This window comes from Haliotis rubra, unplaced genomic scaffold (genome assembly GCF_003918875.1).
Source record: "Haliotis rubra isolate DU_JTF1 unplaced genomic scaffold, ASM391887v1 Scf628, whole genome shotgun sequence".
NCBI classification, from domain to species: domain Eukaryota; kingdom Metazoa; phylum Mollusca; class Gastropoda; order Lepetellida; family Haliotidae; genus Haliotis; species Haliotis rubra.
The window spans coordinates 431,344-575,522 of NW_025767333.1; the positions used below are offsets into that span (position 1 = coordinate 431,344).

General features: G+C 42.3%; 4 protein-coding genes across 4 annotated transcripts; 3 read left to right on the forward strand and 1 right to left on the reverse strand.

Moving 5' to 3' along the window:
• Positions 1-28,911: 28,911 nt before the first annotated feature.
• Positions 28,912-51,346, reverse strand: LOC124256437 (alpha-N-acetylgalactosaminidase-like). Its single transcript, XM_046690433.1, has 8 exons — positions 51,256-51,346; positions 49,956-50,082; positions 48,563-48,737; positions 45,395-45,569; positions 44,518-44,609; positions 30,129-30,290; positions 29,698-29,895; positions 28,912-29,279 (listed from the first exon to the last, which is right to left on the reverse strand). Exons 1-8 carry the CDS (start codon positions 51,344-51,346, stop codon positions 29,022-29,024), a joined length of 1,278 nt encoding a protein of 425 aa, XP_046546389.1. The 3' UTR covers positions 28,912-29,021.
• A 2,241-nt stretch (positions 51,347-53,587) lies between these two features.
• On the forward strand, positions 53,588-67,417 carry LOC124256444. Its single transcript, XM_046690439.1, has 6 exons — positions 53,588-53,622; positions 63,148-63,206; positions 63,493-63,641; positions 65,484-65,648; positions 66,046-66,092; positions 67,284-67,417. Exons 2-6 carry the CDS (start codon positions 63,154-63,156, stop codon positions 67,350-67,352), a joined length of 483 nt encoding a protein of 160 aa, XP_046546395.1. The 5' UTR covers positions 53,588-53,622; positions 63,148-63,153; the 3' UTR covers positions 67,353-67,417.
• Positions 67,418-82,885: 15,468 nt separating this feature from the next.
• Positions 82,886-111,721, forward strand: LOC124256438. Its single transcript, XM_046690434.1, has 6 exons — positions 82,886-82,933; positions 87,374-87,433; positions 88,046-88,191; positions 92,742-92,906; positions 93,455-93,501; positions 111,584-111,721. The coding sequence occupies exons 2-6, from the start codon at positions 87,381-87,383 to the stop codon at positions 111,650-111,652; spliced, it is 480 nt and encodes a 159-aa protein (XP_046546390.1). The 5' UTR covers positions 82,886-82,933; positions 87,374-87,380; the 3' UTR covers positions 111,653-111,721.
• A 6,059-nt stretch (positions 111,722-117,780) lies between these two features.
• On the forward strand, positions 117,781-132,981 carry LOC124256441. The gene is made up of 7 exons (XM_046690438.1): positions 117,781-117,846; positions 124,788-124,835; positions 127,920-127,979; positions 128,591-128,736; positions 129,542-129,706; positions 130,245-130,291; positions 132,844-132,981. Exons 3-7 carry the CDS (start codon positions 127,927-127,929, stop codon positions 132,910-132,912), a joined length of 480 nt encoding a protein of 159 aa, XP_046546394.1. The 5' UTR covers positions 117,781-117,846; positions 124,788-124,835; positions 127,920-127,926; the 3' UTR covers positions 132,913-132,981.
• Positions 132,982-144,179: the final 11,198 nt, after the last annotated feature.

A 144,179-nucleotide genomic window follows, 5' to 3' on the forward strand; every position in this document is an offset into this window, starting at 1 on the left:
GACAGGAGGTTGGTAGCCTGTGGTTTTCTACTACATTCAACTAGAAGTGCACCTGTCCGCAAACGTTTAATGTTTTAACATCTCCTGCAATGCCTTGTATGCCTTTTGATACAGCAAAAGGGTTCAGCTTTAAAGGTGTTTTGTCAACGGTCTCAATCACAATGAAACGTGGCCAGTAGTCAATGGATGTGGGCAGCCTTGGGTTGTTAACATCAGGATCAGTGTCAAGTGGACGTTTTTTTGTAATGGGGGTTTCGTAAGCCATAGTTATTGTTGAATGGTTCATCATCCGAGCTCCCCACCCTCCACGGAGTATCACAAGGACAATGCTAAAAACAGGCGGGTTTCCAGCCTGCAGCACCAAGGATACCCGGACGATATACGCAAGCAGAATAATACAAAAGTAAATATTCCACCTGATTGGCCCATGAGCCACCGCCTTCTGGGCATACGACTCTAGGCAAAAACACATATGAAATTGTGTAGTTGAAATTCAAAAGCTCTAAAAATTCGCCAAGACTTAAAAATAGAAGTTACAATATTCAAAATTTTGTGCAACATTACATAATGTGTGCTCAGGGCTTGGCGTGACCAGCCGATTGGTTGAACCGGGCCCATTCAACCACCCGTCTAGGTGAAGTAAGGGCCGAAGTGGTGTGTTGGGCAAAGGAACACTGTTCCTGGAACCAGTGCCCTCAACCACCAGAATCCCGTCCTCCACTGACACAGGGGCGCAACCCACGGCAAACAGGTTGGTGGGCCAAATATTCCCCCGGGTCCACAACGGGGGGTTAAAGGGCGCTTAGCGTTACCCAGCACCCACCACGAGGAGGTGGCCCTTCACGGGTGCCATTTCACTTATGTAGCGAGGTGCATACAAGTGTTGGTAGGTGCTGTTTGCTCGTGCATGCACGTGTTGGTATGTGCTGTTTGCCCGTGAATCCACGTGTTGGTATGTGCTGTTTGTATGGCATGTGTAAATGGTGCACTGTCAATATGAATTTTGAAACATACAACAAGAAGGATGCACATTGGTTAATGTTGCTCCTATTTATGATCAAGGTGGTAGTGTAGCCTAGTGACACGCTGGAGACCCGGGTTCGACTCCCCACATGGTTGCAATGACTGACGTCTGTTTGTGGTGTCCCCCCGTCGTGATATTACTGGATTATTGCTAAAAGCAGCGTCAAACTAAATTCACTCACTCACTCACTGACACACCTACTTGTTCACAGAAGACTGCGAATATAACATTTCTTACATGGAAAATTATCCCAACTATAAAAAAAAATATTGAGAAAAAATACATATTTTATTTCTTAACGTGTCAGGACCAGCTGCATTACTATGACACATAAAAGGAATAAACTAGGCACATAAAGAAACTGTGCATACAAAAATTTACGATCTAAATTTATCAAACCTGTGTAGACACATAAGGATTTAAACTCAGAGATTAGTGACATGTATCCAACATGCATGCACGTGCCACGTTCCGTGACGGCAGTGGGTTCGTCCTTGAGACGTGCAATACGTTGTTGCACGTGCATTCCGGGAAAGAGAAACAGAGCAAATGAATGCCACACAATACTGTCACTTTGGAAAGCTCAACCCCTGCCCTTGCGATCGTTCAAAATATTAAACGGCTATTGAAACGCATAGCATGCCAAGGCTCACGTCTGCACAACGTCATGAGGCCATTGGGATGGTCCGTGGGGGAATGTCTCAACGACAAGTGGCTGCACATTTCCACTGCCACCGGAACACCATTTCTGCACTGGTGAGACGCTACCAGAACACAAATGACGTCATCGTTCGGCCACGTTCTGGACGTCCACGTGTAAGAACGCCAAGACAGGACATATGGATAAGGGTGACCCATCTTCGCCACAGATTTCAGACTGCAGTGATGACTGCCCGAAACCTTCCCAGGACTTCGCCGTATCCATCCCAACACAGTTCGACAACGTTTACGTCATCACGGGATCAGACCACGACGTCCCGCCATACGGCCTATCCTGACACAACGTCATCGACAAGCTCGCCGAATGTGGTGCCGAAATCATGTCCACAGACCCTTGTTTTGGTGGAGAAATGTTGTTTTTACAGATGAGTCCAGGTTTAACATTTCCCATAGTGATGGACGTCAACGTGCCTATAGACGCGTGGGAGAACGTTATGCACAGGCCTGTGTCTTGGAGAGGAATCGCTTTGGTGGTGGTGGTGGTGGTTCCGTGATGATTTGGGGTGGAATAACAGCACGCCAAATAACTCCTTTGGTGATTGTTCAGGGCAACTTAACTGGTGCTGGCTACAGGGATCAGATTCTTCGACCTGTGGCAATTCCTTTTCTGCAACGTCATGGCCCTGGGTTAACATTCCAACGGGACAATGCCCGCCCTCATAAGGCAAGGGTTGCTATGGATTTCTTGCAACACCACAACGTTGACTTACTGCCTTGGCATGCAAATTCACCGGATCTCTCCCCGACAGAGCATGTTTGGGACGAGATGGATCGACGTCTACGCCGTCTTCCTCATCCGCCAGATAACGTCCTTGACCTTGCAACAGAACTTGAGAGAATCTGGTGTGACATCCCACAAGCCTTCCTTGCACGTTTGATAGGCTCTATGCGTCGTCGATGCACTGCTGTTCTCAATGCCGATAGTGGACATACCCATTATTGGGCCTTTGGGCATGGTCGTTTGACCCCTGTCCCGCTTGTGGACTCGTCAAGTCATTGTGATTGACTTTCTAATTGAAATTCTCCCGACTTGTCATGGTCTCATGATCCCTCCATTACAGTTTATATGTACCTTTGACATTGTTATCGTATTTATCAACTGGGATGATATTTTGACAATGCACAGTTTCTTTATGTGGCTAGTATATATTAGAATGTGACTTGTCACTTACATCGGAGAGATGTGAAAACAGGGGATCCATCATAGGAAAAGGAGAAACCGAAAGAGGCAGGTGTAAAATCCTTAGAATTAAAATGAAAATTACAAGCTTCGTAAATATGAACTTTACACAACTTTGTAAATTGTTGTAAATATGAACTTTACAAAATAATAATTTTGTTAATTTTCGATTTGTGTCTTGTGTTAGATCGTTGACTGTCTCAGGCAAATCTGCCCTGCTGTCAAGATTAGACGGACGTGTTGTGGCCTCTTCACAAACCTTCAGCTCCCGGTACAGGCATCAAACCATTTACATCGAGACACGGGTAATGATGCAGAGACGAACAGGTTCTTAGTATTTATTCTCATTCATATCATTTTTGTATGACCACTTGGAATCGTTATGTATTAAGCCAATAGTTATTTTTTTAGATTATAAATTCTAGTATTTGAAATATTTCAATTTGTGATAATCAGTTGTTGCCGCCTGTCTTTGCAAGTACTGATCATCTTTTATATCCGTTCAGAAAACAGTTGTAAGCATGATGCAATCATGACATTTATACACAAAAATGTCTTAGCGCCAGGGCTAGAAGGTGGACATACGAACAACAGCTTTTGAGATTAGGTATGAAGCACGTACTTTACATTTGCATTCCAGTATGTTAGGGTGTCAGCGCCGTGCTTATTGTGGTAATTAGTGTTACCTTGCATAGCGCTCGGCATTTCGGGATAAAACAAGAACTGGTTTCTCGAAGTCAGTACAATGTATCTAAACGAGGTAGAGCATACTTCAAGAATAGCTTCACCCCTCTTGTTTTGTGTACACTGTGATTGATTGATTTATTCATTGACAGAAAAGAGGATCGTCCTTTCGACGTTTGTCCTGTTACTCGTGGTTCTTGTGTATCAATTTTATTGGGCTGAATTGTCAAAGCTTACCCTTGGACAGACTCCAACAACCTCACAATCTGGGGATAATAATGGGTAGGTATAAGGGGTTATTTTATACTGTTTAAAGAAATTATCATTTGGCAAGCGCAGCTATTTGTCCATAATGTAATTCAATATTTTAGCATACACCATAGCAAAGTGTATATATATATATATCTTTTATACCTGGTTCTGTTTTATTTAGATGGAAAGATCAGTTTACTAGTTAGTAGCCAGTGTTCACACCATGTTTAGACTATGGTGTGGTGATCTACCATGTGCAAAACTGTGGTGACAAACATTTGTCTGTTTATTTTCAAGGGATGTCCCCTATACCGTACGTCAGAACATATCTGCTGCACATGACAAATGGGTGATCCTATCAACGGTTGCTGAGATGAATGACACCAGAGTGGCAGGGTGGAGAGTATTGTTACTGGAAAGGTCAACCAAATCAGAATCTGCTTGCAGGTAAAACATTGGGCATTGGTATCCATGCTCACTGTCATTTTCTGCTGAAACTGTGCAGTTCTGCATCTGATGTCAACGACAAGAAGATATTTCCACTCACAGGGGTATGGATGGCTATATTCTCTTAGGTATGTCAGAAACCTGTCATCGTGGGTGCAAATCCAAAAGTACTTCTTACTGTGTTTTACTTTGTTTTGTTGGTTTCTGACTAATTCCCCTATTAGTGGTAAAGTCATCTTATTCATCTGCTCGGAATGCCTTAGTTCACTTCAAACTAGGTAAAACACCAGTAACAGTACAGCGGTAATTGTCCTAATGGGCCGGGTTGTAAGTAAGAGAACTGAGATTATTTAGACAATGGCAAAATTACATTCATTGTTAAATCACCTTGACGTTCGCTTGATGCTGCTTGAATGCAAATATTTTTTAAATCCAGGGTCAGCTTTAAGAAATTTTTGTGAACTCCAAATTGAGGTGAGAAACACTTGAACAAAGAAATCAGGATCTGATGATCCTTGTGATATTTGAAAATAACGTTTTCGTCACTAAGTAACCGTGCATAGTTTGTAAACATGAACCGAATATTTGAATGGAGTCCTCTGAAATACCCAAACCACGTAAACGTCCAGATAAGAATGTTTCTTCTGCGATTCTTGCATATAAGGTGCTTGATGGCATCTGACTGTACAGGTTGATGCCGTTGTAGAGGGGGAATAATGGTGAGTGCGACACTACAAAACAGCAAAGGAAATGCCACAAGCCATTCATTCACTTTCTTTACTTACAGGTTACCATGGTGTGTTACAATGAACACAATAAGCACATCAGATGAAGATGCTGATGATGTAAACAAGGCTTACATCTATGCCATATCTCACAGAGCAAATGTCGTGTGTCTCCTTCATCACGTGAATACCCTTGTGTCGGAAACCTTGAAGAGAATAACTGATGATCTTCCCCGGTCTGGCTTAGTTCTTATGACAAACAAAACGTTCTTTGAACCAACCATTACTGGAAACAAATCAAACAGCCTCTTGAAAGAGAACTCGCTATTTAACGCATTTTACATAGAAGATCATGTAAACCCTTTGATTCTATCAGTATTCTATCCCCAAATGCCTAGAAGACGTACAGGCTCAACACAAGAACAGGCCACATATTCTAAATCCATTAATCGACAACCTCCGATATTCCTTCCATTCAAAACATTCACCTTCTTTAGTTCAGATCTGATGATGTTCCAGTACAGTGCCCTCTGGGCTCTTCCTTTGATGGGTGTCAACAATGGGGATCTTATGGCGCAACGGATCTTATGGGATATAGGGGGCAGAGCTGGCTTTTATCCGTTGTCTGTACAACAAGAGTCAGATACACTGAACAACACTTGTTCCAAACGTTTGATAGATCTGTTGAAGTATTGGCAATGTAAAGCGGATTTAGATGTGTTACAATGCATGAGTGACTTGGTCGAACTCATGAAAGACCATCAACTCGTTACTATACGAGATAAACATTTAGAGGACCGATGGGTTTCTGCTTTAAGGTCTATCCATTATCAACTTCCAAAACGGACTACCCAGAAGAAACTCATTCATTTGAAGAAAGATCTTACAGCAGGAATTATAAGTTCTACACCGGCACACTCCACATCTGTTTGGAAAGAGGCAAAGGACATTCTTCGCACAGTTTGCCCAAAAACTAACATAACATTCCCTCATAAAACCATGGATGATATAGCACTTCTTATATCCTTTAACAAGCCATCATTGTATGCAAACATTCCATTATTACAAGCCATGTATCGCCCATGTTTCAACAACATCATTTTCTGTGGATCAAAGATCAAGAAGTTTACATCCCATATTCAGAATATCACCTCAGGGTATTTCATATACATGGAGCTCTTCAAGAGAGGATGGATGTACATGTATGAATGCCTTATTGAAGCTATGAAGCTCAATGTTGATGTGAAAGGATTCTTACAGATTGGAGATGACACTCTAATCAACCCCTGGAATATATACAAGCTGCCACGTGGCAAGATCTGGCTACATACAGGGGGCAGGCGCGCTAATACCTCTGCCGAAAGATTAACACCCAATTGGGGATGGTGGAAACAGGGTAAACCAAGAATATTGGCGGTCATTGATGAAATAAGAAACATGTCACTGCTAAAGTCACCCAAATCCTTGGCACATCGCTTTCTTCACAATTTTCAGCGTAACTCCAATAATTTTACAAATTTATTTATTCAAGGCTGTGATTTCATGTACGTGCCAACTTCTTTTAAAGAGAATTTCACTTTTGTGGCTAACCTGCTGTTGAAACATGATGTCATGGTGGAAATAGGATTTGCAAATATTGTTTATGGCCTTCAGATGGTGAATGACATTCATTTTGTAAAAGATTGAAGCCTTTGGAATAACAGAGATAAATATAGAGACGTTTATGACACCAAAGATGTATTTTTACATCCTTTCAAGTTAAGGTCTTATCTTTCTAACGAACCAGGGAAAATCTCCTTTTGTCATACATATCTAAATGTTTCCAATCATTTGCACGTAAAGAAAGGTTAAGAAGAATGGATACCCTAAGTGAATGTTCTTTCAACAGAAACAAAAGTATATGTATGATAATATCAATAAACAATGTACTCACTCAATAGCGACTCTAATGTCATTTCCCTAACTTTTGCCTCGCCACAGACTTGTCTAAACGAAATGCCGTGTCTCTCTTTAAATCTAGATAGTGTTATGTGAGTGTGTTTTTTGAAATTTGTATTATCATTGATTATGTGATAATTGTTATGGGTCACAATGTTTAAAGGTTTGAGTGTGGGTTTTGGCACGCATCTGACATCATATATGTTCAATGGCAATGCTATTTTTAGCGGTACGCCTTTTGATAGCGCTTCAGAGTTGCCTCCCTTGGCAATCTTATTTATTTACAGCTTTCATCATGCCATGGAGTTTTCCACCGATGGATTTCTATAAAGTTCTGAGTGGATAATGATACAGCCTAGCATTGCTAGAATGCTCGAGAACTGTGTAAAAGCCATATAAAGGCTGGTGGTCGAGTTGTGTGCGGGACTTTTCATATTTCTGGAGTTATACGCATCTGTCTGCCATCGTCAAGTTGTTCAACATTCAAGACTGCCCAAGTTAATTGTAAAACCAGCAAAATGGTGTTTGAACTTGAGAACCCTGAACATTTAAAGTCTGAATGACCTAAACGTTCTGCAAATTCCTCAGCTTTCATTTGAAGCATAGGCCCTGACACTGGCACATTTTGATCTCAAACGTTTTTATACCAGGACAACAGTGCATCTTCTACTTGCTCTAGTCTTGCAGTACGTGCACGCTTACGTGCGGGGAAAGTCCTGTTTGATGATAAGCATCTTTAATTTTGTGTGCATTTCTATGCCAGTTATAAACTGTTGATTTGGGAATGTTAAATTTCCTCGCAACCCCACCTTTAGATAGACCTTTCTCTATATCCATCAACGCTTCATACTTGTCTTCCATGGACTGAATTATAATTCCGATAATTTAATTACTGCTGAGTGAATCCACAAGGACTGGTCCGAGTATTGCCACTTATTCTATGACATTTCTGTTGTAAAATGTCTGAAGGGACCGCTGAGAAAGGTTTACTTAAACGGAATTGCCACTTATTCGATTTTACTTATCCAACATGAAATAATGATAAATAATAAAGGCTATATATTGCCTTGACCGGAGAAAAAGGTTTACTTATCGGGGTTTCACTGTATTACATACACAGTTTATGTAAAGGTGTAAACAGAGTTTCCATCGAAATCCCCTGTTGTTGATCAATGAGGAAAGTGATCATAAGGTATTAACCAGGCCTCTGAAACTGTTTGTTGTTCAGGTTGATAAATCCTTAGACTTCAAGCTCATTGAAAAAATGGACAGATGCGACATATGCGCGCGCGGATGCGCACGCGGATGCACACACGCACATACACACGCGCATACACACACTCAGCACAATATATCAGAATACATTGCTTTGTCTTCAGCGATAAATACGAGATAATGAAACACGATGCTGGATTGTGTAATTGGCTTGTAACCTCTCTGAGACGACATTTTATAACTTGTGTTTTTAAGTATAACAGCATAATATTAAACCATGTCCGCCAATGTCTAAAAGCTTTTGTATACCTCTTTCTTTATTATGTTAATTAATCATGTGTAGTTTAAAGCCTTCATCAACATAATATATTTTAAAAACTGCATGTATACAGAGCTTCAAACGTTTTTAAGTAAAGTATGATAAGTCAGAGTTGTTTTTTTGTGTGTGGAGGCAAACATTGACAAGAAGAAGATTACATCGATCACCACACACCAACGACTGACTGAGTTTGGTTTTACGCCGCTTTTAGCAAGATTCCAGCAACATCACGGCGGGGGACACCAGAAATGGGCTTCACGCATTGTACCCATGTGTTGATTCGAACCCGGGTCTTCGGCGTGACGAGCCAATGCTTTAACCACTAGGCTACCCCACAGCCCTCACACCAACGATATAAGTTTGAACAAGGACAAGAAAATGATTCCTGTTCATAGTCCTCAGATCAGCGCAGATGTGGTGTGGGGTGGCAAACAATCACATAAATGATAGTAGAAAACTTTAGTTGAAAGTCATGTGAATTTAGTTGAAAGTCATGTGAATCAGGTGACCTTTCAATTCATGCACACAACTGGACACGCCCCTAAATTCAAGAACCAATCAAAGGAGAATAGCATCAAAACATAATTTATAAGATGTGTCAATCAAGGCATAAGACAATGAGAACAAAAGGAAATACGTCAGGCGGCTGTTTCAAATGACATCATCAGTAATCACCAGTTTCACACATCTTTTCTCTGAGATCGGGTAGACGCATTAGGGAAAAAATGCGAGTTCAATATGGAACTCGAACACATAAAAGTTTTGCAAACCAGGCGAAACACAGAAAACAGGCGAGCCTTCAGACCCTGAACGTATTGACCGTATGGTTTTTCTTTCCTTCTCGGCCTCCGTTCTCGAAAAGTGGTTGGACGCTCCGGAATATGCATGGATGTAGCCAAAAGTCCTGTGAATGATGACATAGGTTAGCAGAATGGGAATTCCCTAGACTGTAATAGTTATTCCATTGCAGTCTGTGGTGGTCAAAGTACAGTGCACTGAGTCAAAAAAGAAACTTCACATTCTTTCTTCAGGGCACTGTAAAAGAGCAAGAGATGGTAAGATGGTTAAATTGTTATTATTTCATTGCTGAGATCTGTGTGATGTACTCGATACACTGACAGTGCCATAATCAGTTCCATTAGGCTACACCGCCGTTCCAAAACATCGGTATACAGAATGTCAAGTCACAAGAATAAAAATGCGAAATTTCTCAGTTCAATATCGTGTATGGCCGCCCCGCGCATTCACCACTGCCAAACACCGTCTCCTCGTCGACTGCCTGATGCTTGTGCGCCATTGCTCTTGAAAGGTGTGTTCCTGCAAATTCTGAGGTTGGTTCCTAAGGCCACGAAGCCGTCTCCCAAGTGCATCCCAAACGTGCTCTATTGGATTAAGGTCAGGGGACCTCGATGGCCAGTCCATGACGTTGATTCCAGCGTTTTGAAGGAAATTTCGTGTCAACATCGCGGTATGCGGCCGAGCACCACATGCTGGAACTGTAGACCTGGGCCATGAGCCGCCATGAAAGGAACAAGTTCAGGGGTGAGGACCTGGTCGCGGTAAGCAGCAGCTGTGAGGTTTCCACGGATGACCAGAAGTCGGGAACGGTTGTTCCCACAGAAAGCACCCCACACCATGCAACTTCCGCCCCCGAATCTGTCGACTTCCTGTACACAACATTGGGCATACCGTTCACGACGTCGTCTCCAGACTTTATGCCTGCCGTCCGTGAATCTGAGGGTAAACCTGGATTCATCGCTAAAGACGACTCGATTCCAGTCTCTCTGGGTCCATCGGAGGTGACGTTGGGCCCACAGCAGACGTTGACGTTGATGAAACGGCGTCAATATTGGCCCACGATATTGACGTCGAGAATGGAGATTGGCAGCCCGCAACCGATTTCGAATGGTCTGTGAGGACAGTCGACCTCTAAACATCTCAGCCCTGGTTCGTGTAGCCGGCAGAAATTTGTCACATAGGTGACGTAGGACGATTTGACGGTCTTCTGCTCGTGACATCACACGTGGACGACCCGACCTTGGGCGATCAGAAGTGGTGCCAGTTTGTTGTAGACGACCTCACAAGTCATACACAGTACGACGGCTGCATCCCATTGCTCTTGCGACGTCAATAACTGATCTTCCCGCTTGCAACATGCCAACGGCACGTTCACGTTGCACATTTGACAATCGTGGCATTTCAAGTACCGTTAGAACTGTGGTTTAAAAGTGTTTTTTCAATTCTTGAGGCCAATGCAAACACGTGCATATGAAGAAAATTTCGATGCGAAGATCACGTGATCGACTGCACGTGCAAAACCTGATTTGGCACTAACGTCATTTGCACGACGAATGGATGGGTTTGAGTGGGTTTGGCTAACGTTTCTCTAGAGTCGAAAGATAGGGATCCCATTTCGGATACATAGATGTATCATCAGAGAAAAATTATTCATTATTTTTCAAATTACAATTTGTGAAGTTTCTTTTTTGACTCAGTATATTTACAGTGATTGGGAAAGGCGTGCAATAACACGTGACCAGTTCAGCTAATCAAAACGCAGGAAAACATATCCATTTGCCCGTGATGGCGGCTAGTAAATTACTGAAACAATGTGCAAACTTCAGTTCACTATAGAATTCGTAAACCATGTTGATGATACATAAATATGTTTACATGGTAGTATTCCCCAAAGCAGTCGAAATTATGGAAATGTTGCAGCTCGTTATAACGATTAGAATAGTAAAACTGTGGTCGTATTAGCCATACACTGCTTGCGTCAAGCACTATCGCATTACGTATGGCAACTACTCCAGAGGTGAGGTGAGGTCAAATTGGGTTTAACGTCGTGCTTGAGAATAATTCGCTCATATGACGACGTGCATGCGTGTGTATGTGTATGTGCGGCTGCTTGTACTAGCCCAGACTAAAGCTGGTTTTATAGTGCTAGCCCACTGAGATACCATGCTGCAGTGAAGCATGAATACCCCACTCAGACACATTATGCTGACTCCGAGCCGACCATTCCTTGTTGTACCCATTAATGCCGAGCGCCAGGCACGGACCAACAAGCACCATATTTTAACGTCTTTTGGTATGACGCGGTCGGGGATCGAACCCGCGACCTTCCGCTCTCCGGGCGGACGCTCTAACCACTACACCACGGAGGCGGTCCGCTACTCCAGAGAAGTTCCCCAGGTCTATCTCATAATATAAAGGGGCGGTGGGGTAGCTCAGTGGTTAAAGCATTCGCTCGTCACGCCGAAAGCCGGGTTCGATTCCCCACATTTCTGGTGTCCCCTGCCGTGATATTGCTAGAATGTTGCTAAAAGCGGTGTAAAGCTAAACTCACTCACTCACTCACCATATTAGAAAATGACCTCTACTACACTCCGCCAGCTGCTTTGAATGTCGAAGAAGTTCCTCCAAGTGTTGCAGTATTTCTTGTTGGATTCGTACATGCGCTGGATGAAGCAATAAGTGAGTGAGTGAGTTTAGTTATTCTGGGGGTGTAGGGGGGTCATCAATTTTGTACATAAAGATATTTTAAATTGTGCTTAAAAGTATGGGAAGGAGGAGGCGGGGGAGGGGGGGTCAGTGTCATGCAGGGGTTCACTAACTTTGTACAGTGGAAGCTGTCTGAACCAGATTGTAAAGATGACACGGTTACCTCCGACTAGAAGTGAACAAGTTTTGTCACTCTCATATACATTGTTCTATCACAATAAAACGTCAACTCTCCAGTTACATCTACAAGTATACCCATGCTGAACTAAGATTGAAATGTCTTTGTCGGCAACCATGTAGTTTCAACGCAAGATTAATTGGTGACAATACACATCCAGCCGAATCCTCGCCACGCGCCGGATTAGACAGCACTGACTACAGTATAAACTCATATTCGGGCGGCTCATTTCATGCCGAGATCCGAAATTGACAGCTGCCGGATTGCAGAGCTTTTGAATGATGATAATTTCACTAACCACGGTCAGGACTGAGATTTTAGGCCGGTGTTGCATATGTCTTTTAGTATTATATCTTTTAAGAGAATACTTCTGATGGAACAGATTTTAGGAAAAATATGTTTCCATGATACACTTAAACTAGCTATGTTTGTTTAGGGTGCCATTAGTGACGTCACACCGTCGCCCTGTAGGTCATTATGTGGAAGCTGTGGTCCGAAAAGTCACCTTTATTTTTCCATGTAGGGCTTGTTCGAGGCCATTAATCTTTACCCAGCTTTAAAGAAGTCACATGAATGTTAGTTGAAGGTTGGTCACGCACGTGTATAATGAATTGAGTGAGTTAAGACTTTTAGTCACATCGACAGTATTTCAAGCATATCGTGACTAAAACAAGTTATACATTTATAATGCATTAAGTTAGATTATAAAACTTTGTCCATGAAGGACAATAAAACAACTCGAATATCACAGGTATCGATGTAAAACTAGCATGAAAATCTGTTTTAACTACTGAAGACAATACAATATGAAAACAGGCTATAGATCGTCAGCAGCTGAAGGTAGATCACCAAACTAGATATCATGGGCAGAGGCGGATGGAGATTTGGTACCTCCATATACTTTAACGATTACAATAATTTTACAATGCTTCATCCGCCTTTGAGCATGCAGCCACTAACAATGAAAGCATCTGAATATTGAACAGTTTTCCACCAGTAGTTTTCCGCTAATGTTCATCTTCCAATGGTTTGATTGTCCTGAAACACAGAGAGTTATGTCATCTATCATTGTTTATCTCACCCAAAATGGCTATTGATTCTGCTTCATACCTTGTTTTACCCATTGCCGCTCAATCCTTGCAATTACATTTAGAGAAGAGTAACAGGAGCATGGTACCAAAGATTGATCTTTGCCCTCCCCTACTTAAACATAGGCTTACGCTAGCCGAAATATTCAAACAGCTCCAACCTTTTGTGTTTACATTTCACAACTTTTAAGGTACAGTCGAGTATACTCTTTTTTTCAATGAGCGTCATGCCACTCTTGCTCAGAACCTGCTTTATCAAAGTAACATTTAAGGCCCCAGTAAAGCTTTCAAAAGGTTTTAAGGTACACATGTCCAAAAGAACTTTGATACATCTGTCAAAAATTATGTCCGATGCAATTCCCTATTTTGTTTTGTACCATTCGTTCCATATGCTTTTCAATTGACTAGACTTACTGTTTAAGACGGGTGCCACCGGTGGGGCAGGATACGCTCACCTTTTCGCAAACATCTGATATCATCACTATTTGATAGTGATTCATGCTCTGTCATCGTATCACATGGCATCAATCAGTGGAGTGTTTAGTCCAGCTGTACCGCTGTAATACGACTGAAACAAATACATATTCATGATATAGTCAGAACTGTACAGTCGACTCTACTTTCAGAAGGGATTCTTATGGATGCGGCAAGGGTTTTGTCGCTTCTATTATAGATGTGGGAAGAAGGTTTGTCGATTGTATTTCATGTAATTACATGGGTGAAATGAACAAAGTTTAGAAAATATTGTTCAAGTTATATTGTTTTAGTAATGTAAATAATTCTGACTAACCGACCACTTTCCACTATCTTAAACCTGCCGAGGGTCAGATTCAGATTCAGATTCATTTTTATTCAGTATTTCGGGCCTAAAGGCCTATAGTACAAATACACTTGCTACAATTATATGCACGTGTTGGTTGTGGTGGCATTTCTTGCATTAAAGACATGTTTTAAATAAATTGCAATAGATTTGATAATATCAATATTTTTAGAATTTAACAGACCGGACAATGTTTGTTCATCTCTTACAGGTGTTTGTACAAACGATAAATACTTACTTCTTAAATCTAAATATTTGGTACACACAAATAATACATGAGATTCACTTTCAATATTACCTGTATTACAATTTTTACAGATGGATTCATTTACATCACTGAAAGCTCTATTGGGTTTGCGTAAATAGTGAATTCTAAAATCATGAAAGCCAATTCTAAATTTACACAACGCCCGTATTAACGATTTGTCTTGTAGGTTCATAATATAAAACTCCGGTTCTAACAGAGATTTATGAGAAGAATAGTGTTCTAAGAAACTTGAATTATTTATAGACATAGACCATTCTTGGAAGAAAATGTCCTGAAGACGTTGCTTAAAAACATATAAAAAATTACATTCATTTCCAACCATTTGTGAAATCCACACATGAGAAAATCCAGTCGAAAAAAGCAACTGTCTAACCTCTGATGCCCAATTAAGTTTGCCAATGTCATCTTGTAGCTTTAGGAACATATAACTTTGCCTTGGGTACCTATAAGAATCCATTTTTAATAGTTTCAACAAAAACTTTATTACTCGTAATCTGGTGAGTACAAATACATTGCAACGACCAGTTTCCCCTAATACGGCCTTATTTGAAGCATACTTTCCCAAATTTATGAAGCATTTAAAATATGATGCATGAACCTTTTCTATACAATGAAAGTATTTAGTTCCCCAGATTTCGGACCCATATAAAAGAATCGGTAAAATCTTACAATCAAAGATGGTACAGGCCGTTTTGAAAGAAATAAAAGAATTCTTTTTGAATAGCTGATATACAGATTGCATAGCCTTTGATGCTTGAACAGATAAATGTTTACAGGCTGTTGACCAATTTAGTCTGAATGAGAATATTAAACCCAAATATCTATAATACGAAACACATTTCAGCCTTGTATTACCATAATACCATACCTCATCCTTTTTTAGCACACCTCCATTTCTAAACACAATAATATTAGTTTTCTCAATATTAACACTCAAACCCCAAGTAATACAAAATTTATGCAAAACATTAAGTTGTTGCTGTAAACCATTAACTGTATAGGAAAACATATTTACATCATCAGCAAAAAGTAACATCATAATATCATCAATGTCTTGAGATATAAACACACCATGTTTACAGGATTTATATATTTCTGCAACAAGTTCATTTATAAAAAAGATGAAAAGAATTGGGCTTAAAATGCAACCTTGATGTACTCCAAAACTTGTTGAGAACATATCAGTTTTACAATTTCCAGTCTTTACACAAGATTTTACAGATGAATACATATTATGAAGAAGATTGTATAATTTACCATGGCAACCTGACTTAAGTAACAAATATAGAAGTTTGGCTCTATCAACATAGTCGAAGGCCTTTTTAAAATCTATAAAAGCACAGAAGAATCGCCCCTTAGGCTTAGAAAGATATTTGGAACATAAAGTCTGAAGGGTAAATATATTATCTGTAGTAGCATATCCGGGCCTGAAACCAGCTTGTGCTTCTGTTAAAATATCATTCAAGTCTATCCACAGACGGAGGCGTTTATCTAGTATTGATGTAAATATTTTCCCTGAAACATTTAGGAGTGATATACCCCTGTAGTTGTTTGGGTCGGTTGCACAACCTGACTTAAATAGAGGTATGGTTAGTGCAGAGTTCCAGGCAGCTGGAAATATTCCAGAGTCTAATACTAAGTTAAATAGTGGCTTAAGGAAAGCAAGTAACGTCGATTGTCCAATCTTAAAAAATTCTGGAGGAATTCCATCTTCGCCAGGGGATTTACCAGTTTTCAGTTTCCTAATAGCCTCAGTTATTTCAAGTTCAGAAATATTATCAGACAACAATTGATCTATACCTGGGGAGTTCATACACTCATCACAATAATGGTTAGTTATAAAATCAGAAACATGTTGATCAAAGTCGTCATCTGTTTGAAGTTTAGATGGGTTTAAGAGATCCTTAAAATATAGCTGTAGAGTATCTGGTGTTATAGGACATCCTTTGTTTTTATTCCGTAGAGAGCTTTTTAAACTGTTCCAAAATGTTTTACAGTCACCATACTTAGCAGCTCGACACAGATCGTCAACTAAACGTTTTTCCAAATTGTCCTTTTTCATAGCACATATTTTTCTAAATTGAGCCTTAGATTCCACATACTTATCTAGGTTTTTCTTACACTCACATCTTCGGAATAAATTCAAGCTTCTGTATTTCTCTTTTTTAAGTTCTGCACATTCACTATCAAACCATAATGGTTGTTTTCTAGTATTCTTCATTTCTGACACACAAAACCCCCCGGCTGCACATGCACATGTAATAAGAAAATCATTCAGTTTTACTACAGCAAGATTTATATCAGTCTGTAACATAGCAAGAAAGTCGTCCAGTGCACTAGGTGATCGCAGAAGTTCTTTGTAAGTAGATGAAGCTGATTCTGGTAACCTATATCTGGGAACAATAGTTAGATTTATACTACTTTTGGGTGCTACAACGTCATTGAATACTGTCGACAGAGTACACAATACCGGCATATGGTCAGATTCAACACGGTCACATATTTTTAGATCCACAACCTTATGAAATAATTGACTAGAGACTAGGAAATAATCTACTATGCTTGTTCCCATATGAGAAATAAATGTGAGTTTACTGGGTGTGTCAGACTCAGTACGTCCATTTACAATATGTACATTAAATAATTGACATAGGTCCAATAACTGTGTTCCGTATACGTTTATATCGGAATCATAGGATTCTCTGGGTACACTAAAAGAGTCAGTTTTATAATCATCTGGTAGAGGTAGGTATTCTGGGTTGTCATCAGTAATGAAGTCGTCCATATTACTTGTCCGAGCGTTGAAGTCGCCACTAAGTATAAATAGAGAAGCGTCACTAAAATCGTTATAAATTCTGGTGAGTTTTTTCTCAACGAAGTCAATACCGTTTTCCTCTGCACCATTATAGAATGGTGATTTGTCAGGGTGTACATATACAAATCCAAGGAAAGTATGTTCAGCAGTAGAATCATTGAGAACTTTTAGGAACACACAGCTTTGCCACTTGTCATAGACTCTTATACATGATTATGCTAACTGTTTTTTAACACACACAACAATACCACCTGAATGTCTACCATACTTTGATAGCTTAATAGGATCACAGATAAAACATTTATAATCAGTAAACAGTGCCTGCATATCAATTGCATCAATACACCAAGTCTCGATGAGACAAAATATGTCAAATTGTTTACAAAAGATTTGAAAGTCTGGGAATGTTAGATTTGAAAGTAAACCATGTAAACGTTCCATGTACAAATTTGTGTAAATGTGTTCTGTCTGTACGATCCATCATGTTTTACAGAGTAGTTGGGGCCTCGGCCGAGGGTCACACTGATAACGAGTCTCGGACATCCGGGACCTGGAGCTTGTGTTGTGCTGTTCGGATAGAGTTATGCTAACAAAGTGCAATGCATTTATCTGCATTTACGGCTACAGTTGTTATCCACTGTTATCAAATCACATTCACCAGGTGTACAACGGCGGCATCCAAGCTGAGCAGATAATCTAATGTATTCGTGAACGTCGCCCATCAATAGCCTAATACAGTCTGTCTAGGTCAACATGATACTGATGAATCACAAGCAGCTTCTGGCCCTTGAGGCTGTTCTTCAACTGTAAATTTACCCTCGTAAAACTGCACATGAAAAAACAAAACAAAATGATAATAGTTTGTTAAGTAACTCTTTTTATTTTGGAGACAAACGTTATGTATCTTTTTTTCCAGAGATGATTTGATGTATTCATTAGATTCTGCGTTCAGATGAATATTTGATCATGAACCGACTAACAGACACTATATTCCAAACAGACTATAATTTTTTTACACAATCCTATCAAGATAGTCAGTTAGTTGGCAATAACAGCCATGTCGCCTGTCAAGGTAGGCGATAAGATCGATCGAATGTAAGTTCAAAATAACTTTTCGGTGATAGCGTGTATAGGTATAAAATGCGGACGACATCCAGTCACAAAATACTCTGTGGCTAAAAAAATTAACTCACGCTTATTTATTCAGGTAAGAAACTTTACTATATTCTACTTTGTTAACTTATTTACCATGTTATGTTATCATATCTCAACCTTAATCTATTACGTGTTAACTACATACTTCTACCCCTGGCCTTGCTGTTTGATTTATACTCTAGTGTGTTTCTCTGATATACTCATGTACTAATGCTCAGAATAAATAGAGGATCTCATCCTCGTGTCTTTTGTTATGAAATATATCACCACAAGTTGATAAAAGTGAGGAAAAAAAAGTTTTTCACTATATTAGGTTAGATTGTATCGGACATGCTGTATTCAATCATGTGTAAACCACTGAGGCGAGTGTACCTTGGTACATATATTTCATCATCATCTTTATTGTTTTCAAGGCCAATTGACCCATTATATACAGAAAGACATGCATATGCGCGTTACAATTGTTGTAGATGGATCTTAAAGATATTATATAAGTATTTTCCTAATATAAACAAAGTATTTGTATCATTTGAATTCAGTAACTGTTTAAAATTATCCGGACGTATGTTACATTGTAAAGCGACAGTAATTCCATACGGAGACTATTATATTATGGGCATTGATAAAATATATGTATCTCATCTTCTAATACATTACACAGGGAACATTTTAGCATCATCATTTTCAGCATTTACAAAAATCTTTTATAACATCTTGTACTCTTAAACGATTTAAATATGTTCAAAATAGGAGTAATGACCTTCTGTATTTTTGGTTCACAGCATTAATATACAACTCTTGATTAAATACAGTTTTAATGGATGAGGCGCCCGTGAAGAGCCACCTCCTCGTTGTGGGTGCTGTGTAACGCTAAGAGCTCTTCAACCCCCCGTGTGGACCCGGGGGTATATTTGGTCCACCAACCTGTTTGCCGTGGGTTGCGCCCTGTGTCGGTGGAGGACGGGATTCTGGTCGTTGAGGGCATGGGAGCCAGGAGCAGTGTTCCTATTGCCCAACACACCACTTCGGCCCTTACTTCACCTAGACGGGTGGTTGAATGGGCCCGGTTCAACCAATCGGCTGGTCACGCCAAGCCTTGTACATGGATTGTATATATGTCATTGCACAATTTTGATTTGGAATTGTTTTAATTTTGGTCTTGGCCAACTTGTTCATCTAAACAAGTTTACTTGATTTTGAAATTTGATGTTAAGAAATTTGCCTAGAGTCTTTATGCCCAGACGATGGTGGCTCATGGGCCAATCTGGTGGAAGAATTAATCTTTAAGTTTTTCTGCTGGAGTATATCATCCGGGTATCCTTGGTGCTGCAAGTTGGAGACCCACTTGTTTTTAGCATTGTCCTTGTGATACTCCGTGGTGAGTGGGGAGCTCGGATGATGAAATCTAACAAAATAACCATGGCTTATGAACCCCCCTTAAATAAACAAAAGTCCGCTTAAAGCAGATCCTATTGATAATGACCTCAGACTGCCCAAACCAATCGAAAACTGGCCACGTTTTCTAGTCATTGAGACTGAAGATAACACACCGTTGAAATTAAACCCTTTTGCTGTGTCTAAGGGTATACAAGACATTGCTGGTGATTTGAAGAATATTAAGAGATTACGTTCTGGGGCACTGTCGATTATGTGTGCCAAAAAGCAACAATCAACCAACCTGTTGAACACTATAACGTTTGTCGGCATTCCGGTCACCATCACGGCCCGCAAAACACTCAATACGAGTAAGGGAATTGTAAAAGACCGTGATCGATTACTGGCTGACATGTCGGAATTAGATATCGCCTCCGCGATGAGAGACCAGGGTGTACTCTATGTGAAACGTTTTTCGACTCGTAAAATAATGAAACCTTTCTAACCAACACTTATCTGTTTTCCTTTTCTTTACCTTCTGCTCCAAGATCACTTAAGGCAGGCTATTGTAATCTAAATGTTGACACATACATTCCCAATCCTCTCAGGTGCTTCAAATGCCAAAAGTTCGGACATGGTGTAGATTCTTGCACATTGTCTGTTGTGTGTGCTCACTGTGGTGAAAAGATACACACAACAGAAGATTGTGTCAGCAATGTAAAAACATGCACCAACAGCACAGGGAATCACCCATCTTATTCTAAGGACTGTCCTGTTTGCAGCAAATGGCAATTAATAAAATAAAGTTCACACAAAACATCACCTTTGCAGATGGACTAAAGACAAGTCCTAAGCTCAGAACAAACTGAACCCTATGCTTCTATTGCCAGAAGAACTCCTGATACAACACCTAGAGTAGTTACAGTATCCACAAGCTGCCAGACAAACTTGACTTGGGTGAAAACGGGAGAGTCAAACAGGAGAGTCACTGCCTGGTACATCTCAAATACAATTAGGGACATCCCCTGATCATGAACCATCTTCTCAGTCGTCAACAAGGTCTCACTAAAACCAAAAGTAAAAAGCCAGATTCATCGATAAAGCTAAGGGGCAGAGCCCCAAAAGTGTCTGATGATAAAATTCAATTATACAACAAATATGGATCTCTTGAGGATATGGACGTGTCCAAAAACATCCGTAGTAGGGCACACAGCTTGTCGCCCACCAAAAAAGTGCTGGGTAGATCTCCAATGACGGTTATCAGAATAATATTATACAGTGGAAGTGCAGAGGTTAAAGGACTAGTTTCAATGAATTGCAGCTTTTAGTCCAGGTTTTAACACCACCAGGGTTCTGTCTGCAGGAGACCTATTTTGTCCTGCGTTCTTTCAATGCATATCATTGGTTTTCACCTCCGGGTGACAGAGGCACTGGGGGATCTCCAATCCTAGTCCAACAGAACGTTATCCATAGCCCTATTTTACTTACTACTAATCTGCAGGCTGTGGCAGTGCGACTTACTTCAAACGTTGCGTTTACATTACGCTCTTTATATATATCTCCGTCTTCAACGTTTCACAAAACCGATCTTCAAGATCTATATGACCAACTGCCGAAACCATGTATTATCATGGGAGATTTAAATGGGCACAATCCACTCTGGTGTGGTGCAACTACAAACGCTAAAGGTAAACTACTGGATGGGTTTTGTTCAGATAACGATTTATGTATTTGTAACGATAGTTCCAACACTTTTTTACACCCTGGCACTGGAACATATTCTGAATGAACTACTGAATGAATTTGAATGGTCAGTCCACTATGACCTCTGTGGAAGTGACCATTTCCTACTATACTAAAACCTGTAACTCCATCTGATGTTCCTCCATCATCAAGGCGGAATTTTAAAAAGGCTAACTGGGCTATGTATGAAACACTGTGTGCTGCAAAACTTAAACCTGCACTTTTTATTGACGTTCCTCATGCTGTCAAATGTTTTTCTGATGCACTGATCATCATAGCTGATGAATGTATACCAAAATCCTCTGCAATTCCACACATTCGAAAACCTTGGTTCAACGATGAATGCAAACAAGCTAGGAAGGCAAGGAAAAAAGCAGAACATTATTTCCGTCGCCACCCTATAGTGCATAATTTAGATAAATTAAATTTTTTAAATGCTAAAGCGTGGTGTACCTTTAAACTGAATAAACGCCAATCTTGGAAAAATTATGTATCCAAAATAAATTCTCGAACGCCCATGTCTAAAGTGTAGAACATGGTACAGAAAATTAAAGGTAAAGGTACTAAATCTAGCGTCCATCATCTTAAACATGGAGATCAATTACTTACTGATAAATCAGATATTGCAAATAAACTGGGTGAAACTCTTGCTAAACATTCTTCCTCTTCTAATTAAGTGCCTAAATTCCAGCAATATCAAAAACAACAAGAAAAGAAACCTATTAATTTCAATTCAGATAATGGGGAAGACTATAATGAACTATTTTCTATTCATGAGCTCCATACTGCTCTTGAACAAGCTTACGATACTGCTACAGGGGCTGATAACATACATTATCAACTCCTGAAGCACTTACCAGAATCCTGTCTAGAAACTCTCTTAAATATTTTTGATGTTATTTTAGCTGTGTTTGCAAAACCATGGAACAAATGATAAATAATCGACTTGTTTGGTACTTAGAAACAAATAACCTTGTAACAGATATATAATGTGGTTTCCGTAAAAACAGAAGTACTGTCTATCACTTAGTGCGTTTGGAATCATTTGTTAAAAACGCTCTAATTAATAAACAACCCGCTGTGTCTATCTTTTCTATCTTGAAAGGGCATATGACACTACGTGGAAATATGGCATTTTAAGAGATTTACATGGCTTCGGATTGATTTGCCTCAATTTATAGCAAACTTTTTAAATGACAGACAATTTCAAGTCCGCGTGGGTTCTACCCTGTCTGATCATTACAATTAGGATCAGGGTGTTCCCCAAGGCAATATTTTGTCTGTCACAATATTTAGTATAAAGATAAATATTTTATCAAAAGTTTTAAATGATACAATCGATCACTTTTTGTGGATAATTTTAACATTTCCTGTCGTGGTAAAAATATGCATACTATTGAACGGCAACTTCAGTTGTGTTTAAACAAGATACATAAATGGTGTCTTGAAAATGGCTTTAAATTTTCTAAATCGAAAACTAATTGCATCATACATTTCTGCCATAAATACAAACCACATAAAGACCCTGAACTATCTCTAGATGGCACGCCCATTAATGTTGTCAAGGAGGCCAAGTTCTTGGGTCTACTTTTTGACTCACACTTAACGTTTCTGCCACATATTAAATCCCTTAAAACTAAATGCCTGAAGGCACTTGACTTGTTGAAGGTGGTTTTAAATTCTAAATGGAGAGGGGATCAAGCTACCCTCCTTCATCTATATAGATCACTGGTCCGCACCAAGCTTGATTATGGCTCCATTGTATATGGTGGAGCCTGTAGCAGCAACCTCAAACTATTAGATTCTGTCCACCACCACGGTCTAAGACTTTGTCTTGGGTCCTTTAGAACATCATATCTCCTGTTGACAGTCTCTACATCGAGGCAGATGAACCATCTCTTGCACAAGGCCGTATAAAATTATCATTACAATATATTACAAAATGATATTCTAACGAATCTAACCCTGCTTTCAACTGTGTCTTCAATCCCCTCTATGAGGATTTATACAACAAGAAATCTTCCCTTGTTCCGCCTCTTGGGCTCAGAATTAAACCATTTATTTCTGCTGCTGGCATTAATCTTGAAACTATATCTCCTGCCCGTCTTCTTTCTTCTCCTCCTAGGCAATTGGTGAGGCCAGACGTTGACCTAACACTGACAAAGTTTTAAAAATCAGAAACTAATGACTTACAATATAAACAAGAATTTAATCAATTAAAATGTAAATATCATACATACAAATCCATATTTACAGAGGGGTCCAAGGATGGTGGCGCAGTGGCTTGTGCCACTGTCATTGGATCCAAAACAATATCTTCTCGAATACCTGATAACAGCTCTATTTTTACAGCAGAAGCAAACGCCATACTAACAGCTTTAAAATACATTAAACAACACACCAAATACAAACAATATATAATCTTTTCAGACTCTCTTTCGTGCCTTCAGGCTATTCAAAATCTTTCTTGAAAACATCCACTTTTATAAGAAATTATTGAATTATATAATGATCTTGCTACTGGCCAATACGACATCGTCTCCTGTTGGTTACCCAGCCACGTTGGCATTTCTGGGAATACAATGGCCGATCCTGCTGCTAAGGCAGCACCCAACAAATCTGTGACACCACTTCTTATTCCATACTCTGATTACAAAGCTGTCATCAGATCTTATATCCGTGATCTATGCAGGAGAAGTGGGACACCCAAGTAGGTATCAATAAATTACATGAAATAAAACCCTATATTGGTTACACCTACTTGGGTTGTCAGTCCAGATTTGAAGAGGTCATCATACGACGATGTCGTATTGGCCACACAAGATATACTCATGTGTACTCACTGAAAGGTGAGGATCCTACGTTTTGTATCTCTTGTGATGAAAGAATCACGGTCAAGCATGTCCTGCTTGACCGTGTTGAATATTCCATCAGAAGGGATATCTATTTCAAATCACGAACTATGAACGATCTTTTTAATAATGTCAGTTCTCATTTAATTATTGCATTTTTAAAAGAATTAGATTTGTTAAATGATCTGTAAATAGATAAATGGTATTGTAAACATGGTAGAATAAATTTGCAACTGCGATTGTTAGTGGCTGTATCCTCGAAGGGGGTTAAAGTATCGTACAATTATTGTCCCCCTCAGAGGTTACGTAAGTCCCAAAACTTTCAAAGTTAAATTTTTGCTTACCCGATTTTAAAACGTAGTATATTTGTTCCTTTAAAATTCGGCTAAACTTTTCCTACTACCGCCAGAGGCTGAAGGGATGGTGTAAATCCAACTAGTGTCCATGCAGGTAGGTACTGTAAGTCCCCATGGACCCTAGTATGGTGATTTACCTTCAGTTGCTGGCGATCAATAGCCTGTTTTTTATATTGTATCGTCCTCTATAGTTAAAGTATTTTAGATTTAATTACTAGTTTTAAGTATATATCTGTGATAGTCTAGTTGGTTTTACTGCCCTTTGTCGACAGCTATTTAAATTGATTACCTTGTTTTCATCGCTATATGGCTGTAATATTGCCGATGCAATGTTCAATTTTAACTCTTTTAACTTTAATGGATGAATAAAAACATAAAGATTTCTTTTCTGGTAATTCAGAATGCCAGTTTTGATTCGCACAGTCGATGACTCTTTGAGTAAACAGTTTTATTAAATTATCTACATTTCCAACACTTTGATACAGCCAAACATGGCCAAACCCGAACGTAAATAACAATTTCTCTATGTGGGTTACCCCATTAGGGCGTTTACGATTACAACTTTTATATATATATATAAGTTACATTCATCGATAAAAGCACACATTTGCCAGAAACGGTCAAGACATAAAGGAATTACACATGGTACATAATTCACGAGATATCTCGTGAATTATGTACCTTGTGTAATTCCTTTATGTCTTGACCGTGAATTATGTACCTTGTGTAATTCCTTTATGTCTTGACCGTTTCTGGCATATATGTGCTTTTATCAATGAATGTAACTTGCTATAAAACGAGATTGTATATATTCTTTATAAGACTACATATGTATCGTGAATCTGTGGCTGACTTATAAACTCAAGTTTACTAACTCAGGTCTTGTGTTCCCAAGCGAGCTTTCCCCCCACCCAACAAGGGTGTATTGAAGAATATTAACATCTTCTATTGGTGTGTACTGTACTTGCCTTCGAAATTCTATTTAAAACCTCCTTTACGTTAATTTACGTTTACAAACTCGTCCACGCAATGGAAACCCCCCTGTAAAATGTTAAAACGTTTTAGGATTCGCATGGCGTGTATGGGGTTTTATGAAACTAGTTCGGATAGTAAGTTTATCAGATTGCTTTATTGCACCGATAACACCCTCCATTAGATGATAAATATTGTAATATAATCAAACCAAGTGTAATTTATTTATCATAGTCATTCGTAAAAGTAGTCCAAGCAGTCCGGAATAGTATCTGGTTAGAAATGCACCCATGATGATGTGTTTTTGTTTATTATGTCGCAATCAATTAACTTTTGGTTATTATGGGTCACAAAAGTTTAAAGCGCTGAATGTGGATTTGATCTCACACCTTGAACTTAGGCTATGTGATTTCACCTGTTAAGAGTAAGTTATATATACTATCCAAAAGAAGAAACGCATAGGCGTTTTGTATCTTTAAAAATCTATTAATTAGCATTTGTGTTAAAGTGTTGATAACATGATTTTACACAATTGCACAAGTAAAAATTGTGCAGCAAAGAGCGTGCATTGTCTGGCTATAAAAATCCAGATTACTTTCGGAAATAGTCATTCGTTTTGAAGGCGTTTCAAGGTCAAATCACTACGCCACGGGACACGGAACATCGCCATTGAAAGAATGCACGCTAGAGATTACCAATCTTCTGTTGTCAGGGGTGTGGATGTTAGTCTGAGCCCGATATCACGGCTTGCAGTTCGTTACAACGAAACAGGCATCACAAATGACCGTCCTCGTACAGGCAGACCTCGAGTCACCATTGTAGCTCAAGATCGGTACATCCGGGTACTACATTTGCGTGATCGTACTGCCACGGGTGAGAGCACAGCAGCCAGGGTGCCTGGACATCGGAGGATATCCGGTTAAACTGTACGGAACAGGTTGAGAGATAATGGACTGAGAGCCAGGAGACCCGACGTCGGGACCGTGCTACGTCGTCGCCATCGCGCACAACGTCTCCCTTATCTAAAATTATCCACTTGGTTGTATACACATTTCCTTCTTCTAAACTGATGTAAAATTTCATGTGCTAAAGTCTAATTGTGGACGTGTTATACATGTTTGAAAATACAACATTTTCGCAACAGATATCTGGGTTATGCGTTTCCTATTTTCAATAGTATATACTGAAACTGTATGCTCTCAAATCAAATGACAATCGGTTGGAACACTTGTGGTATCTGTAGAACGAAAATTATGTCATACTTCAAAATGAACTGGTAAATAACATTTTTCTTGCTATCATATGAGGCTTCAGATTATTGAATGAGATATATGTTGCGCGATGGATCATAGAACATGATATTGACATAAATGATGCTTTAATGACACATGTAATGAAGGGAAATATATGATTACTACATTAATGAAAGTACTGTCGGAAATAGAAAACAACTGTCTTTAGGCTCTCACTCTGTATCCCTAAATTTTACACAATTGCAAATAGCATATGTCGAAATAACCCACATTGGCCTAACTGGGCGTTCAGTAGGATGCGTAATATACTAGCCACATAAAGAAACTGTGCATTGTCAAAATATTATCCTAGCTGATAAGTACGATAACAATGTCAAGGGTACAAATAAACTTTAATGGAGGGATCATGAGACTATAACAAGTCGGGAGAATTTCAACTGAAAAGTCAATCACAATGACGTCACGAGTCCACAAGCGGGACAGGGGTCAAACGACCATGTCACAAGCTCAATAACGGGTATCGACGACGCATAGAGCCTATCAAACGTACAAGGAAGGCTTGTGGGATGTCACGCCAGATTCTCTCAAGTTCTGTTGCAAGGTCAAGGACGTTATCTGGCGGATGAGAAAGACGGCGTAGACGTCGATCCATCTTGTCCCAAACATGCTCTATCGGGGAGAGATCTGATGAATTTGCAGGCCAAGGCAGTAAGTCAACGTTTTGGTGTTGCAAGAAATCCATAGCAACCCTTGCCGTATGAGGGCGGGCATTGTCCTGTTGGAATGTTAACCCAGGGCCATGACGTTGCAGAAAATGAATTGCCACAGGTCGAAGAATCTGATCCCAGTAGCCAACACCAGTTAAGTTGCCCTGAACAATCACCAAAGGAGTTCTTTGGCGTGCTGTTATTGCACCCCAAATCATCACGGAACCACCACCACCAAAGCGATTCCTCTCCAAGACACAGGCCTGTGCATAACGTTCTCCCACGCGTCTATAGGCACGTTGACGTCCATCACTATGGGAAATGTTAAACCTGGACTCATCTGTAAAAACAACATTTCTCCACTAAAACAAGGGTCTGCGGACATGATTTCGGCACCACATTCGGCGAGCTTGTCGATGACGTTGTGTCAGGATAGGCCGTATGGCGGGACGTCGTGGTCTGATCCCGTAATGACGTAAACGTTGTCGAACTGTGTTGGGATGGATACGGCGAAGTCCTGGGATGGTTCGGGCAGTCATCACTGCAGTCTTAAATCTGTGGCGAAGATGGGTCACCCTTATCCATATGTCCTGTCTTGGCGTTGTTACACGTGGACGTCTAGCACGTGGCCGATCGATGACGTCATTTGTGTTCTGGTAGCGTCTCACCAGTGCAGAAATGGTGTTCCGGTGGCAATGGAAATGTGCATCCACTTGTCGTTGAGACATTACCCCACGGACCATCCCAATGGCCTCATGACGTTGTGCAAACGTGAGCCTTGGCATGCTATGCGTTTCAATAGCCGTTTAATTTTTGGAACGATCGCAAGGGCAGGGGTTGAGCTTTCCAATGTGACAGTATTGTGTGACATTCATTTGCTCTGTTTCTCTTTCCCGGAATGCACGTGCAACAACGTATTGCACGCCTCAAGGACGAACCCACTGCCGTCACGGAACGTGGCACGTGCATGCATGTTGGATACATGTCACTAATCTCTGAGTTTAAATCCTTATGTGTCTACACAGGTTTGATAAATTTAGATTTAAATTTTTGCATGCACAGTTTCTTTATGTGCGTAGTATATATCAGAACGTTCCTCATCTAAGATGAGTAGAATAGGTTTTGTTTCTAATTTGTCATCGAATGATTTCAGATTTACCTTACTCTAAAAAGACCTCCTGAATACCCCAAATTGTTAAATGAATGTTATATTTTTTATCGTTTCCACTGTATCTACTAATTTGTATATTCTCAACCAGTGTATTTATGTAAACTTGTATATGGGCCGATGGCCTTTGATACAAAACACCTTTGACTTTGACTTTGATTTTTATGTTTTCATTATTCATTAACAGTAGGGTTTTTTCATGAAACAAAAAACGTGTTTACGTTCTTCAACCAATCAAAGTTACTGTATATTTTGGAAAACGTGTTACAATGGAACTATCTTGAGAAGAACAATTCCCTCTGGATTAGCCGATATACTCAATTTATCTGCAAGCTTATATGTTCCAATCTGGATGTCGTCAAATACGTCAGTGATGTTATAACCATTTTGATTGGTCAGTTCGATCTGCGACAAGGTCAAGGTCACAAGCGAGGGAGTACCTCCAAACTCCGGATTGAAAAACGCAACCGCATAACTTCCAGGTAATGACAATGGCTTGGTCCAAACTTGAATATTCGCAATCTGGAGAGAAAAAAGTATTTGACTCAGATAAATCAATTTATTTGAGGCGTCACTTTATTTTGTTATTCATAAATTCCTAGTTTTCACAGAAAAAATAACGTCAATTCTCAATGGTTATGTGTTGTCATGTACATGATTATACATTTGACGTTGTTTAACTGTGATTCCAGCAATCAACTCTGAACCAGACTATCCAGATCTTGAGCTCCATGAAAGGTTTGCAAAGGTCCAAACTTCCAGGGTAGCACGCGCAGTCAGCCAAGTCACTGAGCCTTACAACCCTATCGTTCTAGTCACCACTTAGATTGACACGTCACCCACGACTTTAGATGGCTTTGACCTATACACTCTGCATGGGAATCGTATATAAAATACTGTAGACAATACATTCCAATACAGACAATACCAGTATACGTGCCTTTGTGTGGAAGCTCGCTTGTTGTCCCCGTGGGTCCTGGTTGATGGCGATGACACCCTTGTTTTGTAGAATGGCCTTGGCCTGTGGTCTCATGGTCCTCAGATCAGCGGAGATGTAGAGCGGGGCGGCAAACATCGCCCACATCCCGAACTGGACCTTCTCCTGGTCGTAGCTGAGACTGAAGTCTCCGATGATCAGCTGTAAGGCAAGACTATGTGATCTTCAATAAACTCTCTCTTTGTTCGGTTGAGTAACATCTTTGAAAGTGTAATTCCGGATGGGACTAAAAACAACAAAAGTACTAGAATCTGTACTTCACTGAGAAAGTGTAATCCCAAATATGACAAAAGTTACGTCATGATGTGATCGTATTAACCATATTCAGCTTGCAACTATCGCATTAGGGATGCACCTTTCTTCAGAAAGCTCACCTGGTCCGGATCATTGAAGCCACCAGGCCCGGCTACTCCAGAGAAGTTCCCCAGGTCTATCCCATAATAGAAAATGACGTCTCGTACACTCCGCCAGCTGTCTTGAATGTCGAAGAAGTTCCTCCAAGTGTTGCAGTATTTCTTGTTGGATTCGTACATGCGCTGGATGAAGCAATAAGTGAGTGAGTTTAGTTTTACGCCGCTTCTATTACAGCAATATCACGACGGGGACACCAGAAATGCGCTTCACACATTGTACCCATGTGGGGAATTGAACGCTTTAGCCACTGGGTTACCCTTCTGCCCCGATGAAGCAATACCAACAGGCATTATGTGAAAACCTGATATGATATTCACCTGTTAAAAAATTTACTCATTCCATGTCTAAGTAAGTGAGTGAATGTTATTTTACGCCGCATTGTTCCACGGAGCGTGGACATAATCAGAGTCTTCCTGTACATCTACATGTACACCTTTCACAACATCTAAATCGACATGTACATCTTGCTCTGCGTGTACATGTACAGCTTTTACTACATCTGCATCTGTACAAATAGGAAAACGTATCACAACACCCAAGGACCTTCACCTCAGTTGCTAAATGCTCATACACACGCTCGTCTTCCAGTACATTGGCATGAACATCTTTCACTACATCTACTTCTACACATTTCACAGCATCTACAGCTACAACTACATGTACATCAACATGTACAACTCCCACTACATCTACATGGACACATTTCACTACACCTGCATCCACATGTACAACTTCCACTACATCTACATGGACACATTTCACTACACCTGCATCCACATGTACAACTGCCACTACATGAACATGGACACATTTCACTACACCTGCATCCACATTTACAACTTCCACTACATCTACATGGACACATTTCACTACACCTGCATCCACATGTACAACTGCCACTACATGAACATGGACACATTTCACTACACCTGCATCCACATGTACAACTCCTACTACATCTAGATGGACACATTTCACTACACCTGCATCCACATGTACAACTTCCACTACATCTACATGGACACATTTCACTACACCTGCATCCACATGTACAACTTCCACTACATCTACATGGACACATTTCACTACACCTGCATCCACATGTACAACTGCCACTATATGAACATGGACACATTTCACTACACCTGCATCCACATGTACAACTTCCACTACATCTACATGGACACATTTCACTACACCTGCATCCACATGTACAACTGCCACTACATGAACATGGACACATTTCACTACACCTGCATCCACATGTACAACTTCCACTACATCAACATGGACACATTTCACTACACCTGCATCCACATGTACAACTGCCACTATATGAACATGGACACATTTCACTACACCTGCATCCACATGTACAACTCCTACTACATCTACATGGACACATTTCACTACACCTGCATCCACATTTACAACTCCTACTACATCTACATGGACACATTTCACTACACCTGCATCCACATGTACAACTGTCACTACATGAACATGGACACATTTCACTACACCTGCATCCACATGTACAACTCCCACTACATCTACATGGACACATTTCACTACACCTGCATCCACATGTACAACTCCTACTACATCAACATGGACACATTTCACTACACCTGCATCCACATGTACAACTCCCACTACATCAACATGGACACATTTCACTACACCTTGCATCCACATGTACAACTCCTACTACATCAACATGGACACATTTCACTACACCCTGCATCCACACATGTACAACTCCTACCACATCATGTACACTACTCCTGCATCCACATGTACATCCATTACATCTACATGGACACATTTCACTACACCTGCATCCACATGTACAACTCCTACTACATCTACATGGACACATTTCACTACACCTGCATCCACATGTACAACTCCTACTACATCAACATGGACACAATTTCTACTACACCTGCATCCACATGTACAACTGTCACTACATGAACATGGACACATTTCACTACACCTGCATCCACATGTACAACTCCTACTACATCAACATGGACACATTTCACTACACCTGCATCCACATGTACAACTGCCACTACATCTACATGGACACATTTCACTACACCTGCATCCACATGTACAACTCCCACTACATCTACATGGACACATTTCACTACACCTGCATCCACATGTACAACTCCCACTACATCTACATGGACACATTTCACTACACCTGCATCCACATGTACAACTCCCACTACATGAACATGGACACATTTCACTACACCTGCATCCACATGTACAACTGCCACTACATGAACATGGACACATTTCACTACACCTGCATCCACATGTACAACTCCCATTACATCTACATGGACACATTTCACTACACCTGCATCCACATGTACAACTCCTACTACATCTACATGGACACATTTCACTACACCTGCATCCACATGTACAACTCCTACTACATCAACATGGACACATTCTCTACACACACTGCATCCACATGTACAACTGTCACTACATGAACATGGACACATTTCACTACACCTGCATCCACATGTACAACTCCTACTACATCAACATGGACACATTTCACTACACCTGCATCCACATGTACAACTCCTACTACATCAACATGGACACATTTCACTACACCTGCATCCACATGTACAACTCCTACTACATCTACATGGACACATTTCTGCACTACACCTGCATCCACATCTACAACTCCCACTACAACTACATCTACATGGACACATTTCACTACACCTGCATCCACATGTACAACTGCTACTACATGAACATGGACACATTTCTACACCTGCATGCACTCCCACTACATTTCACTACACCTGCATCCACATGTACAACTCCTACTACATCAACATGGACACATTTCACTACACCTGCATCCACATGTACAACTCCTACTACATCAACATGGACACATTTCACTACACCTGCATCCACATGTACAACTCCTACTACATCTACATGGACACATTTCACTACACCTGCATCCACATGTACAACTCCTACTACATCTACATGGACACATTTCACTACACCTGCATCCACATGTACAACTCCTACTACATCTACATGGACACATTTCACTACACCTGCATCCACATGTACAACTCCCACTACATCAACATGGACACATTTCACTACACCTGCATCCACATGTACAACTCCTACTACATCTACATGGACACATTTCACTACACCTGCATCCACATGTACAACTCCCACTACATCTACATGGACACATTTCACTACACCTGCATCCACATGTACAACTGCCCACTACATCTACATGGGACACATTTCACTACACCTGCATCCACATGTACAACTCCTACTACATCAACATGGACACATTTCACTACACCTGCATCCACATGTACAACTCCTACTACATCAACATGGACACATTTCACTACACCTGCATCCACATGTACAACTCCTACTACATCAACATGGGACACATTTCACTACACCTGCATCCACATGTACAACTCCTACTACATCAACATGGACACATTTCACTACACCTGCATCCACATGTACAACTCCTACTACATCAACATGGACACATTTCACTACACCTGCATCCACATGTACAACTCCCTACTACATCTACATGGACACATTTCACTACACCTGCATCCACATGTACAACTCCTACTACATCTAACATGGACACATTTCACTACACCTGCATCCACATGTACAACTCCACTACATCAACATGGACACATTTCACTCTACACCTGTATCCACATGTACAACTCCTACTACATCAACATGGACACATTTCACTACACCTGCATCCACATGTACAACTGCCACTACATGAACATGGACACACATATTTCACTACACCTGCATCCACATGTACAACTCCCACTACATCTACATGGACACATTTCACTACACCTGCATCCACATGTACAACTCCCACTACATCTACATGGACACATTTCACTACACCTGCATCCACATGTACAACTCCTACTACATCAACATGGACACATTTCACTACACCTGCATCCACATGTACAACTGCCACTACATGAACATGGACACATTTCACTACACCTGCATCCACATGTACAACTCCTACTACATCAACATGGACACATTTCACTACACCTGCATCCACATGTACAACTCCCACTTACATCTACATGGACACACATTTCACTACACCTGCATCCACATGTACAACTCCTACTACATCTACATGGACACATTTCACTACACCTGCATCCACATGTACAACTCCTACTACATCAACATGGACACATTTCACTACACCTGCATCCACATGTACAACTGTCACTACATGAACATGGACACATTTCACTACACCTGCATCCACATGTACAACTCCTACTACATCAACATGGACACATTTCACTACACCTGCATCCACATGTACAACTGCCACTACATGCTACATGGACACATTTCACTACACCTGCATCCACATGTACAACTCCCACTACATCTACATGGACACATTTCACTACACCTGCATCCACATGTACAACTCCCACTACATCTACATGGACACATTTCACTACACCTGCATCCACATCTACAACTCCCACTACATGAACATGGACACATTTCACTACACCTGCATCCACATGTACAACTGCCACTACATGAACATGGACACATTTCACTACACCTGCATCCACATGTACAACTCCCACTACATCAACATGGACACATTTCACTACACCTGCATCCACATGTACAACTCCTACTACATCTACATGGACACATTTCACTACACCTGCATCCACATGTACAACTCCTACTACATCTACATGGACACATTTCACTACACCTGCATCCACATGTACAACTCCTACTACATCTACATGGACACATTTCACTACACCTGCATCCACATGTACAACTCCCATTACATCTACATGGACACATTTCACTACACCTGCATCCACATGTACAACTCCTACTACATCAACATGGACACATTTCACTACACCTGCATCCACATGTACAACTCCTACTACATCAACATGGACACATTTCACTACACCTGCATCCACATGTACAACTCCTACTACATCTACATGGACACATTTCACTACACCTGCATCCACATGTACAACTGCCACTACATGAAGATGGACACATTTCACTACACCTGCATCCACATGTACAACTCCTACTACATCAACATGGACACATTTCACTACACCTGCATCCACATGTACAACTCCTACTACATCAACATGGACACATTTCACTACACCTGCATCCACATGTACAACTCCTACTACATCTACATGGACACATTTCACTACACCTGCATCCATATGTACAACTCCTACTACATCTACATGGACACATTTCACTACACCTGCATCCACATGTACAACTCCTACTACATCTAACATGGACACATTTCACTACACCTGCATCCACATGTACAACTCCCACTACATCTACATGGACACATTTCACTACACCTGCATCCACATGTACAACTCCCACTACATCTACATGGACACATTTCACTACACCTGCATCCACATGTACAACTCCCACTACATCTACATGGACACATTTCACTACACCTGCATCCACATGTACAACTGCACTCACATGAACATGGGACACATTTCACTACACCTGCATCCACATGTACAACTGCCACTACATGAACATGGACACATTTCACTACACCTGCATCCACATGTACAACTCCTACTACATCTACATGGACACATTTCACTACACCTGCATCCACATTTACAACTCCTACTACATCTACATGGACACATTTCACTACACCTGCATCCACATGTACAACTCCCACTACATCAACATGGACACATTTCACTACACCTGCATCCACATGTACAACTCCTACTACATCTACATGGACACATTTCACTACACCTGCATCCACATCTACAACTCCTACTACATCTACATGGACACATTTCACTACACCTGCATCCACATGTACAACTCCTACTACATCAACATGGGACACATTTCACTACACCTGCATCCACATGTACAACTCCCCACTACATCTACATGGACACATTTCACTACACCTGCATCCACATGTACAACTCCCACTACATCTACATGGACACATTTCACTACACCTGCATCCACATGTACAACTCCCACTACATGAACATGGACACATTTCACTACACCTGCATCCACATGTACAACTCCCACTACATCTACATGGACACATTTCACTACACCTGCATCCACATGTACAACTCCCACTACATCTACATGGACACATTTCACTACACCTGCATCCACATGTACAACTCCTACTACATCTACATGGACACATTTCACTACACCTGCATCCACATGTACAACTGCCACTACATGAACATGGACACATTTCACTACACCTGCATCCACATGTACAACTCCTACTACATCAACATGGACACATTTCACTACACCTGCATCCACATGTACAACTCCTACTACATCTACATGGACATTTTCACTACTACACCTGCATCCACATGTACAACTCCTACTACATCTACATGGACACATTTCACTACACCTGCATCCACATGTACAACTCCTACTACATCAACATGGACACATTTCACTACACCTGCATCCACATGTACAACTGTCACTACATGAACATGGACACATTTCACTACACCTGCATCCACATGTACAACTCCTACTACATCTACATGGACACATTTCACTACACCTGCATCCACATGTACAACTCCTACTACATCTACATGGACACATTTCACTACACCTGCATCCACATGTACAACTCCCACTACATACATGCATACATGGACACATTTCACTACACCTACACCTGCATCCACATGTACAACTCCTACTACATGAACATGGACACATTTCACTACACCTGCATCCACATGTACAACTCCTACTACATCAACATGGACACATTTCACTACACCTGCATCCACATGTACAACTCCCACTACATCTACATGGACACATTTCACTACACCTGCATCCACATGTACAACTCCTACTACATCTACATGGACACATTTCACTACACCTGCATCCACATGTACAACTCCTACTACATCTACATGGACACATTTCACTACACCTGCATCCACATGTACAACTCCTACTACATGAACATGGACACATTTCACTACACCTGCATCCACATGTACAACTCCTACTACATCAACATGGACACATTTCACTACACCTGCATCCACATGTACAACTCCTACTACATCTACATGGACACATTTCACTACACCTGCATCCACATGTACAACTCCTACTACATCTACATGGACACATTTCACTACACCTGCATCCACATGTACAACTCCTACTACATCTACATGGACACATTTCACTACACCTGCATCCACATGTACAACTCCTACTACATCTACATGGACACATTTCACTACACCTGCATCCACATGTACAACTCCTACTACATCTACATGGACACATTTCACTACACCTGCATCCACATGTACAACTCCCACTACATCTACATGGACACATTTCACTACACCTGCATCCACATGTACAACTCCTACTACATCTACATGGACACACATTTCACTACACCTGCATCCACATGTACAACTCCCACTACATCTACATGGACACATTTCACTACACCTGCATCCACATGTACAACTCCTACTACATCTACATGGACACATTTCACTACACCTGCATCCACATGTACAACTCCTACTACATCTACATGGACACATTTCACTACACCTGCATCCACATGTACAACTCCTACTACATCTACATGGACACATTTCACTACACCTGCATCCACATGTACAACTGTCACTACATGAACATGGACACATTTCACTACACCTGCATCCACATGTACAACTCCTACTACATCAACATGGACACATTTCACTACACCTGCATCCACATGTACAACTCCCACTACATCTACATGGACACATTTCACTACACCTGCATCCACATGTACAACTCCTACTACATCAACATGGACACATTTCACTACACCTGCATCCACATGTACAACTCCTACTACATCTACATGGACACATTTCACTACACCTGCATCCACATGTACAACTCCTACTACATCAACATGGACACATTTCACTACACCTGCATCCACATGTACAACTCCTACTACATGAACATGGACACATTTCACTACACCTGCATCCACATGTACAACTCCTACTACATCTACATGGACACATTTCACTACACCTGCATCCACATGTACAACTCCTACTACATCAACATGGACACATTTCACTACACCTGCATCCACATGTACAACTCCCACTACATCTACATGGACACATTTCACTACACCTGCATCCACATGTACAACTCCCACTACATCTACATGGACACATTTCACTACACCTGCATCCACATGTACAACTCCTACTACATCTACATGGACACATTTCACTACACCTGCATCCACATGTACAACTGCCACTACATCTGAACATGGACACATTTCACTACACCTGCATCCACATGTACAACTCCTACTACATCTACATGGACACATTTCACTACACCTGCATCCACATGTACAACTCCTACTACATCTACATGGACACATTCACTACACCTGCATCCACATGTACAACTCCACACTACATCTACATGGACACATTTCACTACACCTGCATCCACATGTACAACTCCTACTACATCTACATGGACACATTTCACTACACCTGCATCCACATGTACAACTCCCACTACATCTACATGGACACATTTCACTACACCTGCATCCACATGTACAACTCCTACTACATCAACATGGACACATTTCACTACACCTGCATCCACATGTACAACTGCCTACTACATCAACATGGACACATTTCACTACACCTGCATCCACATGTACAACTCCTACTACATCAACATGGACACATTTCACTACACCTGCATCCACATGTACAACTCCCACTACATCTACATGGACACATTTCACTACACCTGCATCCACATGTACAACTCCTACTACATCTACATGGACACATTTCACTACACCTGCATCCACATGTACAACTCCTACTACTACATCTACATGGACACATTTCACTACACCTGCATCCACATGTACAACTCCTACTACATCAACATGGACACATTTCACTACACCTGCATCCACATGTACAACTCCTACTACATCTACATGGACACATTTCACTACACCTGCATCCACATGTACAACTCCTACTACATCTACATGGACACATTTCACTACACCTGCATCCACATGTACAACTCCTACTACATCTACATGGACACATTTCACTACACCTGCATCCACATGTACAACTCCTACTACATGCTAACATGGACACATTTCACTACACCTGCATCCACATGTACAACTCCTACTACATCTACATGGACACATTTCACTACACCTGCATCCACATGTACAACTCCTACTACATCTACATGGACACATTTCACTACACCTGCATCCACATGTACAACTCCTACTACATCTACATGGACACATTTCACTACACCTGCATCCACATGTACAACTCCCACTACATCTACATGGACACATTTCACTACACCTGCATCCACATGTACAACTCCCACTACATCTAACATGGACACATTTCACTACACCTGCATCCACATGTACAACTCCTACTACATCAACATGGACACATTTCACTACACCTGCATCCACATGTACAACTCCTACTACATCAACATGGACACATTTCACTACACCTGCATCCACATGTACAACTCCTACTACATCTACATGGACACATTTCACTACACCTGCATCCATATGTACAACTCCTACTACATCTACATTGACACATTTCACTACACCTGCATCCACATGTACAACTCCTACTACATCTACATGGACACATTTCACTACACCTGCATCCACATCTACAACTCCTACTACATCTACATGGACACATTTCACTACACCTGCATCCACATGTACAACTCCTACTACATCTACATGGACACATTTCACTACACCTGCATCCACATGTACAACTCCCACTACATCTACATGGACACATTTCACTACACCTGCATCCACATGTACAACTCCCACTACATCTACATGGACACATTTCACTACACCTGCATCCACATGTACAACTGCCACTACATGAACATGGACACATTTCACTACACCTGCATCCACATGTACAACTCCTACTACATCTACATGGACACATTTCACTACACCTGCATCCACATGTACAACTCCTACTACATCTACATGGACACATTTCACTACACCTGCATCCACATGTACAACTCCTACTACATGAACATGGACACATTTCACTACACCTGCATCCACATGTACAACTCCTACTACATCTACATGGACACATGTCACTACACCTGCATCCACATCTACAACTCCCACTACATCTACATGGACACATTCACTACACCTGCATCCACATGTACAACTCCTACTACATCAACATGGACACATTTCACTACACCTGCATCCACATGTACAACTGCCACTACATGAACATGGACACATTTCACTACACCTGCATCCACATGTACAACTCCTACTACATGAACATGGACACATTTCACTACACCTGCATCCACATGTACAACTCCCACTACATCTACATGGACACATTTCACTACACCTGCATCCACATGTACAACTCCTACTACATCTACATGGACACATTTCACTACACCTGCATCCACATGTACAACTCCTACTACATCTACATGGACACATTTCACTACACCTGCATCCACATGTACAACTCCTACTACATCAACATGGACACATTTCACTACACCTGCATCCACATGTACAACTCCTACTACATCTACATGGACACATTTCACTACACCTGCATCCACATGTACAACTCCTACTACATCTACATGGACACATTTCACTACACCTGCATCCACATTTACAACTCCTACTACATCTACATGGACACATTTCACTACACCTGCATCCACATACAACTCCCACTACATGACATGGACACATTTCACTACACCTGCATCCACATGTACAACTCCTACTACATCAACATGGACACATTTCACTACACCTGCATCCACATGTACAACTGCCACTATATGAACATGGACACATTTCACTACACCTGCATCCACATGTACAACTCCCACTACATCTACATGGACACATTTCACTACACCTGCATCCACATGTACAACTCCTACTACATCTACATGGACACATTTCACTACACCTGCATCCACATCTACAACTCCCACTACATCAACATGGACACATTTCACTACACCTGCATCCACATGTACAACTGCCACTACATGAACATGGACACATTTCACTACACCTGCATCCACATCTACAACTCCCACTACATCTACATGGACACATTTCACTACACCTGCATCCACATGTACAACTCCCACTACATCTACATGGACACATTTCACTACACCTGCATCCACATGTACAACTGTCACTACATGAACATGGACACATTTCACTACACCTGCATCCACATGTACAACTCCTACTACATCAACATGGACACATTTCACTACACCTGCATCCACATGTACAACTGCCTACTACATGAACATGGACACATTTCACTCACACCCTGCATCCACATGTACAACTCCCACTACATCTACATGGACACATTTCACTACACCTGCATCCACATGTACAACTCCTACTACATCAACATGGACACATTTCACTACACCTGCATCCACATGTACAACTGCCACTACATCTACATGGACACATTTCACTACACCTGCATCCACATGTACAACTCCTACTACATCTACATGGACACATTTCACTACACCTGCATCCACATGTACAACTCCCACTACATCTACATGGACACATTTCACTACACCTGCATCCACATCTACAACTCCCACTACATCTACATGGACACATTTCACTACACCTGCATCCACATGTACAACTCCTACTACATCAACATGGACACATTTCACTACACCTGCATCCACATGTACAACTGCCACTACATGAACATGGACACATTTCACTACACCTGCATCCACATGTACAACTCCTACTACATCAACATGGACACATTTCACTACAGCTGCATCCACATGTACAACTCCCATTACATCTACATGGACACATTTCACTACACCTGCATCCACATGTACAACTCCTACTACATCTACATGGACACATTTCACTACACCTGCATCCACATGTACAACTCCTACTACATCAACATGGACAAATTTCACTACACCTGCATCCACATGTACAACTGTCACTACATGAACATGGACACATTTCACTACACCTGCATCCACATGTACAACTCCTACTACATCAACATGGACACATTTCACTACACCTGCATCCACATGTACAACTGCCACTATATGAACATGGACACATTTCACTACACCTGCATCCACATGTACAACTCCCACTACATCTACATGGACACATTTCACTACACCTGCATCCACATGTACAACTCCCACTACATCTACATGGACACATTTCACTACACCTGCATCCACATGTACAACTCCCACTACATCTACATGGACACATTTCACTACACCTGCATCCACATGCCACTACATGAACATGGACACATTTCACTACATGCAACATGGACACATCAACATGGACACACACTACACCTGCATCCACATGTACAACTCCTACTACATCTACATGGACACATTTCACTACACCTGCATCCACATGTACAACTCCTACTACATCTACATGGACACATTTCACTACACCTGCATCCACATGTACAACTCCTACTACATCTACATGGACACATTTCACTACACCTGCATCCACATGTACAACTCCCACTACATCTACATGGACACATTTCACTACACCTGCATCCACATGTACAACTCCTACTACATCAACATGGACACATTTCACTACATGGACACATTTCTACATCACACACTGCATCCATCCACATCTACAACTCCTACTACATCTACATGGACACATTTCACTACACCTGCATCCACATGTACAACTGCCACTACATGAAGATGGACACATTTCACTACACCTGCATCCACATGTACAACTCCTACTATATCAACATGGACACATTTCACTACACCTGCATCCATATGTACAACTCCTACTACATCAACATGGACACATTTCACTACACCTGCATCCACATGTACAACTCCTACTACATCTACATGGACACATTTCACTACACCTGCATCCATATGTACAACTCCTACTACATCTACATTGACACATTTCACTACACCTGCATCCACATGTACAACTCCTACTACATCTACATGGACACATTTCACTACACCTGCATCCACATCTACAACTCCCACTACATCTACATGGACACATTTCACTACACCTGCATTCACATGTACAACTTCCACTACATCTACATGGACACATTTCACTACACCTGCATCCACATGTACAACTCCTACTACATCTACATGGACACATTTCACTACACCTGCATCCACATCTACAACTCCCACTACATCTACATGGACACATTTCACTACACCTGCATCCACATGTACAACTTCCACTACATCTACATGGACACATTTCACTACACCTGCATCCACATGTACAACTCCCACTACATCAACATGGACACATTTCACTACACCTGCATCCACATGTACAACTCCCATTACATCAACATGGACACATTTCACTACACCTGCATCCACATGTACAACTCCCACTACATCTACATGGACACATTTCACTACACCTGCATCCACATGTACAACTCCCACTACATCTGGGACGGTGGGGTAGCCTAGCTCGTCACGCCGAAGACCCGGGTTCGATTCCCTACATGGGTACTATGTGTGAAGCCCATTTCTGGTGTCCCCTGCCGTGATATTGGTGGGATATTGCATAAAATGACTCACCTGTACACCTTCCACTACATCTACATATTTCACTACGCCTACATCCACACCTTTGTAAAACAGTAATAGCATAAAAATAGGGTAAAACAGTTTTAGCATTAAATAGTGACATTCACAGCGACGACTAAACAAAACAGCTGTGAATGTATGTACAACTAAATCAGGTATTCTGAGAAAACCTCAACGGATTTTAGATTATTGCACGTCGTGAACGGTTCCAAACGCAGTGTTATCCAATCGACACAAACGACGTTGCCTGGGTTGGTTTTATCTTAGGAAAATATTAAAATAGCACATTTCAGTCATTATTATTATTATCATTATCATTACCTGCGTGTTAAGAATGTCGTAACTCGCCCATTCGCAAGAATAAAGAATGGACCGACCAGTGAAGTTCAGCTGTCTGCTCATTTCTGGGTAATCTGAGCAAAAGAAGCAATCGATATGACGATAGACGGTGTTTGGTTTAAACATATTTTATTGTCCAAAAGACAACGGGATTAGGCACAAGTGCACCACTTATGATCGCCTTCTCCCTAAATACAATTAAACATATTACATAATACAATGTACAATTTACAGTGGAAGCTTCACACTTGGCAAAAACATATACAGTGTTGGTATATATATACAGTGTTTTACAGGATATATACAGTGTGCTGGAAAGTGAAAAAGTGAAAAAAGTGCATGTCATACACGGTGTGAATCAATAGTTTCATGTTTTACACCCATGTGAATTTTGAGGTGAGGTGAAATGGGGTTTAACGTCGCACTTAAGATTTCGCTTGTGCGTGCATGTATGGCTGCTTGTACTAGCCCGACTTAAGCTGGTTTTATAGTGCTAGCCCACTGAGATACCATGCTGCAGTTGAGCATGAATACCCCACTCAGACACATTATATGGACGCCGAACCTACCTGTCCCTGTGGTACCCATAAATGTCGATCGCCAGGCAGGGACCAACAAGTACCATATTTTAACGTCTTTTGGTATGACGTGTGCGGGAATCGAACCCGCGACCTTCCGCTCTCCGCACTACACCACGGAGGCGGTTGTGAATTTTGAATTCTTAACTTCAACCCGGCTTCAACACATAAGCGCATGGTGTTCTGCGAGAGAGTGAGTGAGTGACGGACGGACAGACAGAGGGGAGGGAGGTAGGGAGCGAGCAGCCACTGATTTAAAGCTTTCATTAAATTCGGCTTACATTTGGCCAGGTTCTGGCGACTGCTGTGACAACCATCAAATTTCAGAAGATCTATTCCCCACTTGGCGAAGGTTTGTGCATCCTGCTGCAAGAAGTTCTGACTGCCGGGATAACCACCACATGTTTTGGTTCCAACGTCTCCGTAGATGCCGAGCTTCAGTCCTCGTGAATGCATCTGAAAAAAAATACAAGGTCAAGGTCAACTGTAAGCGTCAATTAACAATAGCAAATACCAAGCGATGGCGTTCCACGGTCTGCACAATGCAGAGTTACTTCCCTTGGGCGTACTTTTAACACTTCGTATTCAAGGTTCATAATAGAGATAGTTTTCCACCTATTTTAGTTACTATTTTATACTATTAAACACAACATACATATTTAAACATTTAGATTTCCTAAATAATCGAGAGAAAAAACAATGTATATTTATTTCTAATCAGCATCGTGGTGGCGTGTGGCCCTGTGCACAGAGCGCAGGTCACGAATCAGTTGAAGTTAAGCTACGTTGAGCTCGGACACTCCTTGGATGGGTGACCGTGTTTGATAGCTTGACTCCTGAGAGATCCTAGGACTTCCGTCCTGCCCCACAACGAAGCACATGTGATACATGTGGTCTCACCATAGGCAAGTGAGTTTGTTCAAAATTGCATCTGTTCACCCAGCAGAAAATCGGTACCCGGTTGGATAAAGTCATGTGACTATAACCTTCTAGCGCCTAACAGGCAGCTTGGGTTATCCGGGGTAATAATAATCAGGGTGTTAGCGCTTTGAGCATGCTTTGTTGCGTGGAGATTAGCGCAATATAAGACTTCTCATTATTATTATTATTTATTATCATTATCGTTCTCATTATGTGGGAAAATGAGCCAGCTCGCTGGGGTTAGAGATAAAGGACAAATACTCAGTACCAGATATAACATTGGACCAATGTCCAGGAAGAGACATAACCCAGGACCAACACCCAGGAATAGACATAACCCAGGACAAACACCCAGGAATAGACATAACCCAGACCAACACCCAGGAATAGACATAACCCAGGACCATCACCAAGGAATAGACATAACGAAGGAACAGCACTCAGGAATAGACATAACCCAGGACCAACACCCAGGAATAGACATAACGCAGAACCAACACCCAGGAATAGGCATAACCCAGGACCAACACCCAGGAATAGACATAACCAACACCTAGGAATACCAACACCAACACCAGGAATAGGAATAGACATAACCCAGGACCAACATCCCAGGAATAGACATAACCCAGGACCAACAACCTAGGAATAGATATAACCCAGGACCAACACCCAGGAATAGACATAACCCAGGACCAACATCTAATAGGAATAGACATAACCCAGGACCAACACCCAGGAATAGACATAACCCAGGACCAACACCCCCAGAATAGACATAACCCAGGAGGACCAGGACACCCAGGAATAGACATAACCCAGAAGGACCAACACCCAGGAATAGACATAACCCAGGACCAACACCCAGGAATAGACATAACACCAGGACCAAACCCAGGAATAGACCAGGACAACACAGGAATAGACATAACCCAGGACCAACATCTAGGAATAGACATAACCCAGGACCAACACCCAGGAATAGACATAACCCAGGACCAACACCCAGGAATAGACATAACCCAGGACCAACACCCAGGAATAGACATAACCCACCCAGGAATAGACATAACACAGACCAACACCCAGGAATAGACATAACCCAGGACCAACACCCAGGAATAGACATAACCCCAGGACCAACACCTCCAGGAATAGACATAACCCAGGACCAACACCCAGGAATAGACATAACCCAGGACCAACACCCAGGAATAGACATAACCCAGGACCAACACCCAGGAATAGACATAACAAAGGACCAACACCCAGGAATAGACATAACCCAGGACCAACACCCAGGAATAGACATAACCCAGGACCAACACCCAGGAATAGACATAACACCAGGACCAACACCCAGGAATAGACATAACAGGAATAGACATAACCCAGGACCAACACCCAGGAATAGACATAACCCAGGACCAACACCCAGGAATAGACATAACCCAGGACCAACACCCAGGAATAGACATAACCCAGGACCAACACCCAGGAATAGACATAACCCAGGACCAACACCCAGGAATAGACATAACCCAGGACCAACACCCAGGAATAGACATAACGAAGGACCAACACCCAGGAATAGACATAACACCAGGAATAGACCACCAACACCCAGGAATCACCCAACAGGAATAGACATAACCCAGGAACAACACTCCAGGAATAGACATAACCCAGGACCAACACCCAGGAATAGACATAACCCAGGACCAACATCCAGGAATAGACATAACCCAAGACCAACACCTAGGAATAGACATAACCAAGGACCAACACCCAGGAATAGACATAACCCAGGAACCAACCAACACCAAGGAATAGACATAACCCAGGACCAACACCTAGGAATAGACATAACCCAAGACCAACACCCAGGAATAGACATAACCCAAGACCAACAGCTAGGATCAGAAATGATCCAGGATCAACACCTATGACCAACACTCCCCATATTCTTCCCACAGAGGTTACATGTTCTTCCTACGAACCTCTGTTAATATGGCCATACTTCCCGGTTCTCGTAAAATCCCCTAGCGGGAAAACATCGCAACACGAATTATCTCCCTTCCTTCTATCCAATCAGAACATGAATTACATCGACTTCTATCGAAATTGACTATTACGAGCAAATGTGGGGCCACAAATATCCCTCCTCAGCCGGGGGACATTTAATGGCTAGCTTGTCCGTTGTCAACGAGGGCGATGGAAACGCCATTAATCCGCCATTACATGACTGAGTTCTGTCTAGAAGAAACTTTGCGCATCGCGCAGGGCAAGAGGTTCTAGTTTTCCCGAAGCGTACGGAAATTACCGAGGCCTTGCGAATGATCACTTTTGAAACAACGTTGCTGATTGCACAACTAAATCTGATTGCAACTAATCATGATCCTGAACATTCGCACCATGAAAGGGCCGGATTAGAACAGAGGTTCGTAGGACATCAGGGGGAACGTAAGGGCGTTGGGACGTATTAATACTGGTAGTGACCGACCATATCCAATGGAAATGAGACTCACGTAAGTCGACAAATTCAGCATTCCACTGGGGAAGCGGTCAGGGTCTGGCTGGAGGTTTCCCTGTTGGTCACGTGACTTGGCTGACCAGCAGTCGTCGATGTTGACGTAGACGTAACCAAGGTCACTGTAGCCGTCTGACACCATGACATCGGCGATACTTCGGTATAGTTTCTCACTGCATGGTGACCAACAAATACAGAGATACCACAGGGGAAGTCGGGAAACGACTATCTGTCCATACACTCGGGTGTTCTGTGATCAGTTTTATATTTGTTTCCGAATCCGACGACCTTATAGATTAATAATATAAACTATTGTGAAATATACAGAAAATAATTAAACCGTGGATAAAATATCATCATATTGGCAAAAACTTACTCGTTTCCCTGAAGGCTATTCAAAGCTTTGACAATATGACCAGACATGGTCTGACAGGTGTTCCCATGGAAACACTGTACAAAATGTAATTAAAATTCGTTTCACAATTAACTTTTCAAAATTCACACCTCTTTGACCATATCCCTTTAACTGGCCAGTCAGCAGAATCACCAAATTCACATGTACAGATATTGGAAAGTGGGTGATTGAACTTTACGACTCAAGCTGACAACACCAAAGCGGACAGTATTTTGCTCCACATCCAGGGGCTCCTTTCACGAAGCAACCTTTACTAAGGTTAACCTTAACTCCCATTCTTTAACATTGCACTAAGGTTACCATAGTGACTTACGATCACCTTAGTGCTTTGTGAAAGGAGGCCCAGGTCATCCTGGCTTAAAACATGTTTCTGTACGTCAGTGAGTTTAACTGACTAATCAATTGAATGAATGAATGAATGAATGAATGAATGAATGAATGAATGAAACCAGACACGCACTTCCAAATCACCATTTAGTAAGTTTATTTTTACACAGCTTTTAGCAATATTCCAGGAATATCACGGCAGGGGACACCAGGAACGGGCTTCACACATTGTACCCATGTGGAGAGTCGAACCCGATTCTTAGGCGTGACGAGCGAACGCTTTAACCACTAGGCTACCCGAAGGACACATCCCCATTCGGGTTAACGCTCTCGTACAGTGGCAGCAAGAAGTAAAGTTTTACCTTGAACGTGGACGATGAGAATAATCAGAAATCATTACATATGTATCTGGTTAAGCATTTCTCACCCCACGCTCACAAGGATAACTGGGTCGGCGGGATAGCCTAGTGGTTAAAGCGTTCGCTCGTCACGCCGAAGACCCTGGTTCGATTCTCCACATGGCTACAATGTGTGAAGCCCATTTCTGGTGTCTCCATTTCCGTAATATGTCTCCCGCCGTGAAATTACTGAAATATTGCTAAAAATGGCGTAAAACCAGACTCACTCACCCACCATAACGATAACTCACCTGATACAGTTATCAGGGTCCCGCTGACAATCCACGTTACACCGGAATCTCTCCCACGACAAGAAGCCCATGGGTGGTGTTTGCGCTTGGCCGTTGTCCAGTCCATTGGTCACTCTGAATACTAATACTGCAACCAGGCAAAAGTACAGTGGTAACCTCATCTTTGCATGAGTGTTTGCGTACGTCGTGCAGTGGTACAGTTCACGCCGTTGGTCAGCTAGATGCCGTCCCTGTATCAGCTTTATTGGACACTATCTCCGGGTAAGGGATGCTTGCTTCATGTCCCTTGGGTGTTATCTTTGATAACAGGTTCACAATGATAACAAGAAAGATGACCCGTCAGATTAGTGTCGTTCTGTGTAATGTAGGTTTGCCTTAAAATGCCAAACATCAGAGAGTTTTTGTTATCTCCAATATATGTACTGACACAATATAAACATACAACCAAGTCCACCTGAAATTAGATTCGAACCCGGATGGCGAAATTGTCGTATGTGATTACCTCCAGCCTTACTACACAGAATACTACACTGATATTTTTACCATTAATTCCAAATATCACAAATTATATATAGTGCGTATCTAAGTTTGGAGAGAGAGAAAGAGAGAGAGAGATTGTTTATTTCGTCTCACCAAATACATTTACAAAGTTTAAACTACAATATATGACAAGATAAAATGTATAAGCCACCTTAATCGACGGTCATGAGAGACGTTAAAACACTTAAAATGTATAACAGCAAAATCCATGAAAAATAAATACACACGCACAGACACACACACACACGCACGCATGCATGCAAGCACACACGCACACACACACACACACACACACACACACACACACACACACACACACACACACACACACACACACACACACACACGTAATCGTGACAATACTTTACAGGGTGTCCCCCGCCGTGATATTGCTGGAATATTGCTAATAGCGGCGTAAAACTAAACTCACTCACTAACTCACTCACACAACGTGGCATTGCTAGAATATAACGTCGTAAAGCCATCTCTATCATAATTGCTGTTTTGAAATGTATGGAGATGATGCGGTAATTTCCTCTTAATAAAGACGTTGACATCCATGATCTCAGGTAATGTTTAACTTAACATCATTACAGGTGAGCTTCAAGGATATTTTCAGTGGTAAATTTCAGTTACTTTATGCCCTTGTACGATAAGAAACAAGCCAGTAAATGTCAGGTAGGGTTATATCGCATATCGCAGATAGTAGACATGAGCATGGCTATTAACATGTGTTTTCAATTTTCCCTATTTCTGGAACCGAGATTCGCTTGGGTGGCCAGGTCGCCTATGGTGCCAACATTGCTGTTCTCAGTAGCGTCCGTCTTGTATCGAGGGATCGCATCATTCATTGGAGCAGATAATTATTATTTGTATTTATGTATTTAGCGTTCTTTGGCGCAGTGGAGTAGCCTTCTGGTTAAAGCGTCCGCTCGTCACGCCGAAGATCCGGGTTCGATTCCCCACATGGGTACAATGTGTGAAACCCATTTCTGGTCTCCCCCGTCGTGATATTGCTGTAATATAGCTAAAAGCAGCGTACTCACTCACTCACTCACTCACTCCTGCGTTCGTTGGTTTCACCACAATGTGATGAACGTCACACGGCGTCAGCTTTTCCCCCACACCGAGATCACACGCAATGATATTACTGAAATAGTGATTGATATATCAGCGCTCAGTCATTGACTGTAAAATAATAAAAAAGAAATAATAATAGCCATGCATAAAGCACCTGTTCCCAAGTACTTGTGTATGCTCAAGGAGCTAACACATTATTACCCCGGATACCCTAAGCTGCCTGTGAGGGGCTAAGAGGTTACCAGTCATATGACGTATCCCACCGGGTACCCATTCACTGCTGGGTGAACAGTGGCAATTTTTTAACAAACTCAAACTCACCTAAGGTGAGACCACATGTGTCACGTGTGCTTCGTTGTGGGGCAGGACTGAAGTCCTAGAAACTCTCAGGAGGCAAGCTGCCAAACACAGCCCATCCAATGACTCTCCGCGCCCAACGATGCTTTCTTCAACTGATTTGTGACCTGGGCTCTATGCACAGGACCGCACAACCACTCGTAAACAAGCCGAAAAAGGGTAACATCAGTGAAACCGAAAACTAAAAAACTGAAAAACAGTTAATATCGGTAATGAATGTTATTCTTGGTATATTTGCTCACGTCGAGATAATTTGTATCTTTCTTAACTCCCCATGTCACGAACTTCGAGAAATGGATCGTAAAACATACATGTAACAGGTCACACAAGGTGCGGATGAAACTTCAATATTTCTTCTGGTATAATCACGGTACTCTGGTAACAGCCCCAGTCATACGTACAATGGTACATTGTGGACCACATTAAGGAACAGCATAGGCGGATCCAGGCGGGGAGTGCAAGGGTGCAATATCACGGCGGGGGACACCAGGAATGGGCTTCACACATCTGGGGAATCGAACCCGGGTTTTCGGCGTGGCGAGCGAACACTTTAACCACTAGGCTACCCCACCGCTCCGATGATGATGATGATGATGATGATGATGATGATGATGATGATGATGATGATGATGATGATGATGATGATGATGATGATGATGATGGTGATGATGTTTGAGGTTGCTTCCAGATATATCGATTTTTCACTCTTGTTTAACCTTTATGTAGACTGACTGACTGAGTTTGGATTTACAACGCTTATAGCAATATTCCAGCAACATCACGGCGGGGCACACCATAAATGGGCTTCACACATTGTACCCATGTGGGGATTCGAACCCGGGTCTTCGGCGTGACGAGCCAACGCTTCCTTTATGTAGAAGCATACATGAGATAGAAAATAACTTTTACCAGATTGCCACAGACAAACCCGTGAATGGTTTCAGTGAAATGTAGTGACTGCTGAAAGGTAATTACGGTGAGTTTTGAATAATCGTCCAATCGTTGATATAATTCACTGCATATTTCAAAATCTGTCGTTTAACCTTAAATCAACACATGTACACTTAACGTGGCTTCCACACTTCTTGCTGCATGATTCCCGTGAAGATCCGGGTTAGAATTGGTCTTCAGTAACCCATGCTTGTCGTAAGAGGCGACTTACAGGATCGTGAGGTCAGGCTCGCTGACTTGGTTCACACTTGTAATCGTATCCCAATTGCGTAGATCGATGCTCATGCTGTTGATCACTGGATTCTCTGGTCCAGACTCGTTATTTACAGACCGCCGCCATATAGCCGGAATATTGCTTGAGTGCGGCGTAAAACTAAACTCACTCTTCCTGCATGAATCACTGTAAACAGCTTGGTAACAATGGGGCCCTTTTAAGGCTATAATATTTTTCTTTGAATATGGAAACAGAATGTGTACGATGTACACTCCTTAGTTTGAACCCGTCGAGACAGGTTTGCTCGGTGTTAAGGTGTGTTTCTTTCGTCATCTATCGCCATGAAGAGATCACCTTCAACTGGAACCACAGAGTGTACTGCCTATTCAGCTTAAACAATCAGAAATTAGTTCAGAAGTTATACTGATAAGATTGTCCAGGTGAGCTACATCTCATAGCACCGTTATCTATTTTAACACCTGGACATTCCGTTGCTCTTCCCACTTTCTCTGCCCCGACTCAAAGGTGAGGTCAGATTTTTCCAGCTCTTCTGTTCTGGTGTTGAAAAGTAAATGACACAATTTATTAGAAGATGTTAATTAATTCCAGACCTGTGACGGTATTATTAGAAGATGTTAATTAATTCCAGCACTGTGACGGTATTATTAGAAGATGTTAATTAATTCCAGACCTGTGACGGTATTATTAGAAGATGTTAATTAATTCCAGACCTGTGACGGTATTATTAGAAGATGTTAATTAATTCCAGACCTGTGACGGTATTATTAGAAGATGTTAATTAAATCCAGACCTGTGACGGTATTATTAGAAGATGTTAATTAATTCCAGACCTGTGACGGTATTATTAGAAGATGTTAATTAATTCCAGACCTGTGACGGTATTATTAGAAGATGTTAATTAATTCCAGACCTGTGACGGTATTATTAGGATGTTAATTATTACGGTATTATTAGAAGATGTTAATTAAATCCAGACCTGTGACGGTATTATTAGAAGATGTTAATTAATTCCAGACCTGTGACGGTATTATTAGAAGATGTTAATTAATTCCAGCACTGTGACGGTATGCGTGCTGCGAAAAATGACTTAAATGACTTAATGTCAATGATGTTGTCGACTGTTTTAATCGTACCCAGATGTTGTTCATATCAGTCACTGGATTGCCTGGTCCGTTTCACAAACCAGTCGTAGCACTAAGGTAATCACAGTTCACAACCATCCCCGTAGAGTAGGGTTATTATACACAGATCTCAGTCATACAGCTGAAATGGTGCTGAATATGGCGTTAAACGAATACAAAGCAAACAAAAACCAGTTAATAACAACGAATTATTAGTTATAACACACAGAACTGTATATTTTTTATTCATGTTCAAATTAATGTATTCATAAATACCTCGTTTCAATGCAGGGATTCTGATTAGTAGGGTTGATGTATTGAGGTTGTCCATGATCGGTATCAGTACGTGACAAGTTAGACGATCAACAGTTAAATCTGATCCTGCCCAACACAGGTAACGGTAAAGCAATACTGGTTTATATTTACATTTACCGTGGTGGCTGAGTGGGTTAGATGGCTGAATTTGTGTGCCGGAGATTAGGTGCCTGACTCTTGAGAGTGTGGGTTGGAATCCGGATTGGACACAACCTACCAAACGTACCGGAATATGTGCTTTAATGAGAAAGAGTAATCGCAATATAACATAAATGATCACTTTCTAAATGGCATTGTGTATTCACAGTATTTACACCACCTCGCATTAAAACGTTTACACTTTTTTAAGAGAATTAATGTCGGACAGTAATGAGACACATCTCTCTTTGTAATAGCACCATTTTTACCAATCCTTCAGTTCCCATCATGTCGATGGAGAGCGTATCAAAGACTGGCAGTCTCCGTTTTAGAAGGAGGTTTATGTCCTTCCATCTGCATGCTATTGCAACCGCAACAGAACTCACATAATGGCACCACAATAGTGCGGTTGTTATAACACGGAGGTGTAATTTACCTTCGTTACACTTCCCCACTGTTCGGTACTGACTGAGAATACCTTCCAACCCCTCGATGAGCGAGTGAGCGAGTATGGGTTTTGCCATTGGACACGACATGCCGATAGTACATGCTACTGAGTCAGCTGTAACGATGCCGGGTCAACGGCTTGACGGAAATAATTGGCGCCTGGGTGTCTGAAAGAGAAAATACGGTATGTCTAAAAATACGGTATGAACATGAGATGTCCTTCACTAAAACTGATTTTCTTGAGATGTAGGTGCAAATCTTGAAGTAAATGGTCAGAAACAAGCTACGTTTCAGTCAAGTGAACTTGGTCAAGAATTATAATTTCAATAGATAGGGTACTTTAATTACGATGTTCCAAATTCTCAGGGTCGATAGATTGTAAATGTTTTCATTTTGCAAGCCACTGAAGTTCCACTGAGGTGGTTGGGTCGCCCTTTGATCAACGTTCGCCAACCCGAATACCCAAGTTCGTTTCCAAACTGTGTCTTTATTCAAAAAAGGACGCCCATTTGCCTTAAAATAGCTTCATATATACTAACTTGTATTGGGTCGGTGTTTTCCGTTGTTTTAATTGCATTCCATTTCCGTGTAGCCTTTTTAATGAACTTTTGTGACGGTTTCTTGCTTTTATAGCTTCACGCCAAAATCAGCAATATTCAAGCTATGTGGTTGAGTATGAACCAGACAATCCAGTGATTAACACCATGAGCATCAATCTACACAACTGGGATGAGACAATAATAATAATAGTTTGTCATGCGCATTTCTCCATGCACAATGCATGCTCGAAGCTCCAAAACAATCTGATTAATTTTACCCCGGATAACCTGTGAAGCCCTAGAAGGTTAATGGTTACATGACTTATCCCACCGGGTACCAATTTTCTGCTGGGTGAACAAAGGCAACTTTGAACAAACTCACCTGCCTAAGGTGACCACATGTGTCCATGCGGGGCAGGACGGAAGTCCTAGAAACTGTCAGGAGTCAAGCTGCCAAAAACGGTCACCCATCCGAGGACTTTCTGCACCTAAAGTTGCTTAACTTCAACTGATTTGAGACCTGAGCTCTAAGCACAGGACTGACTGACTGACTGTGTTTGGTTTTACGCTGCTTTTAGCAATATTCCAGCAACATCACGGCTTCACACATTGTACCCATGTGGGGATTCGAACCCGGGTCTTCGGCATGATGAGCCATCGCTTTAACCACTAGGCTACACCACCACCCCAGCACAGGACTACATACCACCACATCATACACATAGATGATATACATAGACCGAGAGTAGTATATACAATGATAGTCCGAGATCAATTTCAAGAAAGGTCGCTGTAAAGCTTTATTTCATAAATAAAGCTTTTGTCAGGCCCTTAGTATCTCGCCGCCATTGTATATACTACTTTTGAATCCCCAGTTAACTTCCTGGTCACTATGACCGCGAACTTACACTTTCCTGATAACTCTTTGTCGTGTTGACCTCAATGAAACAGTTTAATGTGAATCGCCTATGATCTCTTTGATGTTCGTAATGAAGGCTTGCTTGGCTTTTCGTACCCCCTGTTCTATGTACTTTTTTCTTGTTTCACGGTACTTGTCGAGTTCAGAGAGGATTGAACGAAACTCCTCCTCTGACATCTTACTGTCAGTAAGTGCCGTGGAAATACGCTCACTTACCCTGTTCAGCTTTGCTTCAGCCAGAACCCTGATCTCGTTGTGTTTCAATGTCTTACGATGCAGTCTGCGGGATGCAAACTTAAACACCAACCCTACCACCCCTACAACCCCAGCTGTTATTTCAATGCCTAGCACTATAAGTGCGGCCATGATGGTGGCCAACAACCCAACACCTGCCGCCCCTAGTCCGATGCTGGTTGTTGTAAGGATAGTATCAGCCCCATCCACAATATTGAAAGCTCTATGGTACTTCTTACATAGTGCTTTCTGCGTGTCGCGGTCTTGTTCTAGTTGGCGTTTTACATCACATAACTGTCTCAAGCAGAATCCGTCTACGGTTTCCAGTGTCTTCGCTACTTCCTCTACGACTGGGTACAGGCCCATCCTGTGCGTATAATATATATTACCAGATATATGTTAATTGGTTGCTAGGTAAAAATTTCCTAATGTATTTGAGGCTAATAATGGCTAGGTTCTCATGCAGGAAAATATGGGAAAGGTTAATAGGTGGATTTTGTATCACATCAACCATCGGGTGGTCTACTAAGAGTTTCGATTCCGCGTGCCTGATGATACGACAACGGTTGTCTGAAGGATCAAACTTGTCATATGTAGCTTTATAACTTATTTCCAACCCATGTAAAATTTGCCAGTGGGAACCCAAAGCAGTGTCTCCGATAAGGACTTCTATGATGAGCGTTGAGTTTCCCGGGTGCACAGTCATAGGATTTAGTAGGATAGTCGGCCCTTAAACTTGAGGCACCAGATGAATATAACGTGTTGCCTAAGGAGATTCGGTATTGGGAAATTGGTTTTTGGGCAACTCTTACATTATCAGAATCCTGAATGAAAGACGTGAGCCAGACGCCGTTGTTCCTAATTCCGGAGACAGCCCCATTTTTGTTTATAGAGACTTAAGGTGCGGTGAGGGTTAAGTTGATCAACCATTCGGATTCTTTGAAGTCTGCCAGGGGCACCCGCCTATACACGGTGTCTTCAAAACATAGGACGTACAAGGCGTTTTCCAAGCCGGCCCAGTCTTACCCTTTTATGTTTCCTAGATCATCGAGCGTGATGTTGGGTCTATTATTAGGCATTGTTATATTACTATATCGAGATAGTTTCCAATTTTTTCTGATAATTTTTCAGGGGTGCACTTCACCCCCATGAAGTGTATGTTGTTGAGTAGGAAGATCTTGGTGAGGGATATCGTGTCTTCCACGGTCACGGTGACCCCCTGCAGATTGGTGTGGGAGTCAACACCCACCTGCACGTAAACAGTGCAAACATGATACTGGTGTTGTTTCCCCCACCGGAGTTTAATCCCCTTCACGACTTCGACTTCGCGCTGTGGTTCACCTAGGTAGACATGGATGACCAGTGTGGAGTTCGCCGGTAGACTCTCCAGGATGTTGACCACGCCTTCAAATTCAGACACCAACTGCAATTTCACGTTTTGCATCCCGGGCTTGCTCGACACCATGTGGGCTGCCATACTGGAGACTGGGCTGATGACTACGCTACGCCTCTGCGTCAGGATGTAAGCCACGAGCAGGGTTCCGTTGTTCTCTCAACATCTTCTAAGTCGAACAGTTTGCCTCCGAACGATGGGTATACCGACCATCTATCGTCACCGATGCGGACTAGATCGAACCGAGTGTTGAGGGCCGCTCCTGAGGTATCTACTATATCACCTAGGGTTCTACCGATGGAGGGGACTTCAGCGCGTTTCTCAATGCTGTTTTTAAGCTGCAAGGCGTATAGTTTACCATCTACTCCGGGGTCGTCGAATCCGCGTGTGTCCCCGAGGTCGGAGATCCCTACATTAATGCAATTTTTCAACCTCATTCCGGGACCTTGTGCGCTAGTCATTTTATGTGCAGCGTTATGCTGAGGTATCCTATATTCACAGGATTATGCTTTATATCTAAAACCGATATTACCAACTCAGGGATGGTGCCCCAAGTTAACCTCTTGTACTGCCGCGATGAAAACGACTCGGTTCTGCCGTCGTTGTACTTCTCCGTTTTCACCGGTACAGCTCTCAGTATCGTGGAAGGGTGACCACCTTGAATGTTGTCCATCGTGCTCAGCTGACCGAGATGAATGCACAGCTCTCGGTATGGTACTATGTCGGATAACTTCGTGCCTGTGACGGTAGTTGTGACGGTTTTATCTCGTCAGGCGGCATACCGATTGTCCTCGCCAATGGTCGGCCGAGCCTCAAGGGGTTTATTCCGTTGTTGGTTAACACCACTGTGCCGTTTTAGTCGTTTATCTTGAGTTCAGCTCCCAAGGGTTTGAAGACCTCGTCGCTTAGCGAGCACATGCTGTAGTAGCCGTCAGTTATCTGGTTGCGGGCGCCACTGACGAACAGCTTATTGTTGCTGGCGTTGATGTTGGTCCATCATGGTAGGTAGGTGATATCGCAGAGTGTGACTTCGAGTTGGCCCGACGTGTTATCGATCGCGTGCATCAGCTGAACGGACTCGTTGCTCGTTATTCCTGGAAGTGTTACGTACATGTTAGAGTATATATACCCATCATATAATACTTTAAAATGTACAAACCGGGAGTGTTTTACCCTAAACTGGACATAGATTTCCCGCACATGAAGATCATGGTCGACGCTGCTGGGTTGTATTTTGGCGCCCAGTTTATAGATGTGTTCGACCGGTATAAACTTTTGGTGACTAAGGCTCAGGTAGTCCACCCCTGGTTCAACACCCCTATGCAGTTCTGGCAGAATAAACTCAACTTCGCCATGTGGTGCGCTACAACAGGGTGCGGCTTGACGTTGATGGACACTCGGCGGGGTCCGCTGGGTCGGTCTGTGTTCACGTTTCACATGTACTACCAGGTCAGACGTATCTTCAAAGAGATCAGCGCTCCGATCCCACAGGACAAAGCATGGGACGCAGTAAACAACCCGTACGATAGACGGGCCTACGAACGCGATTGCAATGAGTTCGAACTAGACCCGAAGACGGATTTGCGTTTGCCGGTGCCGAACCACGGGTTGGGTATCCCCATCGTTCACAATATGCCCCTCGTGGAAGCCAGCGAAAAGATGAAAGAATGGGGGTACAAGTCGTACCATCACATCACAACAAACGAGTGGGATGACCGTTACATGGCTTTCGATGGCAGCAAAGATTACCGAGTCTGGAGGTTCAAGCAGGGGCCAGCGGATGACAGGAAAAAGTTCATCCTGGACACGTCGAAAGGGTTTACTCATGCCGGCATCGAACGCTTGAACGACTCGATTCGAACATACGTGTGGGCCGTGCTGGGCGCTCAGAATCAAACGAGTTCCGGTATCATCGGTACGGGTACTGCTTTAGACGCGCAGAAACAGTTCGTGTCCAACGTCGAGGATGCCATCGCTGCCCCGGTCGATCTACCAGGTGCCATCCAACGCTACCAAGACGTGTTGGAATACGCCCGGTCGAAAGTCGACGACGTGTTGGACGTGGGACTGTACATGGCTCCAAGCGACATGCGACTGAGAATCAACAAAGTGGTGCGCTACAACAACAAAATCGTCGTAGCCACGGCAGGCCAAAACTTGGGCGTCAACCCCGATGTCAACACCCCCGACGTGCGACCTGACGTGCATCCCCAACAACATGGAGAGATACATCTCCTTCTCCCTGAATGGCCTGAGGTTCATCGACTCGATTCAGTTCCTCCTGTCATCACTCGACAGTCTGGTAAAGGCCAACGATACCTTCCCCATCACTGATCGATACACCGACGCCGAGACTCGACCCCTCCTGATGAGGAAGGGCGTGTACCCCTACGAGTACATGGATGGCTGGACCAAGTTCGCCGAGACCCGACTACCCCCCATCAACCGATTTTACAGCAACCTGACCGACTCGACAATCACCCAAGACGATTACTCGCACACGATTAACGTATGGAATAAACTGGGCTGTAAGAATCTGGGTGACTACCACGACCTGTACTTGAGAGTAGACGTACTCCTGCTAGCCCACGTGTTTGAGACGTTTAGGAGGACGTGTTTCAAGCAGTATCAACTCGACCCAGCATGGTTCTACACCAGCCCAGGTCTCTCTTGTGATACCTTGCTGAAGAAAACCGGAGTTAAGTTGGAATTGCGAAGTGGGATTTCCATGGCCTCTAAATGCTATACAAAAGCCAATAATCAATACGTGAAGGGCTACGACTCGAGCAAGCCAACCACTCACATCCTCTACCTCGATGCCAACAACCTGTACGGCTGGGCCATGAGCCAGTATCTACCCACAGGGGGATTCGAATGGGCATCACCTGAGATCGATGTTATGAGCATCGCGGCGGATTCGAACAAATGCTATATCCTCGAAGTGGACTTGGAATACCCCAAGGCATTGCACACATCGCACAACAGCTACCCCCTGGCCCCCGAACGTTTGAGGGTTAACCCGGATTGGGTGTCCAAGTACCAACATAGATGTTGAAAAACTCGTGCCCAACTTAATGAATAAGACCAAGTACATCGTGCACTATCACAACCTACAGCTGTACCTGTCGTTGGGTATGAGGCTGACCAAAATACACAGGGTGCTCGTGTTCGACCAGAGCCCCTGGATGGAGCCTTATATCAGAATGAACACGGACCTGCGAAAGCTGGCCACCAGTGAGTTTGAGAAAAACCTCTACAAGCTCATGAACAACTCGGTGTTCGGTAAGACTATGGATAACCTGAGGAAACACGTGACCGTGAAGCTGGTTTGGTCGAAAGAGGAAAACAAGCTCAAGAAACTGATAGCCAGCCCGGCATTCAACCGGAGCAAGATATTCACCAACGACCTGGTGGCCCTACAGATGAAGAAAAGCCACATCAAATTCAACCGGCCTGTTTATGTGGGGATGAGCATCCTCGATTTATCCAAACACCTGATGTACGACTTTTACTACAACGAGCTCAAGAAGCAGTACGACGACAGGTGTGAAGTGCTGTACACGGACACGGATTCCCTGCTGATGGACATTCGAACCGAGGACGTGTACGAGGACATGAAGAAACGCCTCGATTTGTGTGACACCAGCGACTACCCCAAGGGCCATGCCATGTACAGCACGGTAAATAAAAAAGTGCTCGGCAAGATGAAGGACGAGTGTGCCAGCACGCCCATAGCCGAGTACATAGGCTTGAGACCCAAGATGTACTCCATCCTGAAGGCCGACAATGGTGAGATCCGAAAGGCGAAGGGTGTCAAGAAGTATGTGGTGAAACAACACATCAAACACGCCAGATTCAAGGAAGCCCTGTTCAAGACCGCACCTTCAGGCATCAAATGAACATGCTGAGAAGCGACAGGCACAGGATATACGGACTGACGATAAACAAGACGTCCCTGTCGCCGATGGACACGAAGCGTTGGATAGCCATCGACGGGATCAACACGTACGCGTACGGGCATGAGAAAATTGAACGAAGAACATAGGTGTATATACACAATGTCACGGAACCAGAGAAAGTTTGAGGCTATTTACTACAGCCCGCGTGGGTACTGGAAAGGAGCTAGCGCCGTACATAAGCTGACCAAAATGGCGCGAGTACCCCCCGGATGAGGCCAAAGCGTGGCTTGAAAAACAAGCCCTGTGGAAGATCCATTTACCGGCACCACGCTACGTGCCTCGAAGAAGGTTCGGCATTAGCGTACCCTATAGCGCCCACCAGGCCGACCTCATGTTCCGCGGATTCGAACGCATATACAAACGCAGTCCGCTGACATGGCCCACAGAGCTGCAAGTCGACCCCCGGGCGGGAGTTCATGGGTGCTGTGTCACAACTGCTAGCCAAACACGATACCAAGGTCAGGCGTGGCGCGGCTGGAGCCCATCGCAAGGGGACACTCGGAAACGAGCCACCGATCCGATATGGTCAGTCAAAACTTACAACATAGATAAAGTGGACATCAAAGCTGATGAGCCGAACTTGTACTACTTGAAAGATAGGCCAGGGAGAGGTTTCGTCAGAGAGGAATTATTAGTCATACCATACGGCACAATGTTGCCACCCAAGCAAAATATTTAACACGACAGAGAGCCATCACATGATCAGGAAAGTGTTGGTTCGCGACCATAGTGACCAGGAAATTAACTGGGGATTCAAAAGAAGTATATACAATGGCGGCGAGATCTAAGGGCCTGACAAAAGCTTTATTTATGAAATAAAGCTTTACAGCGGCCTTTCTTGGAAGTGATTTCAGACTATCATTGTATATACTACTCCGAGTCTTCAGGCCTTACCACCCGATCCCGTTATATGGTTCATTTATCCAGTGTATGTGAATTTCTACTTATAAATTCAATTTTTCAGTCAACCATGAAGGTATTGATCATCCTGTCCTCGCTGATTGCTGCTGTCCTCGGCGCCGGGTGAGGACATCTGGTTAGGGACCCGATTATCCGAACGCCTATCTTACAACCCAAGTGTTAAGGCTTCGTCCGGTTTAACGGGTTCCCTATGCGCGTCACTTTCACAGTATTTCATACTCAATGTAAAAGTGTAACATTTTTCCGGTTACTTCGACAATTACTACTGTGGTAAATTGGTGGGAAAGGAACGGTTTCGACGAATCTCGATAATAATTTTATGTCTTGTTAGTATCTGAACCTTATGTACACACACATTTTAAAATGACCTTCACCTTGCGTACACCAGCGATGCCAGTACTAACGCTGCCGTCGCCAAGTTCCAGGCCACCGTTAAAGCCCAGGTCGACGTCCTCTTCAAAACCTCCGACGCTAACAAGGACGGAAAATTCGACCAAGCTGACATGTCCTCCATCTTCACTGAATATGATGCCAACCGTAAGAAGATATTACCGTACCAGTTGTACGTTATTACCTTACCAGTTGTACGTTATTACCGTACCAGTTGTACGTTATTACCGTACCAGTTGTACGTTATGACCTTACCAGTTGTACGTTATTACCGTACCAGTTGTACGTTATGACCTTACCAGTTGTACGTTATGACCTTACACGTTGTACGTTATTACCTTACCAGTTGTACGTTATGACCTTACCAGTTGTACGTTATTACCTTACCAGTTGTACGTTATTACCTTACCAGTTGTACGTTATTACCTTACACGTTGTACGTTATTACCTTACCAGTTGTACGTTATTACGTTACAAGTTGTACGTTATTACCTTACCAGTTGTACGTTATTACCTTACCAGTTGTACGTTATTACCTTACCAGTTGTACGTTATTACCTTACAAGTTGTACGTTATTACCTTACCAGTTGTACGTTATTACCTTACACGTTGTACGTTATTACCTTACCAGTTGTACGTTATTACGTTACAAGTTGTACGTTATTACCTTACTAGTTGTACGTTATTACCTTACTAGTTGTACGTTATTACCTTACACGTTGTACGTTATTACCTTACAAGTTGTACGTTATTACAGTGCCCGTCGTTAGAGGTCATTGCGTGCGCTGTGGTAACTGTATCAGCAGTCAATGTGTGCCTTGTGGCAACTGTCCCAGCAGTCATTGTGTCCACTACGGCAACTGTCCCAGCAGTCATTGTCTGTGCTGTAACAACTGTCCCAGCAGTCATTGTGTGTGCTGCGGCAACTGTCTCAGCAGTCATTGTGTGCGCTGTTGCAACTGTCCCAGCAGTCGCTGTGTGCTCTGCGGCAACTGTCTCAGCAGTCATTGTCTGTGCTGTAACAACTGTCCCAGCAGTCATTGTGTGCGCTGCGGCAACTGTCCCAGCAGTCATTGTGTGCGCTGCGGCAACTGTCTCAGCAGTCATTGTCTGTGCTGTAGCAACTGTCCCAGCAGTCATTGTGTGCGCTGCGGCAACTGTCCCAGCAGTCGCTGTGTGCCCTGTGGCAACTGTCCCAGCAGTCGCTGTGTGCCCTGTGGCAACTGTTTCAGCAGTCGCTGTGTGCACTGTGGCAACTGTCCCAGCAGTCATTGTCTCTGCTGTGGCAACTGTCCGAGTAGTCATTGTGTGCGCTGTAGCAACTGTCCCAGCAGTCATTGTGTGCGCTGCGGCAACATCCCAGCAGTCATTGTGTGCGCTGTAGCAACTGTCCCAGCAGTCATTGTGTGCGCTGCGGCAACTGTCCCAGCAGTCATTGTCTCTGCTGTGGCAACTGTCCCAGCAGTCGCTGTGTGCCCTGTGGCAACTGTCCCAGCAGTTGCTGTGTGCCCTATGGTAACTGTCCCAGCAGTCGCTGTGTGCCGTTATTACGCCCTGTGGTAACTGTCCCAGCAGTCGCTGTGTGCCGTTATTACGCCCTGTAGTAACTGTCCCAGCAGTCGCTGTGTGTCGTTATTACACCCTGTGGTAACTGTCCCAGCAGTCGCTGTGTGCCGTTATTACACCCTGTGTTAACTGTCCCAGCAGTCGCTGTGTGCTGTTATTACACCCTGTGTTAACTGTCCCAGCAGTCGCTGTGTGTCGTCATTACGCCCTGTGGTAACTGTCCCAGCAGTCGCTGTGTGCCCTGTGGCAACTGTCCCAGCAGTCGGTGTGTGACCTGTGACCACTGTCCTAGCAGAGGCTGTGTGCGCTGTTGCAACTGTCCCAGCAGTCGCTGTTTGCTCTGTGGCGACTATGCAAGCAGCAGCAACCTCATCAGCTGCAGCAACGACAACCTTTTTAATTGAAGTCTTCTGATTCCGTAGACGACAAGTCCGTGACTGAACAGGAATTCATGTCCCGTTTCTCGGGGACCCAGGCTGGTCTCTCTGCCATCGGTAAAGGACTCTTCCTTGAGTTTGACATGGACAAAAGCAAAGCCATCACCCCCTCCGATCTCAACCTTTACTTCAAGAAGATCGACCAGAATGGTACGATGAGTTAGGACTATTTCACTTTCTAAGATATGTTCTATATTATAACTTTATAGTATTGAGGTATTATAGGGTCGGGTCGGATTATAGCACAAAAGTTTCTCTTGAATGGCATCTTCACAATTTATGTGTTGAATGGAAAGGTAAATTGAATCAACAGGAAGGGAAATGTTTCTTATCGAGTGAATATTTTGTTCGCCAGACCTTTTGTACAAATTCTTTCTTTTTTTTAAAGAATATTGTGAATCTGACCATTTCTGTACGGCATGTACAGTGACATACCATCAAATGTTACATTACACTTTGTTATTATACTGACTTCACCTCTCTGCGTGCATTCATTGCCTAGAATAATATTATTCACGGTTAAACCGACTGCTGTCGATTTTTTCAGACGACGGCCAAGTTAGTAAACAGGAGTTTGATCAATATTTCACTCAGGTAAGTAGAAAATATTGTATGATGTATAAAAACACGGTATATAAAGCGTTACTGTTGATTCCCTACTTTTAGATACATAAATAAGTATAACTCATGTGTAGTGCCTACGTCTGTTCCTTCATATTTTGAATAGGATGATCTCAAGCTCCAAGATTGTCCCAAAGATGTTCGATGGGGTACATATCGGGGCTTGTTGGGGTGTGATGGCGTTGTTCTGTAAATTGGGGAAGCTGCAAGCTGTGAGGCCTAAGGTTGTCACCATGAATATAGGGCAAGGGAATGGCGCGATTAAAATGTGGTACAATGGCGCCAATCAGTATTCCTGTTGATGACGTTGACCATTGAGTGTCGTAGGTACTGTAATGAGATCAGACAAGCAGTCATACGAAACGCAAATCCTCACCTTCACCGAGCCTAAGCCATGCCCTATTACAACGTTTCCATACGCGACAACGACTGTGGTTAACGTGAAAACGAAATTGGCTTTCATGAGACCAATGAACATAGGAACTGAAGTACGATGTGTGTAAAATAGCATCTGCAAGGGATATATAACACATATTGGAAGTAGTCCTACGACATGATAATTATTAGCAATGCCCATTTGCGCTTAGAGGGAACCCAGTCGCAAATATTGCCACGAAAAGGTCACGAGTCGCTTTTCGGATTATTCGGAAGAACACGGGCTGGTCACAAAAGCAACGAGAAACATAGCTATTTACGCGGTCCAAGGAAACTTTGCAAATTATCCAAATTTTCGACAATTTGTGTCTTATACTGCTAACAATATGATCACAGTCTTTGAACGGCATTTAGAACGATACGTCAACAGCAAGAACAACTGTCATCGAAGGACATTTCCACGCCTTCACCAGCTGCAGTGATGACCGTAAAGATCCGGTTTAGAACTGATCTTCAGTAGCCCATCTTTGTCGTAAGAAGCGACTAATGGGATCGGGTGGTCAGCCTCGCTGACTTGGTTGACACATGTCATCGGTTCCAATTTGCTTACATCGATGCTCATGTTGTTGATCACTGGATTGTCTGGTCCAGACTCGATTATTTACAGACTGCCGCAATATAGCTGGAGTGCGGCGTACAACTAAACTCACTCACTCACTCACTCCAATCAGTTGTATTATGCTATCACACGATGCTGAGTTTTCCACGTACAAGTTTTGTATATTTCAGCTCTTCACGGTCCTATTCATCATCCAGGCTAACGCTCAGGCCGCAGCTGGTGGAGCCGTTACCCTGTAAAACGGTCGTCATCACGTCTCTGTAGTCTCATCAAGGATCAAAATAAACACGTAACTGTCGCGTAACTTCTCTTGGTTTGTTTTCCACCCATGAGGATAAAATAAGAAGTGAATTCAACGCAAATCTTGAATGATATGACCAGTTGAGATTATCTCAGCTCTGATTAATCCACTAGTCTATCCCGCTTTGATTTATGACCATTATACTTTGCTGTGATGGTAATAATATACTCATGGAAACAAATAAGGGAACACATGAAAGTACAAGTGTTCCTTTATTCCTTTCCAGGTTTCTTCGCAAGGTATGTATTGCACTGTTGGTAAAATTCTGGAAATGAATATAGGAACACTTGTACTTTCATGTGTTCCCTTATTTGTTTCTACGAGTATTTTATGAAGCATATGCGGCAGTTCTGCAATGATAAAGATGATAAAGACGCAGTTGAACAGAAAAAAACACCAGCATCATCAGGCGTTTGCGAAATCAAATATGTCTGTTTGACTTATACAATGTGACATACTCATTGTCCATTTCCAGAGTATTCCTTCATTCTGACGTATTTATCAAAGCGATCTGTTATCAATTAGAAAATCAATATTGAAATGTGTTAAACATATTTGGGTTGGCAGGCGTGCGTGCGTGCGTGCGTGCGTGCGTGCGTGCGGTGAGGTGAGGTGAGGTGAGTGAGTGAGTGCGTGTGGTTTGTACGCAGCTTTTAGCAATATTCCAGCAACATCACGTCGGGGGACACTAGAAATGGGCTTCACACATTGTACCCATGTGGGGAATCGAACCCGGGTCTTCCACATAAATCTACCCCACCGCCTCTATTTAGATTAGGGACACAGTTGGGGAGTTGAAAGGTCAAACTTCTGATGTGTACAAAACGTCAAGGTCAGAAATAACCCAGTCTCGATTATCAGCAGATAACCAGTCCAAATGAGAACGTGATACTAACGTTTTTTTGTTGCGAATAACATTTACGGGTGTCTAAACCCATAAGCAGAAGCAGTTTTATCTTCGAAGTCGACAACAGTGTCGGTATAACCAGAAGATTCTGAAATGGTAACATATTACCAATCACTTATTAGATACGACCGCCTTAAGAATGTGAGCCTTCGATGGTATACATATAAACGCAAGGTGTCACGGGGCGGTGGGATAGCCCGTTCTTAAAGCGTTCGACCGTCACGCCTAAGACCCAGGTTCGATTCCCCATATGTGTACAATATGTTAACTTTTCTTTTTAAAACCCCCAAGACCCAAACTAATGTAGAATCTTACACGCAATAAATTGCGCAATAAATTGTATCAAGGTCTGTCAATTGTGTAAATATTAGAGTCAAAATCCTTCCAATTATGGATTCATAGAAGAGATATTGTGGCATTGTCGCGTTGTCGCCGTGACGAAAACAAGCAAAAAATTGCAAAATTAACTAAAGTGCGACAATGCGATACCCTGACATATTTCAACATCAAATGTGGCTTTTCTCAGTTCGATGCATTTGAGTTATTTCTATTTTCGATTCAATATAATTCACTGTATTTCAACACTAAAGATAGCTATTCTCTATTCGATGCATTTGAGTGTATTTCAACACTATCATGTGGCTAGTCCCAGTTCAATATGGTTGAATGTATTTCAACACTGTCATGTGGCTAGTCCCAGTTCGATATGGTTGAATGTATTTCAACACTATCGTGTTGCTAGTCCCAGTTCCATATGGTTGAATGTATTTCAACACTATCATGTGGCTAGTCCCAGTTCCATGTGGTTGAATGTATTTCAACACTAAATGTGGCTATTCTCAAATTCAAATACTATTAACCAAGAAAGAGGGCGGGGATATTGGAAATTTAATACGTCTTTATTGTTACAACCTGAATATAGTGAACTTGTTAGATCCATATTAAAGGACACAGTTGAAGAATATTCAGATATTGATGTATATGATGAAAATGCTAATGACCTTAATATAAAACTTAAGATTGATGATAGTTTTTTTTTAGAAACCTTCCTTATGAATGTTAGGGGAAAATCAATTTCATATTCAAACTTTCTAAAAAGGAAAACCATTGATAAAACCACAGAATTAGAAACTAAAATTAAAGACTATGAAGAACCAATAAGAAAGGACTTTCAAACTATAGATGAAAATTTATTATCTGAACTTGCAAAATATAAATTTGAACTACAACAAATTAAAGAAGACGAATAAGGGGTATACAGTTCAGAAACAGAATTTTATGGTATGAAGAGGGGAGAAAGCCAACCAAGTATTTTTGCAACCTAGAAAATAGAAATTGTGTCAGCAAATCAATTAATAAGATTGTCACGGATAACAATGACGAAATTACTGGCAGCTTTTCTATCTTAAATGAAGCAAAAACATTTTACAAACAACTTTACTCTTCTGGCAGGAAATATGAGGATGAAACTTGTTTACAAGATGTGGTAACTCCCACTTTAACTGGCCATCTTAGAAACAAATTAGAAAAAGATATTGACATGGAAGAAATAACATTGGCTGTTAAACATATGAAAAATAACAAAAGCCCTGGTGTAGATGGATTTCCAATAGATTTCTTTAAATATTTTTGGAAAGACCTTAAATATTGGATCTATAGATTTATTAAAGAAATTTTTAATAAGAATCAAATGTCTTTCACAATGAAAAGAGGTGTTATTACATGTATACCCAAGCCAGATAAAAACAGAACCCTTTTAAAAAACTGGAGACCAATAACTTTATTGAATTCACTGTATAAAATAGTAAGTACTTGTATTTCTAATCGGTTAAAAACAACCCTGTACTCTCTTATACATGAAAATGATACTGGTTTTATACCTGGTAGAAATATAAGCGAAAACACAAGATTACTCTATGACATTATGTTTGAGACAAAAAGAAGAGACATCCCAGGTTTATTCATTTTGATCGATTTTGAAAAGGCTTTTGATACTGTCTCTAAAGATTTTATAAATTTGGTATTAAAAAAGTTTGGTTTTGGTCCCCAAATTATTAGGTGGATAAATATCCTAACCTATAATACAACTTCTTGTGTTATTCAAAATGGACATCTCTCAGAATTCTTTTCAAATGAACGGGGCTGTAGACAAGGGGATCCGTTATCACCATATCTTTTCCTTTTTGTAGCTGAAATCCTTGGATGCATGATAAGACAAAATGAAAATATCAAAGGTATAGTAATTGATGATACAGAGTATAAATTAGGACAATATGCAGATGATACTGAGTTGTTTTTAGATGGTACAGAAAAATGTCTATATTCTGCTGTTGATGCAATTAATACTTTCTATAGGATGTCAGGACTAAAAATAAATATTGATAAGACTAAAGCTATCTGGATTGGATCTAAAGCAGGTTGTGGTGATAAACTATGTCAGGATTTGAATATTGAATGGCGAAAAAATGAATTTGTTGTTCCTGGAATTATACTTAATGCTGAACTGAAGGATCATCAATACAAAGAAAAAACTAGAGGAAATTAACAGATTATTGGCAGTGTGGAGAAAAAGACATTTAACATTAATCGGCAAAATCACTGTTATCAAGACACTAGCTATGTCAAAATTAGTTCATATTTTCAATACTTTACCAAACCACCCCCAAGATTTTGTTACCTCCCTTGATAAAATATTTTTCAAATTCATCTGGACTGACAAAACTGACAAAATTAAGAGAAGTACCTTGAAAAAAGATTATATACATGGGGGGTTAAGAATGATCGACATAAAAACCTTTATCAATGCCTTGAAACTATCCACTTTGAGACTTTATTTAAGAAAATCATCAATATGTAATCCATGCAATTTTCCATTACATGATATCATGAAATTTGGTGCTAACTTCTATACTATTGCTGATATTCATAATCCATATTGGAAAGATGTTTTAAAAGCATGGAACATGTATTGTACTAACATTACCATAGATGAAAACAACATTGATGAAATTTTAGCACAGCCATTATGGTTTAATCATAATTTTAAATACCAAACTCATTATATCAGTCATTGGGCAAATAAAGGACTATTAACCATCAAAGACATGTGTGATGAAGAAGGTTTGATGTCTTTGAATCTTTAAAAGTAAATATGCAATAAAAGGGACAGAATTAGATCATAGATATGTTCTAAATAATATACCTGAATCATGGAAGAATACAATAACAAATCACAGGTGTATAAATAACTATGACATGAATCTTAACTCCTATCAAAAGAATTTTATGAAATCATTACAAGGATCAAGATTATTTTATGATATATTGTTATTTAACAATAATAACCCTCATATGTGTCATAAATGGGAGAATGTGTTTGAAGATACTGACTTTGATTGGCCAATGATTTTTAAGTCTTACAGACAAGACATTAATGATGTAAAACTCTTAGAGTTCCAATATAAATTTTACACGGTATTATCTATACCAAAAAAGGAACTTTTAAAATGAACCTTATCCAGAGCGCCTCATGCAGCTTTTTGTAAAGATGAAGATGAAAACTTGTGCCATGTTTACTGGGAATGTAGTGAAACTAAGAAGTTTTGGAAGGATCTTCAAATTTGGATTAACACTTATTTGATACAAAAAGTCAATTTGACAAAATATTTGGTGTATTTTGGCTCCTTAAGTAAAACCCATTACTTAATCATATAATCATTTCAGCAAAAGACAGATCTATGTCTCTTCTTTGAAAAACAATATTCCAAAATGCAATAACTTTATAAAGACTTTAAAAGATATTTTTTCTGTTGATAGCTTCATTGCCAAAAGGAACAATAAAATGAAGAAATTTGCTAATAAATGGCATCCATTATTCCCAGTATTTCAAACCTGACCTGTGTATGCAGCAACCGCTTCTTTGTAAAATCTTGATCTGTTTCCCCTTTTGAAAAATTATCATTGTTTTAGTTATATATTGACTAGTTAGTTAATGGCACTAGTGTAACTTTGGGGAACACATATTATAGGTTGGATATAAGACACAATATACAACACAATAAGCCGGATGTTGCGCAATATATAACACAACACATTGGATGTGACACAAGACACAGCATGACATGTCAGAATAATTGTGGCACTATATACAACACATGTTAGATAAGACATATTTACAATGTATATCAGATAATACACTATGTACAACACGATAGATGTACAACACGATAGATTGGCCGTGACACTACAATATGCTATGTCGGGTGTTGCACTATATACAGTATGATATGTCAGATGTGGCGCTATATACAACGTGGTATGTCAGATGTGGCGCCGTATACAACAAAATATGTTGAATGTGTATGCAATATACAACATGATATGTTGGATGTGACACAATATGCAGCTTGATATGTCAGATGTGGTGCTATAAACAATATGATATGTTCATATATGATGCTATTTACAACTTGACATATGGGATGTAATACTATATACTTATGATATATCAGATATGACATTATATACAACTTATGATGGAAAAAAAAAACAAAAAAAAAAAACCAAAAACTACTAATAACGAAACACTTCTAGAAAATTATGCACATATTTATACCATGCATATGAACTTAGAGCATCAAAATACCTCCCAATTCAGTAAGATATATATTTTTGTAGGATTTCCCGATGTACTATGACATTATATATATGTGTTGTAAACTCAACCTTTGTTATTGTATACATGTATGTGAAAATTGTATATATGTTGTATACGGCCTGTGGCCTATAGACAATAAAAAGACTTTGACATGCAAAAAAAAAAAATGTGGCTATTCTCAATATCCATGAATGTCAGCGATTTTTTCAACTTTGAATATGGCTATTCTCAATATCCATGAATGTCAGCGATTTTTCAACTCTAAATGTGGCTATTCTCAATATCCATACATTTTAGTGATTTTTCAACACTAAATGTGACTGTTCTCAATATCCATAAATGTTAGTGATTTTTTTCAACACTAAATGTGGCTATTCTCAATATCCATGAATTTTAGTTAATTTAAACACTAAATGTTTCTCCTCCTCCCATTACACATGAACGTTCTGGGAATTACTGCATGACATCTGCAACAGCTTATCCCTCAGCTCCTTCATCTGACGCCTCTATATCTTCTCCTCAACTTGGGCAAGGAAAAACAGTTCAGGTGTAATCAGGAAAATAGTCAAAAACGATTTTCGACCGACTCATTTCAAACTTCACCCATGCATACACTGCTTACACTGTAACATATAACATGTAACACATAACATATAACATATAACATAATACACAATACATAATACATGATACATGATACATAATACATATAACATATAACACATAACACATAACACATAACACATAACACATAACATATAACATAATACTCTTTCTGAGTAAAGTACAGATTCTAGTACTTTTTGGGTCTGAGTCCCTTCCAGGATTCGAACCCACATCCCTAGAGTGAGGCATCTAATGGGCCGAGTGTGTTAGATCGCTGATTTTTGTGTGCTGGCTATGAGATGGAAGAAGAAATTGCTCCTGTGTCGTTGCTTATAAAAATGAAGGCATTGCCTGCAATGTTGTTTGGATACACGGAAATTTGGTACACCAATCGTCCACGCCTGGATTAAGAACATTCTGACGTGTATACACAATGTTGCAGAGATTGTCAAACCCTGCCAATTTTGAACTTGTTCTGTCAACATCTATTTCATAAAGTTGGCAATGGTCATATGGAAAACCAAGTTCTGTGGATAGTCAACTTCTTTATGGCAATGAATGCGACGTTTCGGTGTAGATACTAACGCCGCTATCAAGCAAGTTGACTATCCATAGAACTTGGTTTTCCTTCATCTTTAGAACTCAAAATGTCTCTCAGAGAAGAAATGGTCATCTAACTGACCGTCATGTAACGGTAATTAGATCACGTTGACACAACTTGACTCCTACAAGCGTATAGTGTAGTCTTACCGTTGAGCCTGAATGTTTCACCTTTGATGAGCCTGGATGTTTCGACTTTGATGAGCCTGGATGTTTCACCTTTGATGAGCCTGGATGTTTCACCTTTGATGAGCCTGGTCGATTCACCGTTGATGAGAATGGCTACTACACCGTTGATGAACCTGGAAGGTTCACCGTTGAGATGCTTTTCTACTCAATTCGATAAGCTTGGAAATGTTGAGTGGGATTTAATTGGTCACCTCTCCGTCTCCACACAGAAATTGCATTGAGACAGGGAGGTCACCGAAAACGTGACTGTACAAACTGTTGAAAAATGCTGAAGCAAATTTTACTTGTTATCTAGGGCAACTTTAACATGAATCTGGTGACATTTAGAACTTCGTGTCACCATGAGAATACAACAGAAAACACTGGGTCTTTCTGACATGACACAGAAGGCGAAATGTCGGCAAGATTAAGCGGGCTAATCTACAGTGATATGAAAACGTAGAACGTTTAACTACAGTCCGTTTGGCTCAAAAGCGGACGGATGAATTGCAATCTAACTCGAAAACTAATAAACATATATTACTGTATGAAACGCTGATCAAAATTAACACATCAGACCAACTCTTTGAGTTTTTTGCGGAATTTATGTATTAAAAATAAAAAAATGTTTAACAAACTATAATTACAATATTGACACAGTTCACTATTTATTACGAGGGAGGGGTGCAAAGAGAGGAACAGCCAGGTGTGAGCGAAAGTTGGAGACGGCACAGCACAGGTAAATGACTCAATCACTTTGTCGGCACTTGTGCACGTGCTTCTCGTACACCTGCCTGTTCATCTCTTTGAACTTCTTCAAGCCCACAAGAACAGCGCATCTGGCTTATGCAAATGAGCCTCACAGTGACCCTAATGCATCTTATATCTCACCCCAGATCATAACGCCGTCACCTCAACGATCTCTTTCAAGAACACATCGTGCCCCAAGACCCACGTTGTTCTAACTCCAGAAAAACACTTTTTGAGTTATAGGCATTTGAAAGTTTGAACCTTACTATATTTTATGATTGTCTATGTATTCAGATCATATTTCGCATGGATATACTTACATGATTGGGGAAGTCATATATTCTTTCATATGTTTAAGAAAACGCATATATTTTCCGAAAAATCACCTTTTTTGTTTGGAGTTAGAACAAATATGTTAAACGTTTTCAAAAAGTTGTGGGGCGGTGGGGTAGCCTAGTGGTTAAAGCGTTGGCTCGTCACGCCGAAGGCCCGGGTTCGATTCCCCACATGGGCACAATGTGTTAAGCCCATTTCTGGTGTCCCCCGCCGTGATATTGCTGGAATATTGCTAAAAGCGGCGTAAAACTAAACTCAGTCAGTCAGTCAAAAAGTTGTAGTTCCACCTTGTTCTAAGCGCCATTTAGTGTATGGTTGAGTTTAAATTTGTATTTCGTGGTTGATCGTCAAATGTAATTACTCAATGAAAGGACTCTCTGATATTACAAACAAATCTTTTTATTAGAAACATCTTTTTGCAACAAAAACAAACCAAAATCACAAACATTACAACGCTTTGGATCTGAGAAAATGATTCAAGGAACACCCTTACAAAAATTGCTTTCCCATCAAAATCACATCATAAACGCAAACTTTGAAAGATACAATGACTTTTTCCGTATTAGTTTCTGAACAGGAGCACCAACTGTATCAATAGACAGTGCTTTTATTTCCAACTAAAAGAAAATACCCCCTCTGCAAAACATTCAGCATTAACAGTTCAATACACACCACACGTGCACTGCAGTGGATAATTTGAATAGCTTCTTGTTTATAATCATAACAAACATAACTGAAATAATGGACATACCATCCTGTTGCTTTAATTTTTACATCAGCCTAACTCAGCAATAAACTTAATATGTCTTAAAAGGACAATCCATTAGGATCTCACGAGCAGAAACTGGTACAAAATCAAAGTTCAAGATAGAAGTCCTGCCATGAACCTTTTGTCAGCTGGAGACATGAACTTCATCATTGCTTTTACATCATCAATCTTTTCTTTGGTGACTTCTGGTTTCTTTGTGATAGTTTTAGTTTTAGGCCACTCAATGGATAATGGACTCTGCAAAGACAAACGAACTGCATTGTTTCTTGGACGGATGCTGACTGTACGCCATGGTTCAGTGAATGAAGTCTTGAATTCCAGGCTGTAGAGGTCATCCTTCCTGAGCATTATGGACTTCACTTTGGTGAAGGGTACTTGTTTCATATTCGTGAGTTTAGCTGATTCCATGTATTTCTTAAACTGATTCTCCCTCATTTGAATGATGTGCATCGGTGCTTTACTCCAAGCTCTTTTCATGGCTTTTATGATTCCTACTGGACTGAAGATTTCATGATTGCTCATCTGCTTCTCAATGCGACTGTGGATACTATCCACTTCCTGACTAGAAGAATGACCTGGTTCACAATATTTATGTTGTATTGACCCAACAGAATGACGAAGCATAAAGTCATTCAAAGCAAAAACCATACCAGAATTTTTGTTCTGTGCAACACAAGAATCCGACCACAGCACGAGACGTTTTGGGCAATGCTCATCATAAATCTTTTCCAAAATTGCAATTAAGGAACTTGTCAGTTCTTTGGCACCCCTCCCAGCTTGCTTCTCGTTCCATATTGCACAATAAGCAGATGAATCAAGAGAACAGTGTGCTGTCAGATTATATACACCGATTTTACGTCTGTAGAAGAAACTAGAGATGTTTGCTCTGGGACAGGATATCACATTCTCAAGATCAAAGCAAACAACAGCTTCTGTGCTCTGTCGATCCCTGTCTCGCTCTGCTTTTGTTGCTACCTTTGATGCCAGGTGACGTTCATGTCTTGAAGAGAGTTCCTCATCGAGCTGGTTGAACTTCTCTTTGATCCTGTACTCTTCACATCTATCGCATCTATCCTTTTTTGGGTGTATGGAATGCCAAATTAAACTCACTGTTGAAAATGGTGCGGTAAAAGTTTTCTTTGACAGGTAGTCGATTGTTTTGTTCACATTGTTCAAGGTAAAGTCTGTACATTTTGGTTATAGAAAGTCCTTGTTCCAGATACTCCCTTTGTGTTTTGGCCCTGCAGTAGTGGATTCGACCCTAGGAAAAGAGTCAATGTGTGACCGGACAAACGTTTTCTGTTCAAATGGCACTCGGTCTTTAGTCGACTTCCCTCTCATGTCAGTCTGCTTTGGAGTGGTGGTAGTCAGATCATGTTTGACTTCAAAATAGTATGAAACTCTTCTCTGTGAAATGTTGAGTGTGGACAGATAGTGTCCCTTGCAGACACGGATCTACTTCCATTGATGTTGAAGAAATATCCAAAAGAAAAGGTTCTTCTGCTTTGGCCTCTAGTTCGCTGTCTTTTCTTTTCCATCCTGTCTACAGTTTTATTGTAGAAGTGATTTTTCTTATCATCTGATAAGGACCAAAATGAATTGAATACTTGTTGTCTTTCAACAGTAGAACTCTACAAGTCCCAATACAGTCCTTGGGTGTTTTGATCTTTCGCTCTGGAACATTTTTGTCCCTGGCACTTGTGTAGCTCTGGCCAGACTGTCGTTTCTTTTTTCTTCGATTTTTCGTCCATTCACCTGGGTGACGTTTTCTTTTCCTACTTCTACAAGAACTTGCAGGCATGTCCTCATCTTCTGTGATCTGTTCCTGAGAGCCCCGAGAGTCCTGTGAGTCAAGTGTGAACTCGTCCATCTCAGCTTTGTTCACATTTGGGTAAGGGTTGCAGTATCAGCAGCAGCACCAGAAGATACTTCCACTACAGACGAGACGTCAAGATGATCTTGCTCCAGTCGGATAATTGGTTCCACTTCATGAATTTCCTGCGAATCTGTTGAATCATCAGGAACAGTTAAGGTGACCATCATCAGCACATCGGTTAAGTTGTAAGTATCAGCCATGATTAGACTTTCTTAATACATAACACGAAAGGTGCAGTCAACAAATCGATCAACAATGAGATGTGTAAAGTCAACCAATTGGACGGTGTTTTCAAGAGTCAAGTCAAAGAACAGCAGGTTTGGATGGGCAACCTCAAGGAAGTCGAAGCAACTTGTAAGATCAAAAGTAATACCAAAAGCTTCCAGGCAACAGCAGTTATTAGTGTGCTCAAATATGTCTTTCAGCTTTTTGTGGGGGACACCTTTGTAAAATTGAAATTGACCGACAGAAGACTCTGGCAGTATTTGATGATTTCAAAGTCTTCATCAACTAACAATGAGCAGTGTATATTTTTACATAGGATAGGTCCAACTTGGTAAGATGTTCCGCCCTCACTAGTCCTGTTGTCAAGGAGTAGTCTACCACAGAGACACTTTCGTGGAATGAAATATGGCAAAGAGTCAAAGTTTCAAAATACTTTGATTTCCTAAGAATTCGATGAAATTCCACAACAGAAAGTTCTTGAAAAGACAGATCCATATGTTTCCAAAGATGCCGAACTGAATGTACTAGCGTATGTAACCATTTTGATGTTCTGGCTACATTTTGCAAAAGATCTTGAATAGGTACAAGGAGAAGAATTTTTACAAGAACTTCATTAGGAACATCACTCAATCTGAAAAATAAGAACACAAACTTAGTTTTGCAATAGAGTATGATATTGTTCTATGTCACAGTTATAACCAATAAAAGTTCCATAGAAATTAAGAACCAAAATGTACTATCTCCCAACTGAGATTAAAAAGCATTTACTTTGCAGGAAAATATATTTGGCAAAGTAACACTGCAATAAAAGACACATTGTATTTCTATGGACTCGACGAGCAACGTCACGCTGCAAGGTACCACACTGAAGCATACTACAGCCCTCAACTGTCAGTTTCCTCGAGGCATGCCGAACTTGTTCCAGAACGATGAGGGCGGTGGGGTTAAATGGTTAAAGCGTTGGCTCGTCACGCCGAAGACCCGGGTTCGAATCTCCACATGGGCACAATGTGTGAAGCCCATTTCTGGTGTCCCCCGCCCTGATGTTGCTGGAATATTGCTAAAAGCGGCGTAAAACCAAACTCAGTCAGTCAGTCAGTCCAGAACGATGAAAATAAAGGTGTTCTTCTGACTTCTGCACGTGTCTGGCGTTTTAATGTGATCATTGCTGGCCATTTTTCTCGAATATATCATGCTTCTTGCAACTTTCGTGCTGTTCGAAGAACTATTTGGTTGCGTTCTTCGACCATTTTAACACCCCCTTTCACTAGTTCAAATCCAAAATTACATTCACAAGATTACCAATGAAAAACGTTTATGTCACGATAACTTTGCCTCAAACTACAAGCTATAGCGTCCCCAACAGAATATGTATACATACTCTCACACACAAAAAAACAAAGGTGATATTGACATATGACATTTTAATTGTTTATCCAAATTAGTGTTTGATTGTTATAATTTCGCCATAATAATGGTGGTTTGTGTGCACTGAACCAGTGCACCGCGCACAAACGCATCTTCGAAAACTTTAATGCACGTTTACGTTCGGAAGCTGGTGTCGAAACTTGCATGAAAATGTCATGGAGAAAAAGTGGTTCCCAATATGCATCGTAAGTAGGGAAATTGTCTAAATAAGGCGCTCTTAGGCGTTCGTTGGCATGATGTACAGAGACGAAATTCTAAGGACTCACGTGGTTCCGTTCAGTGACTGCCAGAGTGAATTGTTCCAGCAAGATAATGCACATGCCACTATTCAGGATCTTTAGAATGAGAATATTACCGACCTCAACCCCATTTGCGGGATGACCACGGATGACGCATACGTGATCAACTGTAGCAGGCATTGCAATGTGAATGGGACAGAATTCCGAAAGGTGGTGAAATTATTCAGTTCATGCCGAGACGTTGCAGAGCAGTTTTGGAGACTCATGGTGGCCACAACAGATACTAAAGACAACGCCCAGCCCTGTGCCGTAACGACTTGACCTGGGGTTCTAACGAATTGATTGGATAACCGATGACCTCTCAATTAGGTCACGTTGTGACGGAACTACTTTCTCATTCATAACAAACACGTGGGAACGAACGCCTTCGCATATTGAACTTTTTATAAGCTATACATGTTAACAGACATTTGATCTTTTATACTGTAAAATTTGGCTGCAACTGATCTAGAATTACGTGCGTTATCTCACTTTACAGTTAGCAGATTAAATTCGCGAAAATACACCTACGCGTTTCTTTTTTGGGAGAGTATATGTTGTATCTCTGGTATAAGCCGCTTATCAGAGTCAACAAAAAATCCCTACTGGTATTTGGAGATCAGCTAGTACTACTCTGTAAACTAATACCAAACTCTGAGACAAACCTGACAAAACCTTGGCTCATAGAAGTATACACGCTTCCAACAGATAACAATTATTCTGGGATCATCTTATCGTTATCTACAAGCTTGCATGTTGTTCTGCAGTATTTCCTTTGTATTGTGACTGGTATCAAGACAAGTAAGAACACTTTATTTATTTCCATATAAGGGGCGGTGGGGTAGCCGAGTGGTAAAAGCGTTGGCTCGTCACCCGAAGACCCGGGTTCTATTCCTCACACGGGCACAATGTGTGAAGCCCATTTAGAGTGTCCCCTTCCCTGGGATTGCTGGAATATTGCTAAAAGCGGCGTAAAACCACTCAACTCTTTGCATATAACTATAGTTTTTCTGGAATGGTTGGTGGGTATACTCAAATCAGCTCTTATTCTGTCATGGCTACACATCTCCTTGAACGTTACAACTAACTGTTTAATCGAATATTTCTGTCGTGATTTTGTATGGGCTTCACACATTGTACATATGTGTGGAATTGAACCCGGGTCTTCGGCGTGATGAGCGAATACTTAACCACTAGGCTACCCCACCGTGCCGTGCGTTTTACACGTGTATGCGACTTGCACATGCCTTTTCATCACACTATGCAGCATTTGGTACCCACAGAGACACCGTTTGTGTAGAATTAGGACATCTACACATGTAGACATACGCCGCCAAACACGGATAACACATAGTAATGTCTGTACCAGACAAAACTGTGGTTGATATTACGAGGAACGTCCGACTAGGACTCGCCGTGAGTGAGTGAGTTTAGTTTTACGCCACCTTTACCACTAGTCCAGTAATATCACGGCGGGGGACACGAGAAATGGTTTCACACTTTATACCCTTGTGGGGACTCGAACCCGGGTCCTCGTCGCCAAATAGCTAGAATCTTGCTCAGTGTTGCGTTAAACAACCAACAAACAAGAAGCCAGCAAAACCACGTGATCTGTTTCACGTTTCAGTGCATGAAGATTCAGAGTGACAAAATCTGACCAAAGAACTGCAACTTTCAAAGAGTCGAGCAATATTCTGTGAGCTCCCACCTTCTGTGTCTACATTTAAGAACTGTTTTGGTACAATCGACCATGTTCTTTCCACAAAGATTTCCAAAAGAGTCCTACAACCCTTTCTCGGAAGTTATTTAATCATTGCTTCGGGAAAGCTATCAAAGTTTGTTTAGACGTAATGAGGACATTTCCAAGTTTGACGCAATGACACAATTGATGTCCGCTGCAGCTTACACGACATGTTTGTATGTCTTGTGAAGAGGATTTCCCTCTGCGTGTGTTTTGTCGGGTCCCATTGATGTGCAGGATACGCTTACCTTTTCTCTAACGCATAGTATTGATTCACATATGATATAGTTGGAACCCTATACGTACTTATGATATAGTTGGAACCCTATACATACTTATAACATAGTTGGAACTCGATACGTACTTACGATACAGTTGGAACCCTAAACGTACTTATGATACGTACTTATAATATAGTTGGAACCCTATACGTACTTATGATGTAGTTGGAACCCTATACGTACTTATGACATAGTTGGAACCCTATACGTACTTATGATGTAGTGGGAACCCGATACGTACTTAGGATATAGTTGGAACCCTATACGTACTTAGGATATAGTTGGAACCGTATTTTGGCCCTTTCCTTCAAGTAGATTGCTTATCATAAAGGAGAAGTTCTTGTCGTTTTGATCAGCTTTTGCTTTGATGAGCCTTATAAGAGTTTAAGCAAAATGAAATGTACAGCACGTTTGCAGCAAAATCAAAGTCACAACAACTTTGTACCCAAGTTATTATGTAGCGGACACAGACGAGGGGTTCCGAATGGAATTGTTCGGTTTCTGATTGCATCCCGGTGACCCGTAACCGAGGACTTCCGAATGGACGTGTTCGGTTTTTGACTGCATCAGACGTACGTCCCTTTGTTACCCGTAACCGATGTCTCTGTCTAAGAGTTCCGAATGGACGTGTTCGGTTTTTGACTGCATCAGACGTACACAACTTGGGGACCCGTAACCGACATCTCTGTCGAGGAGTTCAGAATGGACGTGTTCGGTTTCCGGCTGTATCAGACGTGCAGACGTAAGCCATCACTGACGTCTCAACACTCCACTCATGCCAGTTCTTATCAGCATATACTTTTTAATGACGTCATGTTCTTGCCACGTGCACTTACATTATCCATATAGCACCTGCAAAGTCACCTGGTCTTCCCAGTCTGTTAACCACACTCCCAGGTAAGACAACCCTCCATGAATGTGTATGCACCGTTATATGTACAGGAAATTGTGTAATATTACAATTTAATTTATTATCAAACACAATTGTATTACATCGTTTCTGGCAAGATTCAGTAGAAGTTGATGACATTATGTACTAGCAATAATTAGTTGTCAGAAATGTACTGCTATCTAATGTAACTAGTTGTGTGACAATTACTATATATGAATGCTTTCGAAGTCAAGGGTGATCTTAAATCTTCTAGAAAAGCTACAGACTAATCCAGCATTCCATAAAATCTTCCAGAATGTTTTTAGACTGTAGGAGTGTTTCTCTCATCTCGTCACATCATAATCAGTTGTTATGGAAAGGTCATTGTTTTACCGACCTGTGAAGATCTGGGTTAGAATGAATCTTCAGTAACCCATGCTTGTCGTAAGAGGCGACTAACGGGATCGGGTGGTCAGGCTCGCTCGCATGATTGACACATGTCATCGGTTCCCATTTGCGCAGATCGATGTTCATGCCGTTGATCACTGGATTGTCTGGTCCAGACTCGATTATTTACAGACCGACGCCATTTAGCTGGAATATTGCTGAGTGCGGCGTAACACTAAACTCACTCACTCATAGTTTTACCCAGGATATCCAGGGATGGTCATTGTTTTACTCAGGATATCCAGGAAAGGTCATTGTTTTACCTAGAATATCCAGGAAAGGTCATTGTTTTACCCAGGATATCCAGGGAAGGTCATTGTTTTACCCATATATATCCAGAGAAGTCATCATTTTACCCAGGATATCCAGGGAAGGTCATCGGTTTACCCAGGATATCCAGGGAAGGTCATCGGTTTACCCAGGATATCCAGGGAAGGTCATCGGTGTACCCAGGATATCCAGGGAAGGCCATTGTTTCACCCAGGATATCCAGTCTAAGCCTGTTTCGGAAGTTCCGCTCTGCGTGATGACTATTATTATTCTTGACTACCTGGTCCAGTGCTTCTGTATTTTGTACTACCATTATAATGGTACTGCCAAAGAATGTTCTACTGACACAATATTGCGAACTGCTGTTTTAACTTACAATGCAGCTATTTGAATTGATCTGTAAACATAATTAATTTAATCATACAATTGTTAATTAATAGCATTTCGGTGGTTTTGTAGGTTTCACACTGAATTCTTTTGTTGTATACATATACTTGTTAATGTTCCGATTTTGAAGACTGACTGACTGATTTTTGTTTTACGCCACTTTGAGCAATATTCCAGCAACATCACGGCTGGGGACACCAGAAATGGGCTTCACACATTTTACTCATGTGGGGATTCGAGCCCGGGTCTTCGGCGTGACGAGCCAACGCTTTAACCACTAGGCTACCCCACCACCCCCGATTTTGAAGAGGACACTTAACAATATTAACTGTGTACAAACACAGATACAAGAAATCACTGTAAATTGTCTCTGCTTAGGATTAAGAGTGAGTGAGAGAGTTTAGTTTTACGCTGCACTTAGCAATATTCAAGCTATATGGCGGCGGTTTGTAAATAACCAAGTCTGGACGCTTAGGATTAAGAGGAAAGACTGGTTTCTTCTTTTCGTGACCAGTGACCACATGCTGCTACAGACAACTATATAAACTGTGGGGCTAAATATAGCTTACACCACCGATGGCAGCTACGAATGATACAAAATAAAGATGAATTCGATACTGGTATAACGGAAGTTTGACAAGGTCACGCCAATCAAACCCGTGAGGACCGGGTTAGAATTGTTCTTTAGTAACCCATGCTTGTCGTAAGAGGCGACTAACGGGATCGGGTTGTCAGACTCGCTGATTTGGTTCACCACGATCGCGATCGATGCTCATGATGTTGATCACTGGATTGTCTGGTCCAGACTCGATTATTTACAGATAGACGTCATATGGCTGGAATATTGCTGAGTGTGGTGTAAAACTTAACTCACTCACTCACACGAATTAGCCTAGTAACAACAGATCAGCCTAGTAACGTTTTGATAACGATCCCAATTTCTGGGTTCAATATATTGTTCAAAAGAATACCTTCTTAAACGGTTGGTTCACGGACGATACAGGCTAAACCTGTGGATCAGGAAATGGCACAGGTGCTTCGAATTTCCGATGTTTGAATCCACACTTTGATCTGGCGCCATATGAAAGATAAAATACAGATGTTGTTGATAGTGTCTTTGTTTCCATGTAAATATGGTTTATATTCACTGATGGCTTGGTGAGATGGACTCAGTTGTGGCCTTCAGCGTTTTGTACGCCGCCTTCTGATATCTCCCACATTGGCACACAAATGTGCAAAACTGTTACCCTCGCCCCATTGGCTGCATGGTTAGTATACTCCCCAGGGCGCTGAGTTTAGAACAAGTACGCAAGATTTACCGTGTTATAATAATATAGCGTTATAATATTTCATTTGTGAAAATAAATTGGCGATTAAATAATTATAGCAATGGAACTACCCGCGTGTATTACACACTTACTCGGGTCTTTCAGAGACATTTTGAATGTCTTAAAACATGAAGACGCATTACGAAAATATATCTTTATTGTCACGGCTACTTCATGCAAATATAGGGGGCGGTGGGGTAGCCTAGTGGTTAAAGCGTTGGCTCGTCACGCCGAAGACCCGGGTTCGATTCCCCACATGGGCACAATGTGTGAAACCCATTTCTGGTGTCCCCCGCCGTGATGTTGCTGGAATATTGCTCAAAGCGGCGTTAAACCAAACTCAGTCAGTCAGTCAGTCATGCAAATATATCAGATACACTCTTCAAAAAAAGAAACGCATAAGCCTTTATTAGAAGAATGTATTGCGTTAGTATAAGGGGAATAAAAAAGGTGAAAATTCACACGTATATAGACAAAGAGTTCGCCAACACAACAGCAGTCTTTATTGTTCTGTTTATGTTGACTCGAGTCCACAACATGGCGTCAAAGTCAATACTTTGCATGGTTACCATTGGCAGCAATTATTGCTCGGCACCGTCTCGGCACAGACTGGATAAGTCGACGAAGTCGCTCTTGCGGAATTCTTCACCACTCTTGCTGTAATGCGATGGCCAGTTGTGGGAGCGTCTGAGGCGTGTTTTGACGTTGACGTACACGTCTATAGGGTTAGGGGCGGTGGGGTAGCCTAGTGGTTAAAGCGTTGGCTCGTCACGCCGAAGACCCGGGTTCGATTCCCCACATGGGTACAATGTGTTAAGCCCATTTCTGGTGTCCCCCGCCGTGATGTTGCTGGAATATTGCTCAAAGCGGCGTAAAACCAAACTCAGTCAGTCAGTCAGTCTATAGGGTTAAGATCAAACCGAAACATGAGTCTCATTAATCTATTCAGACAATGACCTACTTTTCAGCCGATCCGAATTTTCTCGTGTGAAATTGAAAATAGACATCACAAATAACTATGGTTACACTGAATTCCAATTCCTGGTTTCATAAGAAAATGGTATTTACAAATGAATTTTAATTTCAAACTTTAATAACTTCGTATTTCTATATTTTATGGCGAGGTGTAGGCAGCATGACCTTAACTAAGATGTCACAGACTGACCCTGTTTGATGAGGTCGTAAAATGATTCACAATGCATCTGGCACACTGGTTACACCTGTTATTCAGTGTAGTTCAGTAAAGCACAATGTGATTGGTATAACATCAAGTCCGTACCAGACCGGACTACCGTGAGAGCCTCGTTTTGAGATTTCCACGATTTCCAGGTGTCCGTTTGTCAGAGCTCGCTGTTCGACAGAGCACGCTGCACGACGTGTTTGCAAGGATTAGAAGGAGCATAGTGTTGCACTAAACAAGTGCTTTGAAATCGGTCTGCAGGAAACGATCCCAAAGGCGAGATATGGTGCTTTGATGTCAGCAACTGCTGACTGCGACTCCCCAGCTTCAAGGCGGCCTATGGCAGTGTTTCGATTGGCGGCACTCGTGGCATGATGATTTCTCTTTTCCAGGCAAAAACGAATGACAAAACTAAACACAACGTTTGTCTTTTATATTCTCAAAATCATCTATGCATTTCTCTTTTTTTTCTTCTTTTTTTGAAGAGTGAAAATCATTAATTACACTTTTCCAGGTTGCTGATTTTTGTTGTTATTGTTTGTTGTTAAACGTTAAAGTCAGCAATATTCTAGCCATATGGCGGCGGTCTGTAAATAATCTAGGCTGGACCAGACAATCAAGTGATCAACAGCATGAGCAACGATCTGCATAATTTGGATCTGATGACATGTGTCAACCAAGTCAGTTCTCTTGAATCAATAATGTATTACATAATTAGAGGTATTAAAAGGCTTATAGAATTAGTTTACTTTGTACAAATAATCGTGTAGTTTATTCTCTAAAACGTCGCCAACAGTATGCACGACGAATCCTACAGGCTTCTACCACAGTGCTTATCACGTATCATTTTTCAGGTTCGTCATGAAAGTGCTTATTGTCCTATTTGCTGTTGTGGCCTCTGCTTTCGCGGCTGGGTGAGTGTTGACATTTTGAGCTCCATCCATGAAGTCACATTAACGATATTAACGCTCACGATTAGATAGATAATTCCACCTCAATTGATAAAAAATATATTCCACCTCTGGATGATGATGAAATCACATCATGGACACGTCTTATTTATAAAATTTGTGTATAACCTTCCGACAGTTGCAATTTGAGCGGTTCTCAATTCTGTGTCATATGAAGCAATGTGACGTCGTATTGTTTCATATTCTGAGAAAATACTATATGACGTCATCATTATTCATGATTACGTCATCTGGGTGATTTTACGAAATAACTTACTAAGACTGTCGTAAGTCTATGTTCAGGTATGGAAGTAAGGATCATCGGATGGTGCCGATTTGGAGATTTTACGAGCGCTTTCAGACATAATGCGTATTTCGAACACTTAAATCACGCTGAAGACACACATATGGGTACATTATGTGAAATCCATTTCTGGAGGTCACTGGAATATCGCTCAAATAGGCGTAAAACCATACTCACACACCACCCAACTGTAAAAGTGCTGACTGCGGCATTAAGCAGCATTCAACCCAGCTTCGTGTTAAGAATATCATAGAGAATTACGTTGTTTCCAGCGATGCCACTAGCGATGCTGTTGCCAAGTTCAAGGCCACCGTCAAAGCCCAAGTCGAAGCACTCTTCCTTAGTGCCGACACAAATAAGGATGGGCAATTCGACAAGGCAGACATGGTCTCACTCTTCACCGACTACGATTCCGACGGTAAGACTAAACCACTTGATCTGATTATCCTTCAATTCCTTGTCTCTACACAAAACCCGGGGGTTCGCAAACATATTGGACAATGAAAGTCTCGGTTACTCATGCACCTAAGGTGCACTGCAGAGCTGCGTTCCTCAAATATGCCATATGCTGTTGAACCTCGTTCAGGGTTTGCCGGCGCTGTTACGAAAGCCTATTGCTTCCATGGCCTCCTTTCACAAAGCACTAAAGTGATCGTAAGTCACTATAGTCAGGGAGCTTAGGGCTATTTTCAGGGCATTTGGTTCAGATTCTTCCAAAAGCACCAAATTTGCCACAGAGGTAGCTTAAGGCATACTAATTCGATTCCAGACGGGCGCCAAGATGGCGGCCCCCTGTGGCGGCCATATTGGACAAAAACTAGTGTGTAACTAGTGTGACAAAAGTTATTACCAATATAAAATTTAAAGAGCTGACCGAAAACTTCAAAATATGATACAAAACCCATCAAAATTCATACAATACTTGGAATTTGAAGATATTTTCACTTTGGAAATAGTGAATTCAGTGTTCGGTTTTAAGAGGTATCATATTGTAAGTGACTTGAAATGGAATTATGTAGAAATAATATTTATGTTTTAATCCTAAGATGTTTTTCCTCTAAAAAATATCCAGTCAGTAGTGAATCAGAGTACACCAGAAATAACAATAGTATACACAGAATGTATATATTGTACTTGCACATGACTGTCAGTGATAGATATAGTAACTATTTTACCTAGTTACTGTCAGTATTTGTGCATCCTCCTTCGCATTGGCAGAGGACTGTACATCGTACACCAGCACTGTTGCATTTACACCTTCCCACACAGCCCTTTTTGCAACTGCAGTGTAGGAGGATAGAACATGCTGCTGAAGCATCACTGAGGGTGGTCCATAGAGGTTGCCAGTTATGGCTGTCGTCTTTCTGCTAACCCCAATCACTGAAGTCAGGGATTTCCTGGTAAGCAATGGTTGCCTGCTCCCAAAAGAAACTCGTCTGCAGAATAGATCGTGTCACATGTTGAAACAACGCAGCTTGAGTAGGCAGGAATTTTTCCAATGACCTGCTTCCAGTAGTGAAAAGGTGATGCCTTGCTTCATTCATGCGCCCTACTCCACAACTTCTGCTGCACATCAGTACAACAAATCTTTCAATCTGTTGAATGTGTCTCGACTCAGTCACGAAGTGTTCAGGATCCTGTGTGAGAGCCACTAGTGTGTCTGTCAGGTCAGGTAGACTTGTCCAGGTTGTCCATGCAGATTTTCTTTCCACATCCAAGAATATGTGAAGTTGTGTCACAGCCAGTAAGACTGTGGAAGAGGGGGTAATGCCAAGGACTTTGATGTACCAAGATGAGAGTACATATCATGGGTTGGGATGTCTTTGCACTTTTTTACCAGTTCCAAATCCGATCCAGAGCTCTGTTAGGCCTAAGGTCTCAAAGACCCTTATTGCCAAAATCACAACATCGCTGTCAACAGTGCGAACATAGGCTGATGTGTGGCCATGCTCTGCAGCATGTCGGAGATGTAGGATGATTCTTGTGTCAGCCTCGGTATGGTTGCATGGCTGTAGTGTACCCAGGTCACACTGTCGGTATGAAAGCACATTTTCACAGTGGGCATTCAGGAGGAGCTTTCCATCCATATCCGTTTTGGAGATCTGACTGCTGATGAATGAGAAGAATTCCCTTTTGTTCTCCTCATTCTTGAGGAAACCACTGTTCCATTCATGTTTTGGTATCAGGGTGCTGCCATCACCAACTCTTGTTCTTGAACCAATCGCAGGCCTTTAAAATTAAAACTCTCTGGGTAGTTATCCCATACCGCATCAATCCGTTGGGCTCCATTCTTCATCTGGGCCTCAAGATATGGAATGACTTGAAGGGACACATAGTCAGAGAATGGTTTTTCTACTGTTGAGCGCAGCATGTGGATGACTGCTGCCATATCCAAAACCACGACTGTTGCTAGTTTTGGAGCAGTTGTACGGCCAGTTGGTGCTTTGATACAGTCCAGTATGTCTGACTTTGTTCCAAATCTCAATGACCCTCTGTCAACTAGGCTTGGTGGTTCCTTTTGATTTTCATACATGAAAAAGTCGGCCAAGTCTGCATCTGGGCGGGACTGCAAAGAAAGGAAGAGCTGTGTCACCAATATCATGTTTTGTTTCTGAATACCAACATCCTTAGGTCCTTTTCTCCTTGGGTCAGGTCGATTTGCAAAGGTCAGCATGTTATTTCTTTTGATTGGATCTGTTACAGGCACAGATATCTTCACCAGTCTCTCTTGGACATAATCTGCATGCAGGGCTTTGCCAGCTTCAGAGATTTGTAACAGACTGTTCACGACGGACGGCTCCATGACAGTTTGGGTATCCAGAGCAACAAGGGTCTTTTTGAAATTTGTCTTGTAAATGATGTCCTTCCTCATGATGAGCTGTTGCCTGGGGTGAAAGGTCATGTGTTGATTCAAACTCCTTTACAATCTGCATACAGTCTGATCCTGCAAGCATATAAAGGGTAAGTGCTTCAGGATTGTCATAAAGACCAGTTGCTCCACTGTGTTCCTGGAGGGACTGTTCGTGGGCTTGGTCCTTGGCCGTAAGACTGCCCTTCATAAATTCATCAAGTATCTCAGGTTGATTCTTGCTAAGTTCAACCATGTCACGTACATGTACTGGAAGCCAACGTGCATAGCTTGTGTGGTCCAATGCGTGAAACCAATCACAAAGTTTGTCACATGATTGTACATAAAGTTGGAAGTCTCCTTCCCTCAAGGACCTCACAAAAGGAGCCATGAGCAGTTCTAGTATTTGAACTGTGCAAAACTTTGAGAACGTTGATCCCACATGTTGAAAGATTCCGGTGGACCCATGACACCCTTGCAATATTCAGAGTATGCATTCCGCTTGAGGATATTCAGCGATATGAGGGAAACCTGGTGGGCATATCTTGTGCGCTTGATGTGATGCTCATGGAGGGTTGACTTAGCTCGACCAGATGTGAGGATCTCTGCTTGAGTTAGTACCGTTGCCCACCCTGAGTCACGTAGCAGCTTCCCTATCATTAGATGCATCTTGTCTTCGATGTGCAATGCACCCATCATAGAAACAAGCTTGTCTTCTCCGTAAGCATCTGGGAACTGCCATTGGAGGAGTTTTATAATGGCATATAGTGGCTGATCTGCTCCAAGTACTGTGGTCTGGCCCGGGTTTAAGAACCCGCACAGACAAATCCATAGCATGTTTCATAGAAGATGCAGATGCTGCTTTATCCGGGAAGAAAGAATATATACCAATCTCTGCTGGAGGTTTCACAGATCTGTCACTTGCAAGAGACAAGTTGTACCCTACCCAGGTGATGATATCACCCTCTTCTACTGGACCCTTGTTCAATACATCTGAGACGAGTGTAAGCCATGCCTGATCCTTATCCATTGAATCTTCTACAAGGTGACTTGGTCGGACTTGGTTTGTAGTAGATTTTGGAGCATAGACATCTGTCTCAGAGAGTTCTACCGGTTGTTGAATCGTATAAAAGTCCGGCAACTTTGGAGGGGTTGTGTCCATTGGATCCTGTTTTATCGGAGCATGCTTTACTCCCATATTCTCATTTGATAGATGATTGGTCACACTGAGTGCATAGCCATGAAATTCATCTTGTGAGAAATTTCCTTGTGCTTTGCTGTCAAGATTATCCACATTCTGTGTAGTGAACCATATTATATTTTTTTTCTAAAATGGCATTTTCTACATAAATCGATAAGAAACTATAAAAAAACATGTTCTTAGAAAAAGAAAGAGGATATATTTTGTATTTCTTCGTTTGTTTATTGACATTTTGATGTTTTTGGTCCACCCTCTAGATCTTAATTTTCATCTAACTTCTTTAATATCATTCAAACAAATTTTATTTATATATCACTGTAAAGCTCTTTTTTTTGTCTTTCATTTGATATACAACATGATTATGTACAATTTATGACAATTTATGACTAAAATGTTTTGTTTTTTGTCCAATATGGGGGCGGCCATCTTGGCGCCCGTCAGAAATAAGCTTAGTATGTCTTAAGCTACCTCTGTGCCAAATTTGGTGCTTTTGGAAGAATCTGAACCAAAATACCCCTATGCCCCCTCACTAAGGTAACCTTGAGCTGTCTTAAAGAATGGGAGTTAAGGTCAACCTTTGTAAAGGTTGCTTCGTGAAAGGGGCCCCTGGTAACATAAATCATGGCTCCGACCCTGAGGATAATGTACCCCAATTGCTTGTTGTTAGAGGACACTGAGCTGCTTGAGTGGACCCTCTCGATGACTTGCTGTCATCGTATCAGAATGCTCATGATGTGCTTTTGATGGACCATCGACATGGAGCTGCGGCGTAAAACAACAAACAAACGATCAAACATTATCCCCTTCGACCAAGGGCGTAGCTACCATTGCAAAAAAAGCCCGGGCTTACACATGATTGTTGGTAAAATGGTTGGGCAAGCCATTACTACTTTCTAAATATGAAGTCTTGTCTTTGCAGGCGATAAGAATGTGACTGAGGAAGAGTTCGTGGACAAGTTCAGCGGAAACCAGAAGTCACTTTCTGTCATCGCTAAGGGCCTCTTCTTGGAACTCGATATGGACGGGGACGATGGAATTACGGACTCTGACCTTGACCTTTACTTCAAGAAGATTGACCAAAATGGTACGTAAAAGTTGCAGTGATAGCTATAATATCTTCGTTTTAATTTAATTTTATCTAGGGATATGGATGGATATATTTTGAGAAGACGCCTTGAGAATCTTCCTTGATGGTTTGTAGTTTTCATAGGTGTAAAATATCAACGATGTATCGGTCCACAGTACTCAGAGAGGCTCGGGGATTACGTTGACTGTGTGGGACCTTGCTCACTATATCAACCACTGGTTTGTATGGCACAGCATAATAAACTGGGTTCTGAGGTTTCAGCAACACAAATTAAAAGAAGAAGGAATCATATCATGAAATTTGCTATCAAGTTGAGAGAACCTCAGATTCTCAAAAATTTGACGTTCAGGGTGCGGTTGTAGAAAGCAACCTTAGCGCTACGCCAGTCCTGAGTCTATGTTAAGGTATGGGAGTTACGATCACCTTAGCGCTAAGACTGCTTTGTACAACGGCATCCTGGTTAACACAGCTTAGTACGTGGAGGTTTTCAGTATATTTCAAGAGTGATCAGGTTGTCGAATCTCAAACATGACAAAATGTTTCAGATGATGGCACGGTTGAGAAGAGCGAATTCACTAAATATTTCACTGAGGTGAGTGTTTTGAGAAGATTTACAGCATGACGTACCTGAAACCTCTTACATGCTCCAGATACAAGTAACCATGACACTCACATGTTCAAATCCCAGGTAACCATGACGCTCACATGTTCACAACCCAGGTAACCATGACACTCACATGTTCACATCCCAGGTATGCATGACAAACATCTTCACATCCCAGGTAACCATGACACTCACATGTTCCCACCCCAGATAACCATGACACTCACATGTTCACAACCCAGGTAACCATGACACTCACATGTTCACATCCCAGGTATGCATGACAAACATCTTCACATCCCAGGTAACCATGACACTCACATGTTCACACCCCAGGTAAGCATGACACACACATGTTCACATCCCAGGTAACCATGACACTCACATGTTCACATCCCAGGCAACCATGACACTCACATGTTCACATCCCAGGTAACCATGACACTCACATGTTCACATCCCACGTAAACATGACACTCACATGTTCACTCCCGAGGTAAGCATGACACTCACATGTTCACATCCCAGGTAACAATGACACTCACGTGTTCACATCCCAGGTAACCATGACACTCACGTGTTCACATCCCAGGTTAGCATGACACTCACATGTTCACACCCCAGGTAACCATGACACTCACATGTTCACATCCCAGGTAACCATGACACTCACATATTCACATCCCAGGTAAGCATGACACTCACATGTTCACGTCCCAGGTAACCATGACACTCACATGTTCACATCCCGACACTCACATGTTCACAACCCAGGTAAGCATGACACTCACATGTTCCAACCCCAGGTAAGCATGACACTCACATGTTCACACCCCAGGTAACCATGGCACTCACGTGTTCACATCCCAGGTAACCATGACACTCACATGTTCACACCCCAGATAACCATGACACTCACATGTTCACATCCCAGGTAAGCATGACACTCACATGTTCACACCCCAGGTAAGCATGACACTCACATGTTCACACCCCAGGTAAAGCATGACACTCACATGTTCACACCCCAGGTAACCATGACACTCACATGTTCACATCCCAGGTAACCATGACACTCACATGTTCACATCCCAACCATGACACACACATGTTCACATCCCAGGTAACCATGACACTCACATGTTCACATCCCAGGTAACCATGACACTCACATGTTCACATCCCAGGTAACCATGACATGACATGTTCACATCCCAGGTAAGCATGACACTCACATGTTCACATCCCAGGTAACCATGACACTCACATGTTCACATCCCAGGTAACCATGACACTCACATGTTCACATCCCAGGGTAACCATGACACTCACATGTTCACATCCCAGGTAACCATGACACTCACATGTTCACATCCCCCAGGTAAGCATGACACTCACATGTTCACATCCCAGGTAACCATGACACTCACATGTTCACACCCCAGGGTGTAACCATGACACTCTCACATGTTCACATCCCAGGTAAAGCATGACACTCACATGTTCACATCCCAGGTAACCATGACATGACACTCACATGTTCACATAAATCCCACTCACATGTTCACATCCCAGGTAACCATGACACTCTCACATGTTCACATGTTCACATCCCAGGTAAGCATGACACTCACATGTTCACATGTTCACATCCCAGGTAACCATGACACTCACATGTTCACATCCCAGGTAACCATGACACTCACATGTTCACATGTTCACAACCAGGTAACCATGACACTCACATGTTCACACCCCAGGTAACCATGACACTCACATGTTCACATCCCAGGTAAGCATGACACTCACATGTTCACACCCATCAGGTAAGCATGACACTCACATGTTCACATCCCAGGTAACACACTCACATGTTCATCCCAGGTAACCATGACACTCACATGTTCACATCCCAGGTAAGCATGACACTCACATGTTCACATCCCAGGTAACCATGACACTCACATGTTCACATCCCAGGTAACCATGACACTCACATGTTCACATCCCAGGTAACCATGACACTCACATGTTCACATCCCAGGTAACCATGACACTCACATGTTCACACCCCAGGTAATCATGACACTCACATGTTCACATCCCAGGTAACCATGACACTCACATGTTCACATCCCACATGACACTCACATGTAAGCCATGACACTCACATGTTCACATCCCAGGTAACCATGACACTCACATGTTCACACCCCAGGTAACCATGACATGTTCACATCCCAGGTAACCTCATCACTCACATGTTCACATCCCAGGTAACCATGACACTCACATGTTCACATCCCAGGTAAGCATGACACTCACATGTTCACATCCCAGGTAAGCATGACACTCACATGTTCACACCCCAGGTAAGCATGACACTCACATGTTCACATCCCAGGTAACCATGACACTCACATGTTCACATCCCAGGTAACCATGACACTCACATGTTCACATCCCAGGTAACCATGACACTCACATGTTCACATCCCAGGTAACCATGACACTCACATGTTCACATCCCCAGGTAACCATGACACTCACATGTTCACATCCCAGGTAACCATGACATGGTAACTCACATGTTAACCACACTCCCCCCAGGTAACCATGACACTCACATGTTCACATCCCAGGTAACCATGACACTCACATGTTCACATCCCAGGTAAGCATGACACTCACATGTTCACATCCCAGGTAACCATGACACTCACATGTTCACATCCCAGGTAACCATGACACTCACATGTTCACATCCCAGGTAAGCATGACACTCACATGTTCACATCCCAGGTAAGCATGACACTCACATGTTCACATCCCAGGTAAGCCATGACACTCACATGTTCACATCCCAGGTAACCATGACACTCTCATGTTCCATGACACTCACATGTTCACACCCCAGGTAAGCATGACACTCACATGTTCACATCCCAGGTAACCATGACACTCACATGTTCACACCCCAGGTAACCATGACACTCACATGTTCACATCCCAGGTAAGCATGACACTCACATGTTCACACCCCAGGTAAGCATGACACTCACATGTTCACACCCCAGGTAACCATGACACTCACATGTTCACTTCACCCCAGGTAACCATGACACTCACATGTTCACATCCCAGGTAAGCATGACACTCACATGTTCACATCCCAGGTAACCATGACACTCACATGTTCACATCCCAGGTAACCATGACACTCACATGTTCACACACCCCAGGTAACCATGACACTCACATGTTCACACCCCAGGTAACCATGACACTCACATGTTCACATCCCAGGTAACCATGACACTCACATGTTCACATCCCAGGTAACCATGACACTCACATGTTCACATCCCAGGTAAGCATGACACTCACATGTTCACATCCCAGGTAACCATGACACTCACATGTTCACATCCCAGGTAACCATGACACTCACATGTTCACATCCCAGGTAACCATGACACTCACATGTTCACATCCCAGGTAACCATGACACTCACATGTTCACATCCCAGGTAAGCATGACACTCACATGTTCACATCCCAGGTAACCATGACACTCACGTGTTCACACCCCAGGTAACCATGACACTCACATGTTCACATCCCAGGTAACCACATGTTCACATGACACTCACATGTTCACATCCATGACGCTCACATGTTCACATCCCAGGGTAACCATGACACTCACATGTTCACATCCCAGGTAAGCATGACACTCACATGTTCACATCCCAGGTAACCATGACACTCACATGTTCACATCCCATACACTCACAACCATGACACTCACATGTTCACATCCCAGGTAAACCATGACACTCACATGTTCACATCCCAGGTAACATGACACTCACATGTTCACATCCCAGGTAACCATGACACTCACATGTTCACATCCCAGGTAACCATGACACTCACATGTTCACATGTTCACATCCCAGGTTCACATCCCAGGTAACCATGACACTCACATGTTCACATCCCAGGTAAGCATGACACTCACATGTTCACATCCCAGGTAAATCATGACACTCACATGTTCACATCCCAGGTAAATGCATGACACTCACATGTTCACATCCCAGTTAACCATGACACTCACATGTTCACACATGTTCACATCCCAACCATGACACTAAGCATGACACTCACATGTTCACATCCCAGGTAAGCATGACACTCACATGTTCACATCCCAGGTAACCATGACACTCACATGTTCACATTAACCATGACACTCACATGTTCACATCCCAGGTAAGCATGACACTCACATGTTCACATCCCAGGTAAGCATGACACTCACATGTTCACATCCCAGGTAACCATGACACTCACATGTTCACATCCCAGGTAACCATGACACTCACATGTTCACACCCCAGGTAAGCATGACACTCACATGTTCACATCCCAGGTAACCATGACACTCACATGTTCACATCCCAGGTAACCATGATGACACTCACATGTTCACATCCCAGGACACTTACATGTAAACCATGACACTCACATGTTCACATCCCAGGTAACCATGACACTCACATGTTCACATCCCCAGGTAACCATGACACTCACATGTTCACACCCCAGGTAAGCATGACACTCACATGTTCACATCCCAGGTAACCATGACACTCACATGTTCACATCCCAGGTAACATGTTCACATCCCAGGTAAGCATGACACTCACATGTTCACATCCCAGGTAACCATGACACTCACATGTTCACATCCCAGGTAACCATGACACTCACATGTTCACATCCCAGGTAACATGACACTCACATGTTCACAACCCAGGTAACCATGACACTCACATGTTCACATCCCAGGTAACCATGACACTCTCACATGTTCACACATCCCAGGTAACCATGACACTCACATGTTCACACATGTTCACATCCCAGGTAACCATGACACTCACATGTTCACATCCCAGGTAACCATGACACTCACATGTTCACATCCCAGGTAACCATGACACTCACATGTTCACACCCCAGGTAAGCATGACACTCACATGTTCACATACCCAGGTAATGTTCACATGACACTCACATGTTCACATCCCAGGTAACCATGACACTCACATGTTCACATCCCAGGTAACCATGACACTCACATGTTCACATCCCAGGTAAACATGACACTCACATGTTCACATCCCAGGTAAGCATGACACTCACATGTTCACATCCCAGGTAACCATGACACTCACATGTTCACATCCCAGGTAACCATGACACTCACATGTTCACATCCCAGGTAAGCATGACACTCACATGTTCACATCCCAGGTAACCATGACACTCACATGTTCACATCCCAGGTAACCATGACACTCACATGTTCACATCCCAGGTAACCATGACACTCACATGTTCACATCCCAGGTAACCATGACACTCACATGTTCACATCCCAGGTAAGCATGACACTCACATGTTCACATCACAGGTAACCATGACACTCACATGTTCACATCCCAGGTAACCTTGACACTCACATGTTCACACCCCAGGTAAGCATGACACTCACATGTTCACATCCCAGGTAACCATGACACTCACATGTTCACATCCCAGGTAACCATGACACTCACATGTTCACATCCCAGGTAACCATGACACTCACATGTTCACATCCCAGGTAAGCATGACACTCACATGTTCACATCCCAGGTAACCATGACACTCACATGTTCACACCCCAGATAACCATGACACTCACATGTTCACATCCCAGGTAAGCATGACACTCACATGTTCCCACCCCAGGTAAGCATGACACTCACATGTTCACACCCCAGGAAAGCATGACACTCACATGTTCTCACCCGAGGTAACCATGACACTCACATGTTCACATCCCAGGTAAGCATGACACTCACATGTTCACATCCCAGGTAACCATGACACTCACATGTTCACATCCCAGGTAACCATGACACTCACATGTTCCCACCCCAGGTAACCATGACACACACATGTTCACATCCCAGGTAACCATGACACTCACATGTTCACTCCCCAGTTAACCATGACACTCACATGTTCACATCCCAGGTAACCATGACACTCACATGTTCACATCCCACGTAAGCATGACACTCACATGTTCACATCACAGGTAACCATGACACTCACATGTACACATCCCAGGTAACCTTGACACTCACATGTTCACACCCCAGGTAAGCATGACACTCACATGTTCACATCCCAGGTAACCATGACACTCACATGTTCACATCCCAGGTAAGCATGACACTCACATGTTCACATCCCAGGTAACCATGACACTCACATGTTCACACCCCAGGTAAGCATGACACTCACATGTTCACATCCCAGGTAACCATGACACTCACATGTTCACATCCCACGTAAGCATGACGCTCACATGTTCACATCCCAGGTAAGCATGACACTCACATGTTCACATCCCATGTAAGCATGACACTCACATGTTCACACCCCAGGTAAGCATGACACTCACATGTTCACATCCCAGGTAACCATGACACTCACATGTTCACATCCCAGGTAACCATGACACTCACATGTTCACATCCCAGGTAAGCATGACACTCACATGTTCACATCCCAGGTAACCATGACACTCACATGTTCACACCCCAGGTAAACGCATGACACTCACATGTTCACATCCCAGGTAACCATGACACTCACATGTTCACATCCCAGGTAAGCATGACACTTACATGTTCACATCCCAGGTAAGCATGACACTCACATGTTCACATCCCAGGTAACCATGACACTCACATGTTCACATCCCAGGTTAACCATGACACTCACATGTTCACACCCCAGGTAATCCATGACACTCACATGTTCACACTCACACTCACATGTTCACATCCCAGGTAACCATGACACTCACATGTTCACATCCCAGGTAAGCATGACACTCACATGTTCACATCCCAGGTAACCATGACACTCACATGTTCACATCCCACGTAAGCATGACACTCACATGTTCACATCCCAGGTAAGCATGACACTCACATGTTCACATCCCAGGTAAGCATGACACTCACATGTTCACATCCCAGGTAACCATGACACTCACATGTTCACACCCCAGGTAAGCATGACACTCACATGTTCACATCCCAGGTAACCATGACACTCACATGTTCACATCCCACGTAAGCATGACACTTACATGTTCACAACCCAGGTAAGCATGACACATCACATGTTCACATCCCAGGTAACCATGACACTCACATGTTCACATCCCAGTTAACCATGACACTCACATGTTCACACCCCAGGTAAGCATGACACTCACATGTTCACATCCCAGGTAACCATGACACTCACATGTTCACATCCCAGGTAAGCATGACACTCACATGTTCACATCCCAGGTAAGCATGACACTCACATGTTCACATCCCAGGTAACCATGACACTCACATGTTCACATCCCGACACTCACATGTTCACAACCCAGGTAAGCATGACACTCACATGTTCACATCACAGGTAACCATGACACTCACATGTTCACACCCCAGGTAACCATGACACTCACATGTTCACAACCCAGGTAACCATGACACTCACATGTTCACAACCCAGGTAAGCATGACACTCACATGTTCACATCCCAGGTAACCATGACACTCACATGTTCACACCCCAGGTAAGCATGACACACACATGTTCACATACCAGGTAACCATGACACTCACATGTTCACATCCCAGGTAACCATGACACTCACATGTTCACATCCCAGGTAACCATGACACTCACATGTTCACATCCCACGTAAACATGACACTCACATGTTCACATCCCAGGTAAGCATGACACTCACATGTTCACATCCCAGGTAACAATGACACTCACGTGTTCACATCCCAGGTAACCATGACACTCACGTGTTCACATCCCAGGTAAGCATGACACTCACATGTTCACATCCCAGGTAACCATGACACTCACATGTTCACATCCCAGGTAACCATGACACTCACATGTTCACATCCCAGGTAAGCATGACACTCACATGTTCACACCCCAGATAACCATGACACTCACATGTTCACATCCCAGGTAAGCATGACACTCGCATGTTCCCAGCCCAGGTAAGCATGACACTCACATGTTCACACCCCAGGTAAGCATGACACTCACATGTTCTCACCCCAGGTAACCATGACACTCACATGTTTACATCCCAGGTAACCATGACACTCACATGTTCCCACCCCAGGTAACCATGACACACACATGTTCACATCCCAGGTAACCATGACACTCACATGTTCACTCCCCAGTTAACCATGACACTCACATGTTCACATCCCAGGTAACCATGACACTCACATGTTCACATCCCACGTAAGCATGACACTCACATGTTCACATCACAGGTAACCATGACACTCACATGTACACATCCCAGGTGATGAACCATGACACTCACATGTTCACACCCCAGGTAAGCATGACACTCACATGTTCACATCCCAGGTAACCATGACAATCACATGTTCACATCCCAGGTAAGCATGACACTCACATGTTCACATCCCAGGTAACCATGACACTCACATGTTCACACCCCAGGTAAGCATGACACTCACATGTTCACATCCCAGGTAACCATGACACTCACATGTTCACATCCCAGGTAACCATGACGCTCACATGTTCACATCCCAGGTAAGCATGACACTCACATGTTCACATCCCAGGTAAGCATGACACTCACATGTTCACATCCCAGGTAAGCATGACACTCACATGTTCACATCCCAGGTAACCATGACACTCACATGTTCACATCCCAGGTAACCATGACACTCACATGTTCACACCCCAGGTAAGCATGACACTCACATGTTCACATCACAGGTAACCATGACACTCACATGTTCACATCCCAGGTAACCATGACACTCACATGTCCCCACCTCAGGTAACAATGACACTCACATGTTCACATCCCGACACTCACATGTTCACAACCCAGGTAAGCATGACACTCACATGTTCACATCCCAGGTAACCATGACACTCACATGTTCACACACCCAGGTAACCATGACACTCACATGTTCACATCCCAGGTAACCATGACACTCACATGTTCACACCCCAGGTAAGCATGACACTCACATGTTCACATCCCAGGTAACCATGACACTCACATCTTCACATCCCAGGTAACCATGACACTCACATGTTCACATCCCAGGTAAGCATGACACTCACATGTTCACATCCCAGGTAACCATGACACTCACATGTTCACATCCCAGGTAACCATGACACTCACATGTTCACATCCCAGGTAAGCATGACACTTACATGTTCACACCCCAGGTAAGCATGACACTCACATGTTCACATCCCAGGTAACCATGACACTCACATGTTCACATCCCAGGTAACCATGACACTCACATGTTCACACCCCAGGTAACCATGACATGACACTCACATGTTCACATCCCAGGTAACCATGACACTCACATGTTCACACCCCAGGTAAGCATGACACTCACATGTTCACATCCCAGGTAACCATGACACTCACATGTTCACATCCCACGTAAGCATGACACTCACATGTTCACATCCCAGGTAAGCATGACACTCACATGTTCACATCCCAGATAACCATGACACTCACATGTTCACATCCCGACACTCACATGTTCACAACCCAGGTAAGCATGACACTCACATGTTCACATCCCAGGTAACCATGACACTCACATGTTCACATCCCAGGTAACCATGACACTCACATGTTCACATCCTCAGGTAACAATGACACTCACATGTTCACATCCCGACACTCACATGTTCACAACCCAGGTAAGCATGACACTCACATGTTCACATCCCAGGTAACCATGACACTCACATGTTCACATCCCAGGTAACCATGACACTCACATGTTCACATCCCAGGTAACCATGACACTCACATGTTCACACCCCAGGTAAGCATGACACTCACATGTTCACATCCCAGGTAACCATGACACTCACATGTTCACACCCCAGGTAAGCATGACACTCACATGTTCACATCCCAGGTAACCATGACACTCACATGTTCACATCCCAGGTAACCATGACACTCACATGTTCACACCCCAGGTAAGCATGACACTCACATGTTCACATCCCAGGTAACCATGACACTCACATGTTCACATCCCAGTTAACCATGACACTCACATGTTCACACCCCAGGTAAGCATGACACTCACATGTTCACATCCCAGGTAACCATGACACTCACATGTTCACACCCCAGTTAAGCATGACACTCACATGTTCACATCCCAGGTAAGCATGACACTCACATGTTCACATCCCACGTAAGCATGACACTCACATGTTCACATCCCAGGTAAGCATGACACTCACATGTTCACATCCCAGGTAACCATGACACTCGCATGTTCACATCCCGACACGCACATGTTCACAACCCAGGTAAGTATGACACTTGCATGTTCACATCCCAGGTAACCATGACACTCACATGTTCACATCCCAGGTAACCATGACACTCACATGTCCCCACCTCAGGTAACAATGACACTCACATGTTCACATCCCGACACTCACATGTTCACAACCCAGGTAAGCATGACACTCACATGTTCACATCCCAGGTAACCATGACACTCACATGTTCACAACCCAGGTAACCATGACACTCACATGTTCACATCACAGGTAACCATGACACTCACATGTACACATCCCAGGTAACCTTGACACTCACATGTTCACACCCCAGGTAACCATGACACTCACATGTTCACATCCCAGGTAACCATGACACTCACATGTTCACATCCCAGGTAAGCATGACACTCACATGTTCACATCCCAGGTAACCATGACACTCACATGTTCACACCCCAGGTAAGCATGACACTCACATGTTCACATCCCAGGTAAGCATGACACTCACATGTTCACATCCCAGGTAAGCATGACGCTCACATGTTCACATCCCAGGTAAGCATGACACTCACATGTTCACATCCCAGGTAACTCACTCACATGTTCACATCCCAGGTAAGCATGACACTCACATGTTCACATCCCAGGTAACCATGACACTCACATGTTCACATCCCAGGTAACCATGACACTCACATGTTCACACCCCAGGTAACAATGACACTCACATGTTCACATCCCGACACTCACATGTTCACAACCCAGGTAAGCATGACACTCACATGTTCACATCCCAGGTAACCATGACACTCACATGTTCACATCCCAGGTAACCATGACACTCACATGTTCACATCCCAGGTAACCATGACACTCACATGTTCACACCCCAGGTAAGCATGACACTCACATGTTCACATCCCAGGTAACCATGACACTCACATGTTCACATCCCAGGTAACCATGACACTCACATGTTCACATCCCAGGTAAGCATGACACTCACATGTTCACATCCCAGGTAACCATGACACTCACATGTTCACACCCCAGGTAACAATGACACTCACATGTTCACATCCCGACACTCACATGTTCACAACCCAGGTAAGCATGACACTCACATGTTCACATCCCAGGTAACCATGACACTCACATGTTCACATCCCAGGTAACCATGACACTCACATGTTCACATCCCAGGTAACCATGACACTCACATGTTCACACCCCAGGTAAGCATGACACTCACATGTTCACATCCCAGGTAACCATGACACTCACATGTTCACATCCCAGGTAAGCATGACACTCACATGTTCACATCCCAGGTAACCATGACACTCACATGTTCACATCCCAGGTAACCATGACACTCACATGTTCACATCCCAGGTAAGCATGACACTTACATGTTCACATCCCAGGTAAGCATGACACTCACATGTTCACATCCCAGGTAACCATGACACTCACATGTTCACATCCCAGGTAACCATGACACTCACATGTTCACATCCCAGGTAAGCATGACACTCACATGTTCACATCCCAGGTAACCATGACACTCACATGTTCACACCCCAGGTAAGCATGACACTCACATGTTCACATCCCAGGTAACCATGACACTCACATGTTCACATCCCAGGTAAGTATGACACTCACATGTTCACATCCCAGGTAAGCATGACACTCACATGTTCACATCCCAGGTAACCATGACACTCACATGTTCACATCCCAGGTAACCATGACACTCACATGTTCACAACCCAGGTAACCATGACACTCACATGTTCACATCCCAGGTAACCATGACACTCACATGTTCACATCCCAGGTAACCATGACACTCACATGTTCACACCCCAGGTAACCATGACACTCACATGTTCACATCCCAGGTAACCATGACACTCACATGTTCACAACCCAGGTAAGCATGACACTCACATGTTCACATCCCAGGTAACCATGACACTCACATGTTCACAACCCAGGTAACCATGACACTCACATGTTCACATCCCAGGTAACCATGACACTCACATGTTCACATCCCAGGTAAGCATGACACTCACATGTTCACATCCCAGGTAACCATGACACTCACATCACATGTTCACACCCCAGGTAAGCATGACACTCACATGTTCACATCCCAGGTAAGCATGACACTCACATGTTCACATCCCAGGTAACCATGACACTCACATGTTCACATCCCAGGTAACCATGACACTCACATGTTCACATCCCAGGTAACCATGACACTCACATGTTCACATCCCAGGTAACCATGACACTCACATGTTCACACCCCAGGTAACCATGACACTCACATGTTCACATCCCAGGTAACCATGACACTCACATGTTCACATCCCAGGTAAGCATGACACTCACATGTTCACATCCCAGGTAACCATGACACTCACATGTTCACATCCCACGTAAGCATGACACTCACATGTTCACATCCCAGGTAACCATGACACTCACATGTTCACATCCCAGGTAACCATGACACTCACATGTTCACATCCCGACACTCACATGTTCACAACCCAGGTAACCATGACACTCACATGTTCACACCCCAGGTAACCATGACACTCACATGTTCACACCCCAGGTAACCATGACACTCACATGTTCACATCCCAGGTAACCATGACACTCACATGTTCACATCCCAGACCATGACTCACATGTTCACAACCCAGGTAAGCATGACACTCACATGTTCACATCCCAGGTAACCATGACACTCACATGTTCACAACCCAGGTAACCATGACACTCACATGTTCACATCCCAGGTAACCATGACACTCACATGTTCACATCCCAGGACACTCACATGTTCACAACCCAGGTAAGCATGACACTCACATGTTCACATCCCAGGTAACCATGACACTCACATGTTCACAACCCAGGTAACCATGACACTCACATGTTCACATCCCAGGTAACCATGACACTCACATGTTCACATCCCAGGTAAGCATGACACTCACATGTTCACATCCCAGGTAACCATGACACTCACATGTTCACACCCCAGGTAAGCATGACACTCACATGTTCACATCCCAGGTAACCATGACACTCACATGTTCACATCCCAGGTAACCATGACACTCACATGTTCACACCCCAGGTAACCATGACACTCACATGTTCACATCCCAGGTAACCATGACACTCACATGTTCACATCCCAGGTAACCATGACACTCACATGTTCACACCCCAGGTAAGCATGACACTCACATGTTCACATCCCAGGTAACCATGACACTCACATGTTCACATCCCAGGTAACCATGACACTCACATGTTCACATCCCAGGTAACCATGACACTCACATGTTCACATCCCAGGTAACCATGACACTCACATGTTCGGTACATGTTCACATCCCAGGTAACCATGACACTCACATGTTCACATCCCAGGTAACCATGACACTCACATGTTCACATCCCAGGTAACCATGACACTCACATGTTCACATCCCAGGTAACCATGACACTCACATGTTCACATCCCAGGTAACCATGACACTCACATGTTCACATCCCAGGTAACCATGACACTCACATGTTCACATCCCAGGTAACCATGACACTCACATGTTCACACCCCAGGTAACCATGACACTCACATGTTCACATCCCAGGTAACCATAACACTCACATGTTCACGTCCCAGGTAACCATGACATGTTCACACCCAGGTAAGCATGACACTCACATGTTCACATCCCAGGTAAGCATGACACTCACATGTTCACAACCCAGGTAAGCATGACACTCACATGTTCACATCCCAGGTAACCGTGACACTCACATGTTCACAACCCAGGTAACCATGACACTCACATGTTCATATCCCAGGTAACCATGACACTCACATGTTCACATCCCAGGTAAGCATAACACACATGTTCACATCCCAGGTAAGCATGACACTCACATGTTCACATCCCAGGTAACCATGACACTCACATGTTCACATCCCAGGTAACCATGACACTCACATGTTCACATCCCAGGTAACCATGACACTCACATGTTCACACCCCAGGTAAGCATGACACTCACATGTTCACATCCCAGGTAACCATGACACTCACATGTTCACACCCCAGGTAACCATGACACTCACATGTTCACATCCCAGGTAACCATGACACTCACATGTTCACATCCCAGGTAAGCATGACACTCACATGTTCACATCCCAGGTAAGCATGACACTCTCATGTTCACATCCCAGGTAACCATGACACTCACATGTTCACATATAACCATGACACTCACATGTTCACAACCCAGGTAAGTATGACACTCACATGTTCACATCCCAGGTAACCATGACACTCACATGTTCACATCCCAGGTAACCATGACACTCACATGTTCACATCCCATGTAACCATGACACTCACATGTTCACACCCCAGGTAACCATGACACTCACATGTTCACATCCCAGGTAAACCATGACACTCACATGTTCACATCCCAGGTAACCATGACACTCACATGTTCACACCCCAGGTAAGCATGACACTCACATGTTCACATCCCAGGTAACCATGACACTCACATGTTCACACCCCAGGTAAGCATGACACTCACATGTTCACATCCCAGGTAACCATGACACTCACATGTTCACATCCAACGTAAGCATGACACTCACATGTTCACATCCCAGGTAAGCATGACACTCACATGTTCACATCCCAGATAACCATGACACTCACATGTTCACATCCCGACACTCACATGTTCACAACCCAGGTAACCATGACACTCACATGTTCACACCATGACCCAGGTAACCATGACACTCACATGTTCACAACCCAGGTAACCATGACACTCACATGTTCACACCCCAGGTAAGCATGACACTCACATGTTCACATCCCAGGTAACCATGACACTCACATGTTCACATCCCAGGTAACCATGACACTCACATGTTCACATCCCAGGTAACCATGACACTCTCATGTTCACATCCCAGGTAACCATGACACTCACATGTTCACATCCCAGGTAAGCATGACACTCACATGTTCACATCCCAGGTAACCATGACACTCACATGTTCACATCCCAGGTAACCATGACACTCACATGTTCACATCCCAGGTAACCATGACACTCACATGTTCACATCCCAGGTAAGCATGACACTCACATGTTCACACCCCAGGTAAGCATGACACTCACATGTTCACATCCCAGGTAACCATGACACTCACATGTTCACATCCCAGGTAACCATGACACTCACATGTTCACATCCCAGGTAAGCATGACACTCACATGTTCACATCCCAGGTAACCATGACACTCACATGTTCACATCCCAGGTAAGCATGACACTCACATGTTCACATCCCAGGTAACCATGACACTCACATGTTCACATCCCAGGTAAGCATGACACTCTCACATGTTCACATCCCAGGTAAGCATGACACTCACATGTTCACATCCCAGGTAACCATGACACTCACATGTTCACATCCCGACACTCACATGTTCACAACCCAGGTAAGTATGACACTCACATGTTCACATCCCAGGTAACCATGACACTCACATGTTCACATCCCAGGTAACCATGACACTCACATGTTCACATCCCAGGTAACCATGACACTCACATGTTCACATCACCTCAGGTAACCATGACACTCACATGTTCACATCCCGACACTCACATGTTCACAACCCAGGTAAGCATGACACTCACATGTTCACATCCCAGGTAACCATGACACTCACATGTTCACAACCCAGGTAACCATGACACTCACATGTTCACATCCCAGGTAACCATGACACTCACATGTTCACATCCCAGGTAACAACCCAGGTAAGCATGACACTCACATGTTCACATCCCAGGTAACCATGACACTCACATGTTCACAACCCAGGTAACCATGACACTCACATGTTCACATCCCAGGTAACCATGACACTCACATGTTCACATCCCAGGTAAGCATGACACTCACATGTTCACATCCCAGGTAACCATGACACTCACATGTTCACATCCCAGGTAAGCATGACACTCACATGTTCACATCCCAGGTAAGCATGACACTCACATGTTCACCTCCCAGGTAACCATGACACTCACATGTTCACATCCAGGTAAGCATGACACTCACATGTTCACATCCCAGGTAACCATGACACTCACATCTTCACATCCCAGGTAACCATGACACTCACATGTTCACACCCCAGGTAATCATGACACTTTTATTTTCTCTTCCCAAGTTACCATAACACTCAGGTGTTCTCGCCCGATGTAGCCTTAACACTCACATGCCCGAGGTAGCCATAACACTCACGTGTTCCTGCCCAAGGTAGCCATAACATTCAGGTGTTCCCGACCGCGGTAGCCATAACACGTGTTCCCACCGAGGTAGCCATAAAAGTCACATGTTCCTGCCCGAGGTAGCCATAACACTCACGTGTTCCCGCCCGAGGTAGCCATAACACTCACACGTTCCCGACCGAGGTAGCCATAACAGTCACATGTTCCTGCCCGAAGTAGCCATAACACTCAAGTGTTCCCGCCAAGGTAGCCATAACACTCACACGTTCCCGACCGATGTAGCCATAACACGTGTTCCCGACAGCGGTAGCCATAACATTCAGGTGTTCCCGACCGCTGTAGCCATAACATTCAGGTGTTCCCGACCGAGGTAGCCATAACATTCAGGTGTTCCCCGACCGCGGTAGCCATAACATTCAGGTGTTCCCGACCGCGCTGGCCATAACATTCAGGTGTTCCCCGAGGTAACATTCAGGTGTTCCCCGACCGCGGTAGCCATAACATTCAGGTGTTCCCGACCGCAGTAGCCATAACATTCAGGTGTTCCCGACCGAGGTAGCCATAACATTCAGGTGTTCCCGACCGAGGTAGCCATAACATTCAGGTGTTACCGACCGCGCTGGCCATAACATTCAGGTGTTCCAGACCGCGCTGGCCATAACATTCAGGTGTTCCCATAACATTCAGGTGTTTCCGACCGCAGTAGCCATAACATTCAGGTGTTCGTTACCGCGGTAGCCATAACATTCAGGTGTTCCCGACCGAGGTAGCCATAACATTCAGGTGTTCCCGACCGCAGTAGCCATAACATTCAGGTGTTCCCATAACATTCAGGTGTTCCCGACCGCGGTAGCCATAACATTCAGGTGTTCCCGACCGCAGTAGCCATAACATTCAGGTGTTCCCGACCGAAGTAGCCATAACATTCAGGTGTTCCCGACCGCGGTAGCCATAACATTCAGGTGTTCCCGACCGAGGTAGCCATAACATTCAGGTGTTCCCGACCGCGGTAGCATAACATTCAGGTGTTCCCGACCGCAGTAGCCATAACATTCAGGTGTTCCCGACCGAGGTAGCCATAACATTCAGGTGTTCCCGACCGCGGTAGCCATAACATTCAGGTGTTCCCGACCGCGGTAGCCATAACACTCACGTGTTGTTGCCTCTGTGTTTCAGGTCTTCACTATCCTGTACATCCTTGAAATCAGGCAACAAACAGCCACAACAGCAGCAGCATCGGGTTAAGGAGTGCAACTTGTGTATCTATATACTGAACTATCTAGGGACAACTTATATAAATTCTTGAACTTCTGATTTGATGTGTTGTCTCCAGTATGAACACAACAGGGATATCAAAGGTACTGATATATATAGAAGTGGACTAATGGAGGAGAGATATGTGTTAGTGTAATGAAGCGGTTAGTGTGAGGGGTTAATGGAAGGGTTAGTGGGGGTTAATGGGGTTAATGTGAGGGGTTAATGGAAGGGTTAGTTTGAGGGGTTAATGGAAGGGGTTAATGTGAGGGGTTAATGGAAGGGTTTAGTGTGAGGAGTTAATGGAAGGGGTAGTGTGAGGGGTTAATGGAAGAGGTTAGTGTGAGGACTTAATGGAATGGACAAGGTTAGTGTGAGGGCTTAATGGAAGAGGATAGTGAGGGGTAATGGAAGAGGTTATTGCAGGGGTTAATGAAAGAGGTTAGTGTGAGGGGTTAATAGAAGGGGTTAGTGTGAGGGGTGGTGAATGGAAGGGGTTAGTGTGAGGAATTAATGGAAGAGGTTATTACAGGGGTTAATGCAAGAGGTTAGTGTGAGGGGTTCATGGACAAGGCTAATGTGAGGGCTTAATGGAAGAGGTTAGTGTGAGGGGTTAATGGAAGAAGTTGTTGCAGGGGTTAATGAAAGTGGTAAGTGTGAGGGGTTAATAGAAGGGGTTAGTGTGAGGGGTGGTTAATGGAAGGGGTTAGTGTGAGGAGTTAATGGAAGAGGTTATTGCAGGGGTTAATGCAAGAGGTTAGTGTGAGGGGTTAATGGACAAGGTTAGTGTGAGGGGTTAATGGACTAGGTTAGTGTGAGGGCTTAATGGAAGGGGTTATTGCAGGGGTTAATGAAAGGGGTTAGTGTGAGGGGTTAATAGAAGGGTTAGTGTGAGGGTCGGTTAATGGAAGGGGTTAGTGTGAGGAGTTAATGGAAGGGGTTAGTGTGAGGAGTTAATGGAAGGGGTTAGTGTGAGGGGTTAATAGAAGGGGTAGTGTGAGGGGTTAATGGAAGTCGTTAGTGTGAGGGGTTAATGGACTAGGTTAGTGTGAGGGCTTAATGGAAGGGGTTATTGCAGGGGTTAATGAAAGAGGTTCGTGTGAGGGGTTAATAGAAGGGGTTAGTGTGAGGGGTGGTTAATGGAAGGGGTTAGTGTGAGGAGTTAATGGAAGAGGTTATTGCAGGGGTTAATGCAAGAGGTTAGTGTGAGGGGTTAGTGTGAGGAGTTAATGGAAGGGGTTATTGCAGGGGTTAATGAAAGAGATCAGTGTGAGGGGTGGTTAATGCAAGAGGTTAGTGTGAGGGGTCAATTGAAGGGGTTAGTGTGAGGAGTTAATGGAAGAGGTTATTGCAGGGGTTAATGCAAGAGGTTAGTGTGAGGGGTGGTTAATGGAAGAGGTTATTGCAGGGGTTAATGAAAGGGTTAGTGTGAGGGGTTAATGCAAGAGGTTAGTGTGAGGGGTCAATTGAAGGGATTGGTGTGAGGGGTGGTTAATGGAAGGGGTTAGTGTGAGGAGTTAATGGAAGAGGTTATTGCAGGGTTAATGCAAGAGGTTAGTGTGAGGGGTGGTTAATGGAAGCGGTTAGTGTGAGGGGCTAATGGAAGGTTAGTGTGAGGGGTCAATTGAAGGGGTTAGTGTGAATTGAAGGGTTAGTGTGAGGGGTGGTTAATGGAAGGGGGTTAGTGTGAGGGGTCAATCGAAGGGGTTAGTGTGAGGGGTCAATTGAAGGGGATAGTGTGATAAGTTATTGTAAGGACCAGCTTCCTTGACAAATTCCACAGGGAATGATTTTGTCTGGACCTGTTGGGACCCCACATTACCATGTCCATACAAATTTACAACCAGAGTAAAATGTGTGCATGTGTGTACAGACATGTGCATGTTTGCAAGTGCAAGTGTGCGTGTGTGTGAGTGTGTGGGGGTGGGGGCATGGGGAGTGTGTATGGGGGGTGCGTGCGCGTGCACGTGCATGTGCTGTTGTGTGTATTGTCTCCTCTTATAGAAATATGGTCTAATGGACTGTGCCAGCTCACTGAGATGCCATGTCACAGTTTAACATGAATACCTCACTCAGACACTGTGGACAGACTCACATAATGCCTGGAGGATAATGACACCAGGCTAGAAAATGACATGCATATTCTTTCAAATTCTTCTGCTCACAGTAGGTCCACATTAGCATAATGTGGTCACATGATCCTGCCACACAAAAGGGACACAACTCTGCACAGCAATTTGCAGTGGATTAAATGTCTGGCCAAAGTTACCTGGTCACATGATTCTGGCACACAAAATGGACACAACTTGACAGAGCAAACAACAGTGGCTTAGATGTCTGACCAACCAGGCCTCCAAACTGTATCCACAAAAACACACACACATACATTTGATTCCAGCTTTCTCTTTATTTTGGAACAAATAAATTACACCACAAGGGATGATAAATTAATGGCAGATATTTCACAATAACTGTTAACAAAATAAGATCACTGGTTGCTAATGACACTCTAGATCTGGCTCCACTACAGGCTGTGCTGCACCTTGCAATTCATTCTCCCATGTTCAATAAAAAATAATTTTCTATATTCTTTCTTTATTCAAAATTTGTAATAATTATTGAGTAATATTTGACATTAGTACTGTAAAAGAATTGGGAATATTAATATGTAACATCTTCGTGAAATTTTTTACATTTATTGATTTAAGTAGAGATAATTTCGGCACTGTTCTTTGACAATATATAATGGTATTTGTGGCAGTTTGGATCTGATTAACTGACGATGTAGTCAGCCAAACCAAACTTACAACAGTTGCCTGTTATTTCAACTTTTTCATCGTTTAAGCTAAAAAATTGAGCATATTTATTGCTTAATGGAACATAGGATTTGGAAGTACATATATAATGATGATTTCATTATGAGGCAATAGATTCAGTTTCATCATCATCATCATCATCATCATGAGAAACTGAGGGACAGCCACATAACTGCATGGAGCTTAATACTAGACTATAATGTGGATTTCCTTTCAACAAAACACAGACGACAGAAATTTGAACTTTCACAAGAGACCATGTTTCACCTTCCAACTTATCCACAAGCCTTCCTGGCTGTTTTACCCTAAAACCAACCATCAAATAAATAAAAATTGATCTCATCAAATAAAACTATGAAACAGGCATAAAGAAAGGGGCATGTCATGGCTTATAATTCGTATCATAAGGATTTGTTGCCAAATGTGTTCACATACGAGCATGTCAAGTACCAACTGTTGACACAGATGTCACACTTGTGGAGGTCCTGTACACTGTACACGAAGGTGTTATGTAGGAACTTTAGTATGGTATTTTCAGATATTCTACCAAGCAAATAAATTCAACTGTTTTCATAATATTTTACAAAACAGCTACAAAACACTGTATATGTACAACGTGCTGTAATACATTCAAAGTAACTTCAGTGCAACTTTGATACTTTTGAATTTCTTAAATGAAATATAAATATATCTTGTCAAGATTCAAGTGTTAGTATAAATTGGAAGGCCATGAAAACACAAATGAAAATCAATTGTAATTAAGTTACAAAAAATTTTCACATGCAGGTGTGCGCGAAAGGATGGAGACGGCACAGCACAGGTAAATGACTCAATCACTTTGTCGGCACTTGTGCACGTGCTTCTCGTACACCTGGCTGTTCATCTCAATGAACTCCTTCAAGCCCACAAGAACAGCGCATCTGGCATATGCAAATGAGCCTCACAGTGACCCTAATGCAGCTGATATTGTACCCCAGATCATAACGCTGTCACCTCAACGATCTCTTTCAAGAACACATGGCCTGATGTTACGTTCACCTGTGCAGCTGTTGACACGTGTCAGCCGCCAGCTCCTTGACGTGTCTGCTCCTCTGGACGTCGATATTGGAATTGGTGGTCGGGTTAGGCGTCTTGCACGGATACAGTAGACGCTTAGACATCGCCAAATTGTCCTCTGTTGCACCTCCGTTGCAACGTACAGCTGCAAGTGTTGCTGGAACCTGCGTCAGAGGTGCGTGGTTTGAATCTACCGGCTATGACTCGATACTGGTGCGTCGGTCTATAACTGGATTGTTTGGCTGAAAACGTCGCCATACTTGCCAAATTGTATTTCTATGGACGTTGAATCGACGACCAACGTCACGCTGCGAGGTACCACACTGAAGCATACTACAGCCCTCAGCTGTCAGATTCCTCGAGGCATGCCGAACTTGTGCCAGAACGATGAAAATAGAGGTGTTTCTTCTGACTTCTGCACGTGTCTGGCGTTTTAATGTGAACATTGCTGGCCATTTTTTCTCGAATATGTCATGCTTCTTGCAACTTTCGTGCTGTTCGAACAACTATTTGGTTGCGTTCTTCGACCATTTTAACACCCCCTTTCACTAGTTCAAATCCAGAATTACATTCACAAGATTACCAATGAAAAACGTTTATGTCACAATAACTTTGCCTCTGAGTATAACTACAAGCTATAGCGTCCCCAACAGAATATGTATACATACTCTCACAAAAAACAAACAAAGGTGATATTGACATATGACATTTTAAATGTTTATCCAAATTAGTGTTTGATTGTTATAATTTCGCCATAATAATTGAACCAGTGCACCGCGAAAAAACGCATCTTCGAAAACTTTAATGCACGTTTACGTTCGGAAGCTGGTATCGCAACTTGCATGAAAATGTCATGGAGAAAAAGTGGTTCGCAATATGCATCGTTAGTAGGGAAAATGTCTAAATAAGGCGCTGTTGCTCTCAGACGTTCGTTGGCATTTTTTAGCTAAAGAAAGAATGTCGTTTTATCGCGATTCACTGCTGTTAAATGGAAACCCTTTGATTGAAAGGCTGGAGGCTGGTGAGTCTCAATCTGCCGTTAGACGTCACCTCTTTGTTCACCAGAGTACCAATGTTTCCCAGAGTTTATGAGACCGATATCAACAAACCAGTTCTACGCAAGATCGGTCTCGAAGTGGTAGACCTCGGATTACATCCGGATAGGTACATCCGGGTACTTCATTTGCGGAATCGAGCTGTCAAAGCAACTGCAACTGCGTTTACGAGAAGCTGGACTTTGAGGCAGAAGTCCCTATTTTGGCCGAGTACATCGACGTCGACGGGTCCAGTGGTGCAATAACGTTCAATTCTTGAATCTACTAAACTGGCGACGTGTATGGTTCAGAGACTAATCCCGCTTTCTGCTACACTGTCGTGTACGTGTTAATCGACGTCGAAAAGTTTACCCCGAATTGTGTCGCCCAGGTTGACAGATATGGTGGTGTGAGTGTCATGATGTGGGGGGGGCCATGATGTACAGAGACGAAATCCTAAGGACTCACGTGGTTCCGTTCAGTGACTGCCAGAGTGAATTGTTCCAGCAAGATAATGCACATGCCACTATTCAGGATCTTTAGAATGAGAATATTACCGACCTCAACCCCATTTGCGGGATGACCACGGATGACGCATACGTGATCAACTGTAGGAGGCATTGCAATGTGAATGGGACAGAATTCCGAAAGGTGGTGAAATTATTCAGTTCATGCCGAGACGTTGCAGAGCAGTTTTGGAGACTCATGGTGGCCACAACAGATATTGAAGGCAACGCCCAGCCCTGTGCCGTAACGACTTGACCTGGGGTTCTAACGATTTGATTGGATAACCGATGACCTCTCAATTAGGTCACGTTGTGACGGAACTACTTTCTCATTCATAACAAACACGTGGGAACGAACGCCTTCACCTATTGAACTTTTTATAAGCTATACATGTTAACAGACATTTGCTCCTTTATACTGTAAAATTTCGCTGAAACTGATCTAGAATTACATGCGTTATCTCACTTTAAAGTTAGCAGATTAAATTCGCGAAAATACACCTACCCGTTTCTTTTTGGGAGAGTATATGTTGTATCTCTGGTATAAGCCGCTTATCAGAGTCTACAAAAAATCTCTACTGGTATTAGGAGATCAGCTTGTACTACTCTGTAAACTAATACCAAACTCAGAGACAAAACTGACAAAACCTTTCTCATAGAAGTATACACGCTTCCAATAGATAACAATTATTCTGGGGTCATCTTATCGTTATCTATAAGTTTGCATGTTGTTCTGCAGTATTTCCTTTGTATTGTGACTGGTATCAAGACAAGTAAGAACACTTTATTTCTTTTCATATAAGGGGTGGCGGGGTAGCCGAGTGGTAAAAGCGTTGGCTCGTCACGCCGAAGACCCGGGTTCTATTCCCCACATGGGCACAATGTGTGAAGCCCATTTATGGTGTCCCCCGCCCTGGGATTGCTGGAATATTGCTAAAAGCGGCGTAAAACCACTCAACTCTTTGCATATAACTATAGTTTATCTGGAATGGTTGGTGGGTATACTCAAATCAGCTCTTATTCTGTCATGGCTACACATCTTCTTGAACGTTACAACTAACTGTTTAATCGAATATTTCTGTCGTGATCTTGTATGGGCTTCACACATTGTAAATATGTGTGGAATTGAACCCGGGTCTTCGGCGTGATGAGCGAATACTTAACCACTAGGCTACCCCACCGTGCCGTGTGTTTAACACGTGTATGCGACTTGCACATGCCTTTTCATCACACTGTCCAGCATTTGGTACCCACTGAGATGAAATTTCCAACGTTGAAGTATGAATAAGTGGGAAATTGCTTTCTCCTAGCGGTGTGTAACTACAGCCACGTGACTGGCGATTCCGCCAGGTGGCGTTGATTAAGGGTATATATAAGGTTGATGAATTTAAATTCGTTCTCTCGCTTGTGCAAACAAGACCGTACATCTTTAAAATGGACACAGACGCCAAATTAGACGCCATGTTGAAACAGCTGAATGCTAATAAAGATCAACTGGAAGAATCCTTTAACTCCCAGCTCGGTGCTTTACGACAAGAGTTTAGTCAAGCTTCTACTGATTTGAAGAAACTCAAAGCTGAAAAGGATTATACGTGGTCAAGGGAAGGAAATAAAATACAGTACAATTTCAACAGTGAGACAGTAGATTCTTTGAATACAGTTCTTTGTCGATTCAGAATCAACGTTATGAAGAGGTTGAGACGGTTCTGACGTCAGCGATAGAAAGTGTCCAGAAAAGAAATAAGCACATCAAAATTGCGGATTCTAGTGAAGGGGCTGGGAAACTGGAGAAACTATGTTGCTAATGATCTCGCTGATGATTCTGACGATGACAAAGGATTACTTCGGCTGAAAACAAGGCAGTCAGGAAACTTCGTCAAAAGCGTGCGCCAATCACCGTACTCCACATCTAGGTCAGCTCGCCGCTCGTCGACGGTCGCTCGGCCCGTACAGTTTGCTGTGCAGCCTGTTCCTGCTCTTCAGCCTAGCCAGCCTGCTCTTTTTCGTGCAAAAAGTCAAAGGTCAGGTTAATGCTTCACCTGCGGTGAGTTCTCGCACTACCGACAAGACTGTCCCTACAGCGTCAGTACATCTAAAGCCTCGGTGGTCACAGGCGGAGTCTCGACCCCAGTCAACAAATAGTCAAGATCTGTCAGTTAAGTATTCTCATCGTGTTGATGTTGAGATCAATTCATACAAACTAACTGACGACTATTATGAGTATGAGCAGGGTTTATCAGAAATAATTGTCAAGGGTAGGCTCAAACAGAGTTTGGGTTTTTGGCGTCAAATTGGTGCGTCACAATTTGTCATTGATTTGATTGCTTTTGGGTATAAAATTCCATTTATATCTATCCCTCCTTCTATGTTTATACCCAATAACAAGTCAGCTCTCAAACATGAAGCTTTCGATTGTCACGCAGGCCATTGAAGAGCTGATGATGAAACAGTTGATCCTGACCTGTCATCAACCACCTACCGTAGTGAATCCTTTAATAGTGTCTGTTCAATCTTCGGACTAATTCTTGATTTGTCCAGGGTGAATGCATTTGTCTTTAAAAGAACTGTGAAATATGAAGACTGGAAAACTGCTTTGAACTATATTGATAAAGATGATTGGCTTATAAAATTTGACATCCATTCAGCTTATCACCATATTGATATTTATCCTGGTCATACAGATTACCTTGGGTTTGCGTGGCCAGACAAAGCTGGTAAACTTTGCTTCTATAAGTTTATGGTTTTACCCTTTGGACTCACATCGGCACCCAATGTGTTTACGAAAGTGACTAGACAGCTGCTTAAAAAGTGGAGGTCAGACGGACACAGAATAGTCACATTTTTGGATGATGGTATTTTGTCTAGATCCTCATCAGCTACGACATTTTCAGCAGGTTTGGATATCAAGAATGATCTGCTCTTATCTGATTTTGTACCTAAAGTTGAGAAATCTCTGTGGGTCCCTTCACAGAATTTTGAATGGTTAGGATTTGGTATTGACACTACTACGATGACTATTTCTGTGCCAAAAGGCAAGATTGACAAGGTTAAGCTTTCGATTGTTACTTTGCTTCAAAGCATTTGTAAGCCAATCTGTGTAAGGTCAGTTGCATCTGTCGTGGGTCAAATCATTGCCATGAAGTTAGTTGTGGGTCCGGTATCACAACTTATGACAAGATCAGTCAGTATAGACATTCTCAAGGCAAGTTCGTGGTACAGCAAGATTGTTTTGTCGGATATCAGTATCGAACAGTTGAAATTCTGGTACGAGAACATAGAAACATTTGATTCTAGATCCCTTGTACAATCAGCTACTGCTACAACTGTTGTTTATTAAGATGCGAGTGATGTTGGATTTGCAGGCTATAGTGTTAATGTAGATTGTGTACCTAGTTGTGGTCAGTGGTCCAGTGAAGAAGCTAGGCTTAGTTCAATTGGTACTTTAGTGGTTCCCGAGTGGCCTTCTGCGTGTTTCTGGCCGTTGATATGCGCTAAAAGCGTGTTCATTCCACAGATCAAAGATTGGATGTATCTTCCCACAGTTAAGGAAGCGTATACAGCTTCTAGGATACAAGGGGGTTTGTTCGGCCAGACAGATTTAGATTTTAATATGCTTGCTCTGTTTATTGATTTTCGTTAATTTATGCTGTATGTGTTTACAGAGGCTTTCCAGCACGTGTACAGGGAAGAGTTGAGTGATCTCCCAGATAGTGTTAGAGCATTGGCTGATGATATCCCATCGATGTTGTCTGGAGCTGCAGCTGGAGAGGAACTATGAGCTGGATTGTCCCGCCTATAGGTTTGATTCCAAGGGTCATCAAGCACTTGAAAGGATGTCGTTCAGAGAGTGTCATGGAAGCAGCTAAGAGGAAGCTGGGTAAAGCTGTAGTTAAGAAAGAACCTATCACGGTAGCTATTCTTGAACGCTTGTATGATGACAAAATACAAGGAGCTGGGTTACCTGAGCTTAGATTGCTTTCAATGTGTTTATTGGCTTATGCAGGATTTTTGCGATCAGCCGAGTTATTGTATATATCACGTTCTGATGTTGTATTTTGTCAATCTCATATGCTTGTTTTCATTGAAAAATCAAAGACTGACATTTACAGAGATGGTGCATGGGTTGTTATAGGTCGTACACAAACAAAGCTTTGTCCAGTAGCTTGTTTAGAACGTTATCTTGATATGGCTGCGATTGAGTCTGATTCGGATCAGTATATTTTTAGAGGTGTGACAAAATGTGCTTCTGGATATATCATGAGGAAAGGAAATGTTCCTATCTCATATACAAGATTAAGAGAGATATTCATTGATGCTTTACGTCCTTATGTTGATAACATAAAACAGTTTGGTTTGCATAGTTTGCGCAGTGGTGGAGAAACGGCGGCTGCAAATAACGGATTACCAGATCGAATGTTTAAACGTCACGGACGATGGAGAAGCGAAAAAGCTAAAGACGGGTATATAAAAGATAGTTTGGAGCAAAGGATGAAAGTTTCACTTTCTCTTGGCCTATGACTTTCTTTGCATATTCTCACCAGTCACAAGCGTATTCCAGTAAACTGTTGTGTTGTGATGTTGTGGAACGATGTGATTAGGAGAAATGAAATTTCCAACGTTTGAAGTATGAATAAGTGGGAAATTGTTTTCTCCTAGCGGTGTGTAACTACAGCCACGTTACTGGCGATTCCGCCAGGTGGCGTTGATTAAGGGTATATATAAGGTTGATGAATTTAAATTCGTTCTCTCGCTTGTGCAAACAAGACCGTACATCTTTAAGCTTTTTTATGTGTGTCATATTATGTAAAATGGTCCATGTGTGATTAATCATATTTACTGTTTCAGGTCATCAATTTGACTGGATCATTGGAGTAGAGATGAACAAATTTAGTAAGCTGTAAGCTTCATGTATTGTTCATTGGCCTGGCAAGTCATTATAATGTTGCATCTATTCTATATGAAGGTTTTGGCTGGCAAGCCATTATAATACTGCATGAGTTTGTTCTTCTTTGGGCTGGCAAGCCATTAGAATATTGCATATTTCTATATGAAATATATATTTGAAAGCTATGGGCTGGCAAGCCATTAGAATATTGCACATTTCTATATGAAATGTATATCTGAAAGCTACTGGGCTGGTAAGCCATCATAATACTGTATGTGTTTGTATGTTTTTGGGTTGGCAAGCCATTAGAAATTGCCTTTTCCTGTATCATATGTATATATGTAAAGCTGTAGTTTGTATTCAGCTGGCCTGGTAAGCCTGTATATTATTGCATATTCCTGTATGAAGGAACTTGTAAAATATGTTGATTGAATATTGCTAGGCTGGTAAGCTATCATGATGTGCATATGGCATTTGTATAATTTCCTATAATAATCTTGAATTTAATTCAAGTTGTGATGTTTGTATTCCAGTGTTGTGACTGTTTATGTAATGCACTGTAGACTGTATACATACAAGATTGATATGTACTGTAAACTCTCCAGTATGTGCTGTTACATTCGTAGAGGGAACACGGTTCCAGAGTGTTTTCTGTAAGAGTTTTTATCTCTGGTTTTACGTGTCGGGTTTCAGCAGGTAATAAAGATATCATTATATTTCTGCATAAATATAGAATCATTTCCTTCTGTACGAGATGGGTATAATATATACCAAGTTGAGTCAAGTTGTGTTGTGTTGAGGTTTGTAAATAAAACGGTCGCACCAGTCACAAGCGTATTCCAGTAAACTGTGTTGTGTTGTGATGTTGTGGAACGATGTGATTAGGAGAAGTCTTGTTCTCGACGTTTAGTTGTGACAGAGACACCGTTTGTGTAGAATTAGGACATCTACACATGTAGACATACGCCGCCAAACACGGATAACACATAGTAATGTCTGTACCAGACAAACCTGTGGTTGATATTACGAGGAACGTCCGACTAGGACTCGGAGTGAGTGAGTGAGTTTAGTTTTACGCCAGTTTAACCACTAGTCCAGTAATATCACGGCGGGGGACACGAGAAATGGTTTCACACTTTATAGCCTTGTGGGGACTCGAACCCGGGTCCTCGTCGCCATATAGATAGAATCTTGCTCAGTGCTGCGTTAAACAACCAACAAACAAGAAGCCAGCGAAACCACGTGATCTGTTTCACGTTTCAGTGCATGAAGATTCAGAGCGACAAAATCTGACCAAAGAACTGCAACTTTCAAATAGTCGAGCAATATTCTGTGAGCTCCCACCTTCTGTGTCTACATTTCAGAACTGTTTTGGTACAATCGACCATGTTCTTTCCACAAAGATTTCCAAAAGAGTCCTACAACCCTTTCTCGGAAGTTATTTAATCATTGCTTCGGCAAAGCTATCAAAGTTTTTTTAGACGTAATGATGACATTTCCAAGTTTGACGCAATGACACACATTGATGTCCGCTGCAGCTTACATGACATGATTGCATGTCTTGTGAAGAGGATTTCCCTCTGCGTGTGTTTTGTCTGGATCCCATTGATGTGCAGGATACGCTTACCATCTTTTCTAACGCATAGTATTGATCCACTTATGATGTAGTTGGAACCCTACACGTACTTATGATGTAGTTGGAACCCTATACGTACTTATGATGTAGTTGGAACCCTATACGTACTTATGATGTAGTTGGAACCCTATACCTACCTATGATGTGGTTGTAACTCTATACGTACTTATGATATAGTTGGAACCCTATACGTACTTATGATGTAGTTGGGACCCTATACGTACTTATGATGTAGTTGGGACCCTATACGTACTTATGATGTAGTTGGAACCCTATACGTACTTATGATGTAGTTGGGACCCTATACGTACTTATGATGTAGTTGGAACCCTATACCTACCTATGATGTAGTTGTAACTCTATACGTACTTATGATATAGTTGGAACCCTATACGTACTTATGATATAGTTGGGACCCTATACGTACTTATGATGTAGTTGGGACCCTATACGTACTTATGATATAGTTGGAACCCTATACGTACTTATGATATAGTTGGGACCATATACGTACTTATGATGTAGTTGGAACCCTATACGTACTTATGATATAGTTGGAGCCCTATACGTACTTATGATGTAGTTGGAACACTATACGTACTTATGATATAGTTGGAACCGTATTTTGGCCCTTTCCTTCAAGTAGATTGCTTATGATAAAGGAGAAGTTCTTGTCCTTTTTTATCAGCTTATGCTTTGATAAGCCTTATAAGAGTTTAAGCAAAATGAAATGTACAGCACGTTTGCAGCAAAATCAAAGTCATAACAACTTTGTACCCAAGTTATTATGTAGCGGACACAGACGAGGGGTTCCGAATGGAATTGTTCGGTTTCTGATTGCATGCCGTTGACCCGTAACCGACGTCTCGGCCGAGGGGTTCCGAATGGACGTGTTCGGTGTTTGACTGCATCAGACGTACGTCCCTTTGTTAACCGTAACCGACGTCTCTGTCTAAGAGTTCCGAATGGACGTGTTCGGTTTTTGAGTGCATCAGACGTGCACAACTTGGGGACCCGTAACCGACATCTCTGTCGAGGAGTTCAGAATAAACGTGTTCGGTTTCCGATTGTATCAGACGTGCAGACGTGGGCCATCACTGACGTCTCAACACTCCACTCATGCCAGTTCTTATCAGCATATACTTTTTCATGACGTCATGTTTTTGCCACGTGCACTTACATTATCTATATAGCACCTGCAAAGTCACCTGGTCTTCCCAGTCTGTTAACCACACTCCCAGGTAAGACAACCCTCCTTGAATGTGTATGCACCGTTATATGTACAGTAAATTGTGTTATATTACAATTTAATTTATTATCAAACACAATTGATATTACATCGTTTCTGGTAAGATTCGGTAGACGTTGATGACATTATGTACTAGCAATAATTAGTTGTCAGGAATGTACTGCTATCTAATGTAACTAGTTGTGTGACAGTTACTATATATGAATGCTTTTGAAGTCAAGGGTGATCTTAAATCTTCTAGAAAAGCTACAGACTAATCCAGCATTCCATAAAATCTTCCAGAATGTTTTTAGACTGTAGGAGTGTTTCTCTAATCTCGTCACATCATAATCAGTTATTACGGGAAGGTCATTGTTTTACCGACCTGTGAAGATCTGGGTTAGAATGAATCTTCAGTAACCCATGCTTGTCGTAAAAGGCGACTAACGGGATCGGGTGGTCAGGCTCGCTCGCTTGATTGACACATGTCATCGGTTCCCATTTGCGCAGATCGATGTTTTTGCTGTTGATCACTGGATTGTCTGGTCCAGACTCGATTATTTACAGACCGCCGCCATTTAGCTGGAATATTGCTGAGTGCGGCGTAAACTAAACTCACTCACTCATTGTTTTACCCAGGATATCCAGGGAAGGTCATTGTTTTACCCAGGATATCCAGGGAAGGTCATTGTTTTACCCAGGATATCCAGGGAAGGTCATTGTTTTACCCAATATAACCAGAGAAGTCATCGTTTTACCCAGGATATCCAGGGAAGGTCATCGTTTTACCCAGGATATCCAGGGAAGGTCATTGTTTTACCCAATGTATCTAGGGAAGGCCATCAGTTTACCCAGGATATCCAGGGAAGGTCATCGGTTTACTCATAGGTTTTGCGTAAAACCTAATCACTCACTCACACGAATCAGCATCTAACAACAGATCAGCCTAGTAACGTTTTGATAACGATCCCAATTTCTGGGTTCAATATATTGTTCAAGAGAATACCTTCTTAAACGGTTGGTTCACGGACGATACAGGCTAAACCTGTGGATCAGGAAATGGCACAGGTGCTTCGAATTTCCGATGTTTGAATCCACACTTTGATCTGGCGCCATATGAAAGATAAAATACAGATGTTGTTGATAGTGTCATTGTTTCCATGTAAATATGGTTTATATTCACTGATGGATTGGTGAGATAGACTGAGTTGTGGCCTTCAGCGTTTTGTACATTATTAACATAACACTTACATCACACACGCCGCCTTCTGATATCTCCCACATTGGCACACAACTGTGAAAAACTGTTACCCCCGCCCCATTGGCTGCATGGTTAGTATACTCCCCAGGGCGCTGAGTTTAAAACAAGTACACAAGATTTACCGTGTTATAATAATGTAGCGTTATAGCAATTCATTTGTGAAAGTAAATTGGCGATTAATTAATGATAGCAATGGAACTACCCGCGTGTATTACACACTTACTCGGGTCTTTCAGAGACATTTTGAATGTCTTAAAACATGAAGACGCATTACGAAAATATATCTTTATTGTCACGGCTACTTCATGCAAATATATCAGATACACTCTTCAAAAAAGAAACGCATAAGCCTTTATTAGAAGAATGTATTGCGTTAGTATAAGGGGAATAAAAAGGTGAAAATTCACACGTATACAGACAAAGAGTTCGCCAACACATCAGCAGTCTTTATTGTTCTGTTTATGTTGACTCGAGTCTACAAGATGGCGTCAAAGTCAATACTTTGCATGGTTACCACTGGCAGCAATTATTGCTCGGCACCGTCTCGGCACAGACTGGATAAGGCGACGAAGTCGCTCTTGCGGAATTCTTCACCACTCTTGCTGCAATGCGATGGCCAGTTGTGGGAGCGTCTGAGGCGTGTTTTGACGTTGACGTACACGTCTATCGGGTTTAGATCTGGAGGTCGGGAAGGCCATGACAAGACATTGACGTTAGAACTGGCAAGGTAGCTGACCGTGCTGTATGTGAAGTAGCGTTGTCATGCTGGTACAACTCCCTCTGGCAGTCCATACTCGGAAGCATGTGACGGGCAAGGAATTTGTTGATGTACCGATTTGCTGTCAAATTCCCTGAACCACCACTAAATCAGATATTTGTGTACTGTCGAAAGCAATTAGGGGCCAAACGTTCATTTCTCCGACGGTAAACACGCTGTCTTTCATCACGCCCGTGAAGAAGAAATCGTGATTCATCAATGAACCAGACTTACCATCTAGTTTATAAGGTTCCAGTTTCGGACTCAACAACACCACCGTATGCGATTGCGCCGATGGAAGTCTCTTAAAACAGGGGCGACAAACGGCCTTCTTGGTCGAATCCCTACGATTCCTGACAAGCATGCGCTGTGCACTGCTATGGCACGACGATGATGCAAGTGAGCAGCCCGGATGTAGCGGAGCTGGGCTTGGGTGGTAACACTTGGACGGCCACATCTCGGGCGAAATTGGTCTGCAGAAAACGATCCCAAAGGCGAGATATGGTGCTTTGATGTCGGCAACTGCTGACTGCGACTCCCCAGCTTCAAGGCGGCCTATGACAGTGTTTCGATTGGCGGCACTCGTGGCATGATGATTTCTCTTTTCCAGGCAAAAAACGAATGACAAAACTAAACACAATGTTTGTCTTTTATAGTAATCGATACCAGATGCTTTACCGTTTACTTGCACGTGCATTTTGCTTTGTGTGCTTTCTTGGTGAATATTTGGCGAATATTTCTTCAAACGCTTCTAAAACATGGGGAAAAGTTACAATTGCCGCGTTATTGGCGCTGAAGCTGTTTACAATCACACAAAGATGATGTTTTGCCGCAGAGTCCAATATTCTTAAAATCATCTATGCATTTCTTTTTTTTTTTCTTTTTTTTTGAAGAGGGAAAATCGTTTATAACGCTTTTCCAGGTTGCTGATTTTTGTTGTTATTGTTTGTTGTTAAACGTTAAACTTTGTACAAATAATCCATTATCTCGTGTAGTTTATTCTCTAAAACGTCGCCAACAGTATGCACGACGAATCCTACAGGCTTCTGCCACAGTGCTTATCACATATCATTTTTCAGGTTCGTCATGAAAGTGCTTATTGTCCTATTTGCTGTTGTGGCCTCTGCTTTCGCAGCTGGGTGAGTGTTGACATTTTGAGTCCATCCATGAAGTCACATTAACGATATTAACGCTCAAGGTTAGATAAATAATTCCACCTCAATTGATATAAAATGTATTCCACCTCTGGATGAGGATGAAATCACATCACGGTCACGTCTTATTTATAAAATTTGTGTATAACCTTCCGACATTTGCAATTTAGCGGTTCTCAATGCTGTGTCATATGAAGCAATGTGACGTCATATTGTTTCATGTTCTGAGAAAATACTATATGACGTCATCATTATTCATGATTACGTCATCTGGGTGATTTTACGAAATAACTTACTAAGACTGTCGTAAGTCTATGTTCAGGTATGGAAGTTAGGATCATCGGATGGTGCCGATTTGGAGATTTTACGAGCGCTTTCAGACATAATGCGTATTTCGAACACTTAATTCATCACGCTGAAGACACATATGGGTATATTATGTGAAATCCATTTCTGGAGGTCACTGGAATATCGCTCAAATAGGCGTAAAACCATACTCACACACCACCCAACTGTAAAAGCGCTGACTGCGGCATTAAGCAGCATTCAACCCAGCTTCGTGTTAAGAATATCATAGAGAATTACATTGTTTCCAGCGATGCCACTAGCGATGCTGTTGCCAAGTTCAAGTCTACCGTCAAAGCCCAAGTCGAAGCACTGTTCCTTAGTGCCGACACAAATAAGGATGGGCAATTCGACAAGGCAGACATGGTCTCACTCTTCATCGACTACGATCCCAACGGTAAAACTAAACCACTTGATCTGATTATCCTTCAATTCCTTGTCTCTACACAAAACCCGACATATACTGAGAGAAACAAATAAAGGAACACAAGAAACTTCAAGTTTCAAGTTAATACTTTCCAGTTTCATCACCAGCTTTGAATAGCCCCGGGGAAGGAAATCTGAGAATAAATAAAGGAACACTGTCATGAAGTGGCGTTCCCTTATTAGATCCCTCAGTATATTAACTTTGCATGGGTTCGCAAACATATTGGACAATGACAGTCTCGGTTACTCATGCACCTAAGGTGCACTGCAGAGCTGCGTTCCTCAAATATGCCATGAATCTGTTGAACCTCGTTCAGGGTTTGCCGGCGCTGTTACGAAAGCCTATTGCTTCCAGGGCCTCCTTTCACAAAGCACCAAAATGATCGTAAGTCACTAAGGTAACCTTAGTGCAGTGTTAAGAATGGGAGTTAAGGCCAACCTTTGTAAAGGTTGCTTCGTGTCCCTGGTAACATAAATCATGGCTCCGACCCTGAGGATATTGGACCCCAATTGCTTGTTGTTAGAGGACACTCAGCTGCTTGATTGGACCCTCTCGATGACTTGCTGTCATCGTATCAGAATGCTCATAATGTGCTTTTGATGGACCATCGACATGGAGCTGCGGCGTAAAACAACAAACAAACAATCAAACATTATCCCCTTCGACCAAGGGCGTAGATACCATTACAAAAAAAGCCCGGACTTACACATGATTGTTGGTAAAATGGTTGGGCAAGCCCTCACTACTTTCTAAATATGAAGTCTGGTCTTTGCAGGCGATAAGAAAGTGACGGAGAAAGAGTTCGTGGACAAGTTCACCGGAAACCAGAAGTCACTTGCTGTCATCGCTAAGGGCCTCTTCTTGGAACTCGATATGGACAGGAACGGTGGAATTACGGACTCTGACCTTGACCTTTACTTCAAGAAGATTGACCAAAATGGTACGTAAAAGTTGCAGTGATAGCTGTAATATCTTCGTTTAAATTTAATTTTATCGAGGGATATGTTTTGAGATGACGCCTTGAGAATCTTCCTTGATGGTTTGTAGTTTTCATAGGTGTAAAATATCAACGATGTATCGGTCCACAGTACTCAGAGAGGTTCGGGGATTACGTTGACTGTGTGGGACCTTGCTCACTATATCAACCACTGGTTTGTACGGTACAGCATAATAAACTGGGTTCTGAGGTTTCAGCGACACAAATTAAAAGAAGAAGGAATCATATCATGAAATTTGCTATCAAGTTGAGAGAACCTCAGATTCTCAAAAATTTGACGTTCAGGGTGCGGTTGTAGAAAGCAACCTTAGCGCTACGCCAGTCCTAAGTCTATGTTAAGGTATGGGAGTTACGATCACCTTAGCGCTAAGACGGCTTTGTACAACGGCATCCTGGTTAACACAGCTTAGTACGTGGAGGTTTTCAGTGTATTTCAAGAGTGATCAGGTTATCGAATCTCAAACATGACAAAATGTTTCAGATGATGGCAAGGTTGAGAAGAGCGAATTCACGAAATATTTCACTGAGGTGAGTGTTTTGTGAAGATTTACAGCATGGTGTACCTGAAACCTCTTACATGCTCCAGATACAAGTAACCATGACACTCACATGTTCACACCTCAGGTAACCATGACACTCACATGTTCACACCCCAGGTAACCATGACACACATGTTCACACCCCAGGTAAGCATGACACTCACATGTTCACACCCCAGGTAAAAAAAGACACTCACATGTTCACATCCCAGGTAACCATGACACTCACATGTTCACACCCCAGGTAAAATAAGACACTCACATGTTCACACCTCAGGTAAGCATGACACTCACATGTTCACACCCCAGGTAAAAAAAGACACCCACATGTTCACATCCCAGGTAACCATGACACTCACATGTTCACATCCCAGGTAAGCATGACACTCACATGTTCACACCTCAGGTAACCATGACACTCACATGTTCACATCCCAGGTAACCATGACACTCACATGTTCACACCTCAGGTAAGCATGACACTCACATGTTCACACCCCAGGTAAAAAAAGACACTCACATGTTCACATCCCAGGTAACCATGACACTCACATGTTCACACCCCAGGTAACCATGACACTCACATGTTCACACCTCAGGTAAGCATGACACTCACATGTTCACACCCCAGGTAAAAAAAGACACTCACATGTTCACATCCCAGGTAACCATGACACTCACTTGTTCACATCCCAGGTAAGCATGACACTCACATGTTCACACCCCAGGTAACCATGACACTTACATGTTCACACCCCAGGTAAGCATGACACTCACATGTTCCCACCCCAGGTAACCATGACACTCACATGTTCACATCCCAGGTAACCATGAAACTCACATGTTCACATCCCTGGTAATCATAACACACATGTCCACATCCCAGGTAAGCATGACACTCACATGTTCACATCCCAGGTAACCATGACACTCACACGTTCACATCCCAGGTAAGCATGACACTCACATGTTCCCACCTCAGGTAACCATGACACTCACATGTTCACACCCCAGGTAACCATGACACTCACATGTTCACACCCCAGGTAACCATGACACTCACATGTTCACACCACAGGTAAACATGACACTCACATGTTCACATCCCAGGTAACCATGACACTCACATGTTCACATCCCAGGTAAGCAGGACACTCACATGTTCACATCCCAGGTAACCATGACACTCACATGTTCACATCCCAGGTAACCATGACACTCACATGTTCACGTCCCAGGTAACCATGACACTCACATGTTCACATCTCAGGTAAGCATGACACTCACATGTTCCCACCTCAGGTAACCATGACACTCACATGTTCACACCCCAGGCAACCATGACACTCACATGTTCACATCCCAGGTAACCATGACACTCACATGTTCACACCACAGGTAAACATGATACTCACATGTTCACATCCCAGGTAAGCATGACACTCACATGTTCACGTCCCAGGTAACCATGACACTCACATGTTCACATCCCGACACTCACATGTTCACTCCCCAGGTAAGCATGATACTCACATGTTCACACCCCAGGTAACCATGAAACTCACATGTTCACATCCCAGGTAACCATGACACTCACATGTTCACATCCCAGGTAAGCATGACACTCACATGTTCACATCCCAGGTAACCATGACACTCACATGTTCACATCCCAGGTAAGCATGACACTCACATGTTCACATCCCAGGTAACCATGACACTCACATGTTCCCACCCCAGGTAAGCATGACGCTCACATGTTCCCACCCCAGGTAAGCATGACGCTCACATGTTCACATCCCAGGTAAGCATGGCACTCACATTTTGACACCCCAGGTAAGCATGACACTTTTATTTTCTCATCCCAAGTTACCATATCACTCACGTGTTCTCGCCCGAGGTAGCCATAACACTCACATGCCCGAGGTAGCAATAACACTGACGTGTTCCCGCCCGAGGTAGCCATAACATTCAGGTGTTCCCGACCGTGGTAGCCATAACACTGACGTGTTCCCACCGAAGTAGCCATAACAGTCACATGTTCCTGCCCGAGGTAACCATAACACTCACGTGTTCCCGCCAAGGTAGCCATAACACTCACACGTTCCCGACCGAGGTAGCCATAACACTCACATGTTCCTGCCCGAAGTAGCCATAACACTCAAGTGTTCCCGCCAAGGTAGCCATAACACGTGTTCCCGACCGAGGTAGCTATAACATTCAGGTGTTCCCGACCGCGGTAGCCATAACATTCAGGTGTTCCCTTAAGATTCAGGTGTTCCCGACCGAGGTAGCCATAACATTCAGGTGTTCCCGACCGCGGTAGCCATAACATTCAGGTGTTCCCGACCGCGGTAGCCATAACATTCAGGTGTTCCCGACCGCGGTATCCATAACATTCAGGTGTTCCCTTAAGATTCAGGTGTTCCCGACCGCGGTAGCCATAACATTCAGGTGTTCCCGACCGCGGTAGCCATAACATTCAGGTGTTCCCGACCGCGGTAGCCATAACACTCACGTGTTCTTGCCTCTGTGTTTCAGGTCTTCACTATCCTGTACATCCTTGAAATCAGGGCACAGGCAGCCACAACAGCAGCAGCATCGGGTTAAGGAGTGCAACTTGTGTATCTATATACTGAACTATCTAGGGACAACCTATATAAATTCTTGAACTTCTGATTTGATGTGTTGTCTCCAGTATGAACACAACAGGGATATTAAAGGTACTAATATATATAAAAGTGGACTAATGGAGGAGAGATATGTGTTAGTGTAATGAAGCGGTTAGTGTGAGGTGTTAATGGAAGGGTTAGTGTGAGGGGTTAATGGAAGGGGTTAGTGTGAGGGGTTAATGGAAGGGGTTAGTGTAAGGGGTTAATGGAAGGGGTTAGTGTGAGGAGTTAATGGAAGAGGTTATTGCAGGGGTTAATGCAAGAGGTTAGTGTGAGGGGTGGTTAATGGAAGAGGTTATTGCAGGGGTTAATGAAAGAGGTTAGTGTAAGGGTTAATAGAAGGGGTTAGTGTGAGGGGTGGTTAATGGAAGGGGTTAGTGTGAGGGGTTAATGGAAGGGGTTAGGAGGAGGAGTTAATGGAAGGGTTGGTGTGAGGGGTGGTTAATGGAAGGGGTTAGTGTGAGGAGTTAATGGAAGGGTTAGTGTGAGGGGTTAGTGTGAGGGGTTAATGGAAGGGGTTAGTGTGAGGGGTTAATGGAAGGGTTAGTGTGAGGAGTTAATGGAAGAGGTTATGCAGGGGTTAATGAAAGAGGTTAGTGTGAGGGTTAATAGAAGGGGTTAGTGTGGGGTGGTTAATGGAAGGGGTTAGTGTGAGGGGTTAATGGAAGGGGTTAGAGTGAGGAGTTAATGGAAGGGGTTAGTGTGAGGGGTGGTTGATGGAAGGGGTTGAGTGTGGATAGGGGGTTAATGGAAGGGTTAGTGTGAGGAGTTAACGGAAGGTGTTAGTGTGAGGGGTGGTTAATGGAAGGTGTTAGTGTGAGGAGTTAATGGAAGGGGTTAGTGTGAGGAGTTAATGGAAGGTGTTAGTGTGAGGAGTTAATGGACGAGGTTATTGCAGGGTTTAATGCAAGAGGTTAGTGTGAGGGGTCAATCGAAGGGGTTGGTGTGAGGGGTGGTTAATGGATGGGGTTAGTGTGAGGAGTTAATGGAAGGGGTTAGTGTGAGGAGTTAATGGAAGGGGTTATTGCAGGGGTTAATGCAAGAGGTTAGTGTGAGGGGTGGTTAATGGAAGAGGTTATTGAAGAGGTTATTGCATGGGTTAATGAAAGAGGTTAGTGTAAGGGGTTAATAGAAGGGGTTAGTGTGAGGGGTGGTTAATGGAAGGGGTTAGTGTGAGGGGTTAATGGAAGGGGTTGGTGTGAGGAGTTAATGGAAGGTGTTAGTGTGTGTGTGTGTGAGGGGGGGGTTAATGGAAGGGGTTAGTGTGAGGAGTTAATGGAAGGGGTTAGTGTGAGGGTTAATGGAAGAGGGTTAGTGTGAGGGGTTAATGGACGAGGTTAGTGTGCAGGGGTTAATGCAGAGGTTAAGTGTGAGGGGTTGGTGTGAGGAGTTAATGGAAGGGAGTTGTTGCAGGGGTTAATGCAAGAGGTTAGTGTGAGGGTGGTTAATGGAAGGGGTTAGTGTGAGGGGTTAATGCAAGAGGTTAGTGTGAGGGGTCAATCGAAGGGTTGGTGTGAGGGGTGGTTAATGGAAGGGGTTAGTGTGAGGAGTTAATGGAAGGGGTTAGTGAGGAGGTTAATGGAAGGAGGGTTGTGCAGGGGTTAATGAAAGGGTTATTGCAGGGGTTAATGCAAGAGGTTAGTGTGAGGGGTTTAATGGACAGGGTTAGTGTGAGGGGTTGTGGAAGGGTTAGGTGTGAGGGGTCAATGGAAGGGGTTGGTGTGAGGGGTGGTTAATGGATGGGGTTAGTGTGAGGGGTTAATGGAAGAGGTTATGTGCAGGGTTAATGCAAGAGGTTGGTGTGAGGGGTGGTTAATGGAAGAGGTTGTTGGAGGGGTTAATGAGAAGAGGTTAGTGTAAGGGGTTAATAGAAAAGGGTTGGTGTGAGGGAGGTTAATGGAAGGGGTTAGTGTGAGGGGTTAATGGAAGGGTTAGTGTGAGGGTTTAATGGAAGGTGTTGGTGTGAGGGGTGGTTAATGGAAGGGGTTAGTGTGAGGAGTTAATGGAAGGGTTTGTGTGAGGAGTTAATGGAAGGTGTTAGTGTGAGGGGTGGTTAATGGAAGGGGTGGAGGTGTGAGGGGTTAATGGAAGGGGTTGGTGTGAGGAGTTAATGGAAGGTGTTAGTGTGAGGGGTGGTTAATGGAAGGGGTTAGTGTGAGGAGTTAATGGAAGGGGTTGGTGTGAGGTTAATGGACGAGGTTGTGCAGGGTTAATGCAAGAGGTTGGTGTGAGGGGTTGGTGTGAGGAGTTAATGGAAGGAGTTGTGCAGGGGTTAATGCAAGAGGTTGGTGTGAGGGGTGGTTAATGGAAGAGGGTTGTGGAGGGTTAATGAAAGAGGTTAGTGTGGGGTTAATGAGAAGGGGTTGGTGTTGGGGGAGGTTAATGGAAGGGGTTGGTGTGAGGAGTTAATGGAAGGGTTGAGTGTGAGGGGTGGTTAATGGAAGGGGTTGAGGTTAGAGGGGTGGTTAATGGAAGAGGTTGTTGCAGGGGTTAATGCAAGAGGTTGGTGTGAGGGGTGGTTGGTGGGGAAGAGGTTGTGCAGGGGTTAATGAAAGAGGTTGGTGTAAGGGTTAATAGAAGGGGTTAGTGTGAGGGGTGGTTAATGGAAGGGGTTGGTGTGAGGGTTAATGGAAGGGTTAGTGTGAGGGGTTAATGGAAGGGTTAGTGTGAGGGTGGTTGTGGAAGGGTTGGTGTGAGGGTTAATGGAAGGGTTGGTGTGAGGGGGTTGTGGAAGGGGTTAGTGTGAGGAGTTAATGGAAGGGGTTAGTGTGAGGGGTTAATGTAAGGGGTTAGTGTGAGGAGTTAATGGACGAGGTTATTGCAGGGGTTAATGCAAGAGGTTAGTGTGAGGGGTGGTTAATGGTAGAGGTTATTGCAGGGGTTAATGAAAGAGGTTAGTGTAAGGGTTAATAGAAGGGGTTAGTGTGAGGGGTGGTTAATGGAAGGGGTTAGTGTGAGGAGTTAATGGAAGGGGTTAGTGTGAGGAGTTAATGGAAGGAGTTATTGCAGGGGTTAATGAAGGAGGTTATTGCAGGGGTTAATGCATGAGGTTAGTGTGAGGGGTGGTTAATGGACAGGGTTAGTGTGAGGGGTTAATGCAAGAGGTTAGTGTGAGGGGTCAATCGAAGGGGTTGGTGTGAGGGGTGGTTAATGGATGGGGTTAGTGTGAGGAGTTAATGGAAGAGGTTATTGCAGGGGTTAATGCAAGAGGTTAGTGTGAGGGGTGGTTAATGGAAGAGGTTATTGGAGGGGTTAATGAAAGAGGTTAGTGTAAGGGTTAATAGAAGGGGTTAGTGTGAGGGGAGGTTAATGGAAGGGGTTAGTGTGAGGGGCTAATGGAAGGGGTTAGTGTGAGGAGTTAATGGAAGGTGTTAGTGTGAGGGGTGGTTAATGGAAGGGGTTAGTGTGAGGAGTTAATGGAAGGGTTTAGTGTGAGGAGGTAATGGACGAGGTTATTGCAGGGGTTAATGCAAGAGGTTAGTGTGAGGGGTTAGTGTGAGGAGTTAATGGAAGGAGTCATTGCAGTGGTTAATGCAAGAGATTAGTGTGAGGGGTGGTTAATGGAAGGGGTTAGTGTGAGGGGTTAATACAAAGAGGTTAGTGTGAGGGGTCAATTGAAGGGTTAGTGTGAGGGGTGTTAATTGAAGGGGGTTAGTGTGAGGGGGTTAATGCAAGGGTTTAGTGTGAGGGTCAATTGAAGGTGTTAGTGTGAGGGTGGTTAATGGAAGGGTTAGTTTGAGGGGTGGTTAATGGAGGCGGTTAGTGTGAGGGGTGGTTAATTGAAGGGGTTAGTGTGAGGGGTCAATTGTAGGGGTTAGTGTGAGGGGTGGTTAATTGAAGGGGTTAGTTTGAGGGGTCAATTGAAGGGGTTAGTGTGATGAGTTATTGTAAGGAATGATTTTGTCTGGACCTGTTGGGACCCCACTTTACCATGTCCATACAAATTTACCAGAGTAAAATGTGTGCATGTGTGTACAGACATGTGCATGCTTGCAAATGTGTGCGTGTGTGTGAGTGTGGGGTGGGGTGGGGTGTGTGTGCGTGCGTGCGTGCACGTGCATATGCTGCTGTGTGTATTGTCTCCTCTTATAGAAATATGGTCTAATGGACTGTGCCAGCTCACTGAGATGCCATGTCACAGTTTAACATGAATACCTCACTCAGACACTGTGGACAGACTCTTGTCCAACCATAGCCACATAATGACTGGAGCATAATGACACCAGGCTTGATAATGACATGCATATTCTTTCAAATTCTTCTGCTCACAGTAGGTCCACATTAGCATAATGTGGTCACATGATCCTGCCACACAAAAGGGACACAACTCTGCACAGCAATTTGCAGTGGATTAAATGTCTGGCCAAAGTTACCTGGTCACATGATTCTGGCACACAAAATGGACACAACTTGACAGAGCAAACAACAGCGGCTTAGATGTCTGACCAACCAGGCCTCCAAACTGTATCCACAAAAAGACACACACATACATTTGATTCCAGCTTTCTCTTTATTTTGGAACAAATAAATTACACCACAAGGGATGATAAATTAATGGCAGATATTTCACAATAACTGTTAACGAAATAAGATCACTGGTTGCTAATGACACTCTAGATTTAGCTCCACTACAGGTTGTGCTGCACTTTGCACTTCATTTTCCCATGTTCAATAAAAAATAATTTTCTATATTCTTTCTTTATTCAAAATTTGTAATAATTATTGAGTAATATTGGACATTAGTACTGTAAAAGAATTGGGAATATTAATATGTAACATCTTCGTGAAATTTTTTACATTTATTGATTTAAGTAGAGATAATTCCGGCACTGTTCTTTGACAATATATAATGGTATTTGTGGCAGTTTGGATCTGATTAACTGACGATGTAGTCAGCCAAACCAAACTTACAACAGTTGCCTGTTATTTCAACTTTTTCATTGTTTAAGCTCAAAAATTGAGGATATTTATTGCTTACTGGAACATAAGATTTAGAAGTACATATATAATGATGATCTGATTATGAGGCACTAGAGTCAGTTTCATCATCATCATCATCATCATCATGAGAAACTGTGGAACAGCCACATAACTGCATGGAGCTAAATACTAGACTATAATGTGGATTTCCTTTCAACAAAACACAGACGACAGAAATTTGAACTTTCACAAGAGACCATGTTTCACCTTCCAACTTATCCACAAGCCTTCCTGGCTGTTTTACCCTAAAACCAACCATCAAATAAATAAAAATTAATCTCTTCAAATAAAACAACCTTTCCACTATGAAACAGGCATAAAGAAAGGGGCATGTCATGGCTTATAATTAGGTATCATAAGGATGTGTTGCCAAATGTGTTCACATCTGACGTGTCAACTACCAACTGTTGACACAGATGTCACACTTTGATGGAGGTCCTGTACACTGTACACGGAGGTCTTATGTAGGAACTTTAGTATGGTATTTTCAGATATTCTACCAAGCAAATAAATTCAACTGTTTTCATAATATTTTACAAAACAGCTACAAAACACTGTATATGTACAAAGTGCTGTAATACGTTCAAAGTAACTTAAGTGCAACTTTGATACTTTTGAATTCCTTAAATGAAATATAAATATATCTTGTCAAGATTCAAGTGTTAGTATAAATTGGTAGGCCATGAAAACACAAATGAAAATCAATTGTAACTAAGTTACAGCCATTAAAAATTTACATAAGTATATTTTCACATGCAGATTGCCAGTACAAACTCAGCTGGAATCTATCATATGCAAAAGCACTTTCTATTACCCATTCCTCCTGGTTTTTTATAAAGAGGACATTTTCAATGGTTCACACTACTGGTTATCTTTTCTTGAAAAACAACATTTTTAGGACGGAAGGTTTCAGAAGTTGAGAAAAGAACCCTTCTAAACATGACATTTCACAGTGGAAAAATACAATGGCAAGAGGAGAGGGGAAGGGTCTGTTTGATGACAAACATATCTGTGTTATAAATGACATAAGTCTGACCTTCTAGCATAAGATTCTTTGCACAAGATTCTATTTCCTTTATGACATGCTTTTATCTGTGAATGACTCTTCTGAATATACACAGACATAACAATTATTTCAAATAAGAAACATTTCTTAATTGACAAAACTGTACCCTGTCTAGGTACTTGTTCCAAGTATTCAAAATGGAAGAAACAAGAGAAAAACTCATCACCTTTAATACGATAGTTATAAATTACTCTTTAGATATTTTTTAAATGACAATCTTGCACATATTATTCTGCAATCAAGGCGTTGACCCTAACTTTATGAGATTTTCATAGTTTCATTTTTAAAGTCTATTAATCAACCAAGAACATTTAGAACAGTCACTTTATGTGTCACTTTAAAAAGCCTAACATATCATGCCTTTCCTCTTGAACCTGATCCCGTGAAAGAGCCTGGTTACAATTGATCTTCAGTAACCCATGCTTGTCATAAGAGGTGACTAATGGGATCAGGTGGTCAGGCTCGTTGACTTGGTTGACACATGTCATCATTATACTAATTGTGAAGACCGATGCTCATGATGTTGATAACTGGATTGTCTGGTCTAGATTAGATTATTTACAGACCGCCACCATATAGCTGGAAAATTGCTGAGTCGCGACGTAAAACTAAACTATCACTCACTTGAACCTGATATCTTATTGTGTCTTGAAATGTTTAAATGTTTTAAGGAAACATGCAGCATTTCCAAAATTGTTCAACTGTTTAAATAAATTGTGGGGCCAATCTTCATTCAGTCATTAAGACAATACAGTTGAAAGCTTTTAAAATCTGAAAAATTGACTCTTTAGTAGCGAATCACATTATCATTGATTAATTACAAATCCAGAAACTGTCCCATCAATTAATTACAAATCCAGGACAATTGTAACCTCTTGTCTCAAAGTCTAACTCAAGAATTCTCTTGTTCAGTGATGAGTTTTTCCCCAGCACCAAAACTGACAAATGTGATTAAAAAAATTCAGAATCATTGTCTCTTGCACACATGAAATATGTTATCTATCTCCAAACCAAACTTACACTCCACGATCTAGGTCTTTCACACGACCAAGTGGAGGCCGGACTAACAACACACCTAAATGTTGTATTTGGTAAATATATATTCATAGTGAAAATAAATAATAAATACTGTAAAACTACTCCAAAATCAACACAAGCGTGAGAGCGGACAACTATCAACATGACTACAGCTGGTGTCACCACTGGCATAACACTCCAATGAAATATGGCGATTACACTACCACCTGGGATATGGGCCCTTCTTGACACATAAATGCCATAATTTAAGAAATAAGAAAAAGATTTTTAAGGCTGAAATGTATTCATATGAAGAAATAATTATTTTCCATTTCAATTGTTCATGTTGTGGACTCAAAAAGAGTCAGGTTATGGGGAAATGTGTAACATATACCAGTGTATGAAATAATCCCCAAACCCAGCCAGACATCAGGGCTGGTAACTTCCTAAATGTTACCAGCCCAAAATGGATTTAACCAGACCAGACACCAAGATATGGTGAATTTACTCACTTGTATTGAACATCTAAAATCTTTACCACCCAGACCATGAGGCTGATTAGTTGTAAATTTAGGACCGTCCCATCAAAATCTGAGTCCGTCCTGGACGGGCCTTACTTCATACACTGCATATACTCATGATGTATTTTCAAAGTATTTTACCAATTCTTGAATTTCATGAAACATAGAGAACATCATCAAAACCCAATTTTCTTCAGGCCATGACAATGTAATGAATGTATCAGGCTTTGAGACATACACAAGCGTGACTAATACAAAATGTCTTTTTGTGAAATGATGTTGGCCATGTTCGTCTCACTGTCATGTCAATCTTTGGGTGTCTACACAGACAACCCAAGTTTCAGGCCCCAAGATTAAATGTACACTTTTCTCATGGGGAGTGTGATGCCGAGTGTTCAAAGCCCATACTTTGATAAAGAAATAATTAGAAAACAACAAATGTTAGTAACAAACTGTCAATGCAGACAGATAAATCGTAACTGCTGTTAGGAATGTGAGTAGAGGTGAATACATCGCGTCAATAACATGTCGATTTCAGAACCAGTGAAACTGGCGCAGTCTATCAAGCTGCAGTTTATAATGCAGATCATCGTAAAGACATTATATTTCAAGATTCTCAATCATTTTGTGATCTTCACATACAAATTTCATTAAAATGACCATTTATGCATAGGCAAAGATCCATCCATTGCTTAGAACCTCCTATAAAGAGAATCTGAACTGAGCTGTTAATTGATAAACATTGAAAAACACTTTGTTTTTTAGTTTAATGTCTTGTTCAATAAAGCGAAAATTAACCTAATCAAAACAAAACAATATACCCTCGTGACATTTGTAAACAAGACAATCTTAAAGAGCATGAAAATAAGCCAGTGTGACCTTAGTGCTTAACAGATTGTGTAGTAATTAGAAAACAATATAAAGAGTATTTATTTCTTAAACAATCAAAGTCAATAATGGCTTAATGTCATACTTGCAGCTGTACCTACAGGACAGGATGTTTGTCCAGCTACTGCTACCTATCACAGTGTTAAAGGAAAACAATAGCAATAAGCCAGCTGACTGGAACGTTCCTAAAGAGACATGTTATTGACATGTGCTAATTACAAGCGTACATATCATGCATAATGGTACTGGGCATCACGTAACTACATACAAACTATATGTCAACATTGTCGTGTTTTCTAATATACAAAATCAGTTCAAATGCATACTCAGCTTCTTAAAAACCACGTAATGCATTAATGATTTAAATGGTGCAGTATACAAATGAAATGCAAATTATGGTCATACAAATTATGAATTTATAAAAGTATGGATTAGTATTGATGTTATTTGTATGGACTTATTAACCTTTTAATTACACACACTTTTTGAGAATTTGCTTTGAAACTTCCAGCAGTGTGAACAAATTGAATTTCACCATTGTAACAAAATCCTGAAACATGCATTATTGGATCCGATGACTTCTCAAGACCTTAAGAAACTCTGACTGAAGCAAATAACAGCTGTTTCAATACTAGTAATAAATTATATTTATCAACAAAGCTGCTCATAATGTTATTGTGTATATAGGGTCACCACTGCAACTTCTGTGCCTTAACAATCATAATCATAATCATCATCATCATCATCATCATCATCATCATCATCATCATCTATCAGACACCATGATGAGGTCATATTGGTGCTAATGAACCTTCTCTAACATGGTCAAGTACAGGGTGGAAATAACCCATTGCCCGAGCGTCCGAGTCCAGTGCTTTTTCTGTTGGGCAAGAAGCAAATTTGTATGTCACACTGTACCGGTGTCAGTTGACTTTCAAACGTTAATTATATTGTTTATTTATTTGAAATCAACAAGAAATATCCGTATAATGGAAAATTATCAGGGCAAGTGATTTTTACATGTGCCGGAGTGCACTAGCAATTTTAAAGTTATTTCCACCCTGAAGTAGTTGTTGAGAGTGGCTTATGACACTTGGATGATAAACACTGGAATGACACCCGACTGAAGAATCTTCCGATTCCACTCTGTATACACTTAACATATATTAGGCAGTGGATTCTAAAATGTTACATGAAACCCTGATCTAACGCACTGGAATACATATCAGTTTCAAGGGAATGAACAATAAACAATATGTTAAAACATCATCATCATCCAATGGAGGGATTTACATAAAATAGGAATTTCAATGATCTGCTTAAATTAACACTTCCAATATGGCCTCCTCTATCATGACAAAACACATAGCCAGGTCAATCATGTTCGTCATGTATACCGAATATTTTTCATCAACACATCAGAAACAGGAGTAATGTTTAAAATGAACATTTTGTTATAATTTCATACAGAAAATGTTGTCACAGTTGATATCAAGTCCTGAAAATACAAACCATAAAATAAAACAATTCACAAAATTAATATTTTATCAATCAAAAGAAACTTCAAAACATTTTTTGGCAACAGATGCCAAAACAAGAAAAAATGCTGACCTGGCTGATTTTGAGCCCTTTAATGTTATTGGATAATCATATATCATAATGACCACGAAATATATAATGTTTATTGCTCATCCTGCATTTGGTAGTGATCTTCCTGAAGTCTGTGTCTACAACCATATTGTCACTGAGGAACACTGAAAAGTAGTCAAGCTTACAGTCTTATTTCACCAATGCAAGACAAGCAGTTAAAATTTTTCGAGAAAAATACATTATTTTATAACAAAACCTAAATAATATTGTCATGTCCTGAATTTAGCTCAGTTGGTTTTATCATCAGTAGTTGCCATATTCATCGCTAATAAGCTCCCCAGTCATTATCAGAAAATTGACATGCACTCAGTAAGAACCGTACTTTGGTGATGTTATCCTGAGTATCAAAGTGGAACAACTAAAAACTAGTTCAAATGCTCAATGAATGCACGAACTTTTTTTCAATAGTCTGTAAGAAATTCCCTCAATATTGATACCCTCCTTTACAACTCTGTAAAACTCCGTAATAATCGCATTCGAAAATATAAATGTCAAGAATGGCACGATATCGTTTGCTTGCTACCTGGTTGGGAAATCTGTTTCTTTGCAGCAGGATGCTTAGTATGTTTTGAATATGATGTGATGCTATACTGACCAAAAAATAAATTAATTACATTAAAAGTATTCTCCAGATAGATGCGACATTACGGCAATAATTCTCCATGACAACACGTCAAATTCTACGTGAGTAACGTGATTATGGTATGAAGCATGATAAATAAATATGTATTTCAAAACTTGGAAAGTAAGAACAGATTAACATTGTTCGACTACAATTAACACTTAATATATTCAGTTAATGTAAGCAAATGCCAACAAAATAACAAAAATGTGTCAAATAAGTATTTTAGGGTCAGTAACAGTTCTTGAAAGTAGTGGTTCATTCATATCGTGATTGTCCATCCAGCCATTCATAGTAACACACATTGGTAGGCAGCTGATCGCTTCATGTAGCATTTAGCTGGTAGCCGACCATTTCCGCAGCTCGAACAAACCCTGGCTACTCCCATAGAAATTTATAATACAACACTCTAAAGTCACTTTAAACCGGTTTTGTATGTCGTTAACAAATATCAGTAACAA

What these genes read in the sequence shown, in the direction of transcription:
- LOC124256437 (XM_046690433.1), bottom strand. Translation starts at nt 51,346, where the DNA reads ATGAATGATGCGATCCCTCGATACAAGACGGACGCTACTGAGAACAGC. An exon ending in TGCTGAATTTGTCGACTTAC is followed by an intron (nt 45,570 to 48,562) that starts GTGAGTCTCATT and finishes ATTTTTTTTCAG; the next exon opens with ATGCATTCACGAGGACTGAA. An exon ending in AAGCGAGCTTCCACACAAAG is followed by an intron (nt 29,280 to 29,697) that starts GCACGTATACTG and finishes TTTTCTCTCCAG; the next exon opens with ATTGCGAATATTCAAGTTTG.
- LOC124256444 (XM_046690439.1), top strand. Translation starts at nt 63,154, where the DNA reads ATGAAGGTATTGATCATCCTGTCCTCGCTGATTGCTGCTGTCCTCGGC. An exon ending in GCTGCTGTCCTCGGCGCCGG is followed by an intron (nt 63,207 to 63,492) that starts GTGAGGACATCT and finishes TGCGTACACCAG; the next exon opens with CGATGCCAGTACTAACGCTG. An exon ending in TTGATCAATATTTCACTCAG is followed by an intron (nt 66,093 to 67,283) that starts GTAAGTAGAAAA and finishes TGTATATTTCAG; the next exon opens with CTCTTCACGGTCCTATTCAT.
- LOC124256441 (XM_046690438.1), top strand. Translation starts at nt 127,927, where the DNA reads ATGAAAGTGCTTATTGTCCTATTTGCTGTTGTGGCCTCTGCTTTCGCA. An exon ending in GCCTCTGCTTTCGCAGCTGG is followed by an intron (nt 127,980 to 128,590) that starts GTGAGTGTTGAC and finishes CATTGTTTCCAG; the next exon opens with CGATGCCACTAGCGATGCTG. An exon ending in CATCGACTACGATCCCAACG is followed by an intron (nt 128,737 to 129,541) that starts GTAAAACTAAAC and finishes TGGTCTTTGCAG; the next exon opens with GCGATAAGAAAGTGACGGAG.
- LOC124256438 (XM_046690434.1), top strand. Translation starts at nt 87,381, where the DNA reads ATGAAAGTGCTTATTGTCCTATTTGCTGTTGTGGCCTCTGCTTTCGCG. An exon ending in CAAGAAGATTGACCAAAATG is followed by an intron (nt 92,907 to 93,454) that starts GTACGTAAAAGT and finishes AAAATGTTTCAG; the next exon opens with ATGATGGCACGGTTGAGAAG. An exon ending in TCACTAAATATTTCACTGAG is followed by an intron (nt 93,502 to 111,583) that starts GTGAGTGTTTTG and finishes TCTGTGTTTCAG; the next exon opens with GTCTTCACTATCCTGTACAT.